This window comes from Primulina tabacum, chromosome 4 (assembly GCF_025594145.1).
Source record: "Primulina tabacum isolate GXHZ01 chromosome 4, ASM2559414v2, whole genome shotgun sequence".
NCBI classification, from domain to species: Eukaryota; Viridiplantae; Streptophyta; class Magnoliopsida; order Lamiales; family Gesneriaceae; genus Primulina; species Primulina tabacum.
In genome coordinates this window covers 46,199,370-46,343,548 of record NC_134553.1, presented here as the reverse complement: position 1 = coordinate 46,343,548, position 144,179 = coordinate 46,199,370, and the positions used below count along the sequence as shown (strand labels likewise).

Sequence of the window (144,179 nt, the reverse complement as noted above, 5' to 3'; positions counted from 1 at the left end):
TTCTCAGTCCGCCCCAATTTCCAGTTCTACGAGGGTGCCCCGAGTTCTAACAAATTCTGTAAAATTCACTTTTTTTTTCGTCAAACCCTCCTTTTTGGACTCATGATTTTTCTTGTCCCACTCTTTCCCAGAGTCATTATTCTCATTGTGCTTATCCTCTATCTCGTCATCTGTCTTATTCCAAATTTTCTCCCCCATATCAACATTTTGTGGCTGCCATTTCTTCTGTCCATGAACCTCGTTCATATCATGAGGCAAATTCAAGATCCTAGATGGAAAAATGCCATGGATTTGGAACTTGCTGCCTTGGAATCAAACCACACTTGGGATGTGGTTGCTCTTCCACCAAATATTAAACCTGTTGGCTGTCGTTGGGTATACAAAATTAAGTATAATGCCGATGGATCAGTGGATAAATTCAAAGCACGCTTAGTTGCGAAAGGTTATACTCAGCAACCGGGTATTGACTTCCACGATACCTTTTCTCCCACAGCTAAGATTGTCACTATCCGCTGTTTGTTGAGTTTAGCAGCTGTATATCATTGGCCTGTTACACAAATGGATGTGGCCAACGCTTTTCTTCAAGGTGATATCGATGAAGAGATATTTATGACTCTTCCCCTTGGTTATCATATTCAAGACAAATGACAGGCGTGTCGATTGCGTAAGTCGTCGTATGGACTTAAGCAAGCTTCTCGCCAATGGAATATCAAATTCGCTAGTATCATGGGTATTGCAGGTTACACTCAATCGCAGCATGATCATTCCTTATTTGTTCGCAAAGACTCTGACCAGCTTACTGTTCTTGTGGTCTATGTAGACGACATAATTATTACTGGAAGTAATGCCAAAATGATCTCTGATTTAAAAGATTTTCTGCATTCTCAATTGCAAATCCGTGATCTTGGGAGATTGAAGCATTTTTTGGGCATTGAATTTGCTCGTTCTCGTGATGGCATTTTTTTCAATCAAAGGAAATATGCTCTTGAGCTTATTCAGGATGTTGGTGTTTCCGGCAGCAAGCCTTTTTTCCACTCCCATGGAGCAACACAAGAAGTTCACCACAGTGGAATTAGATTCCATTATCACTCAAACTTCCGATGTTCAACCAGATGATCCCTTACTGCCAGATAGAGATGCTTATCAACGATTGATCGGTCGATTGGTTTATCTTACCATCACACGGCCTGACATTTGTTATGTTGTGCAGCATCTCAGTCAATTTATGCATTCTCCAAAGAAATCCCATATGGATGCTGCTGTTAGAGTGGTGAAATACCTCAAAAACTCTCCTGGTTTGGGTATCTTGTTGCCTTCCCAAAATTCATTAACACTTTTTGCGTACTGCGACTCTGATTGGGCTTCTTGTCCTATGTCTCGACGTTCATTAACTGGTTTTTGTATTAAACTTGGTGGCTCCTTGTTGTCTTGGCACACCAAGAAACAGAATACCGTGTCCAGATCTTCTACTGAGGCTGAATATCGGGCCATGGCCACTACCGCTTGTGAGGTTGTTTGGATCCATGGTCTTCTTCGTGATATGGGTCTTTCCTTGTCCAGTCCAACACATCTATTCTGTGATAATAAGGCTGCACTCCATATAGCTGCGAACCCGATGTATCACGAGCGTACTAAGCACATTGAGATTGACTGTCATTTGATTCGAGAGAAAATTAAACTGGTGATTATTCAACCAGTTCACATCTCTACTGATCATCAACTCGCTGACGTCTTCACCAAGAGTTTGGGCAGAGAGCAACATGCATTTTTATTGTCCAAGCTTGGTCTTTGAAATCTATACCAAGCTTGCGGGGGGTGTGTTAGCTAGTGTTGGTTATAGTGTTGGTTAGTAAGCCTTGGGTCAACACAATAAACGTGTTTTCTCATATTACGTTTCTTATAGGTGTTCAATTACTATAAATAGCTATTGATTGTCTTTGTAAACGGTTAATGAATGAATAAAGAAGCATTCTCAGAATCATTTCTTCCGCACTTTATCAGTATGTTGATGAAGTCTGGGCCTCTGGGCCCGGGATTCTTCCCTCTGATCCCTATGATCGGGCTACAGCCCGGTTTTGGGCTGCTTACATTGATGAGAAGGTCAGGATTTCTTCATTTCTTTAGTTTTATTCTCTTCTCTCTCTAGTCTCAGTACATATACAAAATTAAGTAAAAATCAGCACATCGACCATCCCTTGAGTATGTGATAACATCATCCAATATATATTTCTTCAACCCGTTTTTGGCAAATCAACAAGTGCTCCATCTTATGATACTCGACGAAATCTTTGTTGTTTTATTAAAAGTTATAGTTCCCGACGTTTCATCAAATCAAAAATTTTAAGACCATGGGACAATCTGAGTATTTTTTATTGTCGCAGAACAAAGACAGTTATTACTCAATTATTCTTTAATAATTGTACCATTTTGAAGACATGACCTTTAACCCTGTTGCCAATATCAGCATTCAGTGCCGATCATTTTGCTTGGTTGCTCAATCATGTGAATTGATTAAGAATTTTTAAAACTTTTTTATTACTATATTTGATTTCATTCAAAATCCAATGTCGGATAATTACCATAATTTTAGAGGAGAAATCTGTTTGAAGCATATCAGTTACAATTCGTTTGTTATACTAAATAATGTTTTTTACACCATAATTGGTGAAAGTGGAATATGAATATAAAATCTAGGAGTATGTCTTTTATGAGACGGTCTCACGAATCTTTATTTGTGAGACGGGTCAATCCTACCGATATTCACAATAAAAAGTTATACTCTTAGCATAAAAATTAATACTTTTTCATGAATGACCCAAATAAGAGATCTGTATCACAAAATACGACCCGTGAGACCGTCTCACACAAGTTTTTGTCAAAATCTAGTTATTTCCATCTATATATACATATGTATAAATGTAATTCTCATCAATTTATTAAAGCATTTAAAACATGGCCTTGTTAAATAACATATAAAACAAATAAGATAGTTCTTGTCATGACATAATTCTGATTTCAACATTGAAAAAGAAACAATTTAATTGTGCAGTGGTATCCAAACTTAAGGGCAGCGCTGGTGATTGAGGGAGAGGAAGCTAAGAAGGCAAACCTAGAGGAAATAACTCAGGGACTTGCTTTATTTGAGAACACCTTCACAAAATGTAGCAAAGGTAAAAAGTTCTTTGGAGGTGACACCATTGGCTACTTGGACATTGCGTTAGGTTGTTTCTTGGCATGGCTTCGAGTTATAGAAAGAATCAATAATGTCATCTTGCTTGATGAAGCCAAGACTCCTCGTTTGTTCAGATGGGCGCATGATTTTTCGGCCGAACCCGATGTTAAATCCGATATGCCCGAGACGGATAAACTCTTCGAGTATTCGAAAGGTTTCATGCTGAAGCTTAAGGCACTGGACAAGAAGAAATAATCCCATGGTGTTTATTGTGTGTGTTTTTCGGATGAGATAAATAAATAAATAGACTGTCGATGGATTGTTTACTTAGATGAAAGAGATTTGATGTGATAAAATTGTATGAGTATTAAGATGCTTGAGTTGGATATGGATAGTAATGAATAATAATAATATGTTTAGTTTTAATTGATTGAATTTGAGTTAAGATGGTTATCTTTTTATTACTTGATTAATGTAAATAAAAATAATATATTAAAGATAATATTGTGATTTTATATGCAATGATATGACAAATAATTAATGGATTGTTTTATTGTAATTATAATTTAACATTTTATTGAATGAGATTAATTTTTTTATGCAATCTAATTTTTACGGATCTTTATTCGTGAGATGAGTCACTCTACTTCAATTAAGTGCAAACTACAAGTTTATCCATATAAACATTAATCTGGATGAATATTCATGGAAAGTTCAAAATTTAATCAACGATAAAGTATGCATAAACAAAAGAAAAATTACAGTTTATGGGGAAAATAGAGGTAAACGTAATAAGCACTATTTTAGTTGTAACTTTTTAAGCGATCAAACCTATCAATTATACACTCTAAACCAATGATGAATATCACAAAAATTGTACTTATATTAAATGAATAAGCATGTGAAGCAAATATTGGTATTGATTGAGGGACAAATTTTACTTATATTTATGATCTGATACTAATATATGATTTTTAAGTACCTAAACATGTGAAGCAAATATTGGTATTGATGACAGATTTGTATTTTTTGAAGAAAATGAGTAAGAAATATTTAAAATATGGTACTGATGTATGATATTTGAGTGCTAACTGTTTTAGATATGGTACAAAATATAATATTTTGAGTACAAAATTGTAACAACTTTATTAACTTCAACATTTGCTACACATGTTTGGGTAGTCAAAAATCATACCATGATTCAAGCTCTCATTATGAGTGAAATGAATGAAGAACGTAATGGTAATGATGTGATCCGGGTGAAATTGATGAGTCGGGTCGGATGCTCCACCGAATCTACTATCAAGATGTTGGGAAAAATAAGAGCAAGACGTCTGGATTAAAAGCTTGCTTCCCGGGATAGATGTGAGGATCTGCAATCAAGAAAGTAACCACGTGAATGGGCGTCGGAGGGGTATCTGACGTGACCACTCCGATGCATAAGTCAGTAGAGAACTCAAGCAAGAAACCAATGTAACCAAGTGATGGTTGTGGGATTGGTGTGGAATGTGAGTAGTAAATGCACAATAAATGAGTGCATTCAATATTTGAATAAAGAGTAAATGCAAAGAGTAAACCTGATATTTATAGTAGGAGATGTAATGATGACCTCGTTCTTTGTGTTGAGCATTAATTATAGTAGGGCGGCTGATTATACCCTATTATTCTGACATGTCAAATCCCATACTAGCCACATCCAGCCTACCTGATTTTGTCAACCACTTGCATTGGTGTCAGAGATAAGTCGGCCGCACACACCCTACTTTGTCGGCGTAATTAAATGTGACACGTTTATCGAAGTGGCCCGGGTAGAGTGCCTCTCAGGAATTTACATGAGATCCCGGCCATCCAACAGCCCCGGTAGTTTAAGTCCGGGTGTTCCAATGGCCCGGTCTCCCGACTGGCCTCTTCACATATTCTCCCTGTCAAGTCATGCTCCCAACGTCCCAGGCAATTTGAGATCCAGATTTCTACTCAGACTATCATCTTATTGACTCAGGAATAATCCACCCTCCTGACCCGGGCACCACTCATGGCCCGGCTCCAATGCCCGGGATACACCGAGCATTATCCATGACCTGGGACATCCCAGGGTATCATCACTCCCTCCTTAAATAGTCGGGTTATAGTCATACTCGCTGTCCCGATCAGACTGGTGTGCCCGGTCAGGAGAAATATTTTGTCGTTTAGTCTCTCCGAGACGATAGGGATGATGTCACCCTATCAGTGCTGACGTAAGCCCTAGCATTAAAATCTTGTCAGAGGCTCTTCATTTTCCGAGGAAAATCATTGCATCAGGGCTTTTTCGTATACCGAGAAAAATCATCACGACGCTTCGATTTCCGCGCTAATCTTTTCAAATATCCCCCGCAATTCCCTATGTCGATCTCATCCGTTCATTAGTTTCGTGATCAACAGTGGGGATTAACTCCTCCCCCTATATATAGTAATTCACTGGTTTTTCAAAAATCACTTGCAAATTCGAACTAGTGGCCAAACTCTGCCAAATTTTTCTCTCAAGCTTTCTGACGTGCACATCCTAGCTCCGGTGGTCTTCTGCATTTACCAGCCACTTCTCACCATTTATCCGCCGTAAGTCCCTCCTCCCTTACTGGTTTTACTTCCCTTTTTCGATCATGTCGAATTCCACTTCTTCTACTTCCGGTCAAAACGTCAGGGGACGGTCAGAGGGTAACTCCTCGACCCCTTCTGAAACTTCGGAGCACACTCCCATTGCCATACCTATTCCTTCTTTTCGACCTCTTTTAAAATAAAAAACCACAGCTTCCTCTTCCCGACTCGCTAGTTTCCGGGGTAAAGACAAGGTAGCAGGGCCACTGTGGTTTTCTACAGTGACCTATACTCTTTGCCCGAGAAATCTAGAAGAAATCCGGTCTTTAGGCTCCCTCCCCTCAACTTATAAAATCAAAATCCCTGAGCCTAACGATCACCCGGACACTCCACCCCCTGGTTTCCAAACTTTTTTCTTAGAACAACTCAAGAGTGGTCTTTGATTCCCCATCCACCATTTCTTCGAGGGAATCGCTCGGTTTTTTGGTCTTCCCATGAATCACCTTCATCCTAATGCTTTTAGGATCATGGCCGCTACCTTTATTCTCTTTCGTATGAAAAATATCCCAATTAATTCTTCCATTTTTCATTTTTTCTACTCTTGCCGGTTCAATGATGTGGTCTTTTCTTTCATGGCCCGGATGCATTACCGGTTTCTAATAGACATCCCTTTTTCCTTGAAGGGGTGGAAAACGAAGTTTTTCTTTTTGCAAATCACAACCCCTGTTACCTGCTCGACTGGCTTCTTACATTCAATGCCAGAGCATCCGGAAGTTCCCCGGGACTTTAAACTTCTCTCACCTTTTATCCATGCCCGGGAAGCCTTGGAAAACCAGTCCTTCCTTTCGTCCGTGTTGATTGGGTGGGGGGGGCAATCTGGTTCATTATGGGATAGGGCCCCGGCCTGAAGATCCTGTGGACCAGGTCATAGATGCATTTGGTCAAGCCGAGTCACAGGCCGGTAAATTACTCTCCCCTCTGTATTTTATTTTTCTAACTCCCAACTTTGGTGCAGTAGAAGAAGACATGATTAAGGCCAGTCTTCTCGAGGCGGCCGCTAAGAGGAAGGCCGAGCAAAAACAAGCTTGGGCAGAGAAGAGGGCCCGGGAGGCTCAAGAAGAAGAAGAACGCCGAGCCCGGGCAGAGGCTGTGGCGCGGGAAGAATCCGTTCCTACTAGGGAGGAGACTGCCCCTCTGGTTAGCGAGGAGGACCCGGCTCCTTTAAACCACCGAAAGAGGAAAGCGGCTGCGGATCCAATCATAGAGACAATCACCGTGGAGGAGGAGCCCGAGGTGTCTACCCAATCACCCATTCCTCCCGGTTCTTCTGCTGGTCCCCATCTCCAGGGTGGGGCTTCCTCGGATTTGCCAAATCTTTTTGGCGATGAAGTGAGCACAGATCTTACCAAGATGGTGCGAGGCTTTCTCCGTCCTATTGAGGTGGATCATCTAAAGAGACTTCATCCAAACCAGAAATTGTATGAAGGGGTTTCCCGATCCTTTTCTGTGAGTCCAATTTACCTTTCTTTCTCCTTTTTTTTTTAGTTAGACCATCAATCTGACTTTCTCTTTGATTGGCAGGGTTTATAGATGCTGATATCTGCTTATGAGCAGGTTGCTGGTGCGGCTGGGGGAATTAGGCCGAGTGACAGAGCTTCACGAGCATGTCTTGGCCCGGGAGAAGGCGAGCTGGAAACAGCAGGTGGACCTAGTCCAAGCAGAACTGGCCGAGGCTAAGAAAGCTTTTTATGCCCAGTCAGAAGCTGCCCAGCTGGAGGTGCAGGCGGCTAGGGCAGAAGCGGAGTCCTCCCGGGTCCGAGCTGAGGAGGCATGGGCTGATGTAGATCTTTTGAAGGCTGCCCAGGAAGAACAAATCGTACCTTCGAAATCTGGAAGTACAAACAAAAACGTTAGAAGGGGGCCGGAAGATTGTTCTGGCGTAGCCCCTCCGACACTCAAGTCAGAGAATAGAAAACAAAAAGAATATTGTGTGTGTAGATGAGTGTATGAATCAATAAACAATGAATGAAACCTGATATTTATAGGAGAAAAATAGAGTCCTAAATTTGTAGATTTAGATCATCAGAATCTTGTAGAAAATTAGGTTAAATCTTGGGGCTCTATTGCGTAGATGACATCCCATGAATTTCTGAATACCGGGGCAATAATTATCTGAGCTACCGAGAGTGGGCCGGACCATCTTCGGTCCGAAGGTATCAATATAAATGTATAGATATATAGATAGTGATGATGATGATGTTATGTTTGAAAAAATCTTTTTAATGAAAAACACTGACCTATTATTTTGACTGGCTTAACTTTTTAAATTAGTCCCAAGCCCTAAAAATTAAAATAAATTATTGTTTTAGCTAATTATTTTTATACATACAATTTAGCAAATTAAAAATATACAGTGATGATTTTCACAATTGACCTATATGAGGCATACATTTTAATTATCAATTACATCACTATGAGTTTCATAAATTTTTTACGGGTTTAATTAAATATTGCACACTACAGATAGACGTGATCTCGCGTAGGCACGCTAATAAATTATGGTGAAGGTATTACTCTCGCCGCACATCTAAGGGGGTTGTATTGGTTATAAACTTTTAATGACTTTTTGGAGTTTAAAAGTCTAGAGGTATTCAAACTAGACTTTTATATACTCCATAAAAGTTTAGTGGTATTCAATGTAAACTTTTGTAGAATTTTAAAAAGTCATGTGGTATTCAAATTTGACTTTTAAAAACTCTACAAAAGTCTATAGGTATTCAAAATGTCAATAGATTTTTAATGACTCTATGGAATTCTATTAAGTACAAGAATTATAGCCTAAGGTACAACAATAAAATGTCAACAAAAGTCTTTGATTCAACCTAAAGATTTAGATGTACATTTAATTGAGAAATCTCTCAAATTCAATACAAACTTTCATTCTTTTCTTATCTATTTATTTTTCCTTTTATTTGTACTTTTTAAAAACATAATTAAAATTTAATTTTTTTATTAATTATTATATAACATTTTATTTTTAATTATTTTCTTTAATTTTAGTTAATCTATATATTAAATTATTGTATAAGCAAATTCATACCAATACTATACCAAAATTTTCGGTATACCGAACCAAAAAAACTTTAAGTTTTAAAAAAATTTATAATTTATTGTTTTAAAATATTATATATTTTAAAATATCTGTATATTTTTCCGATATTTCGGTATATACCAAAATTTTCAAATTGGATATCGTTACCGTACCGAAAAATTCGGTACCGTACAGTATCGAAATCTTCGGTATACTTAAAATTCGGTAAATTCAATATTTTTTTGTTATGGTAATCTCGGTATACCGAAAATTCGGTATTTTTTCCAACCCCTAACAAGGCTTGTATTGGCATGTGCTATATTACACAATTTTCTTTGAAAGAAGTGTCAATTTGATGAATTTCAAATTGAACTAGATAATGAAGCTCAATTGTCTTCATCAGCACAAGTTTATGAAGGTGACGACTTTGATAAGTTATTTAATACTCAAAAACAACAACGAGCAAATGCTAATGCATGGAGGGATATCATAGCCAATGGAATGTAGAACGATGTTGATCAAATTGTCAGTAATGATTAGATTTTTTTATAAAAGACTACTTATTATTTTGAGTGTTCTTTTAATAAAATTTTATTATGAACTTATAAAAATATTATTCATTAATATGTTGAATTGACATAAAGAATTGAAATTTTGATTTCAATAAATTAGATAGTTCATTTGTCGTTTTTCACAAATTAAATTGATTGAACTTTTAAGTAAGTAAAATTCATTTACATTCATAAATAAAAAAAATAATTTAAAATTGAAGAGGTTATCTATGTCTAATAATTATTTTTAAAAAATTAATAAAAAATAAATCACAATTATAAACTACAAAATTCACATAATTATATGAAAAAGTTTACAAAAGTCTACAAAAATCTTGAAAAAAAGTTTATAAGAGTCTATGAAATTTGTTTTACAATTCTATGAGATTCCACAAAAGTCAATAAAAATCTATCAACTCCACAAAAGTTCATCATTTAAAAAAAGTCATTAAAAATCTTTGAAAATATAGAATGAATACACCCCCCTAATAGTCATAATTGGTGGAGTATGATGCATCGAAAAACTCGTGAAAAATTTAAATGAGATTAGAGAATATTCAAAGTAAATCATGTATCATGATAAACTCATTTTATTAGATTAGTAGATCTCTTGTGAGACGGTCTCACAAGTCTTTATCTGTGAGACGAGTCAACAATACCGACATTCACAATAAAAAATAATAATTTCTCATTGATGAGCCAAATAAGATCCATCTCACAAAATATGACCCGTGAGACCGTCTCACGCAAATTTTTGTCTTATTAGATATAAATTCAATCTACAGTTAATTTAAGTTTAAAATCAGTAAAAAACTAATTATACAACATGAAAATAAGAAATTCTAGTGTTGACATTATTAAAGTAAATTTTAAAACATTGCTGATATGACAAAATTAAGTAATAAGTTTTTTAAAAAAATTAAAAAATATTAACTCATCCATCACATTTTTGCTCGATTGCCTTTCAAAATAAATTTACTTATAAAAATATAAGTAAATATTAAATTATTTACTCGAAAAATGCGTGGTCCATTAAAAAAGCGATGTTCATGATCTTACAAATACCTAAATATTTATTACTTAGATAAAACGTCAAATATTTATTTATACTCTTAGGCTTAGTTTGGAAGTTGAAAAAAAAAATGAAAAAAATGAGAGAAATTACGTATTTTTTATTTGGGAGTTGAAATATAAAAAAAATGAATTTCTTTTGTTTGGGAGTTGGAGGGAAATGATAAGAAAATATTAAATAATATATTCAGATTTTCCCTTTGTGTTTCTCCATTTCCTCCCACTTTCAGGAGGAAAAAATTTCCGTTTTGTTGGAGAATATTTTCCTTCAATTTACTTTTTTTTATTACTACAAAAAACCTCAAAAAAAAATTTTTTAAAACTTTCCTTCAATTTTTTCTTCTCTCTTTATTCGGATGCTCCCAAATGAAGCTGTATTTTATTAAAAACTAGTATTTAATCAGAGCGATGTAGGAGATGATATTATTAAAAATTAATTATTATAAAAAATGAAAAGATATTTAAATTACAAAAAATTAATATAATTATAAAAAAATAAAAAATAAGAAATTATTTTTTTCTTTAATTCTGAAAAAACTTTCTTAAATACAATGTATGTCGATTAATTTTTTGGCTGATAATCACTATCTAATATCAAAATTTTAGATTGTGTTAGTCTAAGACAATTACATAATACTTATCGTGTTTAGTGTATTAATATCGACCACCAAACTAAATACATATTTAATTCTTCAATTTTCGAGAAGCTATATATATTATTATTTTTAACATGTGATAAATAAATTTTTTTAAAATCAAATTCAATAAAATTAGTCGAACCTAAATAATCGGAACAACCAATTTAAATGGAACAATTGGCTTAATCAAAATGAGGGTAAATTTTTGCTGAAAAAATATTTTTTTTGTCAAACATTAGTTTTGGTGCATTAGCTTTTAGTTTATAGCTATTTTGGTTCAAATGTCGATATGAAACCGAACACGTCGTCATTTTCCTATGTAACATTTGTATTTTTCGGTTTCATATTAGCACTCGGATAAAATCAAAATAAAATAAAATAAAAAAATCAAAATCATTATACCAAAACCAAATTTTGAGTACCTGGTGAACCAAAACCAAAAAATAAACAATCAAGTAGAGGAAACAAAACTCTTTTCCTTCATATAAAAAAAAACAAAAACAAAACAAAATTTTTTACGTTGCGGAAAGTTCATGCAAAGTGTACATACGAACACTAAAGACACTTGTTTTGTCCTCTTAACCTAGTTTTTAACACTCACAAATGCCACAAAACAGGAACATCTTCGAAACCTAGAGACGTATATACAAATCGACGATTCTTCCAAAGAAAAATATCACAATCAACGACAACACACAGTCCCTCTTCCAGAAAACAAGAAATCACCAAATTCCATGGAAAGCTCTTCAAGTTGTCAAATTCTATATCTCTTCGGCGCCAATCGTTGTCATTCAAATGCTCACGTTTTTGTCTCTTTATCAACCACTCTTCAATGCGAGAATACACTGTAAATCTTATATATATATATATATATATACACGCCTTCGTCCAACTTTATCCTCCAACTGAACCTGACCTGGAGAGCATTAATTGACAGATAGATCTTGGGTTGTCAAGAATCAGCTTCCTTTTATCCCTTTAATTGATTAGTTTTTTGCCTCAAAGATTTCGATATATCGATGGCCGATACATCTTTTCCAAGTGTCGAGGATTGCGCGTCCATTGGAAGGGAGAAGGATACAGTTGTTGCAGACATGGATGGAACCTTGCTGAGAGGAAGAAGCTCTTTCCCTTATTTTGCATTAGTTTCTTTCGAAGTTGGTGGGATTTTAAGGCTTCTCTTCTTGCTTCTACTCACCCCACTCGCCGGGTTTCTTTACTATCTAGTCTCCGAATCCGCCGGAATCAGAGTCCTCATCTTCGCGACTTTTGCGGGAATGAGGGTTTCGGATATTGAATCAGTGGCGCGGGCGGTACTGCCAAAGTTTTACTCAGAAGACTTGCACCCGGAGTCGTGGCGGGTGTTCTCAGCCTGCGGGAGGCGATGTGTGCTGACGGCGAATCCTAGAATTATGGTGGAGGCGTTTTTGAAGGAATACTTGGGGGCGGATATGGTGCTGGGGACTGAGATACTGAGCTACCGAGGAAGGGCGACCGGGCTAGTGGAGAAACCAGGGGTCTTGGTCGGAAGAAATAAAGCGGACGCGCTGAAGGCAGCGTTCGGGGAGAAACAACCGGAAATTGGGTTGGGTGATCGGCATACTGATATTCCTTTCATGGAGTTATGCCAGGTTTGCGATTTTCTTTTTATTAAACATAATATATAAGATAATAAACAGTAAAGCCAATCGTAAGATTTATTTTAATAATAAAAGTTTTATTACAAGTTCTATAATTTTAGAGAAGTAATATTTATCAGTATTATTTTACGTTTCCACTAAATTTTCATAAAAATCTCTAACTTGAGATATTGTAGTGCGAACTTAACTTGATTAACAAAAATATAATTATCAGACGAATACATAATCCTATATGTTTTACATTTAAACAAAATTGTACATTATAATTAAATCTGAAACTGAAATCATGAAAAAGAACTCCAATTTGTAAGGAAAATTTCTATTTTTCCCGAGCTTATGTTTCGAGAAGTTATTCAAAAAATTTGGTGGATGAAATATAATATTTCATTACAAATAACTAATAATATTAGTTGATATAAATAAAAATTTACAATAATTGATAGTATGATATATAAAGTGATAAAAATATCATTCCTCGAAATGATATTGTCAATTTTAATTATTTTTATAGTGTTTCTGATTTAACTGTGACACAAATTTGGTGAATCAAGTGTCGTACAGGCACTTTCATGTAAAAATACTATAAATACAACATAAATTATCAAAATTGTCAAAAAATAAAATATATGTATTAAAATTCAATTTTGATAATATAGACGAAACAAAGTTGGAGAAAAAGGAAAAAAAAAAATTTCATGTTTTTATTAGTGATCGATATGATTTTTTTAATAAATTTATCAATAAAGTATTAAAGTATCTACAATTGATAAATTATTATAATCATTTAAATAATGCAGGAAGGTTATCTGGTGCCACCAAAGCCAGAAGTAAAAGCTGTGACATGTGACAAACTCCCGAAGCCGATCATCTTCCACGACGGCCGGCTGGTGCAGAAGCCGAGCCCTTTCATGGCTCTACTAATCATCCTCTGGATCCCAGCTGGCTTCCTCCTGGCATGCTTACGTATCGCCGCCGGCTCCCTCCTCCCTATGCCACTAGTCTACCACGCTTTCTGGGCATTAGGCGTCCGCGTCACAGTCAAGGGGACTCCTCCTCCGCCGGTTAATAAATGCTCCGGTGAATCCGGTGTTCTCTTCATCTGCTCGCACCGCACTCTCCTAGACCCTATTTTCCTCTCCACTGCACTCGGCCGCCCCATCCCCGCCGTCACGTACTCCGTGTCTCGACTCTCGGAAATCATCTCTCCCATCAAAACCGTACGCCTCAGCCGTGACCGTGCCACCGATGCTGCGATGATAAAAAAGCTTTTGCAAGAAGGGGACCTCGCGCTTTGCCCAGAGGGCACCACCTGCCGTGAGCCATTCCTCCTCAGGTTCAGCTCCCTCTTCGCTGAGCTCACAGATGAGTTGGTTCCGGTGGCCATGGTTAACCGTATGAGCATGTTCCATGGCACGACGGCGCGTGGGTGGAAGGGAATGGACCCGTTTTACTTTTTCATGAACCCGAGCCCAGCTTACGAGGTGACGTTCTTGAACAAGCTGCCGCGAGAGCTGACATTTGGAGCCGGGAAATCGAGCCATGAAGTGGCTAATTATATACAACGTGTGATCGCCGCTACTCTTTCGTACGAATGCACCAGTTTTACAAGAAAGGACAAATACCGAGCGCTAGCAGGAAATGATGGCACGGTAGTGGAGAAGCCTGCAAGGATCAAGTCGGATAAAATCATGGGTTGCTAAGCCATTGGAAAGGATATGAATAAATTTTGAGAACAAATCTTCCTCAAAAAAATTGACTCACTTTTATATTTTTGTATTGTCTGATATGAACGCTAGAATGAAGATTAATGTAATACATTGTGTACTCAACACATAGGAATTGTCTCTCTGTTATTCAAGAAGAATAATGGTACGTACGTATAAAGGAAATATATTTTCTCCAGTTTTAATAATTCCTCTCATGTATTTAGCATTTGAACCGGCGGGCAAAAATTCTTCCATATTTCATTTTCTTGACCAAAACCCAATTGAGATAACCATGTCATGTATTTTTGAGTAATAATAATGACATCATATGTGTAATTAGGAAAACGCATTTTCCTAAAGCACATGTCTTACTTTGGCCGGAGAATCCTTGGATTATTAACTCATCAAATGTTATAAAATATCTTCACCCGTAGGTAAATGGTGAATCTCTGACTACAATGTATAGGCTCTTACGTATTTCTCTACCACACCCAACCTAGCCACATGTTGATCCACAATGGAGTCGGTAAACGGATCAAAGAGCATGCTAGTACGTAGAGCCTCTATGTTGTCCCGAGTCAAAAGACTAATGATGTACAACCATAACTGCGGATTAACTACTTGAACAGTTTGAGGGAGGCTTGTTCAGTGTATAATCAAATGATCAGTCATCTGTACGAACGGACATTTCCGTGCCCTTACCAATTAAACATAGCGTTCACATGACATATGTTATTCTCAAACTCAAACGATCTTTATCCTTATTTTAGGCTGCTGATTTGACTAGGAACATGTTTAGTATATACGATATACTTCCTAATGAATTTTATGATCTTACATTGCGAGACAGTGCTCATAGTACCTTTTGTATATTCAAGAACTTTATCTATGCATCTTGCATGTGTATACAGATAAATTTATTGTCATAATTAGATAAAATCGTAAAATATTATTAAAATAAATATTGTTTCTACATGAGTCAATAACGCTCAAGCCACAAGTTGGCTTGCTAGACATGTATTCTAACACTATCACACTTGTCATATAGCCAACAATGGTCCTGGCAGGAGTTTCGTCAATGAATCAGCAATGTTATCTACAGATGGGACTCTCTCTACTGATGTGTTTCATCTTCCTACAATCTCTCGGATTATGTGAAACTTTCTCAGTATATGTTTGGATTTCTTATGAGACCTCGGTTTCTTTGTTTGCACAACGGAACAGGTCTTGTCGTAGTAGATCAGGATTGGATCAATTATTTGAGGAATGATCAAGTGCACGTTCTATTTTCTCTAGGAAAGAGGCATTGGTCATCTTTTCTTTCAGACCAGACTCGTATAGCCACCATTGCATCAGATATGTTTGTAGGAAGAGAAAGGTTTGCAACTCTTTTGTTAATGAGACTTACAGAAACTGTCATTTTATGCCTTTCTGATGATCAAAACTTCTGGGAAGAGATCAAATATGTTGAGAGACCTTTAGGTCCACTCAGAGCTTCAATAGGTTCCTAGATTTCATTTTTCAAAGATTAGAACAATCTTTTATCTACATTTTCTGAGACTCACCGGCCATATGTGTTGATCCTTTTTTGACAGTTCTACTTGGATATGGAGTTTGTTATACTTATTTCGTCTCAAGGGCGTTACCTGTCACGTAAACTACATCAAGTGATCAAGAACATTATAAGCAGAGCTATTGAAGCATTGCAGGCAACCAAGATTGATCCATACAGGTATTACACTTTAGATGACAATAAGCTACACTTATTTAACGCGCACCACGCACCTGTCATGAGCCCTTAGACGCAAGGAGTAAGGCCATATGTGTGTCTTATCAAAGTAAGATGCACCAAGATTGATTTCTATTAATATACATATCATGAAGTGAATGTTTGCTATAATATTATACAGCAACTAAATATTATATCTATCTATTACCTATATAAAAGAACCAATATTGAACACAATGTGAATTGTCATTTATGTCCTTTGGTTGTGAATTGTCATTTATGCCCTTTGGTTTGTGAATTGAATTGTCATTTATGTCCTTTGGTTTGTTAATTGTCATTTTAATCTATTAATTAATTAATTAATTAACCTATATAAAAGAGCCTATAACATTGTGAATTGTCGTTTATATCCTTTGGTTGTGAATTATCGTTTATGTCCTTTGGTTTGTGAATTGAATTGTCATTTATGTCATTTGGTTGGGAAATGTGATTTATATCCTTTTGTTTGTGAATTGTCATTTTAATCTATTAACCTATATATAAAAGAGACTATATAAATTTTTTCTTGTTTTTATTTTTCACTATCTGTTTTTCGTTTTTTTCAATCTACTTTTAATCTGAAAGCTCTTGTTATTTTATTTTCGAAAAGAATTTATACCGTGTATTTTATTGTATCTGTGATATCACGTGTAGGTGAAATTATTATAATTAATTTTTGTTTCAAATATTTTTTATTTCATAATTGTATAATGTCATCATATTTTTCAATTTTTTCGCGTTAGTATCCAACTCATTGAGTTTGTCTTCAACATCGTACATACTCTATTCAGGTTAGTACTCAATTTGTTGAGTTTCTCTCCAACTTTATAAAAACATATGAAAATAATTATCGTAATTATTATGTTATAAATTATATTTTTTGTTGACTAAGATGACATAAAAATGAAAATTTATTGAATTTATAAAGTTTTACTTTTTATTTTGTGTGTTGAGATATTGATAAATTCAATATATTTATTTGACAGATTAATGTTTTATGCCCTTTGGTCGTGAATTGTCATTTATGTCCTTTGGTTTGTGAATTGTCATTTTAATCAATTAACTTATATAAAAGAGCCTATATAAATTTTTTCTTCTTTTTATTTCTCACTATCTGTTTTTCGTTTTTTCCAATCGATGAATCTAACGAAAATACAGAAGCTGCAAATCTTAAGTCTGTTGAGATGATATACTTGATGAGCGCGAAGCTGCAAATCTCAAGTCTGTTGAGATGATGATATAATTGATGAGCACGAAAAGGATTTTGATGTTTTAGATTACTCAAAAATTTCACTTCAGTTATCTCTACAACTCGTGAACGACTCGGTGAAAACTCGACTTGATTTAATCGATTGCAACCCATTGCATACTTCACCTATAGGCCTTAGTGGAGTTTGCACCTTAAATATTTATTAACAAGCACTTGAATCTTTGCATGAAAGTTAGGCTGTGAAAATTGAAAACTTCGCATGTTTTGGCAGCGAGCAACCAGAGGATGAGAGGTTTGCTGATGTTGCTCAAATCGCAGTAAAAATGTTATCAGGGAAAGCAAATTTCGGAAACACAGATCGCGATATGAGTAGTCCCACGGCCTCTGTATCAGCAAGATCGGTGTTCTCTGTTCATTCTCACGTCCAGAAATGAACATCTAAAGCGTGGAGTTTACAAATGACCCAATTATGGGCAGAACGGGTGGCCTAATTATAGGCAGTCCAACACATAACGGTGGAACCCGGGCTCTTATACTATGTTAAGATTGGAACTTGGACCTAACTCAACCCCAAAAGCTAGCTCAAGGGGGAAGGATTGTCCAATCCCATATATGTTAATTGTCCCACATCGGTTGGATAAATAACCTGGGAGTTGTATATATGGGCTTGGACAATCCTCCCCCCTTGAGCTAGCTTTTGTGGTTGAGTTAGGTCCAAGTTCCAATCTTAACAGATATTTCTGGTATCAAGAAAATTTTGGTGTAATTGAATTCATCGATTATTTCGAAGGATGTATGGAATCTTGTGAAATGGATTAGTAAATTTATGACTCCACCATTGCCTAACTCATCAAATTTCAACACCCAACGCGCAGAAAACTCCCTCTGTGACACTGTAAACTTGAAGGTCTATTGCCTGAAAACATCAGTAAGGCATAGCTAAATTTGAAGAAATATGCAAATACGTAAATGGTCCGAGTGTTTCTCCCCCACGGAGATCCAGGAAATCTTACAAAAGGTCTTAGAATGTCACATTTAAGTTCAAATTGTTGGACTTAAGAGCATTTGAGCCTATTGGGCTTGTTATTTTTGAATGAGAAATTGGACAAACAAGGCTTAGATAAATAGATGGTAAGTGAGAAACGTCTCACATATGAAAATAATCATGACATTGGTGAGATTATATTGAGTTACACTTTGTGAAGGTATAAGAAAGATTGGTCAAGAGGCTCTCTCCCGCACACGCCGGTGCAGGGAGGCCCAAATCTTGGGCCCGATTTGCAATGGAAAAATGCTTGACTTGTGTGCAAGCATATGAGCGTAACTTGGGTGCACGAATGTCGGACCGATCAAGGCAAAATTTCCCATCAAAGTTCACCTGGTTGTTGCTATTTTTTATTTTCGAAAATTCTATTATGGATAACCTTCCATCTGCATGATTCTCCATATGGCCTACCTGTTGGTGCTCTAGCTGGACTGACCTTTGGTGCTCTAGCTGGACTGACTTTTGGCCTTTCGGATGGCCACCAATGACTGTCCATATGGAACCCGAGTGCCTATATATAGAGGCAGCCTCAAGTCCTTCAGAATTACAAGACACAGTCTCCTGCATTCTCATTCCTTCAACACACTTTTTTGTTGTCTCGGCTGCTGCTCCTTTCTCCAACTGATGTTCCTCTGCCCTCATGATAAAGTTCATGTACCTTTCAGTTCGCTGTAGTGGTACCTCGTGCTAGGTTACTGCTACTTGTTCCGTCGTATTCTGGGAAACAGACGTCCAAGTACATCCTCGAAACACATACCGGAGGGGACGAATATGTTTTAAGGACAATGTATTTCATACATGTCTCGGTTTGGTTCATTTTAAGTTTTTTTCTACTGTTTTGTTCACTATACTATTCGGTGGTTATCTTCATCAAAACCTTTATGCACTATATTATTCGATATATTTTGTAACACAAATACATGTTAACGAACCATAAATAGATGAGAGTCGAAAGGATACAAAAAGACCACTTCCAACTCCAAAAATTTCACTTTATCATCAATTTCTCGGATATTACAAGTGTTCACGGCTTCTTCAGAAGAACTCGAGTCGCTGATAATTCGAATAATCAATTTCATTCAACCGCATGCAACACAACATTTGTTCCGGCAACTCTTCAGCCTTGTTACCCTGTCAAGCACATATTAACATGCATGCCTTTGGAGTATATTGTTTCAATTGATTGGTAACAGGAAGATTTAAACTTGCCTGAATTGTTAATCCAAAATCCAAGACACACAGCTTGAGTCTATCTATGAAAGTTTCGAATCCCTTTCTTGAAATATAGCTGAAACGATGCATGTCTAGATCGATTTCAAAATAACTTTCACCCTAAAAAGAACGATGATAAACAACTTTAAAATTTGAAATCGACTCAGGTTTGATTAATACGAGGCTCATACTTACAGAGTAGAATTCATGTTGAGGACGTGAAAGAACGGGTTTCTCGTTGTAGGCGTGCATGAGCTTCCTTTCTGCTGTGCTTAGAGGAAGGTCGTCTATATTTGCTACACGACCCAATATCTTTAACCTTTCTCTGAAGGGTGTATTTGTGTCTCCTCGGAAACCTTTAACTTTTTCTACTTCGTCGTCAATTAGCCTCTGTGAATCAGACGTTCATATACTTATATACAAATGAAAAACAAAATCAAACCCTGTTGATTTGAATTCATTGCGCATGTGACGAACAATCATCCATGTTAAAATAGAGCACAAAACCTTGGAATCAAATTCATCAATCACTAACCTGAATATTTTCTTGAAAATGGGGTGGAATTTCCTTGGCAAATCTATCAGAAAGCTTAAAATATAATACAAAACTTATTCCTTCCCCATCTGTTTCGCCCTGAAAAATTGATGCGGGATATAATGGAATCTGTCAAACAAGAAAAACAATATGATATCAGTATGATGATGGAAAAACCAAACCAGCTGGTTTCTTCATCGTACAGGATCATAAAATAAGTTGTTGGAACCAACTGCAAGGTATCACATCATTTCACATGGTCAAACAAAAGCTGTTGCCTTATAATCTGCTACAGCATACAAGCACTTTTCTGGTCTACTTTGGGTATTTTTGGTACCTGAATGTTTAAAACGAGAATCGGTGGAAGTTTTCCTGAAGAAGCGATGACAGGAAGATCCACAAACTGAGCAATGTGATCGATTTTTCTCTGGGATAAAAATACATCGAGGCCGAAAGGATAATATGCAGCACAATTTGAAGCAAACTCCTTCTTTTTATCCCTACACAGGAAACGGACATATGAATATGGATATAGAAGACGAAACCACATTCAGAAGTAGATCATGCATTGTAAAAGAAAAGGAGTAGAGTTAATTACTTGAAATAATTTACTCCCCGAATCTTGAAAGTCCCTGGATCAATATCTGACCAACTGTCAGCCACTCTCTTCTCCAAGGGACAAAACGGCACTTGGGAACCAGCTATAGGTTGGCGTAGCAGCACTTTCGAAGAGACTGTAATGCATAAACCAAAATATATTAATCCCTCCATCTCCATATGCGAAATGCAGTATTTACCAGAATTCACGAAACTTGAGCAAGTTTGTATACTATGATAAAATGACACATAAATGTAATAACTAAATCCCATTATCCGAATGTTAATATTTGTGCCATGTTGACCAGCATCAAAAAGATTCATCTATGCTCACGTAAATTGGCAGCAGGATTTCCATCCTTCCATTTGAGTGAGAGTTTCAATGCAATCTTTTTCCTTGAAGCGGGAGGTGGGCTAGAGCTTCCAGATCTTCTTTTTGCGACTGACGGAACGGTTGAAGCCAGACAAGGCAAACAGTTGCCAGGAAGAATTCCACAGTTATCCAACAAACTATCATCCCCTCGAGTATTTTCTCCATCGAAGCATGATATTTCATCAAGAAACACATGCTGCGTGTCGTTCACAGGTTCATCGGATTTCCCTCGGATATCATAATCAATTTGAGGAAGTGAAGTTTCAGCAGCTCCACTCTCCAAATTTCGAGCAGAATTTTCCCTAGATGAATCTCTTTCATCAACGCCACTTAGAGACAGAGCATCTGTAGAAATAGAACAACAGATTATAACTGTATGATTAGCGAGATATACTCACTAGCAGTTGGAAGAAAAACGAAATTATTAAAAATACCATCAGGAACACTCTGAAAATCTTCGTCACTCCAGTCCGATTCCAGTAATGCATAAGAATCAAACCATGTTTCCTCCACACTTCCTGGAATTCCCAAGATGATGCATAAAAAAAATCTTAACCCAAAATCTTATTATCATTTCAGAACTCAAGAAATCATTAAATAGGCCTAGTTGTCAATTAAATCAAACATCGATCCCCTTATAAAGTCTACTTTGAAGAGAAGATAACACCAAATACAACAGTTTTACTGTCTCGGTAACATACATCTCGAAGAACCAATCTTCAGCTACTTCTAAAATGTGCCATGACGAAATTTAGAGCTTCAATATGCAAGAAATGATTCTCAAACATAAATTTTCCCATTTTCTATCAATGTTACACACAAAGTAATACGAGGAAAGAGCCTGAACCATGAAAAGTGGGACTGTTGAAAGGACGATCCACTGGTAAAGTTTGAATCTTTTCAACTCTATCCGACAATTCATCTCCTCTCCTCAAAGCCTTACTTCTCCTTCTATCATTCTTCTTTCTCGAGCCTCCAAATTTGGCTCCAACGCAATTCTCCTGTAGAGAGACGCATGCCCCCATCTCGTTCCTGTCGGCGAAGGGAAGAGATTCTTCCAAGAAAATCAGCCTTCAAGAAACGATCAGTGGCTAGTTCGATCGAAATCCGAAGTGATCATGCACCCATCTCTCTCTTCTTTGTATGATAAAATATCGGCATCAATAGTCTAGAGAGAGAAAAGAAAACATTTTAGAGAGAGGAAGCGTGAGAAAGAAAAGAATCCCTCCAACCATACTCCTCTCCTGCTCCCCGTATCTCTTTGTTACAATATATTTGCCATTAATTTATTCAAAATCCACAGAGATGCACGATTAAACTGACACAAATAGATGCACGTCAGCGTAAGGCCGTACGTGGATTTGGTTCGGTCGACCCTACCCCTGCGGGCACTGCCTGCAGGGATCGATCTAACGGCTCGGATTTTTTCGAGCCAATTTTTTTTTTTTCTTTACATGGAGGTGGGCCCGGATCACTCATGTGGAGTGATTCGGGCCGTTCATTGCCCGTGTAGAATGTCTGCACGGGTACGATGAAACAAACCGATTTTCACAGCCCAGTCGGTCGAAAATTAAATATACATAAAAACAATCAGCCGGATTCAATTGGATCCAGTCCACCAAGATTTGTGAATGACGTAGAAATCAATTCAACCAAAAAGATAGGGGAAAAAAAAAATGGGTCCTGACACGTGTCGGAAATCTGAGGTGTCGTTGAGTTTTCGCTTTCGCTTGTCTGCTTCTGATTTCCATAGGATGATTTTAATGTTTTGGTATCGACTCACCGGTTTAGTGATTTGGGGCTGCTGTTTATTTAAAGGTTTCAAGTCCGTTTCATTGAAAAAATATTATGGTTTTTTTTTTCCGAATTTATACTGTTTGCTTATAAAATTCGTTTAAATAAATTTTTAAAACTATTTTTTTAAGCAAAAATTTATGGGTTCTTTTTATTTCTAATTCTTTTTTAAATTAAAATTAAAAAAAATTTAAACGTTTATCCAAAAATTAAAAGGCAAAAACTTGTGTAAGACGATCTCATATGTCGTATTTTGTGATACGGATATCTTATTTAGGTCATCCATGAAAAAATATTACTTTTTATACTAAGAGTATTACTTTTTATTGTGAACATCGGTAGGTTTGACCCGTCTCACAGATAAATATTCGTGAGATCATCTCACAAAAGACCTACTCAAATTAAAATCACTTCTGTTTTTTTTTAAATAAAATCATTTAAAAATACTGGATTTTATTTAACTGTTTTTTTTAATCTACAACTTATGTAATATGAGAATTCTTCGTCCCCTACCTCAACCCTTTGTAGGTACTTTCTCGTCATTCACACATCCAGAGATTACTCTTCTGTAATCCTACGAATTTAAAACTCATTGACATTATGATTCCATCCCAGTTTTTATTTAGTGATTTCGTTGTTTTACATTTTAATTTTTCTGTCGGAATTTTTTTTATTAAAAAGAATAAAAAAATCAATGACGTATGATTGGTGAATTGATGTAATTGTATGTTGACTTGCAAAACCAAGAAAATTTAATTGTAGTTGTACGTGCATTGCCCTCTACGAATTTGGATAGTAACTAGACCTGCTATAGAATCAGTAACCAATGAAGCCGGTGACCATTTTATTTTTAGTCCATTTTCCAAGGAAAAGGGGAACTTTAATTTATCCAAGTTTTGTGTGTGTTACGTCTTGAAGTTAGAGCCAAGATAGACAAAGTCTTTAGAGACATTAATGAGTAATTAAGATATTTGACAATTTTCTTGCCTAAAATGTATCCATTTCCATTAACCAAATAGGTATTCTTAAGTATCGGAAAAAAATATATTGAATTTTCGATATATCAATATTATTGTATAAAAAAATTCTCAATTGCGATGCGATACATTAACAGTATCTAACTTTTCGGTACAATAACAATATATAATTTGAAAATTTCGATATATGTCGAAATACCGAAAAATATATATAAAAAAATTTTAAAATATATAATATTTTTAAACAATAAAATTTTAAAAATGTAATGTTTTTTCGGTATAAAACATTATATACAGATATAGTACCGAAATCTAGATATACGGTACACTTTCGATATAATTGATATGCTAGTATTATAATATAATGAGAGGAGGCTGATAGGTGTGTACATGTCAATATCTCTAAATATAATATAAATAACTTATTTGGTTTGGTAGAATATTCGAAGAATTGATATTAATTAGAAGTTCGATTCTCTCTATCAAAATTTTCTCATCTAGTCTGTCACTCAAGGTCTATCTAGGGATGACAACTTTCCTCACGGATTTGGGGCCTCGCGTGGAAAGCCCGAAACGGGGATGGAGATCCCCGATTTTTTCGGGTTCGGGGATTTAAAAAAATCCCCGATGTAATTTGAGACGGGTATGGAATTACAATCCTCATCCCTGAAATCCCCGAACTCGTCCCGAAAATAATATCAATAATAAAATAATAATATTATTAATATTAATAATATAATAATAATATTATTTTTTAAAATATTAATAATCTTATTATTATTATTAATATTGATATTGATATTAATATTAATATTCTCTCTAATAATAATAGATAATAATAAGTTTTGGTTTGAAAAAATCTCCGAATTCGTCATCGTCTTACCATATTAATATTTTTGAAACGGGGATGGGGGCGGGGATGGGAAGTTGATCCCCGAAGTTTCGGGTTTGGGGATTCCCCGAACTCGAAAAAGTGGAGATTGGGGCGGGTATGGGGGTGGAGATGGAATTCAGGGATGGGGATGGCAAACTCGCCCCCGCCCCGGCCCATTGCCATCCCTAGGTCTATCCAATGTGATTTACTTAACTAACGTGATTTACAGGTTACTGAGTTAACTCGTGAGTTTATCCACTTTGGGCTCTAAATCTACTTAATTAAAGAACAAAAGGACTGTGACTGCGACCGAAAACCAACGGAATGCATATCAAAAATAGATAAAACAGATTTCATCGCCATCTATATATTATATTTTCTTTTGGAATTTATATTTGCCCCCGATTTTGTCTTTTGCTAATAAAAATAGAATTGAATATCTTCAAATTTCAGCCAATAATTTAGTTTCCAATATATGGGTTCGGTCGACCCTATCCCTGCGGGCACTGTCTGCAGGGGTCGATCCAACGGCTCGGATTTTTTCGAGCCAATTTTTTTTTTTTTTTTACAGGGAGGTGGGCCCGGATCACTCATGTGGAGTGATCCGGGTCGTTCATTGCCCGTGCAGGCAAACAAACCCAATATATGGACAACTCAGGTGTACCCGGATCCATTATCCACGACTGGGACTTTGAACCCACCATCAATTTTTGTTCCTCACCAAAAATTCAAATAACAATTTGCCAATGATGTGACTGCACTTTCGAGGCATTGATTACATCTCACGCATTTTTTTAAGAAATATTCTTATTCTGATGAAAGAAGACACAGTAAAATTGAAAGCCTAATTAAAGATTTCAAATTTTATAGCAAGAATTGTGGATGGGTTGTTACATAGTCAACAATCCTTATTTTCACAAGGCCTCATTTGTTGTGAAAGGTGAGAAACTAATTAATTATACATATTTATTTTATTTAATATTTAGCTCACATTTTACAAATGATTAAAGCTATAAATCATCATAGTATTCAAATATGTTAATGAATTATTTCTTCCAACAAATCAAACGATGACTAGAATGACGTGTGGTGTATTTAGTTTCTTCTTAAACGTGTATATTATATGAGTAATATTCTTAGGTTTTTTAAGAAAAATCGTACGATTTTAATTTCATATGAATGCTACATAATTCACAAAATAAAGGTGGTTGTTACCTACTATAAAATTCAAAAGTGAGTAAAAATTCGTGTGAGACAGTCTGACGGGTCGTATTTTACGGATCTCTTATTTGGGTAATACATGAGAAAGTATTACTTTTTATACTAAGAGTATTACTTTTTATTGTGAATATCGGTATGGTTGACCGTCTAACAGATAAAAATCCGTGAGACCGTCTCACATGATAAATTGGGGCCCCCGGTTTCATTTCATTTAAACATCTGTATAATTTTGTTGCTGCAAAGGCTGGATTGTCACATTGAAACTCAAGTTCCAATCTCAACAGGTTTATAACACCGTGCGGAGGAATTCAGACCAACTCTCGGTGGTTGAAGTATTGGTCTGAGTTCCTCGTTTGATTAAATGTTTGCTCCGATGACGGCAAGCATTCGAATTACCTGGATTCACATCATGAAGGCTTCTGTTCCATTTAAGAAAGGAAGAAAAACTCTAGTGAAAATATAATATTAAATCCATGTCACATGGCTTCCAGTAGCTTTATATTTCTCAAGAATTCTTATTTGAGAATATGTTTCTTCAATCATCAAGGGGGAATCTGGCAGGAGGCGAAGGGATCTGGTCGTTGCTCCTCAAGTTCTGAAATTTCATTTTTGCAGAACACGTGCAATTTTAATTATGATACCCCTTGTCTCACGTCTTAAAAATTAAAAATTTAAAATGAGTTTATAACGGACGATTTCTACAGCAACTTGGGTTAATCATTTTCGTAAAGCGAGGCCCATTGTGCGGTTATGCAAGCGCGAGCATGTGCTTGGGACGTGACAGAATGGTATCAGAGCAGGTCACAAGCAAGGAACACCGGGAAATAAGAGCTATGCAAAGTGCTACGTGCATGAGAGTCACTTTTTAAACCTGCAGGACATAGTGCTACATGACAGGAGCCACCTCTTGTATCTGTAGGAGCCACTTTTAGATTCTCGGCTAGCTCTTGAACATGTAGGAGCCACCTCTAGATTTTGGTGGATCGAAGGGTTAGGCCGCATGACTCTTGAAACTGTAAGAGCCACTTCTAGATTCTCAGCGTTGGTGGATCGAAGGTCAGGCTGCGACGAAGATGTCGCATAAAAATTAAAGATTTAAAATGATTTCTATGATAACTTGAGTTAATTATTTTCGTAAAATGAGAACGAATACGAAGTAGTGACTATAAGGTTCATTGTATAGTCAGGCGCGTGCCCGGGCTCAGAGTGTGACATCAATAATATTTGAAATTCATCGTTTGTTTTTTAAAATTTTCAGTCAGTTTCTCAAAATTTCATTGTCTGCTTAGTTCCATAGTTGTTTTGTCAGGGTAATTCTGTGTCAACCACGAAGTACGATGTTCTGACATTTTTACCAAAGGGGTTATTTGAGCAGGTAAGTAACCTCGATATGATGAATACTGTGTCAATATTGATGGTATCTTAGGGCTTTGCATAGTTGCCGGAGTTGTTATCCTTTCTTGAGGAATATTCTCTAATCTGTTGCTGTCATCAGAAAAATACCTGGGAGAAGAATTTAGATTAAACTAATTGTCTTAACTTGCCAATTTTACGTTGTCATCTACTGATAACCGATAACAGAATGATAAAATTATTATTTTGAGATATATGTGCAAGAGAAAGTTTGAATTCTGGGTTTCTTAAACTGTTGAAAAAGTCAATTCAACTAATCACTTGTATTTGTTGCATTTTAGGCAGAAGAGTGAGTGTTGTTATAAGAATTGTAGACGAATGTAACCAGTTGGCTTTTAGGATTTATGAACCCTAGTCAGTGAAAGACCATAGCTGAACTAGAAATATGAGACCTATTTTTGCGAAGTTTTGTGTTTACTATGTCAGTTTTTCTAACTGGTTTTACCTGATATTCCCTTGTTTAATTTCTGCTAACAGGGTGGCTAATCTCTACTTTCTCATTATATTAATCTTGTCAAGTACCCCAGTCAGGTATGTCACCTCAATAGTAGTTTAGCTTAGTGAAGGACTCAATAAAGATGGAACAATTTGCGTATTTTTATCATTATAATTTTTTAATTTTCATTTGGTATATCATATATGTATGATTTCTTTGTTCTGCAACTTCGGGAATGAATGGTGGCAATGTGTTGACAATTTTTTTTTCCTTCTGTAAGTTGATATCGAATTTATGTATGTTCATGCTGTGAAGAAGTGATTGGTTATACTCGGTTGTGATATAGCTACAAGTGTTTGTTCTTCAAGTCTATCGGATGTTTTCAACTCTGGGTTAGAAAAGTTGTATGGGAATGAATCACCTTGGTTCTTATAGACGACTGCAGAGGAGTGACTTTGCTTACACTCGTGTGTAAGTTTGAAAGGTCTTCTGATATGTATCCTGTTCAATACTTAAAAATACCGAGTATCTCTACTTCCTTGATATGTGCATTGGTTCTTTATTTGTTTGACTTGTTTAATTAGTAGCTGAAACTTTAGAATTCTGGAGTGTGCATGCACAGTGACATGGGAGTTAGGTAACTGGTCTTCTGATCACGGATCTCGATGCATGCCTGTTCAATGTAGACACATTTATGAATTCTTTGTTCCCATGCAGTCGTGTAAGTCCAATAACAAATGTGCTTCCGCTGAGCCTTGTGCTTCCTTAACGAGAGATACAAGAAGCTACAAGTTGGAGATGCATTGAAGTGTTGCAACAGAAGTATTGCAAGTTCAGAACTGGGTATGCATCCCATGGAAGAAGCTGCAAATTGGAGATGTTGTCAGAGTAGTTTAAATTCTATTGTATCTCTTCTCCTTTTTTGTGCCTTACTGTCTATTCTGAACTGTCTATAATGATTTCATTGGCTTTGAATGTGATTTCTGTTATCTTGGTGGTAAGCTTGGTGAATCTCCTGTCTTATCTATATGAAAGTAGCATTGCTAGAAAATCCTATGAGGTGCCATTTTGGATAATGGATTACCGACATCAGGGTTTGTAATTCGCATCAGTAGATGGAGATACGCTTGGGCTGCTGTTGAGTGAGTTACGGCAATTTAGATTACACGAGGGAATACAGCTGTTTAGTTGCTGCTATTAGGCTTTTTCGAAACAGTTCACCCATTGTTTGTATAAATGAATCTGCTCAAATTCTTAGACAATGAACTTAAGATTGCTCATAGTTGTCAAACATAATTTTGATGAATCGTGGATACTCATCAATATATTTAAGTGACAGTGGCTAAATCTCACACTTGATGGATGAAATTTTATGAAGCCTGGTAGTCATGAACTTGATTCTTGGTTTGCACCTATCAGTCAAAGGAACTAGATGTGGGGGGATGGCTTTGGACTGACAGCTTAACACTGTTTAAGATTCATGACCATGATACTCTTTCTACAACTTCAATATTTTTGACTGCTGAATTAATCATTCTATCCCACATGCATAACTATTCTTGTTGGATTTTGCATTAAAGTTGGATGATTGACTGTTTTCTGGTTGCAGGTAAAACAAGATGAATCCTTTCCAGCTGGTATTCTATTCCTTGCCAGCACAAATCCTGATGGGGTCTAGGTTGTTGGTGTAATAATTTCTGAGCCAGATTGTTGTGGTGTACCAAAACCTGTTAAATCTTGGATGTTACGTAAAAAATTATAGGACAGGACTACATATATAATCTCTTGTTGCATCTCCTTTATATTCTGATCGAATCTACATTTTAAATGCAGGCGAAATACAATTTAAGCAACCCAATAATTCGCTGTACACTTTTACCATAAACATGATTATTAATAAACAAACCTTGTCAGTCCTAATCAAATTTTATTGCGGGTATGCTATCAGATCAATATCTTCTGCCTATGGCGATATGTAATTTTGCTCTGTTTTGTAACAGTTTTTGAGTTGAGCTCAACTCTTAATTTTGTTGTTTTTTTTTTCTTATTATTTTAGTTTAATTTTGTGTGATTTGATGTAGCTGTTTGCTGCATTAATTCTATGTTAAAAGAAGAGAGATATAGAGCATGCTGGAATGGCTACATTTTAAGAAGAGTGCATCTGATTTCAGAATATATGTGATGAAAATGTAGATATGTGTGTGTGTGGAGAAAATCTTTCCAAAACTAAATCACAATAAAATCACATCAATGATATAATTTTAATAATATGTGAGATTCCAGAAATATTTTTTTGATTTCTCTCACTTTCTAATGACTATATTCTAATTTTCAATTTGTTCTTTATTCCTTGTTTGTTCCTTCTTTTATTTTGTTGCATCATATTTTTTAACTCCTGTTTTACATGTCTCCGGGGAAGTAATCTCAGAAACACCGAATACATTGTTGGTGCAGTCATATTTACCGGGCATGAGACAAAAGTACCTCAATTTACTTATGTTGTACAAATTGCTCTCATTTATTTGCTTTTCATTTATCTAGTTGAGTTGTTTTTCATTTCTGACAAATGCTACTTGGAATGGCCTTTTGCCGAAGGCATTTCGTTAACATAGAAATAACAATGGATGATTGTTAAGTTTTATTTAAGTGATATTTGATATGTCTCAGTATTTATATGTTTGTTGTCTTAATCTAATTGTCCTGTGTTCAATCTTGTCCTTCCCACATTTTTGTATTCGTTTGGCATTTCAATGATGGCCATTGTATGTTTGAGGCTATGATGAAAACTCCATCCAAAAGAAGCCGATTGAAAAAGAAACTTGACAAGCATATACTTACTCTGTTTTGCTTTCTCTTCTGCGTGTGTTTTTTAAAGCAATAGGCAGGTTTGCGGTTTGACAGCTAGGAGAAGCAGTTTGATCTTAACAACAACTTTGTGGTGAAGAGAGAAATCTGTTTTTTCACTTGTCTAGTTTTGATACATGTTTTTTTATAAATGTATCTCAGGTTGCTATATTGACTTTTTTACCCTGATTACTCTCTATTAACCTGTCATTCCCTTCTCTCTATATGTTTCCGTCGAGGTAGGGGTCACACTAGTTTCCTCTGCTCTGTTTTCCGTGTCAGCTTTTCACTAATGTTCAGCGACTTGCTTTTGTTTTCAGATGATTAAATTTATTCAGTCCACTCAATTTATCAACAATGACTTGCATATGTACCATGCCGAAAGCAATATCCCTGCATTGGCACAGACATCTAATTTAAATGAAGAACTTGGGCAGGTAGAGTTTTTCCTTGATTATCTCTTTCCCTTTGCAGAGAAATTTTGTTAATCACTTGCTTTAATTTTGAAATATGGCAACTAAATGATGAATTCATGTTTTAGTGAATATTTAATTGTACTTTGGATTCTGCTGCTTGTTAATTTCTCTTGGTAAAATCTAGATCGGTTCATTTTGGCCTGTTCTTTCGACAGGTGGAGTATATATTATCTGATAAAACTGGAACTCTGACAAGAAACTTGATGGAAATTTTCTATTTGTGGAGTGGTATACGGTTCTGGTGTCAGTGAAATTGAGATGGGAACAGCTCAGAGAACTGGAAAAAAGATTGAGGTAAATCTATCTGCCATTGAAGGTGAAGTAAGTAATCTGAAGCTTACCATGTCTTCATTTCAACTACTGATCTCTATGATTTTCAGATTCTGATGCAATCAAATGCAACCTATGAAAAGGGTTTCAACTTTAATGATGCGTGGCTTATGCGAGGTGCTTGGAAGAATGAACCTAATCCTAAATCATGCAATGTAGGTTATTTAATTGATTACTAAGAAGCACAATTACACCAAATGTAAACTTAAAATTTACTCATAGCTGGTTTGCAACTTCTGTCCATATTGCTGCTTGCCTGTCTTCCTGCAATGATTGACTGATTGAGACAAAAGAGCTGGTTCTATCAGATAGTTACATTTCTGTGATCATTTGATTTTAAGTTTGATATTTTAGAATCTGCTTTTTTCTAGTGTATCACTATAGTCTATCATTGACATTGTGCATTTATATTAACAAAGGTTACATGAAATTCTGATGTCTTCTATTTACTTTCACGAAAATATGGGAAGGGGATTTACAAGATTGAGATATTCTACAAAAATTAAAAGATTTAAGCATCATATTGCAAGCAATTTTCGAAAATCCTACAAGATTATATGACTAATTATTGTGATGGGTAGATATATGATTAATTGGAAGCAAATCATCAAAGGTTGCTCAAAATCCTTCTCATCTAGCAACCATATTTTCGAGCCAAATCAAGAGCAATGGATTAGGGAATAAAACCTCACAATCTAGGTAACTCAATTTTCAAAAAAGGGCAAGGATATTGGAGTCAAACTTGATGAGATTGGGCATGATTTTGGTAAGATTTGAATACCAAGTTTAGCTCCCTTCTCCTCCCTTATAAATACCACATCAAGCCTAGCATTCCCTACACCCTAAATTTCGAATTTCTTGCTGAAAGTCACGAAATTCTGCAGCTTTTCCATAGCCAAACTCTGCTCGAAAATCGTCCCAAAGTCGTCTAAGAATTCAAGCCGAAGTGCTACCCAATCGAAAAACAAGAGGTGATCCAAGTCTAGCATCGTGCACTCCACTTTTTTAACAATTAAAAATACTGTAAGTGAGCTGTTTTAAAGAATTAATTTCGATTATGCGTTCTTCGTGTGTTTTTGAAAATACAGTCGAGTACATGTTCTTTTCTACTCCTTTTCTTGTGTCGAATTGTCATACTGTTTTAAGCACTGTGAGGAGTCGACTGTATATGGGTGGGAATCCCAACCATGACGTACCCTTACGCGGTGGGGGATATAACCGCTATACGGCCTCGCCCCTTTAGAGGAGTAAAAATGAGGGACTGACGTCAGTAAACCATAGAAGGTTAGATAAATCACAGTGGCTGGTCAATATTATGCATGTTTATGAAGTATGTATGCAAGTCATGGAAAATCTCGAAAGTTATGCATGTTGTTTTATTGTGCTCGATGTTCCCCCACTTGCTGAGTATTTCTCAAAATACTCACCCCTTCACAACTCTTCCCAGATAAGCCCGAAGGGGAACTCGAGGAAGAAGAGTCCAAACAATTTTGGGGATGGTGATGTTTCGAGAATTAGATTAAGTTTAAAGTTTATTATTGTTATTCAGTTTTACGTTTCCGCATTAACTCTGTCGTTTTTTTGAGATTTCGGTATTGTAAAGACAATGGTTATTTCATTTAAGATTATGATATATAAACTGGTTTCGGTTTACACTATGCTACAAAGGCTTGTTGTTTCGATTGTGTGATTGTTAAACAACGCTGGTGTCAATCCCGAGTCTCGGGACGTGACAATAATAGATAATAGATAACAAAACAAAATAAATGTTTTTAATATTTTGGAATATCGGCCAACACCAAATCTTTGTGAGATTTGAACCAAATGGATGCTGGCTTAATTAATTTTCGCATCAAAAGAGAGACAATTAATAACTTTTACAGCTTTAAACTAGTTATTTTAAATTTAATTCGTCTACTTTTGTTTGAAGCTTGGCATCTTCTTTTTCTCACCTTTCTAGTCAAAATCTCCACCAAAGCTTCCATTAAATTATCAAGCCGCCATTAATACCCTAGCTCTGCATAAACTTCGAAGTGAAAGAATATTCTTGATTTCTAATATTGTAATTAAATTATTCAAATCAAGAACATAAATCTTAGCAAGTCAAATTATTTTCATAAAGTCGCGGCTATATACCTTGCGCTCGTGAGAATTGTCTGAGTTCCTTGTGACAGTTTTTTAGTCTGCGAAAACTATCAAAATCGGTCATATAAGTTGGTCTGATTTAATTTTTTTTATCTTCTGATTAATAAAATTCGATTTTATTATAATATATATCTCTACTTCCTCTGCGATTTCTATCCTTTCCGTCTAGGTATGACGTGATGTTGGATTTTGCTGACATGACATTGGTTAACATAGTGTCAAATATCACTAATGTGTCCAACGCATTTCAACACTGAAGTGAAAGAAGTACTAAAATTGGAAGAGAAACATAGTTGTTGCACTTAAATCTAAAATTTTACAAAATAGATTACTAAAATCAAAATTATGCTAAATTTAAATATAACCAATTTTGCAATTTTCTCATTTAGTTAAAGCTCGACTTGAGAACAGCTTCAATTGATTGAGTTCAGCTTAAAAATTTGAGCCTCTCAAGAGTCAAGCACATAATTAAGCAGAGTAGAGTTGATAATAGCATTGTACATGATCTTGACTAGAAACAAAAAAAAAAAATAGAAATTCAGAGGACTCGTGCTCGAACTAGATAGAGTTCGAATTTTCGAAATCAAACTCAACAACTTGATTTTCTCGAGCATCACAAATTGAGTTTGATTTCGAGCTCGAATTGATAAAAAAAATGTTGTTCACTTTTAAATTTTTAATTTTATATTATTTTTATAAAAAAAAATTAATAAGGAAAAATGGTTATTTAATTTAAAAAGAAATCAATTTTTTTCTTTAAAAAAAACAGAAGAACACCCAATCTAAATAATAAAAAGACATTGTTAAAGCAAATTGGGAATCGTGTTAAAATATTATCCATCGTACGAAAGGAATTAAGTTCGTTCTAGGTCATATTGGCATGCATGCATCGTAAGTGCATGAAAATATACAAAATTCAAAGCAAAAAAGAACATTGTCACATTGAACATAAAGCAAGATATGTTCTCTCCATGTCACGTAATTAATCTTTTTAATTATCATTCTTTTACCCTCGATCTCCTCTAATTTCGTGAAAGTAAATAGAATCACCCTACTTATGAAAGGAATAACCAGCCACAATTATAAGAATTAGTGGAGTGAAATAAATTAATTATTATATAGTAATCCATAATTTTTTCACACGAAAAAATACTTTTTCATTTTAGGCAACGTTTGGTACGAGAGATTGGGTTGGTTTATAGTTTTTTAACTCAACTAATCCTATGTTTGGTAGGATTTTATTTAACTAAGTCAATCCCTCCTATAAATGATTAGTTTATATTAAATAGGATAAAATAATTATAACTCTCACCCCTTAGGATTATTTATCCAACTCTTAATACATCCTATTTTTTCAATTTACTCTTCTCTTATATCAAAACTCGCCATCACTTCCCGTCACCGACCGCCCACCGACCAACGCCGCCGTCGGCCGACCACCATCAACCGCCGGTCGACTGCCGGCCGCCGCCAACTGACAGCGGAACGCCGGCAGACCGCCGTCACCACAGGCCGACAACCGCCACCGCCACCGCCGCCGCCGTCACCAACCGACCGACTGCCGACCATCGGCCAACAACCGCCATCGCCGAAGTGGATGCGCAATTTTGTCAATTCATCAAAAGATTCTTAATTATCTCATTATTAACAATCATAATAAACATAATATTATTTTATCATTATATATTATATTTCTACTTCAATCATTCTTTTTTCATTTCTCTCTTAATCATTTCATAATTTTATTCTCCGACCAAGCGTAGCCTTATGAGTTTATCTCTCTGCGATTTCGGTCTATTATTGTCGTCTCAATCAAATCTTAGTTTTCTATCTTTTAATTAATTAATTTTATTTTTTTTGGAAATTGATTTGGTGATTGTTTTGCAAGTTTAGTCATTTTTCAATTAGAATGTATATGTTACATCGGACATGTCAGTGTCATGACAACAAAATAATACTGAAAGTCGTCAGCATAGATGAAAATTAATGTAATTTTTCTCTTGTTCACTTCATATTTTCTAGCAAGTATTTCGACTATTTTACAACTAAAAATTGAGCCAACCGAACTTATTTTAAAACCAAGTGAATCTAATTTATGACAAAACTGATATAAACACCTACACTAACTAATCAAATCCACCGAAATCAATTAAACATTTAAGAAAATAATTAAAATCGAGTCAAACTAACCAATTATATTTTAAAAAATACTAATCAATTTAATGAAATAAAGAAATTAAAAAATGAATGTGTGGAACCATACTTTCACAACTCCACCTTATATCCCTGCTGTAAAAGAGAAAAAAAATACTGCCAAAAGCTCAATACTCCATCAAAATCCCACAAAACCTAGCTAACTATTCTTCCTTCTTGCAGAGTCATTTGTTAAGCTCGAATCCCATTTTTCTTCCAAGCTCTAGTTTCGTTTATTCTTTAGCTTTCCGTCGTATGATACGGATACGAACTGTTTCTTGGCCGGTTTTCGACACAGATTATAGAGAAATGAAGAGTTGTAGTATTAGAAAGTTATTTAAGTTGTTTTTTTGGGTACTTTTATTTGTAGGCGTTGAGTTCTTGAAAACTGATGCTGCTGAAAACGGAGGAAGCAAGATGAACAGTGGGTTAAACGGGCCTGTTGGGGCCATGTCAAAGTTCGATCTCAACTACGCGAGCAAAAGAAGGATTCCTAATGGACCTGACCCGATTCATAATAGGTACAGCATGTATTTTTCATCTCTGTTGATCGTTTAAATTCATCAGAGGCTAATTTACGATCGTGTCATTTTTGGTTTTTTATATTGTCAAAATAGAGTTTTATTCTTGTATCGTTTAATTTTTTTTTAACTTTAATCCGTTTCTCATTGAGACTGCTGATGTGGTAATACACACGTGAATGGCACGTCGACACCACATCAGTGTCACAATAGAAAAATGACCAGAATTGCTAAAATAGAAAAATAGCGGACTGAGACTGAAAATCTGAAAATCTGAAAACATAAATTATCAAAATCATATCTATGACCAATATTGTAATTTTCCCAACTAATTATAAAATATACGTGATTTTATGAACAAAATAAAACGTTGCATGTGCAATATTGCATGTTTCATCAATTATTTTGATATAGAATTCTTTTCATTTCATGTTGTTAAAGTTCTTGAATATTAAGCCTGTTGAGAATTAAAGCATAAAAGAGTTTGCCATATTCCATCGTAATATACAGCTTTATCTGTATTTAAGCAGATTTTTTAAAGCTAAATTCAAACATTTCAATCTCTTTTCGGCTCTTTTGATGGCTTCAACCTTTTTATGTCTGTCGTTTTTACTTGTATTCCCTTTTCCCTCTACTTTATAATTTTACCAATTAACCGAAATAATCGAGCAGCAATATGGCCTAATAGACATGCCGAGGATTTGATCGACGGCGAGAAAATGAGACTGGTTTTGTATATAGTTTGAGACTGGAAAATTTGGAGGTTGGGTACTTTGCCTAAATCTTTTTTAAGATATGACCCCCGTTAGGTAATTTATATATACGTTTTTTTTTTTGTTTGAGAAAGGACATGTATTTCTTCTGGAAAAATAAGTATAAGTATTTGGCCTTAATTTTTCCATGTCGGGACAATATACCTTTGTTTCCTAGATTCAAGACTTAAATTTGTGCTTCATAAGCTTATATAAATTTAGGAACAATGAAATATCCTAAATTTCTTGCCCAAATTCTTATTACATGCACACAAGAAAACATGGCTTCAGAGAGATTGTTACGTTTTTTTTTTCTTTTTATTTGAAACAGAAGATCTGGAAACTCACGTCAACCACCAGGTCGTCGAGCTTAGATAGAAGCATTGAGACGATTGCTACGTGGATCTTGCAAATTAGAGAGCACTAAAGATGTGTATATGCATGAGATATTAATTAATGTGATCTCTTGATGAATATATATATATATATATATATATATATATATATATATATAATTTTGATATGTTGTATACTTATCATGTACATTTGTGTGAGCACCGATGAGGTGTCACTCATCTATTGGATGTACAATTTTGATATATTTCATTACATCCATAGATGAATATCACATCATCGATGCACACTTAAGTGTTCATGATAAGTGTACAACATATTAAAACTATATATATATATATATATATATATATATATATATCTTGAGGAAGCTTGTTTTTTTTAAAATTATTGCTTTGGTATTTGGTGTGACAATTCAAAGGAGGGAGGTTCTATTATGCATTTATGCTAGCTATGCTTGTACAATTTTCACTAATTTCTTTTAAATGATTACGAAACTAAATAATAAATTCTTTGAAAATAAATTAATCAATTGTTATTGTCTATCAAAAGATATGTCCAAATTTATGATACGTACGTTCGAAGAACATAACTTTTCCGAGGAAAATCAGCCTAACCGATTTATTAGTTTAATTGAATCCTACTACCTATACCATTCAAAATGATTAGATTAGTTTTTTTTTTTTTTTGATTAACTTGTTATAATTTCACGTAGAAGTTTAATATAATATAATGATGATGGGGAATATTGCTTTGTTTTACTCATGAGTTGTGTATTGTTGGCATGTGTGTTTTGAAACTAAAGCAAATCCACCACTTAAAGGTGTTTTGCATATCATGAAAAGAAGAAAAACAGAATTGGGGGCATAGCATCTTTGAGGGGTTAGTCTTTTTCACTAGATTCTTTGGTGGGAAAACTGTAAAGAGAAATCTTTAATTTGGTCGTTTAAGATCCGCTTATATGTTTCTGACCGAGTCGAGAAATGATATAGATCGAAAAAAACGAGTCAGCTTGTAAATCGTCATATATTTGATTTATTATTTGAAATTATCAAACTTGAATTCAGATTAAAGTTATTGGATAGAAATTCTTAACATGTTTTGGGTTTGTTTCAACGTGCCTGCACGGGCAATGAACGGCCCGGATCACTCCACATGAGTGATCCGGGCCCACCTCCCTGTAAAAAAAAAAAAATTGGCTCGAAAAAATCCGAGCCGTTGGATCGACGCCTGCAGGCAGTGTCCGCAGGTGTAGGGTCGACCGAACTCATGTTTTGGGTAAAGAGATGAGAAACTTTAGAAGAATCATAAATATATTACCATGTCTGAAATTAGGTTTAAGTTCCAAGTATTTCTACTGTATTTTCATTCTTTTTTTAGGGAAAATACATGTTCCCATTTTCACATTTCATATAAAAATTGTTATTTTTTTAACATTAAATATTCATAAATTTCAAAGAGTAGGTCTCTTGTGAGACGATCTCACGAATCTTTATCTGTGAGACGGGTCAATCATACCGATATTCACAATAAAAAGTAACACTCTTAGCATAAAAAATATTATTTTTTCATGGATGACCCAAATAAGATATCAATCTCACAAAATACGATCCGTGAGACCGTCTCACACAAGTTTTTGTCAATTTCAAATTATTTCGGTTACTGAATTGAATTTTAACCCATTCGAGTGTAATTTAAATTTAAAATTCTCACTTATAAAATTAAACAAATTAATATGATCTGATACAATATTAAATCTGTAACAAAAAATATGTTTCTCTAAAAAAAATTGAAAATGTATACAAGAAAATATTTTTAAAAAAAAATCGAATTTGTTTTTCCTCTTTTGGAGAGGATTTGAAAATATTTTCCAACCAGTGGACCCCACTAGAACTATTGGGCTAAACCAGCCATAAAAAAGGGTCCATAGTTTGGCCCAATCTACTATATCTCACAAGGGCTAAAGCTATCTTACGCGGTAGGTGTAGGTAAATGCCTTCGGTGTTCAACAGCTCGCCACGTGTCACGCATCTTTGTTTCTTTGACCCGGCGGAGCCACCGGGGCGAGAAATTTTTATAATTTAAATAATAAATATAATGTACGGCCCACTCATCCTCCATTTGACGTACATTTGAATTTCATTTCGCATTCCACCATTTCCAATTTGTTCAAAGTTTCTAATCCAATCTATACATACATATATAGATCTGTTTCTGTTGAATCTGTTTTGTGAATAATCCGACGCAAATCTTGAAATTTTTGTCGTGATGATTGGATATAGATAGTGTTGAAAGGATTGCGAAATCTTTTAATCATTGAGAATCATGGCGAAAAATGGTATACCGATTTTTGCTCATACTTAGATCTCAGATGATGTGACGGCAGGATTGGTTTGTATTTTTACGTGCTTGAAAGTCGAATCTCGAACACCATTTTCAGATCGAAGTGCGAAAACTTGAACGGGCGTAACAGAGGTGAGGTGTTTTCGAAGAAATTTTGGCGAAAATGCCTGGGTACGGGGATTTGGATAGGCAGATAGAGCAATTGATGGAATGCAAGCCGCTATCGGAGGCGGAGGTGAAGTTTCTGTGCGATCAGGCTCGAGCGATTTTAGTGGAGGAATGGAATGTGCAGCCGGTTAAATGTCCTGTCACTGTGTGCGGCGATATACATGGACAGTTTTACGATCTGATCGAGCTGTTTCGGATAGGCGGCAATGCTCCCGATACGAATTATCTCTTTATGGGGGATTATGTTGGTACTGTTTTATTATTTCCATTCATTTTAGTGATTTAATTAATTTAGTAAAGCTGTTTGCTTAGCCGAATTTGTTAGAACTTAGGGGCATGAGAACTGAATGTTTTGAGGTTTTTGTAGCTGTTGATTGCTAGTGACTTGGATGATCGTAGATTCATCTGTGATGGGTGTTTATGGAAGTTAAGAAGGGTGTTTCTAATGTAATTGGTATTATTAATCTTGTCCGATAGGGAAATAGAGAAATGATAGTTTTTGTTTGGTTTATAGATGCAATATGTTGGTCCGTAGCTCTGTTTCCAAAGGTAGATTCTTTTGATGGATTGATTCCTTATTTGCGAATCAATTATCTTGTTAGATATAAACAATAAATCTAATCCAGATGATACCTTAGCTATTTGTTCGGTTTGTCTCTAACTGGGAGGTTTCCTATTGAGATTTCTTCACCGCCAGTTAGCTGAATACAAAATTATTTATCTTTTCGGCATGCTTATCCAGTGATTTTTGTACGTGACACAAAATATCCAACCCCTGTTGAGGGGGGCATATGGTTGTCTGAGATGTTTATTGAACATGGCAGCATTTTGATTTGGGTAGGTTGTGATATGGGATTCTGGGATGACAGGTGGCTTTAGAATGCTAAGTTCTGTCAGTGTGAATGAGGTCACAAAGCGAGAAATGAGATTGAAAATGGACCTGTGATTGAGGAAATAGTGGCGTAAGCCCTGCGATAATATTTATTTATTTTCCATCCGATCCTGTTTACTCCTGGATAATGTTCGTTTGGGCCTGTTGTTTTATCTAGTACACTACTGATGAAATGGTCATGCAACTTTGATCGCAATTGCATTCCACATCTCAAGGATATATATTGAAATGTCCGCTCTCCTGCTAACGCGTAAAGACAATGCTGGAGTTTGCATGCACACAAGGGAATAAGGGTTTCTGTTTGCTTTTGGTTCTTATTGTAGTCACTTAATGAGACACGTGGTTGAAATTAGTCTCATATACCTAGATTATGCTTAATAGCTTACTCCATAAAAGATATCGTGAGCATACTAAACTTTACTGATAAAGCTTTTATACTTTTCCCCCTGATCTTTATGTCAGACTAATCTCTACCTATTATATGTTTCATGTGGTTCTATACATATTTTGTGTTTTTCGATTTTTGTTGATTTGTAATGAGCATCACTACATTCCATTGACAAGTCATTCATTTTACGCAGATCGTGGGTACTACTCAGTGGAGACGGTCACACTTTTAGTGGCTCTGAAAGTTCGTCATAGAGACAGAATTACAATTCTTAGAGGAAATCATGAAAGTCGGCAAATCACTCAAGTGTAAGATTTTTCCTTGTAAGGCTATTAGAGTTCTGGTAATGTTGTGTTGGATCACTTCATATATCTCTGAATATAAAGTACGCATGATATCCTCAGCATATCAGAAAGGTTGTTAAATTCATTAGTGTGCTAACGTTTTTTTCATACAATGGAAGAGATTTTATGCATGAAAATTTGTGGAGACATGTTTGTGTTTTATGAATGATATTGCAATTGCAAATTGGCGGCATACCTTTTTAAATGCAATTTCATTGGCTTTGCCATGGTGCCATATTTCATAGAGCGCGTGAAAAATTATAACATGGTTGATTTCAGGCTTCAGCGCTCTGTGGACACCCATCCTATAAAAAAATAAATAATATTAAGTACAAGGGAATCAAGTTACTATTAACTACTTCTCTTCGTTATTTCTATTTTATGTCCTGGCTGATAAATGTCTTCTAAATATTTAGAAATGCATGTCATACAAGGCATCATCAAAGCAACTCTACTCTCTTTGTTGGATCTCTGTATTTATTTATTTGCAACTTTTTTGTGTCTTGTATCGCTCAGTTATATGATGCAATATGCTATTTGGTAGTTTTCTAAGATTCCACCATTGATGATCTCTTTATTGATAACCCTGCTGAACTCAACTTTTAAGTTTTAATTAAATCAGATATTATATTCTGGTAGCTATAGCATCATATTAGACAATTTTGTTAACTTGTTCACATGTACATTTTAATTTATAACGACATTCAGTGCACCTGATTGCATGTAGATTCTGTGGTCCTTATTGCTGTTTATATTAACTCCTGATGTTATAGGCTTAATTGTAAGATGAAAATCAGACAATTGCATTGTGAAATACTATGTTATGAATGTTGAAAACAAAACTAGGATAAAACCAAATAAGACTTGATATGAGATTTCTTGATTTTCTATTCCACGACTATCTCCGTAATAATGGCAGTACCTTGTGACAACCAGGTATGGTTTCTATGATGAATGCTTGAGAAAGTATGGCAATGCCAATGTGTGGAAGTATTTCACCGATCTTTTTGATTACCTTCCCCTGACAGCGCTTATTGAGAGCCAGGTTTGTATGCCAAATGGAGATATGCTTCTGCTTTGAATGATATCTTTGTTTCTATGTATAATGCCTTGTGTTTACTTGTAGGTCTTCTGCTTACATGGGGGTCTTTCACCATCTCTTGATACTCTAGACAATATTCGATCTTTGGACCGTATACAAGAGGTGCGATAAATTTTATATTGCTAGACCATTTTCACTGCAATATTTTATCAGGCATCTCACCGTGTATTCTCTATATTTTGTGACTTTTCTTCTCTACGGGAGAGGGAAAAATTATTCAACATCTTGAAGCTTTGTTTTCAAAACCATTTTTCTTCAATTAATTTTTTTTGTTCCCAAATTTTATTAGGTTCCACATGAAGGACCAATGTGCGATCTCTTGTGGTCTGATCCGGATGATCGTTGTGGGTGGGGTATCTCACCACGTGGTGCTGGTTACACCTTTGGACAGGATATAGCCTCTCAGTTCAACCATACCAATGGCCTCACTCTAATTTCAAGAGCCCACCAGCTTGTTATGGAGGGTTTTAATTGGTGTCAGGTGAGCATGTAATTTTAACGAATGATCCGTCATGGATCTATCCTTGGTTATTTTTGTCATTAACCTGTTATCTCAAAAACTCGAACTCATAGGAGGTGGACAAATGATAGCCTTATATTTTAACACTTGGATTTCCAGGACAAGAATGTCGTGACTGTCTTCAGCGCCCCAAACTATTGTTACCGGTGTGGAAACATGGCTGCGATTCTTGAAATCGGGGAAAACATGGAGCAAAATTTCCTTCAGTTCGATCCAGCTCCTCGACAGATCGAGCCTGACACCACACGTAAGACTCCAGATTATTTTTTGTGAACTAAGGAATCTCGGATTCCTATTTCTCGTACATGCTTACAGTTTGTTAAGATAGAAGAGTTGTTGTTATTTGAGGACTGTTGTCAAGATAATTTCCGGAGAGTCGGACAGACTAAGGCACTGCCCTTGTCTTGTATATTTTTTCCCCAAGAGGAGAACGTAACGATAACATGGTATATTGTCTTTTGTAATTTACAAGGTTGTTCGTAGGAAACAGTTTTCCCCCTTTCCAGGTTCTGTTTGATTTTTTAAAATCTCAATTTTTATTCGTTGAGCACCAAGTGATCCTATGATTGGGTTTTTTTAATATAAATAAAAAAATTATATGTTTTAATTCATAAAGTCAAATAATCTCTCACTTTCAGTTACAAGTTTTCTTGGATGTAATAAACTTGATATGAATACTGATCCTTCTTTCTTCTCACCGAAGCATAAAGAGCCAGGGAATTGAAGTCGGAACCGTGTACATTTATGGCATTCCTTCCACAAATTTTTAGCTATACGCAATGCAACTAATTACATAATATTATTTTCACACATGAATATTTATAAATTTAAATTTGTCAAGGATTATTGATCCAATCCTTACAAATCACAATCTATTTACAAACCCAAAACAAAATAAAAAAATCGTGGCAGTGGATGATTTGAGAGGTAGGTGGAGAGACGTGTGAAATCTACTGGTCCGTCCTACAGGACTGAAGTCGATTAGAGCAAAGAATTAAGGCACTGCAACATCTAAAATTCGATTAACCAAATTCTATCAGATAACATGGCTTTCTTGTTTTTGAGTAGATAGGTTAGCTTTAGCTTTTCATTTTCCTGGAAAACTTATTTCAATTTCTTGATTAATTAGCTTTAATTCGATAAATTCCATGTGTTCTTTGATGTGCACAAATAAGTCTATGTCCAAATGTTTCAGTGATTTAATTTCCTGTAATTCTCATATTTCATTTTCTTTTGGCATTGAAGAGAAGATGAATAAAGATCTATTATCACATAAATGGAGACGAATAATATGTTGATGGGTGCAATAATTGTTATTGCTTGGTAGAGCGATCGAACCGTGGTGCTTGAGCTGTTGTGCGGTTTAAAATATTTGAGTTGCACCATTACCACTAGCTATAACTTTTGGTAAAACGGTAAGCACTCGGTCCTACACATGCTTTCTCAAGAACACATTTAATTAAAACATAGAATAAATACGTACACATCGTTGTCTAGCTAGCTACTTTTTAAAAAACAATAGACGAAACATGACCTTGCATAGGATAGAATAGATGAATGCCCCCATTCATCTAGTAAATAATGTCATGTCTAAAGATCTATAAACCTAACTAATCCAACTTTAAGCGTTTTTTTTTAAAAAAAAAAAAACATTATTTGTCAAACTTTACAACACAAACATCACTATCAATATTACCGATAATCATTCCCCATCATCAAGCAACACTGATGATGCTATCCCCACTACTTCCATTAAAGCTTGCTGGCAGTGGTTCGAAAGCCGCAGCATGTCGTCCAGGTTGGGCCGTCGGTGGCTGTGGCGGAGATTGTTTGTTGGATAATGGTGCCGGGGTCGATAAATTAAGTGACGAAGGAGGAGGGTGATCAAGGGTGGTGGATTTATTTAAGTCTAATTTTGCCATTTTTGAAGATGGGGGGAGGGGTAAAATGGGAATGGGCATGAGGGGTCTTGGTGAATTGTTGAGCTGTAGCAAAGACATATTCTCAATCGATCTTCTTTCAATTGGCACAATCAAAGGTTTTATGGACAATGGGAAAGTGGGAGAAACTGGGAATTTTTCAAGTCTTTTGGTTACATTTTCTTGGGGCATAATTGGTGGGGTTTCGAGATGAATTTGGTCTTCAATCGTTGAACCCAAAACCTGTTAGAGAAACGACAAGTAATTAAAGAAAGGAAACATTAAAAATCGAATTTAATTGGACATTAGGACTATACATTATTATTTCTTGGCTTTTTATTTAGGGGTCTACCAACTTTTAAATTTTAATCACGTGCCGCGAACCACAAATCATTAACTAGCATCGAGATTATCAATTTTTTGGGATATAGAGATCGTTGAACTAAAAACGTGATTTAGGATAAACACTTTTTTATGCAATATTTGTAATCAAATCGATGTGAATGTCGGTAGGTGGCGATTTTTTGCTTTTCATAAATTTTAAGTGAAGCAACCTATACGTTAATTAATACCCACTTAGTAAGAAAAAAATAATCAATAAATAGAATAGAATTGACGTCATACCGCGTCGGCGGTGATGTCAAAGAGACTTGATCTCCGGCGGCGCCTGTTGTGGCTGTTCCGGCGGAGGAAGTACTTTTGTGCGTGGCTGGCAACCTGTGTAGGCGTTCGTGTCTTCACAAAGTTTCTTGAAATTCCTCTCCAATCTCCTTTCCCTGCTTTCTGCAGCCCTAGCAGGAATAGCTTGTGTTCTTCTTCGCTCCAAGCCACACCTATTTTTGGAAGGAACCAAGATATATAATCTAATTCAACGATCACTAAGTTGTTGAAATATTATTCATTTCAGTTTTCACCATCTCATATTTGCAAGAAATTAAATATCAAATATCGACGGACGGATTTGTATCTGAGAGCTGAAAACATGGAACGGTGTTTTTAAACAAATTTCCTTCATTCGACAAAATATATCAACACGAAAATGAGCCTATGTCTCCAGTACTTTTCAGTTGAACTCGAGAATTCTACAATGATAAAATCGAAAAGACAAACATGATCGGGGAGTTAACGTGATAAGATCGACTTGCCTCTCTTGCGGTGACGGCTCCGGTGGACGACATCGTCGGAGACATAGCCGCCGGCGACATCATTAGTATTGGAGTCGTGCGCCTGCTCATATTGAGCTAAGTTATTGGTGCTCGCGCTCTTCCTAAACGATCCTTCCACCACTCTTACGCCGAATAGCATGAACCCTTTACCGCCGCCACTGACCTCTGAACATGTTCTTGAATTTTGGTCATCGTTCCCAACTGACTGGGATGCCATTGCTGCGAACAGAACAAGCTTTTGGGGGCAAGGAATTAATAAAAGGAGAAGTTTTGGGAAGTGAGAAGTGAGAAACAGCTTTACTTTATTTACGTAAGGCCGAGGGTTCTGTTCTTTTGTTTAGTGTCCAATAAAATTTTGTTATTTTGTCAAAACAATTTGGTAAATGATTGGGAAATATTCATGTGTTGTATGATGGACTTCCGTTAGAAATAAAATAATGGCCGACCACATAATAAAAGCTAAGTCTAACTCTGATACGATGCCACGTTAAAATTGAGATTTAAACTTAACTCAACTCCAAAACTAGCTTAAATAAATATTAGACAAAAATTTATGTGAGACGGTCTCACATGTCGTATTTTGTGAGACATATATCTTATTTGGGTCATTCATGAAAAAATATTACTTTTTATGCTAAAAGTATTACTATTTATTGTGAATATCGGTCTGGTTGACCCGTATCACAGATTAAGATTCGTGAGACCGTCTCACAAGAGACATACTTTAAATATTATTGTTCAAGTCCATATATACAATTCTAAAAGACTTAATACAGCCGAGGTGGGATTTCTAACAGCATGTTATGTATAGCGAGCGTCTGCCGTGTTATCAAAAGTTATAGTCGACGGTGAAGATGCAACTTCAAAATTTTAAATCGTATAATAGATGTAGCACTATTGCAATTTTAAAATTTTAACTCGTATAATAGTGTAGCACTATGTTTCGACTGTTATCATAACATAAATGATTATTGAACTCGACAATATGTGTATATTTTATCATATGGTTATTTTGAACTCAACGATATGTATATATTTGATCATATGGTTATTTTGTGAATTTATTTCATACATTATAATATACTAACATAGATATATACCATCACAAATTTTACAGAAAATTTCATCTGGAGTAGAGAGTTGAGTACGTAATTACACGTGCAAAATGTTCATGTATAATATTTTTATTAATAGAAATTTGAGTGAAAAGTCACGTAACTTGCATATATTAAAAATTAAGAATATAAGTTTCTAAGAAATTACGCATTGGAGTGAATTTGGTTCGAAATTTCGGGAAAAAAAAATTATATAGATTAATTATATAAATCTATTACACATATTTTCGTGCGTCTGAATTTTATCAAAATATTTTATTTAAATTATGCAGAATTAACTATATATCCTCCATGAAAGTACCAAAACATAAGAGATTTTTTTTTGTGAAACCTTAGCTTGATTTAAAAAAATACGCAATTAAGAAATGCTTGCGTAAATGTACTAGTGGAGTATAAATCAAGACTTGGGTATTGGCATTATGGATGTGATTTTGACATTTTACACAAAAAAAAAATAAAATAAATAATAATAATAATAATAATAATAATAATAATAATAATAATAATAATAATAATAATAATGGGATGTGTGTACTTTTTTTAAATAAAATAAAGAAAAGAAAAGAAAAGATTAGTGGAGAAGAAGGGAGGTTCTCCATCGTCGAAATGGCATATTCTTTGCAAGGTAACATTTTGAATCTATTGCTTTGTTTATTGACCATTAGTGGTGGGTGGGATGTGTGAGGATAATAGGTATTGTGACCCCACTCTTCCATTCATTCTTCTTCTCGCTTCTTCTAAACTTCAAAAACTACTTGATTAGATATCTTGTGAGACAGTCTCACGGATCTTTATCCGTGAGACGGGTCCATGTTACCGATATTCAAAATAAAAAGTAATACTCTTAGCATAAAAAGTAATACTTTTTCATGGATAACCCAAATACACAAAATACGATAAGTAAGATCGTCTCACACAAGTTTTTGCCAAACTATTTTGATTTCTTTTGGTATTTTTAGAGGTTTATTTTTTTAAAAAAAAATAATTTTTTTATCTCAATAAAGAGGGGAAAAATTCACGAAGAAATGTAGTTGTATAAATCTTCTCTGATAATTGACATTGATGTCCGACTCCTATGCACGCGTCTCGTGCGTGTATATTAAAATGTTTTTGTGTTAATGAAGTTATTGTATATAAAAAAAATCTATAACTAAAATTTTAGAGATTACTTAATATGTATTCAAATATGATAATTCACCGAAAAATTCGATTAAAATAAAACTAGCAAACGAACTAAGTTAAAATAAATTAGAGGGAGTCTAAGACATACAGTTTCTTGTACCTAACGCGCACGAATGATGGTCTCAGGCATGTCCAGGGTTCGTGCCTGTCTTTGCTTGGCTAGATGTCATTCCAGACCTTGCACAGAGTCTGAACCTTCATTGTCAAGAATTTTCTTGGCCGTTCATTTCTCAGACAATCTCTAATGTGGTATCGCATTGTTTGACTTTCTTTTCTATTTTCAAGCTTTCTCCAAATTTCAGTTAAACCTATAAAGACAATACAAATAAGACAGATTTAAGTACAAGGCTCGGAATCAAAACGTCACATAAATACGAATACGACGAAATAAATTACTGAAATCTCTTTAGAATTCGTGCTTACCAATAACCTTAATTATCCTGAAATTTATTATAATTTATAATATATATATATATATATATATATATATTGTTTTGAGAGTGATATGGCCATTTAAACTTAAATAAGATTGAGATAGTTTCGTTTTTTAGTAACGTAATAGAATTTTTTATTACAATATTAAACATTATATAAATAGAATTATATAAAATAACACATGGTTATGGAATATAATATCTTGAGTCAATGCCAAGATATATAGAGAATTTAATGCATCTTGAACAACTAGTTGAAATAAGCAGTTCACATAAAAATCATCAAAAAAAAAAAAAGAGTTAAACCATTTCCTACATAATTAATCTAATGAAAGGAGCCCATCTTGTTTAAAATCGCTTAAATGGTACGTATAAGTAACAAGTCGCTTTGCGAGGGTAACGTGTTTCTTGAAGTTTGTTTGTTCTTCATCACCTCATATATATATATGTATATATATGTATATATATCTGTGTGTGTGTTGACGCGCGCACATATTGAGTTTTCGTTTTTAAGACGGATAACTCGCCGTCATTACTCTTCGATTGTATATTGAGTAAACCTGAACAGTCAATGTTGATAATTATTTTTTCGGTTCAACTTCTAGGAAAGAAGCATCGAAAAGATATGTCAAGTAGTCTACAAAATTGTATCATTAATTTAACTTATATATGACCAGAGCGATACACGAGATGTTATTAAATATAATTAATGATTAAAATAGTAACTAAGTTTGTTTGAATAATTACTTGAAGTAAAAATCAAATAAATTAAATATAAATCATATAATTACAAAATGAATTAATTTTCAAATTTTGGAAATTTTGAAAATTTAATGAAATATCATAAGTGATGCGAAAATTTACATGTATTTAATTTTTAGAAAGAATATTTTCCTTAAAACATATTTATCCCTTCCAAATGTGCTTCAAAGATCAGGACAGACAACTGTTGTATCCAGGATACAACGACATCAGCGAAATAAAAATGTACCTTCACCTAATCATCAAAACTTAACTGTTGTCAAATGAAAAGCTAACAATATGAAATGAAAAAGAATGCTTGAGTGTGTTTGTAAAAAAATATATTTTTTATTTATGGATTGAGGAAATGAACACATTATTTATAAGATCTAAAATGTATATCAAAAGTCATGTAAGATTAATTAATCTTACAATTAACTCAAGAATATCGAAAGTTTTCAATTAACTCAAGAACGTGAAAACTCCAAAGACACTTCCACAAACATTAACCACAACTAACTCAAAAATGTGGAGAGCCAAAAGATACTCTCACGTTCATTAGCCGTAATTTTGATTCAAATTTTAACTTTAATTTAAATGTCCGACATATATATATATTTATTTATTCATGGGGATGGATATTAACAACTAAGATTAATATTTGATACTAATATTTTTTAAAAAAATTATCATTCCAATCTTAAATTTAATCTCTTTAAGGATAATATACACGGGAATACGAACATCGTTTGGTTACGTTTCTTTTCAACGATTTTTTCGGATAATATTTGTTTATATTTCAGAAGTCTCGTAAAATTTGAACTTCACAAGTCACCACATGTTATTGAAAAGTAGCACATCCCCTTGTCGCCTCTGATCTTTACAGGCCCATAAAATTCTTAAAATCAGACAGGACTAAGCCCAATTAACAGGTCATGAAAAGGCCCAGCATTCAATCACATGCACTCTGGCTCAGAAAACAAAAAATTCATTTTTTATATATAAAAAAATACGTACAGAATTAGAAGAACTTACATGTTAAAATATATAAGATATATAAAACAAAGAGTTTATAAGTTTTGGAAGAGTGTTTGATTAAAAAACATGAAAATTAAAGGAATCACTTTTAATATAACTTTAATTTTCATGTTCATGAATCATGATTGTACTTTACACATACATGACACAACTCAATATGAATAGAATGTGTATAAGGCAAAAATTTGTGTGAGACGGTCTTATTTGGGTCATACATGAAAAAATATTACTTTTTATGCTAAAAGTATTACTTTTTATTGTGAATATCGGTACTCGTCTCACTGATAAAGATTCGTAAGACCGTCTCATAAGAGACCTACTCTTTGTATAATTTGTCTAAATTTTTTTTTGGGGGGTATAATTCTCTATTTAATCCCTCTCCGTATTTTCTCGATTCAGTCTCTTATTTAACATTAATTCCAATATAGTATGTATGTATAATATAATATAATTTAATTTATAATAAATATTCGTTTAATTAGGGTTTTAAATAATTGTTTTGGATATAAATATTTTTTTCTTTTAGAAATGATTGACATAAAATACGGAGCAAATTATACTTAAATTTTTCGGGGGTGTGGTAAACTAAGGGGCTCTTGGATTTAGTGAATTGTTTTGAATGTTTTTTTTTTCTTTTAGAGATGATTAACATAAAAGACGAAGCATTTTTTACTTCGTATGAAACCAAACTCCACACACATTTTTTCATTTGAAAAAAAATATTTATATTAAAAAATATTACTTTTTATTATAAATATAGACAGTATTATACATATATTCTATTTGAGTTACTCATAAAAAAATATTAATTTTTATGACAAAATATTACTTTTTATTGTAAATATGGAAAGTGTTAATCTGTCTCCCGAATAAAGATCCGTGAGACCGTCTCACAAGAAACCTACTCCCGAAAAGATTATATTTAAAGTTATTTATCCCTATACTTGTGTATAAATTACTGATACCCATTTTCGAATTTTTTTAAATAATTTAATAAATACGATATATAATGAAACTTATAATTAATTTTCACGAGCTCTTGAATTGTGATTACTGCTTGCCATTAGCTTATATCAAATTATTGTGTTTGTCCCACATTGTATTGTTATACAATTTGAGGGACTACAAGGGGTATAAAACAACGGGCGCACTGCCTTCAAACCTCATACCTTTCTCGGCCTTTTGGCTAAGATCAAGTGTAGTATCTGTTCTTATCAGTTTAATATCTGATACGTGGGCCAATGGCTCACACGATATTAAATTTATTTTTTTAGGGGGAAGGCCCATCAAGGTAGCTTGCTGCCTGGGTCTTCGAGTGTCGCCCAAGCGTTGCACTATTGCATGGGCCTGGCACACCCCACCAATCCAAGTAAAAATTACGGTCCAATATCATTTAAGATGATGGACAAGGCTTTCTCTAATGCGTGATATCTAAAGAGTGAAGATTTGCGAATATTTTGTTCATAATAATATAATAACAATAGCGTCTCTAAAATTTTAAAAAAAATTAGATTACTTATTTCGATTTTCAATAAATTGGCTTTTTCAATGTTCATTAATTTATAATATAATGTAAAAAAAATTATTTTTTAAAATTTGTTAGAAGAACTAGCCTGTCTTAAGAATAAATATATGTGATACCGTTTTTTGAATAAATATATGTGATACCGTTTTTTGAATAAATATATGTGAAACCTTATTAAAAAAAATAGCCCTGTCTTATGAATAAATTATGTGAAACTCATTTAAAAAAAAATACTAAATACATTTGTCGAGTAAAATAATTATGAAAATGAAATAATCGTATCCTAAAGACTAAAAACATCTTAATCACTTCACGTTCAATTATACAATAGGAAAAAAAAAATTTTAAAAAAAACGTCAATTCTTAAAGGTTGAAATGCCTGATTATATTGTGTTTTCCATAAATAACCTATTAAATATATTTTCAAATAAAAATTTGAATCACAGGAAAAATAAAAAAGGATTTATAATTAAATCCATTCGGATGATTATTTTGGCCCCACACACATATATATCTATGCTATTCTATATTATTTTATTGAATTTGAGACATTTAAAGTAACTAACTTTGGTATCATTGTCTGTTTTAATAACTATATATATTAATAAAATATTAAAATTTTAATACAAGTTATATGTAGTTCAGCGGATATAGTCATTGTTTCTTGGGGTTTAGGTTATAATTTTAATTCTTATTGAGGTCATTTTTTTATTCTTTTATTTTTCAATTTATTTTTTAATTTATATATCAAAATTACAGTATAGTCACTCATAATTTTTATAATTATATTTTGATCCTCATTTAAATTTAAATCAAATGAATTATAAAAAATATTATAAAAGAACGCGACGCGTACGTCGGTATACTAGTATATATAATGAGGTTAGTCCCTCCTTCTTCTGAATAAAAAATATTGGGGCCCCCTTCTCACGTATGCGTCTTTATTTTCATTTTATTAATTTTTAATTTCAAATATCGAATCTTTCTAACTACAAAAATATCTATGACAAAACGCAATTCGTCGAAGGGATAAAAATGAAGGGAAGTTTTTTCTTTTTTTCATTCAATCCAAACCACTCAAAAATGAAAGTTAGATAAAGAAGTGTCAGTAAGAACTAGCACTAGACTTCTTCCCCCTCCTTTCTACTTTTGTGCTTCCACCCGGGCTTTTCATTCTGTTTTATAGAGACCCGAGGTTGAATCAAAATGAATGTATATGTATAAAGGTGAGGTACTTTCCCCGGCATACGAAAAGAAAATCCAGGATGACGGCTTTCAAAAGAACGAGTAAGGGACGGGGAGAGGGATGCTCTCGAAACCAAACGAGACTAGAAAGAACACGAGAATTAGATCATTCATATGTGTGTGTTTTTTTGTTTACTTATATATATAAAATTAAATGCACGAGAGTATTATTTACACTCGTTGTCTTATTTAATACACTATGATGGATAATAATAACTCATTTAAAATATCTGACTATATTATATTAAAATTGATTGGTAGGAATTGTCCATTGAGATTATTAACGTTTTTGTTCGAGACTCAGACAACACACACCGCCCTTCTTGGGGATCACAGGAGCGACACTTGAGTACTCGAATCCAACATCCCAGCATCCTCTCGTCATTCAATTGGTTCAACAAATATTATTTGTTATATCACACCCCATTTTTTTATTTTTGTACTGAAAATTGACAATGCTACTCTTTAATTAAATGTTTTTTAAAGTAAATTTACTGATAATTTTAATGGACAATTCCTAAAACAATTATCTTGAAAGATAATTACACAAAAAATATATTTAAATTTGTTAACATCATAAAATGTACAAAAATAAATATACAAAACAAATATTAAAAAATAATTATTACTCTTATTTTCATCTTAATTTATATTTTATTTTCAAATTTCCAATACAAATGATGTTCTTTCTTATTTTTACATTTTTTTATTCTCTATCTTTTATATTTTTTACTATAACTTAAAAAATTAACTTAAAATTACTAAAAAAAATAGTTTAAACAAAAATTATTTATAAAATATATAGTTAATATATTTGTGTTTTAGCATTTTTCAAAATATAAGTACGGGCCTCTTGGAGCATGTGGGGAGAAAATAGTCTTTGCACTAATAGGACTGCAATCTATCTTTTATGTTCTTGAGGAACTGTTTAAAGATACTTTTTTGTGAGAGCAGCTTCAAGGACTTTTAATTTATTACTATAACTTAAAAAATTAACTTAAAACTACTAACAAAATTTAGTTTAAACAAAAAATTATTTATAAAATTTATAATTAATATATTTTTGTATTAGCGTTTTTCAAAATAAGAAAAAAGTAAAATAAGCACAAATTAATATTTAGTATTATCTACACAACACAATAAAATTCAAATATGTCGGGTGAAGTGTGTATAAGTGAGAGTAGTGTGACCTATTGCGAAGTTCTCGTCTATCAAGTTATTGACATTACGATGCTTGATCTTGTTAGATAGGTGGGTCGTAAAAGAGTGAAACCAGATCTTAACGGCTAATATTGTCTGTGCTGTTGACAATACCGATGATAGAGAAAGAGTAAGAGTGATCTCTAAAAAATATGAGATAACACCAACAGATAGACACGTACCTACACGAACTCATGAGCCTAACAGCCCGACTCATTAGCACCCAAGTAAGTTGATACCTCATGGATGAGCCCACTATCCTTGGTCCATCCCTAGCCCAAATGGAATACAAGCCCATCAAGGGCCCATGTATTCTCCTATAAATACCAGGTTTGAGCCTTCAGTTAAGGCATTCACTATATTATTCTCAGCAGCACCCTTAGCTGCTCCCGCCATATATCCTCAGTCTCTGATTTGAGCGTCGGAGGGGCTACGCCAGGACACCCTCATGGCCCCCTTCTAACGATCTTATTTGTGATTTCAGGCTCAGGGTAATTTCAAAACCTGCGTCTGGACTAGTGACACTTACTGTAAGCGGACCCTAAAATTTTCCGTGAGTATCATAGGTGGAATCTGTATTGCCACAAGTATAAGAAAATAATATTGTGCATTGACTAACAGCTATAGCTTTTTGCTTAGTGGTAAGTGTTTGATATTAACAATTAGTATCAGAACGATTTCATGAGTTCAAGTATCCCAATAAGCATATGTATATATTTCTTTGGGAAAAATGTTGGGTTAAACGTGCATAAATGATATTAGTACTGAGATGTGTGACATCATGTGAAGTTCTTGTATATTAAGATGCTAATGTTGCGACGCTTGATCTGGTTGGTCAGGTGAGCCATAAAATAGTGACGTCAGATCTTTACAGATAATATTGTCTCTGCTGGTGACATAATCGACGGTTGGAAAACTGTAAGACTGATCTCTAAAGGATATTAGACAACACCAGCAAATAGACATGGGCCTTCTCGGACTCATGATCATAATAGCTCGACCATTAGCACTCAATTAGGTGCATTATGTGCAATCAAAACTATAAAAAAATAAAGTTGTTCGTTAATTAACAACTATAGTTTTTGACTTAATGATTAAACGCTTGATCTAACAAAATAATACCTTTATACTATAAAAAATATGTTTTTACTCCGTTGATGATATAATACAAAATAAAAATATGAAACAACATAATATTCTTAATTCTAGTTTTACGTTTGAAGATATTTTGTATTTTATATCAAATTTAAATAAATCAATTTTTTTTATTCTTTGTATGTCCACGCTAAAACTTGGTATCAATATAAATATTCTTTAAGATCAATATATAAACTCTTTTCATAATTTTATATTCTATTTATATATGATGAAATATTGTGAAATTTTTTTAATATTAAAACTTTAATTTTTGACATACAAAATAATTGTATTTGAGGTTTTTAAGTTAAATCAAGATTTTATTATATATATAAAAAACATTATAAAAGCAATCATGATTCATGCCTAATAAATACGTAATCACATGGGCTGTTGTTGGGCCTTATTATATCTTCGAACCCCATAAATCGTAATTATTGGGCCTTAGTCTTTCGAACCAGAGATCCAAACATCGTTGTACTTGTACAATCCTCTAAAATTTTAATTTGCCAAATTCACCATTATCCTCGTCCAAGTATTCCTTTCATAAATGATACGAAAATAGCATTATTCATATTATTTAATGAAAAATAGCATTATTATTATTAGATACAATTATAAATATGACAATTGAAATGAAAATATGTCATTAATAACTAAAAAAAATGCTTTATTGCTCGTTTTACTATGTCCTCCTATTCATCTTTTGTTTGGATGAATTTATGAATTTCCTTCCTGATTGCTTAAGCTGTAATTGACGATTATTTACAATAATATTATGAGTTTTTATAGTATGAATAATCTTTTATCATCATATTTCTCTAATCAAGTTTATAAAACATGTTAACTCTATCTAAATTATAACACTCATATACAATAATGGTTTATTAATTAATTTTGTCTAAAAAATCTAGAAATTATAACATGTTAACTCTATCTAAATTATAACACTCATATACAATAATGGTTTATTAATTAATTTTGTCTAAAAAATCTAGAAATTATAACATGTTAACTCTATCTAAATTATAACACTCATATACAATAATGGTTTATTAATTAATTTTGTCTAAAAAATCTAGAAATTATTTAAAATTTAAAAAATGTATAGATTAAGTGTTTCATAATAACTTTTGACCAAGAATTGATTTGCTTATTTAAAATAAGATAAAAACAAAGATTCATATGATTTTGCTTAATTTAAGATTATAAATTTTTTTCTTCAATATATAATATATTAAATAAAATAAGAGTAATTTTTTTTATTAAATAGAACATATATCAGAGTTATTTAATATAAGGGACACATGTTCGATAATATAGTAAGTATAGATTTAGATAAATATTTATTCTATTATAGCTAAAAGAAATATTCGTTTTACCATAACTCTTTTTATTATTATTAAATTATTATTATTATTATTATATAAAGAAGATAAATATAAACCAAAAACGCCTTTCTTCTTCTGGAATAAACAGAATCACTTCCCAAAATTTACATTTGAACTAATTAATCACGTATGCATACATATATATGTATGTATGTAAATATACGTGCAATTCATGTATACATACACACACACGACGAACATCGATTGATTCACAGATGAAGAAAACTGTCTTCAGCTCCTTCATTCAAAGATTCATTATTTGAAAGAGGCTCAAAGGATCTCTTAACTGTGATATTTCCAATACTTTCCCATTTTTTGCTGAATTATGCCTTTCGTATGATTCAGGTATGTGGATTTAGAATTGCTTGTTTTTTTTTTTTGGTTTATTTTCAGGATTTTTTTTATCGTTGATACGTGAATTTGGAGGTGATCTGCGTAGAGATATGGTTTAGAGCTGATTGTATTACGCTAATTGCTGTTTAGGCGTGTTTAGTGGATCTGTGTCTCTATTTTTAATGTGCATGAGTTTGGTGGTTTGATGATTTCGATTTTTGCAGGTCGTTGGATGGTTATTAGTTTTTCCAATTTGGGTGAATAAAAGTAGATTTGTTTTGAAGATTGAGGGAAACAATCAAAATAAAAGTACTAATTTTTTAAAATAGAGGTTTGAGATGAAGAGGTCTAGAGAGGACGTGTTCATGAATTCTCAACATAAGCGGCCTGTTATCTCTTCTCGAGTTCCACCGTAAGCTTATTATTATTTTGTTTGGTTTTAGTTTCACTATTTTGTAAAGTTAGTTAATTGATTGTTGGTTTTGTCGTTTTTGTTTTTAAAATTAATGAGACCGATATTCCATCATCAAACCTACAGTTTTGAATGTGGTTAAAAACTATGGTAATCACGAGTTGCATGTATTATGTTAGTCTTTGCATCATCAAGTGTCTCAAAGTTGAGAACTTTTTTACTCATGCTCTCTATTTATGGTTGTTTCAGTTTTTTTTGTTGGACATAGTTATAGATAAAAGAATCAGGCCGGTTTGAAGTATTCATACCTTTATTTGTATATTCACGCAGTTGTTGCGACACCACATGTTATAGTATTTTAAATTTTCAGAAATAAGTTCAATTCTGATACCTACACTTATAATTTTATTTCTTTTAATGTGATGCAAGTACTGATTTGTAGTCACGAGTCTTTGATGATGTGATACCTGTAAATGGGTCGATGATAGTTTAAGCGAGTATCCTTTGTTCTTATTGATTTGAAACTTATGCTTTGTGATGATGAAGATCCGGTCAAGCCCAGATGGTAACCCCAAGCATCACGCAGAGGCTGACAACAAATGATGCATTGACATATCTGAAGGCTGTGAAGGACATTTTTCAAGACAATAGGGATAAATATGAGGATTTTCTTGACATAATGAAAGATTTCAAGGCTCAAAGGTGTAAAATTCTGCTTTCCTCCTTGTTTATTACAGTTATCCCATTGTTCAGATTCTGTAAGTGTAGTGTATTTATAGTCTGTTTACATGGTGTCTTTGCAGAGTTGGTACATCGGGTGTTATCTTGAGAGTGAAGGAATTATTTAAAGGGCACCGACACCTAATTTTGGGTTTCAATGCTTTTCTCCCTGTGGGATATGAAATCACTCTCCCAGTGGAGGATGAACCACTCCCAAAGAAGAAGCCAGTAGAGTTTGATGAAGCAATCAACTTTGTAAACAGAATCAAGGTCAACTGCGAAAAGCATTGTACCACTACAGTTATCTACTCTGTACTTTTTAACTAGAATTCAGTGTAAACCTCTTCTGAATGAATTGCAGACTAGATTTCAAGGGGACGATCATGTGTACAAAGCTTTCCTTGATATTTTGAATATGTACAGAAAAGATAATAAGTCAATAACAGAGGTTTATCAAGAGGTATTCCGCTATAAGTCATATTTCTAACTTTTTAATTACATTCTTAAATAGTGAGAATAATGATATTTGGGATTTCAATTTTTTTGTAGGTTTCAGTTCTTTTTTGGGGCCATGCTGACCTACTTGTAGAGTTCACACATTTTCTACCAGATACTTCAGGTGATGCATCTGTCCATTTTGCTCAGTCTGATAGAGATTACATACTACCACGGGATGATAGAGGCTCTCCCATGACCATGGCAAGGTCAAGTCTAGTTGACAAGGTAGTTAGTTTCTTTGTGATTGTGTGGGCATTCGTTTTTTTATGGTGTTCTGCTACATTTCTACTCACTTGACAAAAGCCCGCTCTTTCACACGCTGTTGATGACCAGAATGTCGATCACACTGATTCAGATCAGTGGAATTGGATTGAAAAAGTGGAAAAAAAAGAAGACGGAGACCAAAATGAGTGGGAACACGAGTACAATTTTAATCATAAACGAAAATCTGCTCGCAAAGATGATTCTGTGACAGACCAGGTTTACCAAGGTAGTTTAAATTCTGCAAGCTTTGTTCCCTGGCAATTTTATGTCCAGGGAAATAAATTTAATTAATGTCTTCAATTGGTTTGCTTGTTGTTATAGAATCAATTTATCAGAACAGTCAATCTTAACTAAGATTATGTTTGTATAACTTATTATTTTATATCTGTTGAATCTTAATCAGTTTTGTTCAAACTCCAGTCGATATGCTTGTAGGAATTTGCTCATAATGAATAATATTAAAGCTCGTTAACTGAACTTTTTAATTCTCTTTCTGTTGCAGAAAATTTTTTGTCTTGAGGGGATTAGGATATGAGCACCTTCTGAAAATCGAAGTAGGGACATTCATATCACTAAATTATGTCAATTTATTCTCAGGGATGCAGGAGTTGGTTTCATCTTTCTGTGAGAAAGTGAAGGAAAGATTACAGGATCCAAATAATTACGAGAAATTTTCAGACTGCAGTTCGTTCCTACAAAAGGAAATTCATCACGTCATCTCAATTTCGTATTCTGGTGATCTTCTCTTGAATTCTCTTTGCTATTTTTCTTCACACATGACTTGCACATGTCTTGTTATTAATATGGTTCTGTACAAGGGTATATATTATACATTATTACCTTTTTAACCCTTTTCCGTTGTGGACTGTTTATTCTGTTTCCTTGTGGTTAATATCTACTGCTTCCAATTCATTTTCACAATTCTGTCTTTTGAGACCCCATGAGAATAAGTGCCAATTCATTTTCACAATTCTTTCTTTTGAGACCCCATGAGAACAAGTACCCTCTGAAATTACAAAATCTTTATGTCCGTCCTACATGTTCCCTGTTTTTGCACGTTGAGAGATGTAGAGCCAAGTCATTCAATAATTTCCCGATCCATTCAGTAGAGAAATGAGTTAGTAGCTTGTTCCGTGGTCTGAGATTAATTTAAATATCTACGTGTTGATTTTTGATTATGTGCTTACTTCATGAATGAATGAATCTATGTTCTCCTACACCAATCCCCTTGTCAAGTCTACACTAATGGCTATCACAGTTTCTCAGACTGCAATAAAGGTCCATGTTGTCAATACCACAAATAGGCTTACCAACATTTCTTTTGTGATTTAAATTCAAGAAGCGGTTAAAAAGGAATTTTTAGTTATTGAATTTTTAATTTTTTAATATTTTAATTTCTATGATGTCCTTGGTAAGGTCACTAATCTAGATAGAATCTTTTGGCTTCAGGTGGCTAGTTTACTAGGGACTCATACAGACCTTATGGAAGAGTGCGAAGATTTCGTAATTTATGTTGAGAAGACTGGTAAATGTCACATTTGGTTTATCTTTAGTACTCTCTCAGAATGTGCCCCATATATTTCTGTGCCTGGGGATACTTTCTAAAGTGTGTCTCCGTAAAGCTTTTTCAGTATATATACAGTATTTTCATACTGAAAAAGCTTTACTATATATATATATATATATATATATATATATTCTGAGGAACATACTTGTAAAGTTCTTCATTCATCCTGATAGTTGCTTACTATGTTAATTATTTGTGTGGTAACAAATTTTCTGAATGATATTGCTAAACCATACAAGAAATGTCTGTATAGAAGTCTGTTACACCTATAGCGCCTCAAGAATGATAAATGTCATGTATTACAGTATTATTATAACCAATTTAGCTCATTTCAGGAAGCTTGTGGAACAATAAAACTATTGTTAGATCTTTAAAGGTGGAAGATCGAGATGCATATGATCACGACGGAGAAGGCATGGATAAAAATAAAGATCGTGATATCAGAGAAAGTGATAGATATGATAGGAGTATTGCCTTTAACCCTAAAGATGTTTCAGGACACAGGATGTCTTTACATGCAAGCAAAGACAAGTTGATGGCTAAATCTATTCATGAACTTGATCTCACCGATTGTGAGAGCTGCACCCCAAGTTATCGGCTTCTTCCGCAAAATGTAGGTTTATTTATTTATATGTCCATAATGAATCTTCTAAATTTTCTACTCATATAACATTGCCATTTCCATAAGACAGTATCCGATTTCATTAGCAAGTCATAGAACAGAGATTGGTGCTAAAGTGCTGAATGATCGATGGGTGTCTGTCACATCAGGAAGTGAGGATTACTCATTCAAACACATGCGGAAAAACCAATATGAGGAAAGCTTGTTCCGTTGCGAGGATGATAGGTGTGGACTTTCTCATGAGTTCAATTGTCACAACTTCACCCCTTAATGAATTTACTTCCATTTTCCTTCCACAGACCTTTATGTTTTCTTTTCTATTTTGTCATCACTTGCTATTCCATAAGTTTCTAGCATAGGCTTATTTATTCTTGCATAACATCTTAAACTGATACTATAAATTTAGCATCTGAATTGTCGTTCGCTTTTCAGTAACAATTGGTGGCTGTTCGGAGCTTCTTTTACTTCTTTTTCATTTTTCTAATTGGAGATGAATATTGGTCCCTGATGGATTTTCTTTCATTTTAATTGCCAATTGGCTATCTGCCAGGTTTGAACTTGACATGTTGTTGGAATCTGTGAACGCAACAACAAAGCATGTTGAAGAACTCTTAGACAGTATTAACGTTAATACAAGTATGACAGACAGTTCATTTCGCGTGGAAGATCATTTGACAGGTTCAGCCAATGAGTGTCTGATGAAATATGAATCCTCAAATTATTATGCCTTGCACCGATTTAAAGTTCATTTCCTTTTTTCCTCGTTTCAGCTCTTAATCTACGGTGCATTGAGCGTTTATATGGGGATCATGGGCTTGATGTGATGGATGTATTAAGGAAGAATGCTTTGCTTTCCTTGCCAGTTATATTAACCCGGTTGAAACAAAAACAAGAAGAATGGGCAAGGTGTCGCTCCGAATTTAATAAAGTGTGGGCTGAAATTTATGCGAAGAACTACCACAAGTCACTAGACCATCGAAGCTTCTATTTTAAGCAGCAGGATACGAAGAACTTAAGTGCTAAAGGTAAAACAGGTTAATTTTTTTGACTTGGTTCCTTATCTCATTTGACAAGGCTATGTTTTTGTTCATTATTTGTTTTACTATATGATAATTTCAAAATTACAGTCAAGTATTAGAAAAGTATGAAAATGGTTCTCTGTGTTGATCAGTACATAAAATAGAAATTTGAGGGAGATTTTGTTTTCAGTCATGGATGATGATGCTTTAATTATTGCAAGCATCTTACATAATTTTATGATATACATGCTTTTTTCAGTGATTGCCATTTTATTGTCTTGAGATTTCGTGCTTTGGAAATTTTATGTATCAATTGAAGATTTGCTGGATTTCGGTGGAATACTGTGTATTCTTGACTGTGTTATTATGGCATCTTTTGTTTATTTGATTCGTAGTTTGTGCTTTATGTTTTTACAAGTGATGGTGTTCTCCACTTGCCATAAACTTGATACAGTCTACTTCTTACCTGCGTGTCCATTCTGCTGGCTGGAGTTTTAGAGTTAATTACTGGTGAAGATATTGTTTATTTTTAGTTTTTTTGGTCAGGTGGGTCTTTGGATGATGCCCATGTTTTTTATGATATTCCTCTTTTGTCCTTCAGTTTTCAGTTTAATTTTCTCACCGTTGCTTTCAGCCATGCACCCCACTCGTTTGTCACCATTTTTGCTCTCCTTTCCTGGTTTTACCAGATCCCTGTTTCATTATACATGGCCAATCCAGTTTCCCTCCACATTGATGCCTCTGAGTCAGGTATCTGATTCTGGCTACCTAGAGTTTCTCCTATTTTCTTCCATTATTTGTCTTCTCATGTGTGTTTGGATCTGAGTTCCTTTTATGCATAATACAATTTTTTTAATGTAAAAATTGTCGTTTGTTGTCCAAAGATCTATTTTTGTAATTTAATAAAGATCCAAACACATATTTGGCTTTTTTCCAGAATTGACGTTTGTTCAGTTCTGTAAATGGATCTGAAGCAACTTGATTTCTCGCGTTGTTACTTTCTTGTGATTCTTGTTAACATTAAAAAATCTGTACATTCATCGAAATTAAAGATTAAAAATTGTTTGTATGGTGTAGTCAGGCATCTGATTCTGGGTACCTATGGTTTCTCCTTTATTGTTCCATTATTTGTCTTCTCAGTTTGTGTTTGGATCCGAGTTCCTTTTATGCTTAACATAAATTTTTTCGTGTAAAAATTTTCCTTCGTTGACTGAAGATCTATTTTTGAAATTTAATAAACATCCAGTCACTTATTTGGCCATTTTTCCAGAATTGAGGTTTGTTCGGTTACCTGTTACCTGTATATGGATCTGAAGCATCTCGATTTCTCCCATTGTTACTTTCCTGTGATTCTTGTTAACATTAAAAAATCTGTACATTCATCAAAATTAAAGGTTAAAAATTGTTCATGTGGCTTCCGTGATTGCATTCAAGGAAATTCTTGATCTGAAAAATCTTATGAGTCTGCCAGTTCAAAACTCTGATTACGAAGTGTACAAATAAATTATGCCTGCTCAATTTCGATATTTGATTTTTTACCTTTTCACTGAAAATGACAAATGACCAAAAAAATTGTGAGAATGAGATTGCAACAAGTCTGACTCTGATATTTGTTTGTGAAGAATTTGATAAACTGAATTCTTGAATTTTATTAATGTCAAACAGAGTATAAATACTCAAGGAGCAAAGATCAGGAAATATCCTCAAACTAGTAAATAAAACATAATCAAATCCTTAAACTAAGAAACAGAATAAAATCAGAAATAAAACTAAATCTAGGATCCTAATCTTAATAAAAAAAGAAACTAATATTACGTATATCTCTTCTAACTTTTATAATTCGACACTCCCCCTCAAGCTGGGACGTAAATGTCATACATTCCCAACTTGTTACATATTTCATCAAAGTTAGGACCAATCAAAGCTTTGGTCAAGATATCCGCAAGTTGCTCACTAGTTGGAGTATACCGCAGTAATACTTCGGTACTCTTAATCTTTTCGGCAATAAAGTGACGATCGATTTCGACATGCTTAGTACGGTCATGATGAACAGGGTCTTTAGCAATGCTAATCGCAGCTTGATTATCGCACTTGAGGATCACAGACTCATGGTACGGCATCTTCAATTCGGCCATTATTCTTCTAATCCATATCCCTTCACACGTGGCTAAGGACAACGCCCGAAACTCAGCTTAGAACTGCTTCTTGACACAACGGGTTGCTTCTTGCTCCTCCAAGTCACCAAATTTCCCCATATGAAAGAATAGTAACCCGTAGTAGATCTTCGGTCAATACGACTTCCTGCCCAATCAGCATCTGAAAACATAATGATGCTACGATCATTATGTTTCTGAAATAAATTCCCCTTTCTGGGAGACTTCTTCAGATACCGAAGTATGCGGTAGACTGCATCCATGTGGCATTGCTTCGGATTATGCATGAACTGACTTACGTAGCTAACTGCGAAGCCAATGTCCGGTCGTGTGTGCGACATGTAGATCAATCATCCCACCAACCGTTGATACCGTTGTTTCTCGACGGGATCTCCTTCGGGTACACCTTCGGCCTCTCGAGTCGATACCATTGGTGTGCTTGCAGGTTTACAACCGAGCATCCCAGTATCATTAAGTAGATCGAGTACATGTTTCCGCTGAGAAACGGATATGCCCTTCTTTGAACGGGTAATTTCCATACCTAGAAAGTAGCGGAGAGGTCCCAAATCATTAACCTCAAATGTCCGAGCCAACGTAGCCTTGATACTACTGATTTCCTCTTCATCATCTCCTGTTAATATAATGTCATCCACATACACAATAAGAATGGCAATTTTATTATCTTGAGAATGTTTAACAAAGAGCGTATGATCTGTTTGGCACTGGACAAACCTCTAGTTTTTAACCACCGTTGAAAACTTTCCAAACCACACTCTCGGCGATTGTTTAAGACCGTAGATGGACTTATGCAGTCTGCACACTTGATTCCTTGGTTCATTCGGAACCACTAAACTGGTGGGAACTTTCATATACACTTCTTCCTCTAGGTCCCCATTAAGAAATGCATTCTTAATGTCCAATTGCTGCAATTTCCAGTCGAGATTCGCTGCTAAGGAGAGGAGGATCCGGACAGTATTGAGTTTCGCAACCGGCGCAAATGTCTCTTCATAATCGATCCCATAAGACTGAGTAAACCCACGAGCCACTAATCGAGCTTTCAATCTCTCAACACTCCCATCAGCGTTAAACTTCACCGTAAAAATCCATTTACAACTCACCGCTCTTTTACCCGGTGGCAATTCGGTAATCGACCACGTACCATTCTTTTCTAGAGACGTGAGTTCGGATTTCACTGCTTCAGCCCAACCCGGATGCAGAAGTGCTTCCTGTATGGTATTCGGAATGTAGATATTATCCAGCTTCGTGACATATGCTCGGTAGGACTGGGAGAAACGTCCGTAGGAGACCCACCTATCAATCGGATGGTTAGTGCATGTACGAGTACCTTTCCGTAGAGCTATAGGCAAGTCTTCCAGATTCTGATTCTGAGGGGCTGGAGTCGGAGTGCTTAGTGTAGTTGTCTCCGGAATTGGGATCGGTGTATTGGTATCTTCAGCGGCAAGTGTAGGATGTGCTGGAGCTTCACACTCCCCCTGACCTCGTCGCCACTGACCTCGCGTATAGACTTGGAGGTTTGGCGAGGTGGGTGGACTAACATGGGTTTCGGTAGCTAGTGGGTTCGGGTTCGGTGGGACAATAGGTGTAGTTGACTTGGGTGGTTCGGGATCAAGAAGGATTTTACAAAACGGGACTTCGATTGTAGGTTGTTTCTCCTCCTGAAGGACAGTTTTGGGATAATAAGGAGTATCCTCAAAAAAGTAAACATCCATAGTTGTGAATGTTTTTCGAGAGACGGGGCAGTAACATTTGTATCCTTTTTTGTTAGAGGAGTGCCCGATGAATACACACTTGGTAGCCCGAGGATCAAGCTTACTACGGGAATGAGGGTAGATGTGAACGAAAGTCGTGCAACCAAATATTTTTGGTGGGAGATGAGATGATAATGTATTAATATGTGGGAAACTGGACGATAGGGTTTGAAAAGGGGTGACATACCGCAAGACCCGAGACGGGAGCCGATTGATAAGATAGGCAGCGGTCAAAACAGCTTCTCCCCACAGGTATTTCGGCACATTCGTGGAGAATAGGAGGGAACGTGCGACCTCTAAAAGGTGACGGTTTTTTCTTTCGGCAATCCCGTTTTGTTGCGGTGTGTCGACGCAAGAGCTGATTTGGACAATGCCCTGCTTGGTGAAATAGGATCCTAAGGTGGTGTTGAAGTAGTCACGGGCATTATCAGACTTGAGAACCCGAATACGGGTATTGAATTGTGTTTGGATCATAGTGTTAAAGGCTGGAAATATATGGGTGAGATCAGATTTGTCCTTCATAAGAAAGACCCATGTAAGGCGGGTATGATCATCGATGAAGGTGACGAACCACCGGGCTCCATTTATATTGGGTATCCGAGATGCGCCCCAAATGTCACTGTGGATGAGTGAAAATGGTTGAGAAGGTTTGTATGGGATAGGATTACATGAGACCCGAGTGTGTTTTGCAAGTTGACAGATATCACAATGAAAAAACCTCGACTTTTTATTAACGAATAAATTCGGATACAATTTTTCAAGATAAAAGAAACTTGGATGACCTAACTGAAAGTGTAAGCGCATAACATCACTTCCAGACTCTATATGAAAACCAAAACTAGAATTTGAACAGGAATGAGAGCGAGACTCGAGGCTGGATAGACTTGTATTGAGGAGATAGAGGCCTGAGCACATCCTAGCACTGCCAATCGTCTTCATCGATCCCAATTCCTGGAAAAAACACACATTATTGGAAAAATCAGCCGAGCACTGTTCATCGGTTGTCAATTTACTAATGGACAATAAATTGCAATCCAAAGAAGGAACATGCAGCACAGATTTAAGAGTAAGATCGGAGGAAATCTGTACAGATCCGAAACCAGCAATCCGGGTCTTAGTGTCATCCGCAATCCGAACATGGTGAGAGTCGGTATTGGGTTGGTATGTTGTAAAGAGATTCCGGTTGCCGGTTATAGTACTGGGTGACACTGAGTTCTCCCTGCCGGAGGTCGTGAAGGGCTGATTCAATAGCCGATAGTTCCGAGGTGTTATCGGAACTTGAATACGTCTCACGGACTGCCTCCCAAACATCTTTAGCAGTCTCGTAGAGAAGGAAATTCTCACCTACTTCCAAACTCATGGAATTGATGAGCCATGACATGATTAAGTGATTCTCCGTCTTCCACTTCTTATAGCCGGCATCAGTCTTTGCTGGGTCTTCAATTTCTCCGATGAGGTACTCTTCTTTGCCGCGTCCACAGATGAACATTCTTACGGATTGGGACCATTGCAAGTAGTTCGGACTTGTAAGGCGGTGAGGAGTGATAAGGAGAGAGTTATTGGAAGGGTTGGGATTCGACTCAAGGATATCGGATTTTTCCTCCGAAAAGGTTCCTGTGGCGAGACCGTGTTTTACCATGGTCGCTCTGATACCATGAAGAATTTGATAAACTGAATTCTTGAATTTTATTAATGTTAAATAGAGTATAAATACAAGGAGCAAAGATCAGGAAATATCCTCAAACTAGGAAATAAAACAGAATCAAATCCTTAAACTAGGAAACATAATAAAATCAGAAATAAAACTAAATTTAGGATCCTAATCTTAATAAAAAATGAAACTAAATATTACGTATATCTCTTCTAATTTTTAATAATTCGACAGTTTGTTTTGTTTTTTGTTTTTGTTTTTGTTTTTTATTTTTTTAATTTTATTTTAATAATGTAGGATAAGGCTTTTTTTAATTCTTCCAATCTTCTCACTAGTTTTCCCTTATAAAACATTTTGCATCCATCATTGATATTGCGGCGGATGGAAATAAAAACTCCACAGATAATTTTTCAATTCTTGAAGATTGATCTACTGGTATTTAATATTATCATAAATTCATACTAACAAGGGATGCCTAATTGAGTTTCTCCTCTCTCTCTCTCTCTCTTGCATGTGGAGTGTATTATCTCTTCCCATAAAGTGTTGGTCTGAGCTTGTACATTACACAAGTATTGAAATTTATTTTCCTCCAGGCTGATTTTTGGCTGCTGCCATGCAAACTAAGTAATAAACTGTATCTAGTCAAAGAAGTTGGATTTCTACAATTGATAATAAAGTCTACTTGGAAAACATCAACTGATTTCTCCCTCTCCCTCTCCTTCTCCCTCCCCCTCCCTCCCTTTGTCTACTTCTATCTTAAAAATTAATACCCTGATTTTGAATGACCACATATTTTCATTATGATTTTCTCTACATTCAGCATTGTTAGCTGAGATCAAAGAAATCAGTGAAAAGTACCAGAATGAAGGTGATATGCTTCTCTCAATTGGTGCTGGATATAGGCAACCTAAACAACCTCATATGGAATTTGAGTATTCCGATCCTGAAATCCATGAAGATCTTTATCAGCTCATGAAATATTCATGTGGAGAATTTTTTACGTCGGAACCGCATGACAAAATCATGACAATTTGGACAACCTTCCTTGAGCGAATGCTTGGTGTTCCTGCCCGTCCACACAGTACTGACTCTGAAGATGTCAAGCATAGCAATTATGTAGCCAAAAATGTGGCCAATATTGGTGTAGAAGTGAATGCTAGTCCTCTTGGTAAGGCAGCTTCAGGAAACTGCAAATCAGTGGACCTGTTGAAAAATGGTGACAAAAACTATTCCGACTGAACAACCTAGCTCCAGCAAAGAGCAGATGGGAAATGGCGGCGATGGGGTTAATATTGACGGTTCTCCTGATGCAGATTATTCATATCATAAGAGTGATGTCTGTATGGCATCCAAAAATGCAGCAATGCAGACTGATCACAGTATAATGTCTGCCGCCTCAGGGTCAAGCAAACAAGCTGGTGTCGTTGAGCAAGGCGCTTCTGCCGAAAGTGGCATTAATGAGGAAAACACTTCAAATAGGCAGAATGGTTCATATTTATTCTTTAATCTAGATTTTTACTTTTGAGATGTATTGTGAAACTTAAGGAAACTTTTAATTATTGTGCTCTTTGCTATTGCATCAGGACCTGATGTTGCCAATTCTGATTATCCAATAGTGGCAATGCTTAGTGAAGAATCACAGGTAAATAAGATTTTGCGTGAATTGAATTTTAGTACTTTATTAGCAATCCTTCTATAAGTTTGGCTTGGGCGTGATTATTTTGGTATTTGATATCTACCACCTTTGCTTTGTCTGGTTGCAAGGAAATCTGATGATGAAAGTACTTAGATTTTAGAGAAGATTCCGTGAAGGGAAAGAAAGATGTAGGAAAGTTTTCATGTTCTTCACATCTGTTTCAGAATATTTCCTTTTGAATAATCCGGGGCTTGATGAAAATTGGAAGTTGTGAATATAATACTTGATAGATTCAAATATATTTAATTCTTTGCATAAAAATGTTGGGGGATGTTTTATGAGTGTTTTGGGAAAATAATATATATTTCTGCTCCTCAACAGAAGAACAGGAAACTCAAAATATCATACTTGCATTCATGCATGTTCAGGTAAAATGAAGGTGAGAAAGAGAACATACAAAATCATACTTGTAAACATGTAGTTAAGTAAAATGACGTGGCCACTTGTTATAAATTGCTGTCGATTGGTTATGCAATTATCTGAGATATGTTAAAATTTGAACTAGAAATTTACCGGAATGTCAATGTCTAATTTTATTCTTCAATATATTTTGAGGTGTGATGAGTTTTGCTGGAACACTGGCCCCTATAATTAGGGGGACTGGCAGCGGCTGTTATCCTCCTATCTAAACCTGAAATAACTATAATATCGGCTCTCTAATATCGGCTCTCCTCACACTTTTTGTGACCTCCTTCCCCTCCATCCAGAAGCAGGTTTTGGATCAAATTTAAAGCCACTCTTTTATGTACTACCACAGAAAAAAGGCAATGGGTCCATGTTTAATTACCTTCAACTTACTCATCCCTCTAACTTCCTGCCATATCATTTGTTACCCATCGGAGTATATAGAAGCTATTTCTTTTGACTAATTTGGAAATGTTTATTCTTTTTCATTCTAAGACATGGATGAGTAAGAAGACATTTACAGTAGGTGAGAATAATTTTTTTTATTAAGAAGCAAATCACTTGACAGTTTCTAATTTTTCTCACCATGCTGTGTCTGATGGTACATCGACTGCTGGGTGGAGAATGTTGAATATTTGTTAGAACAGAAAATGGAAATGATTTTCCTTGGAGCTCTTGCAAGCAAACTAATGCCTGATTATCATTTATTTTAATATTTTCTCAATGACAGTGATCTTTTCATTCAATCAAGGAAATAACCAGAGTTACAAATTTTTGTTGCTTCTCTTCTTTACCTTACAAAAATTACTAGCAAAATGATCAACTTGTAAGGTGAACAGAATTTATTTTATCACCTTAACTGGTAATTGAATGTTATTGAACCATTATATTACATGAAACATAACTTCTCCTCTAGTTTATAGTTGACAAATTAGATTTCCATTAGCTCAGAAGCTATTTGAACTTGCTTTCTGGCTTTTGTAATATGCACACCAATCTTTCTTAACAATTGCGGAATGGATTCTGCTTTTGAGCCAATTTTGCACTGTGTTTCCACTGTATTTTTAGTTTTGTTATCTCATTCCATTTTTCTCTGTTGCCTGATGATGCTGCAGGATGATGGTAGTACAAGACCTGCTTCATCTTCAATTAAGATGGTGTATGAAGATGTCAAAGCTCACAACTGTAAAGAAGAAACCAAAGGTAGTGCTAAAAGTGAACGAGAAGAGGGTGAATTATCTCCTACTAGAGATCTTGATCAGAATAATTTAGCACGAAATATTGGTACCGAAGCAGCACAAACTCCTTTTATAAGTGCTGGAAGCACAAAAAGAACTGAAGAAGAAAAATGTAAGGAGGATGCTGAAGAAACTGAGGCTAATGCTGACGATGGAGATGAAATGAGTATCAAGGGCTCATCAGACGGTGAGAATCTCTCTGAAAATGTTGATGCTTCAGAAAGTGAGTCAGCTGATGGAGTAGAGTGTTCGCCTGAAGAGCCTGATGAAGATGGAGAACATAATGAGAATGAGAGCAAGATTGAAAGTGATGGAGATGTAGGTGGCGCAGTGAATGCCCATGACACTGAAGGACTGACTGTATTTACTGATCGTTTTTCACAGAATGCAAAACCTCTGACAATGAAAATCCCCGCGGGTTTACTGGGCAAAGCCAAGAATTCAGAATTTTTTTACGGAAATGATTCCTTCTATTTGTTGTTCAGGCTTCACCAGGTAAGGTGTATCTAACTATAGGATGGGTTTATGCTTTTTAACGGGTTCTTTGGGGTGTTCTAAGTAATTATTACACCCTCAATTGTACTGAATACGCTAATTTACAGATGTTGTATGAAAGAATGCATAGTGCGAAACTGCACTCTTTATCTCCTGAAAATAAATGGAGGATTGCAAGTGATGCAAATCCAACTAATTCGTATACTAGGTAGTATATCTAGACTTTTTCATAGTTTTCTTTTCACGGGAGGAAGCTCATTAAACATTGTTAATAAATCATAAACTTGAAATCATTGCGATTTGGAGCAGATTTAAGGATTCTCTACATAGTTTACTGAATGGCTCATCTGATAATACAAAGTTTGAGGATGACTGCCGAGCTATTATTGGGACTCAATCATACATCCTTTTTACCGTAGACAAGCTGATACATAAACTTGTCAAGCAGGTGATTGGAACATATTCTTCTTTGTCCCCCAGTTTGTTTTGTAATTATTTATGTAGTTAGTAACCTATGTACCTTGGTATTTGCAGCTACAGATGATTGCAACAGAGGAAATGGAAAACAAACTCCTCCATCTATGTGCATACGAGAGGTCAAGAGATCCTGAAAAGGTTTCTGATGCAATTTATCATGAGAACGCATGTTTTCTTATTCCTGAAGAAAACCTGTATCGAATAGAATGTGTAAGTTCATGTCAGTTTTTCATTTTGTTTTTCAATTGAAATGTCGGTAACCTGATAAAACTATTATTTTCAATTTACAAATTAGTTAAGTTAAATTTACAGTCTGATAAATGAATATGCACTTCCATTGCAGTTGGCTTCTCCAAGGCGTCTAACCATACAGCTCATAAAAAATGAGAATGATAAACTTGAAGTGAATGCTGTCTCCATGGATCCCAGTTTCGTCACATATCTGAATGATGTCCTCTTATCAGTTCCTCCTGAAAGAAAGGAAAAACCAGGGGTATTCTTGAAGAGGTATGATGTGGCTGAAAATTGTTAAATTACGTGTTTCCATATGCATTTATTAATCCTGGCATATAATTTTCAGAAATAAAAGAAAATGCACAATTGGAGATGAGATCTGTGACGTGCAGAAATCCATGGAAGAACTTGTAATCTATAATGGCCTGGAAAGTAAGGTGGTTTGCAGTACATTGAAGGTAATAGTTGTTTCAAAGCTTTAAATGTGCTTTTATTACTCTGTGAAATTTATTTCTGCAAATTGAATACCCTTTCTTTTGCTAATTTTTGTTTGTCCTGGCATGATATAGGCAGCTTATGTTTTAGACACAGAAGACTTCCTCTATCGGACAGGCAAAAGGAGGAAGATTTCAAATCAGAATGGCTCGTGCACTGATGCTGTCAATGGAGCTTCCAATGGGTATTCTCACAGAGTCAAACGATTTCGCAAGTTGATGTTTAGTTGATAGTTTACATTTTTCAGGGAAACGTGAAAGTATGTCTTTCAATTGTTTATTTGAATTTCACTCGTTCATTGTTCAGTTCCAATGCTCCGGTGCACGGAAGTTGCACATATTAACTGTGAATGGACTTTTTGATACGCAGGTGCAGCCGTTCATTAAAGGAGTAGTGCCCAGAAGTAGACTAAAATAAACTCTCTTTTATAGTTCCTTCCTGGATTAATAATAATGGTAGTGAAAGGAAGTAATTTTAGCATCAGAGGTGCAGACTGAGTAAATTTCGATCGAAAATATAGAAATTTGTTCACTTTCATTAACTGTTATTAATACATTCTTGACATCTTACGAGTCTAATTTGAATAAAATTGATTTTAGAATGTTCTCTCTAATTCCATGTAATTTTAAATAATCCATTCAATTAATCGTCTCGTTTTACAATTTTGTTCACAAGTTGTCAGTTTTGATCGTTGGTCCTTAATTTTTTTCGTTTATAATGATAATTTTTTTTTATTTGCTGTGGATGCAATGCATCAATATAAGGTTGTATTACAAATTTCGAGGGATATATTAAAATTTTATTTTAATTTTAATTTAAAAACTTATCTTCAATAGATCTACTGTGTGATTAGTTTTTAAAAGTAGTCATCTCCAAAACATTCAATTAATCCGACGACGGTGTTATAAACAATAAGATATAGTTTGGTACCTGAGATAAGAGATTGATTGATAAATAATCTTCTTTATTTCATGTTTGGTACCTTTTTAAAAAGTTCATGATACCCTTGATAAATATTTTTTTAGAAGGATAAAATGTCCCTTCTATTAGGTGTGATAATTTTAATTTAATGATAAAATACACTACAAATGACTTAATTGTCCTCAATTTATAAATGATTTTTATAAATCTATGCCTAGTACGTAGAAATTAAAATCAAATAAATATTTTTATTTATTTTTATATATTATATAATATGATAATTATATAAATGAATTCGAGGTAATTATATAAATAACTTTTATAAATATCAATAAAATTATTAATATCACTCGATTAACCTTAAAAATTGATATTTGACTTGACTCACAAAATCAAGGGATCAATTATCATATTATATAATATATAAAATTAGGTAAAAATAAATAAATCATGCAAGAACTATCGACGCATGAACAGATAAAAAATATGAATTCAAGCAACAACTTTGAAATTATAAAATTTATTATGATAATGTTAATTTTGTCATTACAATTTAATATATAAATTTAATCACTCTTATTAAAATCATACCAAACATTAAATATAATATCCTACATCTTATTTATCCTTAACTTATCCTTATATTATATATCACATGTTTATCCTATCATGTGTACCAAACTATATCTAAGAGTTCAATAGAAGTGTGATTTGACCACACTTAATGAATTATAATTCACATTTATTACTATTAAATCAAACAAATGAACCCATTGAATCAGCACTAATTCAAGGTTTATTTCATGCTACCCATGTGGGTATTGCCTCCCATGATAGAGTGGATGGCCAAGATTTGCCCATGCATATATGAGACCCACTTTTTTTTGAAATTGTATTTGTGGCAAGATCTTATCCGTTAAAATGAAGTCAGGGTAGTGTCCACATAGATAGGATCTCATTAACCAATTCAAATAATATAAAATTAGAGAGGATGATAAGTCGAGCTTATGCTGTCAAATGGATTTCTTATTTATTAAACTATTTTTTTAAAAAAAGGAAAAAGAAAATGAATAGCACGAACTCAAATAATATAAAGTTAAGAGACTATAATGAGTCAAGTTTATGATAAAAAATTGTGTGAAACGGTCTCATGAGTCGTATTTTGTGAGACAGATATCTTATTTGGATCATCCACAAAAAAATATTATTTTTTATGCTAACAATATTACTTTTTATTGTGAATATCAATAGGATTGACTCATCTCAAGATAAAGATTCGTTAGAACGTCTCACAAGAAACCTACTCCAAGTTTATATGGATTTTTTATTTATTAAACTAATTATTTTTTAAAAAAGGAAAAAGACAATGAGTCGGGTTGTGTCAAATTAATATTTTATTTATTAAATTATATATATATTTTTAAAAAGGAATATGAAAACTCATGTCAATTCCACTTCATTTTATTTTATTAAAGTTCGTAAGTAGCACGATCGCTGACTTTTGTCTCACCAAATCTCCCAGGTGATAGACCCTCCGCCGTCGATCAACCGCCCGTCGTTCTAATCAACGGACCACAATGTCTCAGCTAACTCACCGAGCCCCCACCCACCTCAAACCACTATTCGCCGCCCTCTTCGCCACACGCCACCTTACCTCCGCCTCCACCTCCCCAATCACCGTCGAAACATCCCTCCCTTTCACCGGCCACAAGATCGACCCCCCCTCACGTTCCGTGGAGACCACCCCACAAGAACTGCTGACCTTCTTCCACGACATGGCCTTGATGCGGCGTATGGAAATAGCTGCAGATTCGCTCTACAAGGCCAAATTAATCCGCGGATTCTGCCATCTCTACGACGGACAGGAAGCCGTATCCGTGGGAATGGAGGCCGCTATCACTAGGAAGGATTGCATAATCACTGGTTATAGAGATCACTGTCTCTTTCTCTCCCGTGGGGGGACGCTACTGGAGTCGTTCTCGGAGCTTATGGGGAGAAAAGATGGGTGTTCGAAGGGGAAAGGGGGTTCGATGCATTTCTATAAGAAGTCTGGGGGGTTTTACGGAGGGCATGGAATTGTTGGGGCCCAGGTACCGTTGGGTTGCGGATTGGCTTTTGCGCAGAAGTATAACAAGGATGAGAGTGTGACATTTGCTATGTATGGTGATGGAGCTGCGAATCAGGGGCAGTTATTCGAGGCGTTGAATATGGCTGCTTTGTGGGATCTGCCTGCAATTTTGGTTTGCGAGAATAATCACTGTAAGATTGTTCAAAGATTGGAGCTTTTGCAGTTCTTTTTATTTTTTTTTGGTGTAAACATACATTTAAAAGGTTTGTTGGGTTACTGGGTTTTATTTGCCTATTCCATCGGATTCGTTTCTTTGTGTGAAAGAGTAGTTAGAAGCTGAGAGTGATTTTGTGATCAAATTATGCTTTCATGCTTTGTGGAATTAAGCTATTGGGGTGGTATTGTTTGATGAAATTATCTATATTTTAATGACATGAAAGCTTGGGATTAGCCTGAGTAGATTTACTAGGTCTCGTTGTAATGATCAAAAGTTGGAGGATTCAACATTTCAGTTTCTTATTACTCTCGATTTGGATTACTAGGAAAAATGTTTAGAGTTTATACGTTATGCCCGAATGGTTGGTATGCCACGACTAAACTCGAGTGGTACACTATGATTGATAGATGTGATGTTTGCACGCCACGGCTAAACTGAGTGGTACACTATGATTGATAGATGTGATGTTTGCGATTTTTGTTTGCATATAGGACTTGGGAGTGATTTATGAGAATTATAAACCATTGTTGGTTTGTGGACATCTAATTATCGTAGGTGTATTTGCATGCAGATGGAATGGGCACAGCAGAATGGAGAGCAGCAAAGAGTCCTGCTTATTACAAGAGAGGGGATTATGTTCCAGGGTTGAAGGTGAGTCATCGGTAGCATTATCTTGAAAAAATATCGTTTCAAACAACTTTTACATGTTAAAATACCTGCCATGGTTCCTATATGTTCTGTCATTGGGATTCAGTGCACATCGGTAGCATTATCTTGAAAAAATATCGTTTCAAACAACTTTTACATGTTAAAATACCTGCCATGGTTCCTATATGTTCTGTTATTGGGATTCAGTGCACATGGTTTATTGTTTTTAAGCGATGTCTTGCAAATATAGATAACTTTTAAGGAAAATGATTTTGTTAGTGACAGACTGCATGATCAATGAAGTATCTTTCTGTCAGATGGATTAAGACCTTTTGAAGGAGCCAGATTTTGCTTAGAATGATAACTTATGAACTTGGTAAATGAATGTGAAAGAGTTGTACCATCGAAGTCAGCGTCTCTGGTTTCATTTTTTCTTTTTAGATCTGATTTAAACTATATTGGTTACGTGCATTTTTTGTCCATTACAGGAATTGTAGACTAAGAACCACCATAGTTCATGCATTTTGTGAGTCCTAATATGACTCCTGAAGTCGACTGACAGAGCGCAGAAATATATGTACTTTATTTTGTATACGAGTGATAAAAAATGCTTTGCATTTAGTGGATAAGTAAATTTATTTCCTTATCTTGATAACATAGTTTATATGTTATCTTTGTGTCGTTACATAGTTTTCTATTCTCTTTTCATATGATTTAAGTTGTTTACATCTCACAATAGGTGGATGGTATGGATGCTCTTGCAGTCAAACAGGCGTGCAGGTTCGCCAAGGAGCATGTCTTAAAGAATGGACCAATTGTGAGTGATATCATTTTTTGACCAATTCATAATTTTTCTAAATAAGGTTTTACCACGTTATTATATATGATTTGATTAATAAATAGGCCTAAATTTCTGCAAAAGTAATTTACATTTATTAGTGACTGATAAATGTTCTCAGACCAATTTCTTGTCACTTGTTTTGGGGGAAAAAAGGAAGAATCAAAGCGGATAAAATTAGTTTGAAATTCCTTGTTAACTCATTTTTATTTCTTGTCTCTTTTACTGGTCACTGAAAATTTTGATGAAAATGAGATGTTATTGTTTGGGCTAAAAATAATTAATTATGGAAGCCTAATTTAATTACAAGCCCAATTTAATTATGGGCTCGTCAAATGGGCGGACTAATTTCTATCAAGACCAACCAACCACATAGCGCTGAAGATGGAAAAGATCGTGAGAAAGTAGTGAGAAAGATCATGGGGGAGTGGGAGAAAATTGCACAGCAGTCGGAAGAAAAAGACATCGGCAAAACGCTGAAAAATAGACACAACTCAAATCAGCAAAAAATCTGCAAATACTCTCTACTAAATTTCAATCTTCAATCAATAGTCTTCAAGTTTTTTCCAGTATATTTCTAGCACTCTACGTTTTCTCGTTTTAGATTTCAGCAACAAGTTATTATATTTTTCATGTCTTGGATGAATTCCTACAGTTTTGTAAATTCAAAATCATGCTAGGGGTTTATTTCCATCAATTTCTAATAGTTTTCTTTATTTTGGCATTGCATTTGTTTTAGGAGATTAGAACCGACGGTCGAATTTAGAATTCACGTCGCTTGAATATTTAGAAGTTAGATTTTATCATTTTCACACAAATCGGTGTATCTTTGCACCTGGCACGCCCTTGTGCAAACAATTATATTCTCATATGACGGATGCATTAGGGCAAGGGCATGCATATTTTCATTTTGAAAGTTTATAACCCTTCATTATCATAAATTTGTGTTTAGAAATTGCAGTGTACTCTTGTTATGTGTATGAACCATATTATTCGACATGTATTTCTTTGTGGGACAGCTACATACCTTTTGGTTTTCTTACTAACGATGATTCTTTACAGATCCTTGAAATGGACACTTACAGGTATCATGGGCATTCTATGTCTGATCCTGGGAGCACCTATCGTACCCGTGACGAGATTTCTGGAGTTAGACAGGTAGAGATGACGTGAATGTTTTTCTTCCTTTGACTAACCAAGTACTTTTATTTCAATAAATTTTTTATCGTTTTCCCTTTTTTGCCAGGAGCGTGATCCTATCGAAAGAATCAGAAAGCTTATACTATCTCATGACATAGCCACTGAAAAAGAACTGAAGGTAATATAGTTATATCTCTTCAATCCTTAGGTGAGTGGGAGTGCATTTGTCGGGGGTTGGTTTGAAGGGATTCGGCGAGTTTCTTTTAAAACATGTTTGATACATTTGACTTGACGAGATTGATTACCTACTGTTCTCTTTTACCTTAGGACACAGAGAAAGAGGTGAGAAAAGAGGTTGACGAAGCCATTGCTAAAGCTAAGGTAAGAAATGTGCCGTTATTATTCTTTGTTTCAAATTAATTTGCAGAATTTTTCATTTCTTTTACATTGCAATTTATGTTTATTTGGTTTTGCAGGAGAGTCCTTTGCCTGATTCGTCAGAGCTCTTTACTAATATTTATGTGAAAGGCTTGGGAGCTGAGGTAACATTTTTTTATGAAACTCGGTTAGTTTAAGCTTTCCCATTGATGCGATAAACGAAGCTATTTGTGCAGAAGTAGTCCCTAATTGAACAATTGCAGGTACCGTTTCTGATTGTGGAGCTAGTGTGGATGTTAAATTGATTTTACTTCAATGTCCCTTGTGACAGGTATTTGGAGTGGATCGAAAAGAATTGAGAGCCGTGCTTCCATGAGGCAAAGCCACTGAGTAATATCTTGGTATTGCACTGCTTAGATTCGACTAACCAGCAATAAAACGAACAGAACCTCAGATGATTGAAGTTCGATGTTCCAAAAAGCTTCCTCAATCTTGATTTTGCTCTTCTTTTATTATTCGGAAATTCTTTTTGCATTTGTGCGATTGTTATCATGCACAACCGCATGGTAAGTTATGTTTTTGGATATTGGTTTCGATTTTATATACTGTGAATGTGTCTATCAACATGTATAGCACTAACTCTCTGGCTTGAGCTAGCTCTTAGCAGTTTCAGTGTTTTTGTGGAACATTTCAGTTTCATGTAGTGTTTCTTTTCAGTTGCCTAGTTGTTGGTTGACATGTCAAAACGGGTCAACTCTTTTTTTTGTTGGTGAAAAATTATCGATCCAACCCACGTATTTTATGCAGCGGGACACAGAGAAAATCAATAGTGCGTAGCACACGTAATTTTCGAATGGATAGGACGAGTTTTAGATGCCCAACGGCGTTACTAATTACCAAGTCTAAAGCCCACTGTCCCATATAATAATGCTACAAATATTTAGGCCTATAGAAAAATTAGTATTATTTAAAAAGTATAATGGTTAAATCGACTAACAGATTTTTTTATACTAATGACTAAAATCGAACTGATTTAATCTATATTTTTGAAAATTAAATCAATTTGATTCGATTGATTAATTCGATTTTAACTCAAATATGAGTTAAATATTGTATTTAATGGGCTTAATGAAAAGATTGGGGCAATTATCTCCAAATTAAAATATATTTCATTTTATGTGATTTGCTATTTATAAAGGGTGAAATGTCCTAATCATCCAAAGTGGAGTCATACAATATTGTTGCTTGACGTTATTATAAATTATAATTACAGGGCCTCGAATAACATATATTATTATTTTTTTTCCTCAATCAATGTGCATTTTGCAAGTTTTACACATTTTTTTTTTAACTTTAAAAACTCGCAACCGCTATCTTTAGTTCATAATCGACGTTGGGAGAGGTGATATCGTGTTAGCACTTGAAGTTCAGATCAACAAATTTCTTAAAACAATTGGCACGTGTGTGTCACACTTATTGTATAATTAAAAAATTGATAATCTATAAAACTTAGTCCTCATTCATGGCATCCAATGTCACGACTACATGGCGTGATGGGTTCAAAGATATTCAAGAACGATATAACTTTGGCATATAGTTTTCACTTTTAATCCCAAGAATAATTTCATTGATTTCAATCTTTGATTGGGCACCAAATTGTGTATAGTGCAAAATAAAAAGAACAAGAACATTGATTTATAGAAGATCATTGATAATACTGATAAAATTACAATTATTATCTCAATGAAATATATATATATATAAAATTTTCCTCAAATATTTGTTCTTGCTCGATAATATTGTGATAAGTTTTCTAAATATTTTATTACTATTAAAAAGATTTTCTTTCTAATGAAATTTTTTGTTTCATAATTGTGTAGGACTCTACACAAAGAATCAAATTTAGGAGAAATATAAAATAAATAAGAGAGAACGGTAGAGGAGTTTATATATAGAGAGAGATGTACATAACTTTTTTTGTTGAGTGTCGAGTCGTGCAGAAAAACTAAGAAATGATGGTTTCGTGTGATTAACTCACGCTAGTTTTTTTGTGTTGCCGTAAGGTATTAAAGACACTCGCAGACAACACTCGTGCAAAGTGTTGGTCGAAGAGCTACGTGTGGCTCTAGGTTTTCGATAATACAATCAGTGCATCTGTGGTTTTGTAATTGTTTATTTGGGATGAACTTTAATTCCTTGACATATTAAAGAAGATTGTTTTTCGTAGTTTCACTAGTATTAATGTTGTAAACTATTTACAATTTTTTAGTGAATATTTTGCTTTGAAGCACCGTACAAGTTTTACATTTGTGCATGATTTATTTTGTCTTGTTTTAATCTTAAAACTTTATTTGTATGGTCAACTAATTTATTCCGATACATGTTGTGGATAGGTGTTACAACACCTGCACAAAACACCTAAAATCTGATCTTTTATCATGAAAAAATCAAACTTATAACTTCAATATCACTATAGTCGATATGTTAATAATAATGATGTAACTGCTTGGAATTTAAACCAAAGATTTATGAATCCATGACTCAGTTCACATGAATTGGAACCTCGAGTTGTTTTTATGAAGAAAATGCATCCAATGGGGAAAAAAACATTTGTAACCTCTATCTCCAAAAACACTGTGAGAATAATAAAGACTCGCGGTTTGCTTGCCTTGTCTTCCACTCAATGTTGTCGTGAAAGGCCACGCTACCTTATTCAGGGCATGTAATATTTCTATTTAAATTTTAGTTTATTTAGTGTGTTGTAACAATTAAAATCTGACAATTAGGTGTTATCGAATAGTAACTTCTACGATCACAGATAAATAAAATAATAAAAAAGTGCTGACTACCCTTTGATTTGGCATCCTTCTTGCATTTTATTATTGGCCAGATTTTGACTTTCTTCGGTACTTTGAGGTAGAAAATCTTCAATCTCTGACGGTTTATTCGATTATATCCTTAGGGTAATGGTTATAAAAAAGATACGGGGTTTTTCAAATTGTTCAATGCATTGTATCACATAAAAAAATCAGGTAAATACTTGTGTGAGACGGTCTCATGTGTCGTATTTTGTGAGACGGATCTTATTTGGGTCATCAATGAAAAATTATTACTTTTTATGCTACGAATATTACTTTTTATTATGAATACCGGTAGAGTTGATCCGTCTCACAGATAAAGATTCGCGAGATCGTATCACAAGAGATCTACTAAAAAAATTATATAGTCTTCTTTGGATCGAATATAACATTAGAATAACGGTAAAAACTTATGTGAGACGGTCTCATGGATCATATTTTGTGAGACGTATCTCTTGTTTGGGTCATCCATGAAAAAATATTACTTTTTATGTTAAGAGTATTACTTTTTATTGTGAATATGGATAGGGTTGACCCGTCTCACAAGTAAAGATTCATGAATTAACTAATCTTGACACCCTTTGAAGTCTTTCTATAGAAAATTGCAACTTTTCTACCTTTGCATGATTCTAATTACCGGGATGGGCGTGTTGTGAATCCTGAGTATCTTGTGAAGCATTAACTATGTTTCTCTGTACGCTGTTTCCTAGTTGCCATGTATGATTAAATTTTGTCAATTTAGTATTCCGAGATAATCCGCAAACTGACAATTGTTTGTATGACTGTAAAAGTCGTAGCGTTGCTGTTGAAAAACATAACACGTGGGCTGTTCCGATTATGTGCATTTTGCCATTTTCTGTCCCTTGTGTTGAGTATCTTACTAATCAAGTGGGACAGATGTAAATACATTTGAAATAAAGCTATATTTTTTTTTAAACTTCATTTTTTTATGAAATTTATGATGACATTTTGAAGATTTAAGCTGCATATTTCTTGTCCATATGACAACCACTTTGCTTAATCTTTGGTTACTTGATGATTTTTGCCGATTCCCTTACTTGCGAAAGCTTTACGAGTAAGTATATATCATTGATATTGAGAGATCAATGGGTGAATCCTTGGTGGAAGCACCGGCTATAGGGAAGAAGGTACTCCATTTAAGTCAAATTTGAAGTCCTCTTAGCTAGTATTTGTTCCGTTTGATTAGAATTTACGTCCCTTGTCTGAAAATCAAAAGTTTGAATTGAGATTAAGAAGTTTTGTTGTGCAAACAGATGGGTGAGCCTGATGCTGGACTGGGAGTTTCGGTTTCATTTGGTAGATTTCTGGATGAACACACTTTCTTGGGAGAAATGGTCGCATTTCTCCCAGAATAAGTATTTGGAGGAAGCTGGGAATTTGTCAACTCCTGGTTTGGTAGCGCAGAAGAAGGCATACTTTGAAGCCCATTACAAAAAAGTTGCTGCTCAGAGAGCTATGGAATTGGAGCAGGAGAAGTTGGTGGAGGATGCTGATCGAAGCTCGGAGGAGACGATCATCGAAGGGGTTCTTGAAAATTCATCCGGGATTGAAGATAAGTCTGTTGCACGTAATGGTGAGAAATCAGAAGTAGAAATTGGAAGTGAGACCCGTGGAGCTTTTTCGACTAATGTAGTTATTGATGATGAGAAAGCTATGGAATTAGAGCAGGAGAAGGTGGTGGAGAATGCTGGTCGAAGCTCGGAGGAGCCGATCAAGGAAGAGGTTCTTGGAAATTCATCTGGGATTGATGATAAGTCTGTTATATGTAATGGCGAGAAATCAGAAGAAGAAATTGGAAGTGAGACCCGTGGAGCTTTTTCGACGAATGTAGTTATTGATGATGAGAAAGCTATGGAATTAGAGCAGGAGAAGGTGGAGGAGGATGCTGGTCCAAGCTCGGAGGAGCCGACCAAGGAAGAGGTTCTTGGAAATTCATCTGGGATTGAAGATAAGTCTGTTAGATGTAATGGTGAGAAATCAGAAGAGGAAATTGGACGTGAGGCATGTGGGACTTTTTCGAGGAATGTAATGATCGATGATGAGGTGAAAGATGATGATTCTGGATCGATTCAAGGGGTGAAGCAGGGAGCTTGTGCAGATTGTTTCGTAGATGAGATTGATTTAGGGGAGGAAAACAAGGATAGTGTTCTTCAGATAAACGAGGAAGCGTTGTATGGTAATGGAAACGTTTTCGAATCAAATGCCGGAGAAGAAGGGACGTTGGTTGCGGTGGGGACTCCTAGAAATAACTTTCCGATAACCGTGGAAACACCTCCTGAGAGTAAAGATAGCAGAGAACAACCAACTGTATTGGAAAAGCAAAGTTCAAAGTCGAATGCTCGAGATATAGCTCGAAAGGTCTAGATTCTGAAGCTTATTGTGTCCTTCACGTTTTAGTAATCCAATTCTTCAATTCATATTGAATGATCTGGTGAGTTTAACTAGTGTTTCTGATGTCCAGGCAACTACTACTAAAAGGACAACGGATAAAATTGCCTCACCGGTTGTCCGAACTCCTCAAGCTTCAATTCCCCGATATTCTAGGCCAATATCAGTTCACTTGACAAAATCTGTTCCCCACGTCTCCAAAAAGAAGGAGAGCGAGTCATCATTGCCAAAGATCAAGAATTTTCCACTGGAAGAAAGCAAGTCTGTGATATTGGGGGATCAAGATAACATCAAACGAGCATTTGGGATTAATCAGAATCGTTTCAAAGGATCGCCCTCAAGTGGAAAGTGCAGTTCATTAAAGCAGGTTCACAAATTTTACTTCGAATTCATGGATCATTATATATTTATGCCATGTGATGTGAATTGAAAGGTCTAATTTACTCTGGCAGGCGTCATCCGAAACTTGTGAGCCAAAGATCTCCACGTTTCCCACACCTAGTAATGAGAATAAAAGGTAATCCATCAAATTACTGAGAATCTATGTTTTTCAATACACTGAGTTTGATCAATAGTTTCAGTATTTCAGAAATTTTGTTCTGTTAGTGTGTTATGGATTGCGTTCTTTCGAGTGCATGAGAAGGAAAATGATGATGACTGTGGATAATCAATGTTTTGTCTTGAATTTTCACTCTTATTGTAGCACCTTGAATTTTCTTGAATTGTATGGTTTTTCAAATCTATGCCAGATTGCAAAAAAGTTCAGCACCACATCAAAAAAACGCATCGCCTTTCTTGAGAAGTGATGAAAGAGCTGAGAAGCGTAAAGAGGTATCGTGTTCCATCAAGCCTTCATTTGGCTTCGAAATATATACTTCACAATTTTTTCCTGCCTAAAATTTAATTTTCCTTTACTTGTTTGCGTGACTAATCGTGAATTTGAGCAGTTTTTGAAGAATTTGAAGGCAAAATCAATCACCAGAGAGAGTGAAAACGCACGACTTAGAGCAAAATCTAAGGTACGTTTGTGTAAAAAAACCGCAAAATGCTCCATTTCTTTTATTTGACTTTGACGGAAAATTCGATCCAGGAAGAAAAGGAATCTGAGATCAAGAAACTGAGACAAAGTCTCAACTTCAAGGCCACGCCTATGCCTTCTTTTTATCAGACTCGAGGAAAGGGTCATTCACAAATGGTAAATTATACGCAGTTTCTCTGGTTCTTGATTTTGTTTAACAAGAGCACAATGGTTGAAAATCAAAGAGTTACCTGTTAAAAGTACTGGATTAATCAATTTCTAATTACGGTAGTTCTGTTATAGTGCCAAAGAGTTGAGACCACAAATTTAGTGCATCTTCGTGGCAAAAGGGGTTTATTTTCAAAGTTATAACCGGCTTCAATGGTCCTTTAGTTCATGATGATTGATCAATCTTGCTCGACCATTTTGATACGACCCTCACTCGAAGATTTTATTAACCTTTTCGCAGGAGGGTGTTCTGGGCAATAAGATTCGTTATCGCCCGTCCTGTGTCCAATAGGTGAAAGACTGTTCTTGTGGAAAACTAAGACACCACCGAAAATGGGGTAAGGATTTAGTTATCCGAGCGAGCATATATGCTGGACAATCGAGCACGTGGTAAGAACTTCTGGACATCAGTAGCAGAAAGACTAGTGCAACTTTTTGTGCCGTAGCTGAAGCAAGAAACAATTATGTTTCTCTGCTGGTATCGGTGTATTTTGAGTATGTGATGAAAAAGGGTATGCTTTAGTTTTTCCCAGTCAGCGAAGGGGGCTATATAAAGTAAAAGGAGACAGTTGTACATTTTCAAACTGTAGATTTTGTTCATTAATTTATTATTATTATTATTATTATTATTTGCTTATACAATCAGGCCAAGCCTAAGGAGCTGTCAATTTAATTTATCTTCAATAAACGAGTTAGCGATGTAACTCAAAATCTTTTAATTGTGTAACAACTCAAACATTATATAGCTTCGCAAGTGCATGTTCGTTCAATATTCCCAAGTACAGTATTTCGATCGTTGTGTCACACGATAAACCATCTTTTAATCGTAAATGCCAACTAAAATGCAGCTCACGACTTCTAACCGCACTGCATTAGCATATCTCTAGGATGCAATATACTATATGACAGAGGATCACATAATACTCTTACGGCCACATTCATCCTGAATGCATGTCATGTATTTCAAACTTTAAACTCATTTATCTTGATTTTACTGTATCCTCGCCTTTAAAGGATGAAATTTCAAAGACAAAAACCAGAAAGAACGGAATACTAATTCTAAAAATCGAACTCCTTATGTTTCTGTGGTATTAATCAGAATAACAAATGGAAGAGAATCATATACTTGAAGAATGAACAAATAAGAAAAACATTTTCAATTCTTTTTCGCTTCTATACAAAACTGAAAGTCATTCCTACCCTCAGAATCATTATCTGAATCACTGGATTTGCTCATTGAATCCTCTGACATGAAATTCGCCGGCAATTTAGGGAATCTAAACACTCTAGGGGATCCGGCAGACGATGATCCTGCCACGGAAGGAGAAGATGATGGTACAGGATTCTTTTTCTGCGCATTTCTAGCGATTTCTACACAAACTTGATCAACCATTCCGAGAAAATCTTTCACAATGACAAATAATTGAAGTATATTTGTCCCTTTCTCTTTTGACAACCCTGCTTGATAGTAATCTGTTGTTTTGTTCACAAGCTCTACTACTCTTGTCTGCTCTTCTTTAACCACTTGTATCTCCAATTCAGCTGCATCAAGGAAACCCGCCATTTCTTGGGTGAATCCTCCATTATCCCTACATTGTGCCAGGACTTTTCGAGTTTCCACCAATTGTTCTGCCAATGATGAGACTGCTTTAACAAGAAGATCGTAGTCTAATGCTGCTGATTTTTTAACATTGGAGAACTCAGCGCTCAGGCCACCGACTATTGGTAAACCAAGCATCATATATTCCCTTTCCCTATCATCTTTTGATAATAATTTATCAGTTTTTTGGCTCTCAGCTTTGCTGCTACGGCTATTAGTCCTATTCATGCTCTGATTTCTATTAAGCACGCATCGTTTACCCTCTGCTCGAACCACTTCTTGAATGACAAACTGAAGAAGTGTTGTTTTTCCATCCATACTTCTGACATCAGATAGTTTTCTCAAAGCTGTAAGATTAAAAGCTTGAGCATTTCCTCTTGACGTGCCTGCATTCAATCGATTTCCCGCTTTAAGCACGGCTTCTAAAAGTTTCAAGAAAAGCCCTCGAGTTCTAAGCTCCTTACAAGCTGATTCCAGTGTTTGCAAGTATCCTGTGATATGTGAAACCTCTACATCATACGTTGACTTATACAGCATTGCATTGAAACGACTAAATGCCGATGGAACAGCCTGAAGGAGATGATATAGGAAAAATTCGGCATCAGCAAGACGTGCGGGATCACCATTAAATTCAAGAATTCCGGACATTTCCTCATCCGTTGGAGCAACTTTTACAAGCTTTTCTAATGTATCGGTATTCAGACCTCGTCCCTCGAGTAATACACTGATTATATCTTCACTAGTAATGCCTAGAGACTTGATCACTATTGCTGTGTTCTGTGATTTTCTTGTGTCGAGAATGAAAATTTGTCGCGGAGCACTTGATTTATCCTGCTTTGAAGTAAACGATGTACCATCCCCTCTAGGGGATTTTCGGTTCGTTGCCACATATCCAAAGAGAGCTTCCATCATATCACCATCAAACCTGCATTCACATCACAAGAAAGGTAAGAATTCAGACTAAATTTATGATAGATTGAGAAGAAAAGTTTTGTAGAATCATTACTTGAAAGATCCCTTGTCGATATTATCCCACACCATTGAATGCTTAACATCCGGGTTCACCTTATCCCAATGCAATGGCTTGAGTTTCACCTGTCCACTACCATGGCTAGAAGTCCCTTCTCCCTCAGAGGACGCGCGTTTACCCATCATCCCCTTCGTTGCTGGCAAAGACGAAGCTGAAGAAACACTGCTAGACGGCGGTGGCGGTGGTGGAGCAGGACCTTTATTTGATGGGATTGGTGGTGGTGTTGGTAGTGATGCAGGCCCTTTTCCTGTCGGTGGCGGTGGCGGTGGCGGTGGCGCGGGCATTTTTCCTTTAGGAATCGCCGCAGTAGCTAAAACTATCTTTGGTGTGGCTGCTGCTGATGCCTCCGACGGCTCAGGCACGTTTTTTGCTACTTGAACCGATGAATCTCGAATATTCTCAGCCTTAGAAGCAATTCCAGATAAAAGGGTCGGTGCTTTATTTGTCATTCTCTCTTCTTTTTCTCCCCAAACAAGACTCTGAGAGGTTGAAGATTTCCCCCTAAGCAACGGAATTTCTTGCAAAGGTGCCTCATTTTTCCTCTCTTTCTCACTGCCAGTTCTCTTCTGTTCTTCTTTCTGCTCATCTTTCAACTTATAATACTGTTTATTGAAACTAGTCCTCTTCTCCCCACTTTCCAAGTTCCTCCAATACAGCACATCCAACCCATTTTCATCCACAATTACCCCTTTAAGATTACCGTTGAATCGGCTAAAATTATCGGCATGAGTCACCGGAGCACTAATCGTTGGATTTGGACTAACAATGGAATTATCCCTGACCCTCCTCCGGTTTGAGTACCTTAGAAGAAGAAAAAATAGCAGCCCGGAACAAACCAGAGTGGCTGCAGCTGTCACACCTATGGCTCTCCCCACCGCCGCTCTGGTCGATGAACTTCGCGGCGGAGACGGTGGCTGCAGTGTTGGAAGCGGCGGCGGCGGCGGAGGAGGAGGAGGAGTAGAAGTTGGGTAGTAAGTCTGAATATTCTGTGGAGATGTTGATTGAGAGAGAGACCGCGGGATCGAAGAAACGATCAAAAGAATGATTGAACATAGAATTTTACATGGCTGAGATTTCACAGCCATGATTTCTTGCAAAGAATTCAAGAGTTCTTGAAGATGAATGATTATATTATATCTTGCTATTTTTTAAATGTAAATTTCAAGAATCTCATTTTGTGAAGGTCATATGTACTTGTGTTGGAAAGTTTCCAAAGAGCAGTTGGCTGGTTGTTTCGACTGAAATGATCATTTTGCCCTTGATTTTATAATAGATTTTTTTCAAATTCGGAAATTATAATATTTTATTTGAAATTGCTGGTTAATCGATATAGTTCAATAAATATATATTTCATTTGTCTCATCTTATCTACGTCACTCATAAAAAAATTAATACAAAAAATTACTTATTATTATAAATATAAACAAAATTGATTCGTTTGATCCGTGAGATCATATTACAAAAATAGATCTTTTGTGATACGGTTTCACAAATCTTTATCTGTGAGACGAGTCAACCCTACCGATATTCATAATAAAAAGTAATACTCTTAGCATAAAAAATAATATTTTTCCATAAATGACCCAAATAAGAAATTAATTTCACAAAAATACGATCCATGACACCCTCTCACACAAATTTTTGTAATCTTCCCAAAATATATGTTTTTCCAACATGCTATGAAAGGTGGCGCACACGCTGCGGTATGACCAATAGAGTCTTTTATCGAGAAGTGATAACGCGGAAGTCAAAAGGGAGAGACTCCGTGAGAACGTATTTAACCAATTTACATTGAAAATGTCATTTTTTGTGGCCTACAAGGAAAGTCCACACAAAGTTATTTGCTTATTAATATTTCTTGTTTTCGAATACATGCTATTGAACTAATCTCGGAGTAATCCTTTGATATTTCATTGATAAATATGATAATTACCAAATATAGAAGGAATAAATATTTATAAAAAAACTTGTATTGTTTGTAATCTTGGTCAAACTTTAGAGTAGGTCTCTTGTAAGACGGTCTTACAAATCTTTATCTGTGAGACATGTCAACCCTACAAAATTAAATATTATGTAATATAATTAATTACACCATAGAGGGTTACTTTTTATTAAAAAAAAGTTTGAATTAGGCTATTTTTCTAAGTTTTTTTTCTAAGTTTTTTGTATTTTTTTGAGTGAGATGTGATGACGATAAAGTTTGAAATATCTTCCGATAAAATCAACAAAGTTGCATATAGTTTTATTTTTTTTTTTTTTTTTGTAAAATCACATCATATTATAACTCATAGAAATCAAACACGTGATATTAACTTTGATATAGTTTGTAGAATCGTGGTGCTTCACATTTTACCATGTGAATGAATACAACCTTTAAATGTCTCATAGAATTATTCTGAAAATTAAAATTAAAATAATTACACATTGAATGTTTGTAAAATTTCAGTAAGTAGACCTGGGTTGAAGTCAACCGGGTGAACACTATCGATCAAAATCAACATAATATATCACATTCAATGCTATATTTTAAACTGTAATCCTATATAATTTATAAATATGTATTTAGGTTTGAATAATTTCAAATCTATTAAAAGAAAAAATTTAAGGTAAAAAGTAAAAATCTTAAATTTACAAAATATATTAAACTATATACTTTATAAAATTTAATACCACTTAATTGTGATTTTTTCACAAATTGAGAGACATATTTATAGAATTCTTTGGAACTAATTCAAAAATAAATACATCACCACACACTAATTTTCAACATTTACAACTCGTATTTTCAACATTTAATAATTTCAACTCTTATTTTCAATATTCGATAATTTCAACTCTTATTTTCAACACTCCTCATTGTGATGATGATCATGATACAATGATTGTCTTCATTACGTGTTTTTATAATGCTCCGTTAAAAACCTTACTAGGAAAACACATTGTGATAAAAACCATAGTTAGGAAAAAAGACCGCAGTCATGTAAACCCCCTCTCATGTTAACACGAACGATTCTTCACAAATTTCGTAGATTATGCATCACAGTATTATATATATCCTTTCTGAATATTGTCGTAGGAAGTGTCTTTGTGAAGAGATCTGATGAGTTTTCACTTGATTGAATGTAACAAATATCAATATCTTTATTCTACTCAAGATCTTGGGTGAGTGCGAAAAATTTAGGGGGAATATTCTTAGTTTTGTCGCTTTTTATGTATCATTCTTTCATTTGATCACACATTCATCATTATATTCATATAGTATCGCATGCTTCTTGTCGAATGATAATCCGCATGAGATTTGGATATGTTGGGTTATGATTTTAGTCACACACATTCACGACTTGCTTCATGTAGTGCAATAATCTTGGCGGTATTTGATGAAATTGTTACGAGTGTTTGTTTATGTGAACGTCAAGAAATTGCAGTGCCTCCACAAGTATTTATACATATCCAGTTTGGTTACGTGCCTTGCGTGGATCAGATAAGTACCCATCATCAGCATAACCAATTATACTTTAATTGGTATCTTTTGAATACAAAAGTCTCAAGTCCGTCGTTCCTCGTAGATAACTGAATATATGTTTAATTCTGTTCTAGTGTTTCTTTGATGGATGTCAGCTAAATCTTGCCAATAAATTTACATCAAAAGATATATCAGGTCTTGTAAAATTTTAAAGATACACAAGGGCACCAATAGCACTTAGATATGATAGTTCTGGACCAATAATAATTTCATCATCTTCACATGTACGAAATGGATCATTTTATATGTTTAATGGTCTAACAACTATTAGAGTACTTAAATGATTTGATTTATCCATATTAAAACGTTTAAGGATCTTTTATGTAAAATTTGACCGTTGAGCAAATATTCAACATTCTTTTTGTTCAATTTGCAAACCCAGACAATACTTTGTTTTTCTAAGGTCCTTCATTTCAAATTTTTCCTTAAAGTACAACACAACTTCTTAAATTTTCTTATTCGTTCCAATGATGTTTAAATCATCAACATATACATCAATAACTACGCATTTGAATGTTGTTTTCTTAATGAAAACGTAAGGGATGTATTGAATTGTTTGCATATATTTTTTTATTAAGTGTTCACTTAGCCGATTATACCACATTTGGCCTGATTACTTTAACCCATATAATGATCTTTGCAATTTCACAGAATAACATTCTTTGGGTTTTGTACTTTGTGCTTCGGGTATTTTAAATCCTTCAGGGATTTTCATATAGATATTACTATCGAGTGATCCGTATGAGTAATTCGTAACAACATCCATAAGGAATTTCTAAATTTTCAGATACCACCAAACTAATCAAATACCGAAACATAATTGCATCTATAACAGGAGAATAGATTTATTCATAAACAATTTCAGGCCTTTGAGAAAAATCTTGTGCGACAAGTTGAGCTTTATATCTTACTATTTCATTTTTCTCATTTCACTTTCGAATAAAAACTCATTTGTACCCAACAGGTTTTACACCTTCAGGTGTAAGAACTATAAGTTCAAAAACGTCACGTTTATTTAGCGAATCCAATTCAACCTGGATGAAATCTTTCTATTTTATCCAGTCCGTCGATTTTTACATTCACCAAAAGATTTTGGTTCATGATCTTCATTGTCATTTATGATGTCAAATGCCACATTACAAAAAAATATCTCATCAATTTCTTTTATATCTTTTCGGCTCCATATTTTTCCATTATTAATATAATTGATAGAGATTTCACCATTCTCATCAATTTGTGGTTCTGACAGAATATTTTCATCATCATGTATTTCTGTCAGAATATCATTATCTATTTTGTGATCATTGTGTTTTTTCTTTTTCGAGGATTTTTATCCTTAGAACCGATTGGTCTTCCACACTTCATTCGTTTTATGACATCATGAGTGTCTTCAATTTATTTTTTTGGAATTTCAATTCGAGTAGGGGAATTTACAATATGCATATATGATTTAATTACCCCTTTTGTGTCTGTAAATGCATATGGTATTTGATTTTTTATTCTTTACAAATGCACAATTTGTTGTACATATTTTTCGCATTGTTTAGTTATTGGATCCAAATGTAACAAAGATGATGTATATCATGTAATTTTCTTTTCGATATGTTTCTTTTCTCCTCCTAACATTGAGAAGATTTCCTCATTAGAATGACAATGACAATCAGCAAAACATACAATAAATACGTCGCTTGTCTAAGGCTCAAGATATCGAATGATTGATGGGCTATCATAACCGATACAAATTCTGATCTTTTTTGATGTCTCATTTTTGTTCGTTGAGGTGGTGCAATAGGCACAGATACCATACATCCAAAAATTATCAGATGAAAATTGTCTGGTTCTTTACCAAAGGCAATCTGCAATGAGGAGTATTTATGATATGCATTTGGTCTGATGCGAATTAATGCAGTAACATGTAAAATTGCATGTCCCCATATAGAAACAAGGAGTGTTGTTTTCATAATCATTGGTCTAACAATCAGTTATAGACGTTTAATCAATGATTCAGCTAATCTATTTTGTATATGTACATGAGCAACATGATGCTCAACAATGATTCTCATTGACATACAATAATCATTGAAAGTCTGTTAAGTAAATTCACCAACATTATCAAGTCTAATTTTCTTGATTGTATGATCGAAAAATTGATTCCGTAATTTTATTATTTGAGCAAGTAATCTTGCAAATGCCACATTCTGAGTTGATAATAAACATACATGTAACCATCCGCTTGAGATATCGATCAATACCATAAGATATTACTAAATGGTCCACATGGTATATGAATTGACCCACAAATATCACCATGAATACGTTCAAGAAACATAGGTGATTCAGTTTACGTTTTAGCTGGTGACGGTCTTATAATAAGTTTTAAAGATAACATGTTTTGCATTGAAACTTATTATTTTGAAAGATCTTCTGGTCTTTCAGCAGATGACCATGTGTATTTTTTATAATTCTTCGCATCATTGTTGAACCAGGATGTCCCAATCGATCATGTCAGTTTATTAATATTGAAGAATTATCAACTACTATGTTTGATTAAATTAGACTTATATGTGTATGATGCAATCCAGTAGGGAGCATTGATAGTTTTTCAACTGCATATTTCTTTCCTGATTTATATGTGGTAAGACACGTATATTTCTCATTTCCTTCATTTATTGTCTGAGTATCATATCCATGAGAATATGTCATTAAAACTCAATATATTTCTTTTCGATGTTGGTCAATACAAAGCATCATTGATCATAAATTTTGTACCATTAGGTAACAAAAAATCTGCTTTACCACAAATTTTGATCAAGTCTACAGGACCTGATATTGTATTCACCATTGTTTTTGTTGATTTTAGTTCCAAGAAATATATTTTATCTCGGAGAATAATGTGCGTTTACTACTATCATGTATGAAAACCTCCATGAGATTAGTTCTTTGTTTAGCTTTGTTCATAGCATTTTTCATATTTGAACTTAAAAAAAAATATGCAATGAAAAAATTACTGACAATACACATGTAATTTATTTAAAAATATAATGCATTTCATAATTACACAATAAAATAGTAGCATATGAGTACATGAAAAAAATTACATTTCTATTTCATCAATATATTGATCATTTTCAGAGAAATCATTCAGAAAATTTGCAGCATCAAAATGAGTTGAATCACTCAAACGGTCACAGTGTTCAATGAAGTTGATCTCTTTTTCTTTTTCTTTTATTGATTCTTTATAGAGTTTTCAAAGGAGCTCGAGGGCTCGACAAATTTGGGACCAATGCCCTGGAGTGTCACATCTAAAACAAGAACTTTTAAATCGTTTTGAGTGATTTTCAATAATAGTTATGTTCTCATGATGTCTTTAGTGGATGGTTCGTGACGCCATTTTGAGATGAATTATAGAAGTAACTATCTCGAATGTTTTCAAAACCACGACCGCGACCACGACCACGATCACTTTCACGTCCACGACCACGACCACGACCACGACCTCGATTTCGACCTCAACTAAAACCTTGTCTTTGATTTTGGTTTCCAGGTATAAATTCATTTTTACTTACAACATTTACTTCTGGAAATTTTGTTGATCCAGTGGGTGGGGACTAATGATTTCTCATTAGCAGCTCGTTGTTCTTTTCCGCCACAAGAAGACATGCAATAAGTTCATAATATCTCGCAAATCCATGCACTTTATATTGTTGTTGTAGAGTTATATTTGATACGTGAAAAATGTTTTTTCAAGCATTTCTGATTCCGTAACCTCATGTCCACAAAATTTAATTGCGAGATTATTCAATACATTCTCGAGTTGTAATCACTAACTTTCTTAAATCTTGGAATCTTAACGTATTTCATTCATCACGGGTGGTCGAAAGTATAACTTCCCTTATATATGTTCAAATCTTTCTTTTAATCATTTCCGTCATGTGATCTTTTTCGATGAGATATTCACATTTTAATCAGTCATCAAGACGTCGGCTCAAAAATACCGTAGCTTTTACTTTTTCTTGTGATGATGAGATACCATTTTCTTTAGTGGTCTGATTTAGACCTAACGACTCAAGATGCATTTCTACATCGAGACTCCATGTCACATAGTTTTTTCCCGTAATGTCGAACGTAACAAATTTGAGATTTGCCAAATTTGACATGATAATACTATAAAAATAACAATGCATTTTATTAGTTAAGTTTTATATCTATTAATATGACAATACAAACTAACAGATAAATTATAATTACAAGCATTCTTAAAAATAAATAAAAAACGTGAGACAGATATTCTCCGATAAATACAAGACTAGTGAGTATAATAACCAAAATAATTATACAAAATAACCTTGAAAGAATCATCATCTTCTTCTTCAAAAATTTTGATGAAGAAAATTTTTAAGGAGGAAGAGTAAATTTGGAGCGATTGAATGTGTTTGTAAATCATATTGATATGGTAAAAAATAGTCGTTTATGAGCGTTACAAAATCTTTAAAAAAATAAACGTATGTATATGTAAATTTGTTTTTTTAAAATATGATGTATATAATGTTAGTCATGTTTAAATAATTATGTATATCACATCAAATTATTATAATGAGGTGTTAGGGACTCCTTTTATATAATATTGTGACATTATATATATATATATATATATATATATATATATATATATATTATTGTGTTATATAGTAATTATATAATAACATGATATTATATATTAAATATATACACAATAAAAATAAATAAACAGTAAAACTTTCGAATATTGTTACATTTTTTCTTGTGTTTTGAAAAAATATAGAGACCCTTCGAGTATCGTGCTGATAACTTGTTAAAAGTAAAAATTTACGGTAAAAAATAAAAATCTCAAATTCACAAAATATATTAAACCACACACTTTATAAAAATTTTCTCCAGTCAATTGTATTTTTCTTCACAAATTGAGAGACTTATTTATAGAATTAGTTTGGAAATAATCCAAAAATAAATAAATAATTACATACATCATCACAAACTAATTTTCAATATTTTCAACTCTTATCTTCAGTGTTCAATTTCAACTCTTATTTTCAACAAAATCTAAATTTTAAATCAATTTTATTCGATTGGATCTAATTGAAATCCATGGATTTGAAATCCCTTTCCACAAAACTAAAAACTTTTTATTAATTTCGAATTTTCATTAAATGATGTCGTTCGAAATTCTTCGTTTAAAAAAATCATTCTCTCAGTTCAAAATCATTTCACCCAAATAAAATATATTTTCGCGAAAAGACTAAATTTAGTCGAAGTCATGAAGAAACAAGAAGGCTAATTTAGACAATTTCGTTATTAGGTAGTTGAAAAGAGAGAGCTACCACATTTATTGTTGAAATTTATTATGCTTTTGGGTGGGAAATATTGAAGTCTCTGTTTACTCCAAGTCAACCCAATTAATACCCTATATTTAAAAATGATTTTACTTTTATTTATTTTCAAATTTTCTTTGATATTGGGCATACTCCCACTTTGAGATGTTACGACATCGTTTTCACGCTTCACATTGATTGATGGCAAATTTATTTTTCATAAATAAGTTAGGTGAGTGGGCTTGGAATCGAGACTCGGGAGATTGCGTATGAATTTGGATTAGAAAAAACAAATATATATAATCTCAAATTTCGTTTTTCCTTAGTTTTATCAACTTGATTTACAATTTAAAAGGAAATTGAATTAAGTTGATCCGTCTCATAAATAAAGATATGTGACACTCTGTATGAGTGTATGTTGTGTATGTAATATAATTAATTTTAATTGGAAATTTGGGTGGTGATGCAGCTAAAATAAACGAGTCACGTAGACTGCGTATAAGAGATCCGACTGATTAGCAAACTAGTTCACTTGGCCCGTAAATGAGCTCATCTGGCTGGTAAACGGATCCACGTAGACAGTACACAGTTAATTTGTGGGACATCACCTGCGTCACGAACTACTCGTCAAGTGGGCGTCGGGAGGGTTCCCGACATAGATACTCCGACGCTCAATTCAGTAACCAGTTCAAAGAAAAATCAGAGATCAAGAGAAATTTTATAAAAATGAGAGCATACCTTGAATTGTTCGGAAATTCCTCTATTTATAAATTTTTAAGAGAATCTAATGGGCTTGAGCTTCTGCAAGTATAATCAATATTTTGGACATCAATAGTGCCTAAACCCAATTAATTTTATTAATCCAACAAATAATTGATCTTATACCCATCAGGTGGGTTTCCCAGTTGTTTATTATGAAGTGACAATTTGTGATGAAATAAGTTTATTATTCACTTTAATTTCGAGAACACATTTATAAGATTTTCGGTGATTTTTCATCAGAAATAAAAAGTTAGAATTTTGAATCCAATTTGACTGTGAATCTGCATGCGCGCGAGTGTAATTTATATTTATTTGTTACGTGGAAATACAAGATAAAATACTTTAAAGATCTTTATCATGTATGCCACATTTTTTTAATACATCATGAACTTAAATCATATAACAATATATCACAAAAAATAAAGGCGAAATTGTGACTTCCATCTTGAATGTTTGTGTATTTGTAAGTTTGGAAGTTATTTATGTTGTCAAAATTGATTCTTGGTCATGTACATTTCAATCTGACGATTTTGGTCTTTTTTTACAGTAGGTGTTGTGATACTGCATTTGTAAGCGATGCTTAAAAAAATTATTAAAATTACAAAAAAAATACAATAATAACGAATAAAAACTGAAATTCGACAATATAATGTAGAAAACCAAAAATAACAAATAAACAAATTTGAATGACCAAAACTGGAAATTCCCCATAAATTATAATAATAATGATCACCCGAAATGCAGTTTTTTTTTTTTGTTGAAGGTAAAACAAAAGGTGAAGGCGAAGAACAAGCAAAACGAGCAATATTATGAGCAACATTATTCGACGATCGACATACATGAATGCATTCAGAGATCGCAGGTCTCTTCAATCGCTCCTTGATATCTGTTGCACAAAGTCCAATATAGCCAAGGTCATCTTGTTCGGTAGTGACTGCTTGCACTGCCAATAGAGAATCAGATGCTACTTGTACATCAGTAAAACCTTTGTCGTAGAGAAGAAGAATTCCTTCCCGGATCGCCAGTAATTCACCATGTACTACTGATAAGGGTTGGTTTATCTGCTTGCCAAAAGCCAACAACAAGCGTCCTTGATTGTCTCGAACTACCCCACCGATACTAAATTTGTGACTCTCCACGTTCACAACCGCATCCACAGTAAGCTTGAATGAGCAATGCCTTGGCGGTGACCATATCTTCTCTTGATTTCCTTTCAAAGGTATATCAGCTATTTTCTCTTTGTTTCTGGCTTTGTGAAAATCAGATAAAAGCGTTGTGCTCCAGGAAACATCAACTGCTAGTAGTTTCTTCTTATCACTATGGAGAAAATTTTGCTTCTCTCGCCAAACCGCCCATGTGTGACTAGCAAAGTTCTCAAAGTCTGACTTAGTTAATTTCTCTTTCAACCACACACAAAGTTCCAAGGTGCAAGATTGTGAGCCACCTCGTAGGACATGAGCAAATAGAGTGTTCTTCCACAAATGTTTGATTGCAGCACAGAAAAAAAGAGCATGGCACGTTGAATTCATCGGGAAGTTGCACAAACTACAAGATTCATTAACCGGCACATGTTGCCGATAAAGATTCTGGTTCGTTGGAATACAATCGTGTGAGATACTCCACCAAAATATACGTATTTTTGGTGGAATAAATAGGTTCCAAATAAAGGACCACCATTCTTCATTAGGATGCACCGACTGATGTATTGGAGTTAAGAATAACCCACGTTGAAGTCGGCACCCATCTTTTACTGTATACCGGCCCTTGTCATCATATATCTAGAATAAGGAGTCACGCAACCCTGTATCATGCAATGGGATTTTGAGAATTTCACCTGCTACATAAGGATTGAATCTGGCTGATATCAAATCCTTATCCCATCCTCCATTCCGAATCAGCGTACTAACAGACTGTTCTGGATCCCAGGTAGCGCTTGAATCACAGAGTTTATTTTGCATGCTTGGTATCCATTGGTCCTCAAAGATATTAATACTTTTTTCATCGCCCACTCTCCAAATTAAGCCCTTCACAGGATTTCTCTACTCCATAGGATCGATCTCCAAATGTATGAGGGGTTATTGCCCAAGCTTGCTTGTAACACCGGACCATGTCTAAAGTATCTTCCTTTCAAAACTCTACCAACTAGAGAGTCAGGACACCGAATGAGGCGCCATAATTGTTTGGCTAGTAAAGCTCTATTAAATTCAGCTAGTTTCCGAATCCAAGGCCTCCCCTACCTTTAGGTTGGCATAGGAAATCCCAAGATCACCAATGTAATTTCCTCTTGCCATTATCAACTCCCCACCAAAAATTCGCACATTCCCGTTCAATATTATCACATACCAGGGTGGGTATCTTGAAGCAAGACATAGCAAAGGTGGGACTGGGAACAGCTTGAAGAATCGATTTAATTAGTATCTCCTTCCCCCCAGTGGTAAACCATTTGTTACCCCACCCTTAGTTAAATTAAGAGCAAAGGATAATCTGCATCTCAATAATTAAATGTGTGTTCAGTCTCTGTTAGACCGATTTTTTTCTACAATATCTGATTAACCAAGAAAATGTTTCTGCACTTCATTGGCCCGCATATGTTTTTTTTTGGTGAAACTCACTACAATACATTGAAAATTCGAAACAAATATATGATAATTCATAACAACGTGTTTTAGATATGACACTAATATATAATTTTTAAGTACACAAACATGTATAACAAATTTTAATATTATTGACACATTTTTCTGATGATAATTCGGTACAAAACTTTGAAAATCTTATATTAATATATGATATCTGAGTACTAAATATTTTATATATGACACTGGTATATAAATTCTGATTACCCACATATGTATAAAAAAAATTGATATTAATGATATATGTTTTTTCCGGATGAAATTTTTGGTATAAAATATTAAATATACGGTAGTAATATATGATATTTCAGTATAAATTCTTTCGGACCGGGTATTAATATATGATATTTGAGCATACAAACAAGTGTAGTAAGTGTTGATATTAATACAGTTGTTCAAATTTTATATTCAAAATTTTATCTTTTGTATCAGATCTAAAATAATTTGTTCTGCGATGTCATATATATGCTCAAGATTTTTAATTTTTTGTATCAAAATTCATCTGAAAAACAATTATATATCGGGTCCAGAGATTGCATAAACATTTTTTTTTTTTGAATGTAAGACTACAGTAGAAAATTTTAGTCTAACAAAAACCAAACACACATTTAACTATGCCGGAAGTTTACCTTAAAGAGTAGATATTTTATGAGACGGTCACACGAATCTTTATCTGTGAAACGGGTCAACTCTACCGATATTCACAATAAAAAGTAATACTCTTAGCATAAAAGTAATATTTTTTTATAAATGACCCAAATAAGAGATCCGTTTCATAAAATACGACGTGTGAGACCGTCTCACACAGTGTTTTGTCTACCTTAAAATACCTATGCGGTCAACCCCTCGTGTTAAATCATTTTAGCTTATTCAATTATCAACCAACTATACCAAACTATTCAATAATTTTCAAACTTAACCTAATTTATTAAAAACTTTTAATAATAAAAGTTGAATTATATTATTGACAATAGTATCATTGAAGTAACGAATAATAAACTAAAAATGGTATTATTTTAATAAAAGATTACAAAACAAAACGGCGAGTAGATATAAAAATCTAAATGAGTTGGAGACCAAAAATGAAACCCATAACAACCGACTGCAATATCGAAACTCGAATAATTTTTCATAAATTTGAATTCAAGATCTTAAAAAATTTTAAACATAGTTCCCAAATTTTTTATTTTAACACATTTAGTTTATCAGACTACATAAATAATCATCATAACAAATAAATAAATTACTAATTGTGATATTAATTAGTTTTTACGAAAATATCTTATTCATTAGATAATTAATGTTTTCATATAATTTACTCGTAACTATAATATATAATCCACTTTAAAAAATAAAAAATTCATATATTATATCTATAAGTTACATATTTAATGTAAGTGTATTATCTTTATCTAAATAATAATTTAAAAATATAAAAAAAATTATGACCCAACTCGATATATTGATGATCATGATAGAGATTCATATACGTAATAGTCATTATTTTACATACATATCGTGTGTGTCATTCGTTGGTATATGATAATTGTAGCACCACGATAATAATGCATCACCACCTACATATACTTTTGACAATTTGCAATATATTTTAACCATAACGGCTACTTTACTATTAAACATCCTAATATCTTAACCGTACGATGCACAAAGTATTACAATAAATAAGTATGAGCATTTAAATAATTATCTAAAACTATTGATATAATGAATATATTTAATTATTATATTTTTGTATACCATTTGAGATCATATTCAAATAAGGATAATAATCATGACGTCAAATCGAATTATTTATCATTGCATTCGATATATTGATTGAGTGAAAATGTTACTAATAAACATAATATAAAATATATAAAAAATCATATATTATTTGTCTATCAAAATTTCAAAGAATAAATAAATATTTTTCAAAAAATAAAAAAAATCATTTATTAGATGAAAATTTTGATAAAAAAAATTTAGTTATTTTTTGAACATTTTAAAAAATATTTATTAGGATCGGAAATAATTTAGTTATAGTGAATAAATTTATCTCGACAAATATTTCGGTTGTGTTAACAACACTGAAATTTTATTCTTATCAGTTGAGTTCTCAATAGGTTAATCATAATAAACTGTGCGGAAGTAGACTGATTGAGATTATTCAAACAAATGGCTTATCAAGAAAATCAGTTGGGTTCTACTGGATATTATTTACGGTATGCAAACTGAGAAGTAAACAAGCACAACATTGTTTTTGGATGTTCGGAGACTTCAATACTCCTACGTCACCATTTATTCCTTACGAAAAATAGTACTAAAAGACTTTGGTAATTACAAAAAATTTAAAATCACTCACTCTAGTATGACTTACCATTGACTAACTGAAACTCTTAATAAACTTCAATATACAATGATTTGCGCAATAAGACTTTTGCTCTCAATTAGACAGATTTCACAAGAAAGCACAAATTCAATCATCAAAATGATCATATATTAACTTATCAGCGTGTGTTGGCTTTTCAGTTTGGCTTGCAGAAAGATTCTTTAGAGAAGATCAATTGATTTTCAAAAACTCGGAGATAGATAGTGTAACCGTGTAAAATTCAGATCTTGTTCAACTGCTACTATTTATATTTTAATCTGCAGCACTATTTATATTTTAATCTGCAGTGGTAATCTTTTCAAAATGATATATGTGTTTTCAAATACATATGTTGTTGTCACGTCATCGTCATTTTTGAAATATCCTTGTAGCACGTGGGATCATGACATTTTGTTAACATTCACTGACTATTGGTAGAGAAAATTTTATCTGTTTTTTTAGCTTGTCTATGATATTTTATCACCGATTATACTGATTTTTCAGGGAATATTTTGATTTGGATTGACTAATCGCCTTAGATAGACTAACAATTGGACTTCATCAATATCCTTGAATCAGTTTGGCTATCAGTATATATTTTATACTCTATCAGTCTAACTATATAATTAGTTAATCTTCTTAGAAAACTTAATCTCACATGAAACTTACTCAAACTAATTTAGGTTAATTTATTTTTTATATCTTGAGTAATTTTTCGTAAATATGTTGACAAACAGTTTAATTAAACTATTTATTTCTAATTTTTTTTTAAATATCGTAACACACACATATATATAATTGTCTCTGTACACGAAACTATCAATGTATATAGAAACGTTTTAAGGAAATAAAAGTAGAGTTGTTATATATAGTAATATTTTTTTTTAAAAAAATATTGTAGCAAATTTTAATATAATTGATTTTTTTTTCAAATATTTCTATTTATAATATTTGTTTAATGAATTACAAAAACAATTGTAAATACTTGTACGGTTCATAATTATTTTGTGTGTCATTGTAGATTTAAGTTTCTCGAATAATTTTATCTTTAACGAAATAATAAATATTTGTAATCTCACATTTTACTTTAAATTGTCACTTTAATTACATATATAAATATATTTATATATTTTTGTTTAATACTAATTCAAAATCAATAAGGATATAAATTTTTTTAAATATAAAGTAATTTAATGATTTAGAAATTAGAACATTATTAAATACAACATCAATTCACATTTATTTCCTTTTTTAACATGTAATTTTTGTGAGAACCTATTGTATATAACAAAAACTCTACTTTTAAATAATTTATTTGTTATTCTGGCACTTCAAATATAGTACACTTGACACCGGATGTTCGCCGAATTAGTCTCATCCTAGATAGGAATTACATTGGTTAACGTTCAAGTTTTCTTGACCAAGTCAAGGTGAAATATTGTGTTTCTTCCTCGGCAAAACTTGAATAAAGTTTGAATCAAAAGATCGCGATTAAAAATAAATTCGTGCGAAAGCTATATCTCTTTAGATTTACTCCAGTGTTTATAAATTAGTTAATCAATAAAGATATATATATTTGATGACCCGCCCAAGAGAAAGACATGAGTCTTAGTAGCCCCGTTAAATGGTCTTTATGTCGCGTTACGATGACCTAGTTTCAAAAAAATACAAAGCCTGAATACTTTACTTTGGGTATGCAATGAAGTTTTTGAATTAACGTCATTTTGAATTTTAAATCTTTAATCCTTTCTAACTCTAATTTTTTCATGTTTTATACAAATTTATATATTTTTTACAAATGTTTCAATTTTGGTTTTTAACCAAAAGGTTGGGTTTTTTATATTTAATGTAATATTACCCTGGTACGGTGGCCACTATCTTCGTAATTTATCTACTAAGACACAAATAGACATGTCAACCCGCCATTAGGCGGGACGGGGCGAGCCTTTAAATGGCCAACCCGCCTAACCCACCTTGGGCCGCGGGTTAGGCGGGCCGACCCGCTTATTTTTTTAAGAAAAAAATGCTACACAATATCACAGTAAACATAGAAAAAAATATATTTCAGTCAAATAGTTTCATAAAATACCTTAAAAACATTGAAATAAGAAATTAAGAAAGCATACAACATAATCCATAAAAAGTAAAGTGCTTAAACCAAACATGAAGAAATTAAACAAATACTATAAAGTCAATTATCATTAAATTCCATTCAATCTTGATCTTCTACATTAGAACAGAGATTCTGATTTTACCAGAGTGAGTGATGGAGGCGAGACGCATGAGAAAAATAAGGAAAAAAATAAGATAAGAGAATGATGGAGACACATGAGACTTATTGTAATTTTTATATAAAAAATATAAAATTCTACCCTAATTTGACGGGCCAGCCCTCCCCGTTTAGGCCCTCCCCGTCTTTGCCTGCAACCTAAACGGGCTCAACCCGTTAGACCCGCCTTCAAACAGTATGCTATTTTATCAATCCAACCCACTCAATTTTTTTAACGGGGCGGGCCGATCCGACGGACCTGACATAATTTAACAAGTCTAGACACAACGAATGTTTCAAGATATTAGCATTACAAATCTCGAAAAACTAAAAAACACAGTATTCGGAGTTGTTTTAGATTTTTAATACTAAAAAATGTCGTTTTATTTTATTCTTGAATTTAAGCATAGTTATTTTTTAATCCCATTTTCATATCCTAACGTAATTTAATATTGGACTCGAGTTTCATAATAATTATAATTAAAAATATATATGATCATTTTATAATTCATTTATCGTCTCATCGCACAAATCAAATAAATGCTCGTTTTGCTGTGCTCATTAGCCGTGTAACCAAAATTTATATCCAAATGAGCGAACAATTTTCATATAGAAATAAAAAAAATATTTTTTTTTATTGACAGGGGCTATAGCTGTGCTGTTCAATAAAATAAATCGTAACGTTCCAAAAATTTAAATGATCTACATGAACCACGTGCATGCAAGTCATCAATTTTTCTAGGTACTTTAATTAATTATTTTTTATACATTAAATGAATTATTTTAACATAAATACGTATGTTTAATTCTTGGTTCATTAATATTGCATGATTTAGGGCTTTTAGCACAATTTAACGCTCGAACAAGGAACGGAGATCGGGGACAGTTAAGAAAAATTATTTTTATTAATAATTATTTTTAATTATTTAATATATGGTGTAAATATGCATGTGTGATTTTCGAAAATGGGCTTTTGTAGAGTATTTTTTTACTCATCGGATCATATTTTAAACCGGTACACAAATTTTAGCAAGCCGGGGGACTTTTTGAGAGTTCAGATATTATTTTCAAAAACATACCTAAACGAAATATTTTGCGAGTGTGTTTTTGGACTTAATATGCCTATATTAAAATATTATGAGCTAGACACCTACTTGTCCTCATATAATTTAATTAGAGCTCATTATGCATCTTTTATTTGTATCAATCCCTACCCCAAAACCCTATTTCCACCCTCACAACCTCTCGTCCGCCCCGTCCCCATTATTCAGCAGTATCACGAATTTTTCCAGCAGCTTTTGGTCCACTTCTTGCAAGAAAACTCGATAGATTCCTCGCCCCGTCCTCCGGTGTTTCGTCCCTCACTCTGTTGGTCATAGTTTCACATATGTTTTCTTATTAAGGCACCCCATATACCCTCTTTTTCTTATCGATCACACTACGGTATGTATGATGAATGCTTTTGCATGATACTTTATCTATTTATCATTATGCATCGAATTTACATGGCCTTCACATGAAACTTGTGTTTTTCTTCACTTGCTCCTCACGGTTTTGCTTGGTTCTAAGGGCTGACCAGTTCTCGTCGTTAGGGGCTTGTTTTGCAGCAGGTTTGGAAGGTGTCTAAGTATTAAGTCAATATTGGACTTGGTGCTTTGTGGGAGGATCGATAGGGTTGGGTATTTGAGAAGCTTGGGGCTTCGGTTGGTTAGGATGAAGGGGCGGCGATGCATGGGCACACTCCAAGCATGAGTTCGGTTCCTGGTGGGTCTGAGTCGAACCTTGAGTGGCCCAAGGGCTGCTGGTCGCAAGGCTTAGGGCTGCAGTTTAGGGGCTTGGTCGCGTTGGCCGAGGGTGGATCGCGCGGGGATCTTGTGCATTCCTGTGGGTCTTGCTCGCGTCGGGTGGTCTAGGCAGGTGCTCTTGGGTCTGGTCTGGGTCCTAGGTTGGGTGGTTAGGGCCTGGTCTTGGTGGTTTGGGGTTAGGGCCGAGAACTAGGGCTTAGGAGCAAGTTAGGGTATCGGCCACCGTGTGTAGTGTTTTTCAGCCGCTGTCCCATTGTGTTCGAGGGTCTTGGGTGGTCTGACCGATGCGGTTTAAAGGCTGGTTATGTGTGGTTAAGTCACAATTTAAATTTGGGAAACTTTGGTCGAGTTTTGGGTTAATTCGGATTGGGTTAATTCAGATTGAATTAATTGAGATTAAAACCGGGACCTCGGTCAAAGTTTAAAACGAATTATTGAATTTCATGCATGAGCTTGAGTTTACGTCTAAGAAGTGATTATATATATGTTTTGAGGTGTTTTAAGGACTAGTTGGCTTCGGATCAAAATTTTGAGGTTCAGTGGTAAAATGGTCAATTAGGATTTCCAGGGACAAAATAGTCATTTTGCACCTAGGTTTAGTTAGCAGTCCTCACAGCACCCTGATCACAAAATTACATGTTTTAAATATATATATTATCATGGACATGACTTTTTATGGAAATTACGAAAAATACGTTACATGCTTGATTTTAAGAAAATGTATGCATATACATGATTTTTATAAGTGATGAATACGATGACATGTTTTGAAAGAGGGAAGTTGGTTGTGACGAACACGAACACAAACATGTAAGGTCAAAGCTCAGTGGATGAGTAATATTGTTGTTGACGTCCCCGACGCGGGGTACCGCGGTTATACGTAGATGGATCCATCGACTAGAGCTGATACGAAAGTCACAACTAATGATCTGAATTCAAATAAAGAAAATGAACACGTATATATTGATACGATGAGATATGTTATGGATACATTTATGCTTTGACATGTTATGTTTAAGTTTATGCTTTTAAGATCATGAAATTTATTTTAATTACAGTACTTTTCACTGTTGCATGATATGTATATGTACTTGTTATATTAGTTCAGGTGTGTCGGGTCTTTAGGCTCACTAGATGTGATTGATGCATGTGATATTTTGGTTGAGGAGACTGGAGACGCTGAAGACTGAGTAGGCTGACTTGGGAGTGCACGTGAAAACCTGAGGACCTTGCATTCTTCCGCATAATATGATGATGTCATGGTTTTAAGCAATATTTTTAAATGACTTTGAATCTTATTTTACGTTGTTGAGTTGTCAGACTTTTGGTATTACGCTCGAGTTTCTCCTTTAAAATAGAAGACTAGAAGATTGATTACATTTTAAGATTTTGTAACTGCAGTTATTTTTATTCAGTGATTGGTTGAGTTTTAAAACGCTTGATTAACTTGTTTAAATGTTTATGATTGTGTGCATTTTCGGTCATAGCTTAAAAAAAATTCCAGTAGAATTTTAAGAAGCAAGCGTGTCATAAATTATGATGTCACTAGGCATTTCTTCTTCTTGTTTCCCCCCTTAACAAACAAGTAGGCATTTCTAGTTCTACCCAATTTCCTCTAAAAGTACATTAATTAAAGAAACTTCCAGGCGAGTAGCAAAGATAATTATCCTCAAAGTTCATGTCAAAATTATTAAGAAGACGGATTTTGTTGTTTCAAAATATCTTTAAATTACTCATGCTCAAATTTTATATATCTATCTGATAATGTCAAGGCTCTATTCAGTTTCTCGAGAACAACTTGGAATCTATCCTGTTTTTTATCCTCCTTTCTTGCCCGAGTCTAAAGATGACCAGAGCCTTTCGAGGTCATCACTACCTATAATTTTTATTTTTATTTTTGTATACGTTGAATGTAAGATCCGATTGTATTATGTTGAAACTGAGAAAAAATTGAGCCTTTTGTCTGTCTTTTTTCCCGAAATGATATTTCTTCTATTTGGTCTGCCGAATTATTTTCTAAACTTTCTTAAAATGCATAATTTCTTCCATGTCGTAAAGTTTCCGTTAGTACCAAAAAGTTAATATCTATTTTTATCTTTTTTGTTTATCACTTTTCCTAAAACGATCCATCTTCGGCTGAATTCGTTCCTGGACTTTCTTAAATGAATCGATTTGAATTCATGTCGTCAAATGCACCCAATCTCCCCTTAGCTTTAGAAACGATCGATGGTCATATCTCCCCTACTTCATTTCCCCCAAATTTGATAACCCTAACTGCTCCTTGTCGATTGTCGGTGATGATTGAAAGGGTTGAAACTTGGAATCGAACGAGGACAAATTTGGATGAGGTCGCCGATTCCGACAGTGTAACATTGCTATCTTTAATGTTGAAAATAAATTTTGTGTTAGACATCTATACAACAGGCTTGCGTTATCGAAGTCGATGACCTTCTAGCTTTCAACCCGCAATTAGAGTTCTCAAGCGTGAGGAAAAATGAGACAACCATAGACCGTTTTTAACAATTTAAGGAAGTGTGGGGATAATTTGAAAAAAATAATAAATCAGAAACTATTATATAAAATTCATATTTTACCTCTTATTTTCAAAACCTGATTGAAAGGCTAATATTTTGCATTATTCTATATGAGTTGGTCTTTTGTGAGACGGTCTCACGAATCTTTATCTGTGAGACATGTCAACCATACCGATATTCACAATAAAAAGTAATAATCTTAGCATAAAAATTAATACTTTTTCATGGATGACTCAAATAAGAGATTTGTCTCATAAAATACGACCCGTGAAACCGTATCGCACAAGTTTTTGTCATACTTATATTAACCACTTGACAAGTACCATATCATAACCACAACGTGTAATTTTTTTTTGAAAAAAATAATAAATAATTGATATTTCTTTAATAGACGTTTTATTTATTTTATCCATAACTTTTACGTTATTTTTTTTAAAAAAATTGATTTAATATCCAAAAATAACTAAATAAAAAAATTATAATTTATTATCCTAATTTGGTAAGTCATTAATGAAATTTATATGCGACGTTGAAAGCGTCAAGGCGTTTGGGCTTCGAAACTTGACACCTGGGTAAAATGGTTAAATGACCATTTCACCCATAAAAATGCTCCAAAAATCCACAGCTCGCATCTGATCAAATCTTTAGATGAAATCAAACTGCGTTCCTCAAATTCGGATTCAATTCATTCCTTTGAATCTTCAAAACTATGCTAGATTCTCAGAAAATATCATGGATTCTGGGAATGATCTTCTTTCTTGGATTAGGGTTTGAGTTTGGGGATGCACTGAAAGTCCCATTTCGAGTGAACGACGTTCTTCCCGTGCTGCCGCGTCAGATTTCTTGGCCTGTCCTTAACAACTTTCACAGTGCTGTGGATTTGTTGCCGCAGTATATTGGATCATTGGCGCCGAGCAATGGGTCTATTAACTGGAAAGGTGCTTGCTTCTTCGATAACGAGGCGAAGATTGACTTCACTGATGCCGGTGATCGAGGGATTGGGGGCGGCCTTATTCATCTATCGGTTTGTGATCTTTCTTTTAGATATATGTATGTGTGTGGATATATATATAGACATACGTGCATATCAGGTTTTTTTTTAATGTGTGCGATGTGAGTAGAAATTGTGATATGCTTATGAATTGGAATGCTGGTTTGATTGTGTGAATTTGTCTGGTGCAACACTGGTTTTGTTAAATTGAAGTAGTGGACAATAATTTTGGTTTGATTGGGATTTATTTATGTGCACTGAGGTATCATGTGCGAGTATTTGTATGTGGAACAACGGCTTGTTAACAAGAAATGCTTAAATTGAAAACAATAAAACTGCAGAAAAGACGTGTCTTTTTCCTCTGGTAATCCATTTGAGTTATCTATGTTTGTTTGTATGGCTTGCTTAAATCTTTCAAGCAGTGTGTAATTCAGTTTGAAGACTAAAAATAGGATTTGGGAAATGAGAGTTCGTGGTATGGGCACTGTTTGAGATTTATCGATGATCATTAAGTTCAGGAGGTGATGAATGATTGAATGAAATTTTTTGGGGAAGTGCCAAATGGGTAGATTTATGATAATGACGTGGTTGAGTTGGCAACTGTTGCTTGTTGAGTTATGCCTGATACAAGAGTTCGTTGATTTTTGTAAAAATCAGAATAATGTTGATGCTTCATGAAAATTCTGCTACTTATTGTTAGTATTATTTGTTCTGATTTCCGAATGCAGAGATAAATTCAATTTGAGGCTGTTGTTAAGACATGTAGTTATTCCATAAGACCTGTGCAGGTTGTAGATACTGGATCTTCTGATATGTATTTTTGCATATATTGGAGCCTGTGAATCAAATTCCATGCGCTATCCGTTGGAAAGGATCTTTTTTCCTTTTTCAATATTAGTGTCTATCTATCGAGGTTCTACTTACATTTAAACTGTTTATTACCTTTTTCAGACTGCTGCAGCCCACAGCTGGACATGCATGGATTTATATGTATTTGCTACGCCTTATAGGGTTACTTGGGACTACTATTTTTCTGCCCGAGACCACACTCTTAAAATTGAATCTTGGGAGGAACTTGCTGAAGTGGAATATGTACGAGTTGTTTTTAGTAGTTACTTGCATATGATAACTTTGATTAGCATAAGCTGACATTTGGAACCCATTGAGCAGGTAAAGCAACATGGGATCTCGGTGTTTCTTATGCCTTCAGGAATGCTTGGGACACTGCTCTCCATGGTTGATGTACTGCCTCTGTTTTCCAACACTGGTTGGGGACAGAATGCTAACCTGGCTTTTCTCAAGAAACATATGCAAGCATCATTTGAAAGACGTCATCAACTATCCCGTGCTACCATCGACCCAGAAGATGTGCATTCTGGAGACTTTTTAGCTGTTTCAAAGATCCGTGGACGATGGGGTGGATTTGAGACACTGGAGAAGTGGGTCACTGGTGCATTTGCTGGCCATACAGCTGTATGCCTGAAGGATGAGTTGGGTAATCTTTGGGTTGGCGAGTCTGGACACGAGAATGAAAAGGTGTGCAGTGTGTAATATATTTCTTGCTGTATGTAAATGTTGATTACACTGACCTCTCTATTTTCAGCTTAGAGTTTACACATTTTCATAACATGTCAATGAAGAAGAGTCCTAGACACTCGAATTTCAGTTCTTTCCTTCTTTTTTACTAACAAAAGCATTAATCCGAGAACTTATGTCGTTAATATCTTTCCTGTGAGGTAAACATGATAGTATTGGAATTTGGAAGATGAAAATAACATTACAGGTTTTTAAATAAGTTGCAATACGATGTAATAGCAATGTTATTTTCCCTTTAATATCCTTAATTGTGCTTTAACTTTGTAAAGCTGAAATTGCAAATTTGGAGTAAAGACACGTGAGATACATCACAGTGCGAAGGATATCATGTCAAGGAAATTATTGTTACATCTGATATTTTCATTTGTTAAAGCAATTAGGAAATATTTGTTTGTCATCTTATATAAACATTAATAGAAGGATTTTGAGTTTGAGATCTGTGGTGCTTAAATAATTTATTCATATTTCTCGGTTTAAGGTTTTATGATACTTGAGAGTTATTTGCGTTAGAATATTTATGCTGTTTTGCTACGGCTCTCCTTGTTCCTACAGAGCGAAGAAAGTTATTGTTGTAATTCCCTGGGATGATTGGTGGGAATTGGCGCTCAAGGATACTTCCAATCCACAAATTGCTTTGCTGCCCTTACATCCAGAAGTGCGTGCAAGGTTTAATAACTCCGCAGCCTGGGAATATGCTCGGCAGATGTCAGGCAAGCCATATGGCTATCACAACATGATCTTTAGTTGGATAGACACTGTAGCTGACAATTATCCCCCACCTCTAGATGCTCACTTGGTATGCTTTTCATATGCCGCTCTTGAATAATTTTTTTCATACATTATCGTCGTCCATCAATTATATGGCATCTTAATGTTGATTCATTAATAACTCGCTGAAGTCGACTTTATTTCTTAATTAAGAATAGAACGAGGACTGCTTGTTTTTCCTGACCAGAAGATTGTTTGCAGGTCATTTCTGTCATGTCTATGTGGACCAGAATGCAGCCAACATATGCTGCAAACATGTGGAATGAAGCTCTTAATATGCGACTTGGGACCGAGGTCACCTGTCTTTTTAAAAAAAAAACTGAAATCTTAATCTGTCTTTTTGCTGTTTTGTCTCTGAAGGACATAATACACACTTGAAACCTGTATGCATAGAGTAATTTGATTATTATGACAAATGACCCACCCAAGCCTAAACTTGAATCCAATGATGATTATACTGCGGTAAATTTATTGTTGAACTGGAAATGACAATCTCAATTTTGTTTTTCACATTTTCTTCAGTTAATATTACCGCTAAAAATCTGGATTGTGCAAACTCGTATGTGCAGTTATTCTTGCTTCTGTTAATGACCTCTCTCGGAAGATAAACATGTTGGAACAATGATAAAGTTATCCCAAACTTCAGTTTTAACGGTTGCCAGATGTCTCAGCTCTTGTTTTTACAATTTTGTAGGATCTGGATTTGTATGGAATTATAACCGAGACTGAAAAACGTGGCATAACTTTCGATCAACTACTCACTGTTCCTGAACAAGATGAATGGGTTTACAGTGATGGGCAGTCTACAACATGCGTGGCATTTATTCTCGCTATGTATAAAGCAGCTGGAGTATTTGGACCAATTTCCAATTCAATTCAAGTTACTGAGTTTACGGTAAGTGCTATGGCCTATGCTACATGCTCCATACACTGTTCCTGTAAAGGATTCTGTTTATCTGGCCCCTTGGATGAATAAAATTTGAGAAGTTATACTGACTTTTTGTCATTGTTATCTCCAAAATTCATTTGGCTCCCCCGCTTCTCCACTTCTGCCCCCATATTTCTGGATTTGCTCCTGTTTATCTTATAATCTCTGTTGTCCATTTGCAGATAAAGGACGCGTACATGCTCAAGATTTTTGAAAACAACAAGACAAATTTGCCGAATTGGTGCAACAATGATGAGGATCAGCTCCCTTTCTGCCAATTATTGGGCGAGTATAAAATGGAATTGCCATTTTACAACACTCTGGAGCCATACGCCAATATGAATGAGAATTGCCCTTCTTTGCCCCCAACTTATGAGAGGCCTGTTCGTTGCTGATTGCTGAACTTTTGCATATTATCTGATTTTTACACACAAAAAAATCGGGTTTGGTACTGCAGTGCTAGCTTGTAATATATTCCCCACTTAGCTCTATAGTTTCCACTTATAATGAATGTAATATGTAGCGTATGGTTCCACTTGAGAATTTCAACAAGGTTTCAAGACTCGTGACATTCTATTTTCTGTTATTGCAATTAAATCAAATTTAGTAAGCGTGAGTTTGTTGCCACTTATCCCCTTAAAACTACCATGCATGTACGTCTTGTAATTTATATTTTGTCGACCATCGTACCCATATGGATATAGTTGGACTGAGAAATGTCAAAAGGTTGAAGGTACATATCGCGTATATTAGAATTATTCATCATCATACATGAAGTGTAACATCTCTATGGTATCTCTCTCCAGTCACCTAGAAGGATTTGGGCTGCTAGATTTCATTGTGTGTGAGTTTGTATCAAGATATATGAAGTTGAAGTAATCAAATTTCTCCATCCCAAAGTTCCTCAATTGTCTTTTAAGGGCCACAGACTGAGGTGTAATCCAATCCAAGACATGCTCTACCTTGTGGGATTTTATTAATCTCATCAACTTCTTCCCTACTTAAAGACCACCCAAATATGTCTACATTTTGCTTCATTCTCTATCTGTTGAAACTCTTCACCAACAATCCAATTCCTTGCACACATGCCCATCTCAAGCAAACCTGCATTTTCCATCCCGCAAGATTTTTTACTTGAAAGCAAAAGTTTAAACCAACAATGAACAAGAAAATGGAAACTTAGGGATGAGGTGTCAACAGCAAAATTATAATCACGACGGACTTTAGTAACTGTTTTGCATCAGTTTTTGTTTTACAAATATGATATACAAAATTTTGCCTATTGTGTGTGTGTGTGTTATCTGAGCAACAGTCTTTCCTTTGGTCTGGGCTATTTTCTTGAGCACTTTTGATTCCACAACTCTGTCTGTCCCATAAAATGTCCCAATCGATCCTAAAGTAGAATAAGCAACAACAAGAATTCCTCCATCGTTGCGGAATTCTCTCAGCTTCTTCTGTTGCCAACATGGATTCAATATGCCATATTTAACGGGGGACGTGAGACAGTCTCGCACAAGTTTTTGTCATAAATATATATTTAATTAAAGAAATAAACAAATAAATAGTTAAAATCATATTCTTGGAGCCTACCAATAACATTAAACCATATAAAATTAATTATCCATATATTACCAACAATAAGCTCCTCCCAAATCATTGGATTCAAAAAAATATTATTATCTTCAACCTTTTTTAAAGAATTATAAAGTTTGTCCCAAAAAAAAAAAAAAAACACTTGGAACCTGAGATTAGTTCAACACATATTTGCTGCTCATAACATTATTTTACTTCACAATCAATATATGTATACTCTATACAACAATACAAACTATAAATAATTAAGCTATAAAATTCACATCAAAAACAACTCCAAGATAATGAAAAGATCTCCACATGAAGATGAACAAATCCAAATATTAAAGATCCAACTCACAACTTCTTCCAAAACATAAATCTCCCTCTACTTATGTGCTTTGTTTTGATATTTTTGTTTCATCCAGTGAAATCCCGCCGTCGCTCCCGCCTTAACCTTCTTCACACCGGTGGTCGCCACCGCCTTCGTCTTGTCAAGCTTGTCACCGAACATTTTGGAGGACTTGGACGACGAATTCGAATGTGTATTGTTTGTGGGATAACTATACAATGGTTGAGGATCCCATTGATCAGCCCATGAGGTCTCGTGAGAACTATTTGATGCCATTAATTCAACTTAAAATCAAAAGATAAAAAAAATAAGCTGATCAGAATCAGAAAGGAAATTCGAAGGGTTTGTTGTTTATTTGAAAATGTTGGGATTTCAAGAATGGAGGTGGTGTACTTATATATGTTCTTGGCCGGCGGTAAATGAATTGTGTCTGCTATTACGTAAGGCACGCGTGTGATGAACATTGCGGGTTCGGGGAAATTCAAACCATTTGAACTGAATTAATAATGTTTTTAACTTGAGACATTTTGGACAGCCAATTATATTCGGTTTCTAGAACAAAAAATTAGGTTAATTAATTAACTAATTAATCACTATTTTTAATTTTGAGTAGCATCCAAATGTAATCACATGTGTCGAATTAACTATTTTTCTAATAATGGGACAATCTTTATATTATATAAAATAATCATATAATACAGAAAATAATATATTTTAAAATTTAAAAATCTTAAATGTATATATATAAAATAATACAAAGATATATTTATCCAAGTTTAAAATCTAAACAATATGCATATAATCAAATATAATTATATATGTTTTTTAAAAAATAACGTCTAATATTACTAAAACATATTTTTAATAAATGTCAAAATCAAAATAATCACACACACATATATATATATATATAACAAAAAATAAAATTTTAAATACAAAAAAATAACTTTTAAAATAAAAAAATAGATATGTTTTTAAAAAAATTAAAATGTGTAAACCGTTCAGAACGATTTTGTCCGGTTTTGGTTGGTTTTACATGTTAAACGGTTTTTAAATTTTTTCGGACCAGATTTCAGGTCGAACCAATCAATCCGATCCGGTCCAGTTTTGAAAACTTTGAGATTTATTTTATTTTTTTTACTATGCTAGTAGTAATTGCAAGAGTCCAACATCGAAGTTATCGAATATTATTTATGAACACATTTGTAACATAACATATATTTATTTAATCTACAAGTGACGACTCCTTAAAAAAGATTAACTTTGGAGATTATAAAATGAGTGGGAAATTTTGGTCAAGTTGGGCTCCTATTGGCTGGCAAGATATAATCGGTTCATAATTATTTTTCAAAATATGACTTTTTAATTGTTAAATATTATATAAATTATTCAATGAACTCATGCAATTTATGAATAAATTAATTAATGTTTGTACGAAGGGTTAATTAGTAGGTCTCTTATGAGACGATCTCACGAATCCTTATCTTTGAGTCGGGTTAACCCTACCAATATTCACAATAAAAATTAATACTCTTAGCGGAAAAAGTAATACTCTTTCATGGATGATCCAAATAAGATATTTGTCTCATAAAATACGACCCGTGAGATCGTCTCACACAAGTTTTTGTCTTATATTTTATGTTGGTTTGGGATAGACTTCATTTAATTAATTATGTATCAATTTATTTTTTAGGGAAGGAAAATTGCTGTGTACCTAAATTTCAAAGAAAAGGATGTTAACTCAACAAATTTAATGACCTTAATTAATGTCGTGCCTAATCTTGGTTAACTAACTTAATACAGGGTTAGAGTCCACGTAACTTATCCAGATGGAGATGACAAGAAATTCAAATGGAAATTTGTGAAATTTTTTCTTTGCCAGATTATGACAGGTTTAATTTCTTCTAGATGTATCCCGAATGCTCAAATTTTTTTAGCGGCTCAGGTCTAAAAATCTATGGTGGTTGAGAATTGTCTTCTCATTTATTTATTATATATATATATATATATATATATAACTTTGATATTATAATTCATCAATCATATCCGTGTTTGTATTCAATAGTAAGAGGAAACTCATCTAATAGATATATAATTTTGATATGTTTCGTCACGTCTAATAGATTAATATAACATCAATGGTTGATATAGAAGTGGATACATTTGTGAAAAACATATCAAAATTGTATATACATATAGAGTTAATTATATTTTAGTTTTCTATAAAAATTTTGATATTATATTCATCAGTCATATTCGTCTTTGTTGTATTCAATTGTAAGAGGACATTCATCTAATAGATATATAATTTTGATATGTTTCATCACGTCCGATAGATTAATATAACATCAACGGTTGACATAGAAGTAGATACAGTTGTGGAAAATATATCAAAATTTTGTATATATAATTAATTATATTTAGTTTCTTTAAAAATGAATTAGGCGAGAGAAATTTTTTATTTTAATATTAAATAAATTATATATCTAATTTACAATATTTTCTTATCCGTCGTATCTCACTGTATTTATTTTAGTTTTTTTTTTTTTTTTATCATTGCTGGATGTCATATATCATGCAGAAGATATATCCCCGTTAACTAGGGAGGGAGAGTATGCAGCATCTAGATTAGCTTTTGGATTAATAAATGTAATGAGTATTATTTGTTGGAGTATCATTTTCTCGCACCCAAAATACAACGAAAATTTAAAAAAATTTGTTTTGATATTCAAAACGTTCTTGGGCGTCGTATGATTTGAACCATTAATAAGGTGTTTAAATTTGATTTACGTTTACGTTTAAGAAAGTTGGACATCAAACCAGTACGAGATTAGCAGGATCAGTCATTCTTGTAGATCCCTATGAACTTTATTCAACTTTCTAATCAGGTTCACAATCACAGACTTTGTTCATCATTGTACTACAAAACCACACGAATTTTGCGTTGAGATAATCAATCAACATAAATAGTCGGATTCCGAGGGAACAACGGCGACAAGGAGTCGACATACATCACGGTGGTGAAAGGGAGGTGATCGACCGAGACCCTCTAAGGGTGGTGGGCGAAAATTGCTCTCGTGTGGAGAGAGATAATCAAAATCTTGGTGTAGATTTTCTAGTTGTGTGTTGTATTAATTGTGTGTTATTAACATTTGATAATTTGTATTTAATAAACATATCATTTTAATCCAATCAGGATTCTCCTTGGATCAGGATTCTATATTTTCATTATTTAAAACTCTTATGTTGTACTTTTCATTTTTAAAATACCTGGTGTGATTAAATAATTATCAACTTTTGATAATACATGATATAATATAATTAAATAATCATTGTTTAATTTCTTAATCAATTAATTAATTAATTCTACACTTACTTGTATAATATTCAATGGGAATCTTATATAGTAACCGCAACTACTTAATTATTATTTAATTAGTATATTAAATTTATTAATTAAATAATTTTGAACTCATTATAAGCTCAATCAACAATAAAAAATGGTCTATGCATACAAAATTTCATTCGTATAATGAAAAGTGAAAATTTCAAAAGTCAAAACTTTCCAATGTTCCAATTTTTGACCACTAAATATGACAGTTGTATTTTCGTTATAGCAGTTTGCAGTTAAGCTAACTTTCACAACTTGTTATAATAGAATCTACTTATAAACTCTTTCAGAGGTAATACATTTGATCTCCACCAAATTACAGTAACCAAATTCAACCATTTTAATTTAACTATCTCAACGGGAACATATAATATAATCTTTGTGTCACCTTCAATGGTTCAGAGATATAACTACCCATGAGTTTATAATTTTATGTGATTTAGAACAAAATTTGTTTTTATTTGGTCTTACCCTAAATAACCCAATTCTTTTCTTTAACCCCTTAATCAAGAATGTCAGAACTTAAGTCTGAATGAACCCACCAGCTAATGGCAAGAGTGGCTAATATCACCGCATCATGATCCCCTAAGTATCACTGGTAATGTCTGCAAAAACCAATAAGTTATGGTTAATGTACAATACGATCCATTCAACTCATATTCCGACCGAATCTATAACCATTGGTTCATCGACAGTTTCAAACGAATTCGGTAATGATGTGATATAACTTTGAGCAATAATAGTGACATGATATGTGCAATTAAGGAAATATTTTTCCATAATGCACATTTCTTATTCTGGCAAGAGATTTCTTGCATTATTAATTCATCAGATAACATAGAATATTAACACACGTGGTTGATCGATGAATCCCCGACACCGTGGTTGAGCAGTGAATCTCCGACTACAATACATTGTCTCCTACGTATTTCGAACCTACACCCAATCTGAGCACCTGATGACCTCAATGAAGTCGGTAAACGGATCAAATTACATGGTAGTACGAAGATCCTCCATGTTGTCCAGAGTCTAAAGACAAATTAAGTACAACTATAATAGCAGACTATTCTACTCGATAAATGATAACACTTAAAAAGTACGAGGGAAGGTTATTCAGTGTTTCATCAAATGAGCACTCATCTGTATGAATAAACATCTTCTTTCCTTAACCACGTGGAGTATACATCATAAATACTAGTGTCAAGCTCGAATGACATTTATCCTTGTTTATGTTGGAAATTTGAATCAAATTTAGAGTTTGAATAAAATTATGTCTCATAAATATAGTAGTGTCTTTTGGCTCTCCACATTCTTGAGTTAGTTGTGGCTCATTATTGTAGAAGTGTCTTTTGAATTTTCACGTTCTTGAGTTAATTGAAGACTTTTGGTTCTTCATATTCTTGAGTTAATGGAATGATTAATTGAGTTAATTAATCTTGCATGACTCTTGGTGTGTACTTTGGGGATAATAAATAGTGTGTTCATTTCCTCATTTCACATACATGAAAATCTTATATCTTTCAATTATCTCTTGCATTTCATATTGTTAGCTTTCTATTTGACCTCTATTAAATTTTGGTAATAAAGTGAAGGTACATTTTCAGTTCGTCGTAGTAGTGCATCGTGCTAAGTCACTGCTAGTTGTTCCATTGTATCCTGGGAAACAACATCCAAGACGATCCTCGAAGCACATGCAGGAGGGGACAAATCCGTTTTAACGAAACTGTACTTTGTACATGCCTCGATTTGGTTTACTTTAATCTTTGCTCTACTGTGTTTTTCACCATTTAGTTCACTGGTTTTTTTACAAAAATTTACTGAACTTTATCGTACAACATATTGTGCAACAGTTCAAGCAGCTGAATCGATTAGGAAGAAATTTAGAATATACAATACACTTCCTAATGAGTTTCATGATCTACTTGACTCGTGGACCTCATGGTTCTTATAGTATATTTAATGATTTTATATATGCATTTTGTTAGCTAAATAGCTAATAACAGTGGCAAACTCGGAAATACAAAGTTGTAACTGAAATAAATATATTGTTTACAATATGAGTATCTTGTACGGAACAACAAAACCAAATCGATGCCTGTAAAAAAATAAATTTATCTTAAAACAGATTTGTCCGGTATGTGCTTCGAGGATTTAGTTGGACGTTTGTTTCTCGGGATACAACCGACAGACCCGCAATGATGTCGCACAAATCACCACACTGGCGAACGAAAGAGTACCTGAACTTTATCAGCATAACGATTAGGGGTAGGAAGATACCAGCAGGCAGAGTGTAGAAGCGAGGGAGAGTGGGTGTTTGTTGGTGTGTTTTCTGGCCTTAGTACATCCTTTGTTTATACACGGTGGTAGCAGCCATGCGAAAGACCAGAGATTGTCATCAATAGGGAAGCCGAATCACCAACTGCTAAACAGATGGAACACCAACAGTCAGGGCATGCGAAAGGTCTCAAGGGCATATGAAATGTTTCTTCCGAGGAAAAAAATTGAAAAAATGTGGCATAGACTAGCTAGTTGATTTTTTCCTTGATCGATCCGACGTTCAACACACCCAGGTCACGTTCGTATGCTTGCACAAAAATCGAGCTTTTTCCAATTCAAATCAGGCCCATTATTTGGAATAATTCTTACACTTCCATAAATTGTAACACAATATAAGTTCACCTATACCACTTTATTTTTCTAATGTGGGACAAACACATCATCCCTTGATTTCCATTCACACATAAGAAAAGCTTCTTAACACGCACAATCTAATATATATATATATATATATATATATGGATGTAAATGAACCAAATCGTTTGTGAGCTATTCGAAGCTTGGTTCGATAAAAAGCTCATTTGAGTTCGTTTGCTAATCATATCAAGTCAAGCTCAAGCTCGATTTTGAGCTCGAAAATTTTAACAAACCAAGCTCAAGCCTAAAAATATTCAGCTCGTGAGTTCGCAAACATGTTCGATAATAGGCTCGCGAGCTCGAGCTCGGCTCGTTTAGGTGGCTCGTAAGCTCGAGCTCGAGCTCGACTCGTTTACGTGGCTCTTAAGCTTGAGCTTGGCTCATTTGTTGAGTTGACAAATAAAAATATTAGTAATATCAATGGAAGGAATTGAACACGAGACAAGTAAAAATATTAGTGCTAATGTTATTATGGACTTTGCAGGATAGTTGACTAGTTGTTATTGGAGATGATTTTTTAATTTTTGATTTTAATAGATTCTCTAACGTCCTCTCTACTTTCTCACCTGAATTAGTTGAAGTATTAAAAAGGGTGAAATTATTTCATTGTTATTTATATTATGATATCAATGTATGATGAATATTCTAGATGTATTATTTTGAAATGTTCAATAATATACTGATTTATGTTTTTTTAGCTCTTATTTGTGTTGTTTTGGTTATTTATGAATGAATTTATATTTTTATGTCTGATTTAAAACTTTTTAATAGATATATTTAATTTTTAACAAGATCCAATCAAGCTCAAACTCGAGCTCAATTCTATGCTTTACGAGCTCGAAAACGAGCCTAGCTTAAGCCAGACTTGTTAAACATGCTAAACGAGCTATTAATAATCAAGCTCGAGCCCGGCTTGATTAACATGCTAATCGAGCTTTTAACGAGCCAAGCTCGAGCTTTTTCCGAGCTTGGTAATTTCAAAACAAACCGAGCTCGAGCCTGATGATAAAAGCTCGAATCGAGCTCGAGCCGAGCTTGAGCCTCAAACAATCTTAAACGAGCCAAGCTCAAGCCTGATACTGTTTGGTTTGATTTGGATTGTTTACATCCCAGTATATATATATATAATCCAACATATTTTATATGTGTATACAGATAAAATAAATGTCATAATTGATAAAATCGTAAAATATTATTAAAATAAAAATTATTTTTACATAAAAAGTTAATAAAACTCAAGCCACAAATTGACTTACTGAATATCTACTCTAACATCACTTCAAGGGATTTAAAAGTCTGATTGATTTTTTCCGATAAACTAAAAACTGATAATCAGTTAGTTTTGTCTGATTTTCTAATTTCAATTTTCTAAAAATAACACATACGGTAATGTAAATTGTAGTTAAATTATTAATAATTTCATTTAATAAATATTTGCTATTTATTTAAATATATTACATATCGTACCCTCCAAAAGCCTCTTTGATTTGATTGGTGATATTTTTTTCAGATTAAAAAAAAATAAGAGATCTCTCCCCAAGTAATCTAAGTATTGCAAAAACAACTATAATGGGCTAAAATTGCACGAAGCTCAATAATAACTAAAAGGGTCCGACACTAATCGGTTTGAATTTAGAGGTAATAACCATACATAAGTCTTCGTCGGTTAAAATTTTTATTGTTTAAGGATTCAATTTTGACAGGAAAAACATGAAGAAAACAAAGAAATAGGCTTGTAGAGGCAAGCGTTGAACACTTTCTCCTTAAGAAGAATTTTTCACTCATACAATGTTCTAGAGGTTTGTGGCAATCTTCTCCCAAGATACAACTACAACTCTTGGATAATGAGCACTCAATATCCAAATTTTATAACAAGGAAATGAATGTAACTCTCTCTTGTTGAAGAAAAAAAGAAGAACAATATCAAAAAAATTTATGTGTGTTTGATTTTCAATAAATCAAGTATTTAATATTTTTCATGTGAAAAGACATGATTTTTCATTCATATGGATGTCCATTGGTCATTGTAACTGACCACAAGTATCAAACAATGCCAAGGAAATGAAAAAATACCAGAAAAATCTGAAGGGACACGAAAATCCGAAGGGGAGCCGCTCGGGCGCGCATGATACTGTTCACCGAAATTTTTTTCTAGTCCTTACGTGCTCCGACTACTCGTTTGAATTTCTTTCAACATGCGATGAACTCATTTCGAGTTTAATTCAGAACCAGCGAATTTAATATTCGTTCATTAAGTTTCGTTCTTCGTTTCAAATTTTTTCAATCAAACACATTGATTAATTTGCTTAATTTTCATTCATTAAGCATCAAAATTATCCAACAATTTTATCATTAACACAGATCTTAAATTAAAATACCAAGATTATATAAACACTATTTTTGTTATGCTTCACTCCATTATACGTAGCGATTATAGATTGAAGTGTATAATAAATATTAGCATCTCAAAACCTTCACAAAAGTTATCGTGAGATCATCTCATCCATAAATTTTTTTGAAACGGATCTTCAGCCTTATCCAATTCATGAAAAAATATTATATTTCACGCAAAAATTATTATTTTTCATGATAGATATGGATGAGATCGACTCGTCTCACAGATAAACATACTCCTTAATATTATAATCATGTCAATCTTTAACCAAATATCATATAATTAATCAAATTTTCATTGCTAATACTCATAATATACATCATTCAATCATCGCACCCCATACCAAACAGTACAACAACTAATATTGTTGTTATGAATTTATGATACACAATAAAGAGAGAATTATAGCTTCTTGTCATTAAATAAGGAATTAGCCGAATTACATAAGTATTAGATCTTAGAGTAGGTATCTTGTGAGACGGTATCACGAATCTTTATCCGTGAGACGGGTCAACCCTACAGATATTTACAATAAAAACTAATACTCTTAGTGATGATGCCCCGGGATGTCCCGGGTCATGGATAGGCCCTGGGACTTCCCGAGCCATGGAACATATCCATTGGTGCCCGGGCCAGGATGGGATGCTCTCAGGCCGGTAGCATGACAAAATGGGTTAATGCCCTGAGTCATTGGACCACCCGGGACATGATTTCCCCGAGACGTGGAATACCCGAGCTCTTCTGTAATTATCCGAGAGGCATTTTGCTCGGCCACCTCGATATGAGTGAAGCATTTAATGGCGCCAACTTGGTAGAGCATGCACAGCCGACCTATCTCTGACAATGACATTAATTGTTGATAAAATCAAGTAGGCTGGACGTGACTAGTGTAAGATTTGACATGTCAGAATAATAGGGTATAATCAGCCACCCTACTATCATTAATGCTCAAACGCAAAAAACGAGGTCATCATTACATCCTCTACTATAAATACCAAGTTCTTTACTTGCATTTACTCTCTTTTCAGATATTAACTCACACATTTAATACTCTCATTTACTTTATCCACTACACCAATCACATAGCCATCAGTTGGCTACATTGGTTTTATTGCTTGAGTACCCTGCTAACTTAAGCATCGGAGTGGTCACGCCGGACACCCCTCCGGCGCTCATTCACGTGGTTACTTTCTTGTTTGCAGATCTCTCAAATCGAATCGAGGAGTCACAAGATTCAATTCAAGCGTCCAGCTCATATTTCCTTTTAACATTTTGATAGCGAACCCGGCAGAGTACCCGACCCGACTCGTCACCTTCGCCCGGGTTGCATCACTTAGCATAAAAAGTAATATTTTTTCATGGATGACCCAAATAAGAGACCCGTCTCACAAAATACGATCCGTGAGACCGTCTCACACAAGTTTTTTCCTAGATCTTAATAGTGGAAAACAAACAGAAATTATATTTTGAAAATGGGAAATAGAATGTTGTACATTGGAGTCTCCTGAATTTGAATAACTATTGATCGTGATAAGAAAAGGGTTCTCCAACTTGCACCATAATTTTGTATCGGTGTGGAAATTTCGAGCACGGCCGTTGTTGGAATCAAAGCTTTCAACAGGTTGGCAACTTGCCCGAATGTTCACTACTGTTTCCTATCTTTCCTTCGATGTGAAAACCACACAATTAAATAATTTTATTTTAATCCTTTCGTTTCGACCCCCAAATTTTTTTCTTCTTCGAAATTTAGACATATCAAATGCACTAGTAGTTTAGAAATAGTCGGATTTGGAGACTAGTAGTAATATTTCGACTTTCCTATCCATAGTTAATAGAAATAAATTCGATTCATGTGATCTAAAGATGTAAATAAGAAAAGATAATGAGATCTTCCTTAGAAGTATGAGCTCGACCTATATTGCACCAGCTCAACTCAGAAGTTGATTCTAGTTGCATCATTTTGGAATTGGTATATGATCATACTTTAATGATATTTTTCATTTTTGAGAATGATAATCATTCTCAAAAATGCTTTGAATTTGATAGAAAGTATGAGGACTAAAGTAATAAACTGCCATAACTTAAAAGGACTAAAATGCGATAGGACAAATGAGGAAGAAAGAGCGGCGCATATTTTTGACTGATATAACAATGACCAATGAGTCGGTCACGAGATGTACCCATCGAAACTTGTAGTGCGTGGTCCAAAATAATATCTTCAAATATATATATATATATTTTCAAAATATATTTTCTAAATATATATGTACATATAATAATAATAATAATAATAATAATAAAAGAGTTAAATATAGAGAATCCATTGTTTTTAACGGTGTGAGAATCCGCAACCGCTATCTTTCGATGCGTATTGGTAAAACTTCTGAACTAATGTAATAGTCTACAAAATACAATAGCACAGTAAACAATACTTGGCGAATCTTGTTTGACAAGTTTTCTAAAAAAATGCTAATAGAAAATTTTGAATTTCTGTATGTTCATATATTTCATCAATTCGACGAAGGTGATAATAGATTGTTCTTTGCACATAGATTGGTCCATAAGAGGGGTGTGTTCTAGAACGTGACGACTTTGAAAATTTGTGTAGTTAAGTTCATCGATAAAAAAAAAATAGCAATTAATGCGATATGGGCAGGGGATGTTTGGATTATATTTATACTCTTAGGTATAGTTTGTTATATCAGATAAGAGGGGATTGATAAATAATCATCCTTATCTCACGTTTGATATATTTTTAGATAAATAATTATTTTTTATATGGATAAAATATCCCTTTTATGAGATGTGATAATTTTAATCTAATGATAAAAACACCACAAATGACTTAATTGCCCTCAATATATAAAAATCTTAAACCCTATTGTTCTCTCATTTCACTTGTAGGTAGAAATTAAAATCAAATAACTATTTTTATTTATTTTTATATGTTATAATATGATAATTATATAAATGAACTTGAGATAATTATATAAATGATTTGTATAAATCTCAATAAAATTATTAATATCACTCGATTAACCTTAAAAATTTATATTTGACTTGAGTCACAAAATTAAGGGCTCAATTATCATATTATAATATATAAAATTAGGTAAAAAAAAAAATCATGTAAGCATTGTCGACGCATGAACAGATAAGAAATATGAACTCAAGCAACAACTTTGAAATTATAAAATTTATTATGTTAAGATTAATTTTGTCATTACAATCTAATATATAAATTTAATCACTCTGATTAAAATAATACCAAACATTAAATATAATATCCTAAATCTTATTTATCATTAAGTTATCCTTATATTATATTTCACATGTTTATCTTATCATGTGTACCAAACTATGCCTAAATAGGTTACAAGTTCTTTTACTATAATAAATTTAATTAAATTTGAAAACTAAGTTAGGCTCACCTTTTTTTCTTAAAATAAATTTTATATCTAAAAACAATTTATTCTGACAACTTATAAATATCTTTATAAACCAAAAAATATGCATCCTAAATACATTTTTAAAATTATCATTAAAAATTCTTTAAACTCCCACGGAGATAAAATAATTAAACAGTTTTTGTATTTTACATAAATTCTGGGTTATAAATTTGGCAAAAATTTGTATGAGACAGGTCTCACAGGTGGTATTTTGTGAGACGGATCTTTATTTGGATCATCCATGAAAAATATTACTTTTTATGCTAAGAGTATTACTTTTTATTGTGAATATCGGTAGGATTGATCCGTCTCACATATTAAATCCGTGAGACGGTCTCACATTAGACCCACTCTATAAATTTTACTACAATTAAGTGCATTAATACTTCAAGAAAATTATCTAAAAACTCTGGATTAGATGATTTATAAATATATATTTTCAGAATATTTATTATTTTAAAAAGGTCGGACAGCTGGATGGTCCATGTTGGGACCAAGAATCATAAAAACGTATTACGGGAAAATTGAACTGGAAACAATTGGAATTCCGTCTGTCCTGCCAACGTGCAAAACGACTTTACCACGCCTACAAACATTCGATTCTTCCCACTGTGTAAAAACGAAAAGTTGGAAAAAAAAGTTGGTGTAATTAAATGTTTATATTATTTTAGGAGTTTAGAACATCGAGAAATTAAATGTTATTATACTATTCTACGAGTTTTATACATTTTCATTATAAATGATTCATACGGATTTGGTCAGTTAATCCGGAATCAATTAATTCAACGTCAACGGTGAATCAGATTGAGTTGCTTCAAAATAGATCCAGAACGATTTTAATCCGGTATCATAACTAGTTCAGGATCAGTTTCTACGATTACATTAGATAATATGTACACTAAATATACATAGATAATTAATAAATAAATCAAGAATTTACATGAGACTCTAAATTTTTTTAGATACACAAGTTTATTTTTTTTAAAAAATGATTTCATTTTAACTCAATCCAGTCAAATCTATCTTAATTCGATTTCGGTACTGTCAATCCAATATCATACAAGATCGGTATGATTTCGTCACCCGACAATCCGGAACTGGTTTAATCCGATCAGTTGACATGCCTGATTTTAATAGAGCTTGGGTTGGGTACTTCAACTAGAAGTACTCTGCATTAGAAACTACTAAATAAAGCCCTTTTCAATCGTGCTTGTTGATGTATAACTAATAATTATTATATTAATTAAAATGCAATACGTTAAATTAATATTGCAGGAAAAAAATTGTTATTACAGCATAAAGATATTAATTAACGATAATTAATATTTTATTTGAGTATTTAATTAGAAAATGTTAAAAAAGAAACCCAAAACAGTTGTGAATATGATTCGGTGAATTATATATCAATGTTTTTTTGTGTGGATAATAATTTTTCTGCACCGTTTTGTCCGAAAGGTGGTGTTTTTGTTTGAAGAATGGATTAGGTGAGAGACGAAAGACCTTTAGGACATGTGTGTAGATGTACGTATGCATGCATGTAAATATAAAACGTATATATAGATAGACAGACGTTGTGGCAATTTTTTTGTGTCCCGTAATTTTTTCGTATCACATCAATATTTTTGTAAGATTAGACTAAGGGGATGTATTGGTTATAGATTTTTAATTACTTTTATGGAGTTTAAAAGTCTAGAGGTATTCATTCAAATTAGACTTTTATATACTCCATAAAAGTTTAGTGGTATTCAATGTAAACTTTTGTAGAATTTTAAAAAGTCATGTGGTATTCAAACTTGACTTTTAAAAACTCTACAAAAGTCTATAGGTATTTAAAATGTCAATAGACTTTTAATGACTCTATGAAATTCTATTAAGTACAAGAATTATAGCATTGGTACAACAATAAAATGTCAACAAAAGTCTTTGATTCAACCTAAAGATTTAGATGTTTATTTAATTGAGAAATCTCCCAAATTCAATCCAAACTTTCATTCTTTTCTCATATATTTATTTTTCCTTTTATTTGTACTATTTAAAAACATAATTAAAATTTAATTTTTTTATTAATTATTATATAACATTTTATTTTTAATTATTTTCTTTAATTTTAGTTAATCTATATATTAAATTATTGTATAAGCAAATTCATACCGATACTATATCAAAATTTTCGGTATACCGAACCAAAAAAACCTTACATTTTAAAAAATTTATAATTTATTGTTTTAAAAAATTATATATTTTAAAATTTTTGTATATTTTTCCGGTATTTCGGTATATACCAAAATTTTCAAATTGGATATCGTTACCGTACCGAAAAATTCGGTATTGTTACCGTACCGTATCGAAATCTTCGGTATACTTAAAATTCAATAAATTCAATATTTTTTTGTTATGGTAATCTCGGTATACCGAAAATTCGGTATTTTTTCCCACCCCTAACAGAGCTTGTATTGGCATGTGCTATATTTTTCTTTGAAAGAAGTGTCAATTTGATGAATTTCAAATTGAACTAGATAATGAAGCTCAATTGTCTTCATCAGCACAAGTTTATGAAGGTGACGACTTTGATCAGTTATTTAATACTCAAAAACAACAACGAGCAAATGCTAATGCATGGAGGGATATCATAGCCAATGGAATGTAGAACAATGGTGATCAAATTGTCAGTAATGATTAGATTTTTTTTATAAAAGACTACTCATTATTTTGAGTGTTCTTTTAATAAAATTTTATTATGAACTTATAAAAATATTATTCATTAATATGTTGAATTGACATAAAGAATTGAAATTTTGATTTCAATAAATTGGATAGTTCATTTGTCGTTTTTCCCAAATTAAATTGATTTAACTTTTAAGTAAGTAAAATTCATTTACATTCATAAATAAAAAAAATAATTTAAAATTGAAGAGGTTATCTATGTCCAATAATTATTTTAAAAAAAGTAATAAAAAATAAATCACAATTATAAACTACAAAATTCACATAATTCTATGAAAAAAGTTTACAAAAATCTTGAAAAAAAGTTTATAAGAGTCTATGAAATTTGTTTTACAATTCTATGAGATTCCATAAAAGTCAATAAAAATCTATCAACTCCACAAAAGTCCATAATTTAAAAAAGGTCATTAAAAATATTTGAAAGTATAGAATGAATACACCCCCTAAAATGAAAAAAAAGTTATTTAACAAAATCAAATTTTTAAATATTTCATGAATAAAAATTTAAAACAATACAAGTTAAAGTCGAAAAAGTTATTTTTTCTTTATTTATTTTCCATAATTTTTTTTTGGGTTCAAATTACATGCAACCATTGAAGAAAGATGTGTCGATCTCAAATTTTTTCAACCGTACACTCCATATCCCACTTTTCTACTGTGCGCGATTGTGCTAAAATGAGCCGAATCCCAACATTTTTGCCAGCTACGAAAAACCGCCAGTTCCCCCACTCCGTGTTATAACATGAATATATATTTTGTGAGACGATCTCACGAATTTTTATCTGTGAAACGGGTTTATCATACCGATATTCGCAATAAAAAATAATACTCTTAGCATAAAAAGTAATTTTTTTTCATGGATGACCCGAATAAGATATCCTGTCTCACAAAATACGACCCGTGAACCGTCTCACACAAGTTTTTGCCTTATAATATATCATAAAAATCAATTTTTACTATATAGTGGAATAAACATATATCAACATGAGAGACGCTAATTCGATCTCATGCAAAAACCTTAACCATCGTTGTAATGATAATAAATTATTAGATCTGCCCCATCTGCATTAGAAAAATATTTACATAAATAAATGTCCCCAATTTACTCTTATTTTATCCTCTGCTGACTGTTAGACGACTAGAATATTATAAATTATGAATTGATGGAATGTGCGAAGGCACGCCTTCCCTGCCAATATGATCATAAGGAGAAATTTTAGAAATACAATGATATAATAATTTCAACTTCTTTTTACACTAAAATAAAAATTTAAGCACAAATTTTTTTACTTGCTATGATTAAAGTGATAGAGGTAATATTTACATGTTTTAATACATTGTGTGAGTCGTAGTTTGCATCGTTCTGGGTTATTTGGAGTCTACATTCTGTCTATTTCTTTTTATTTTATTGCATTTGATCACCGCTCACTTAAGTATGTTAATGTGCAGAAAAATAGAGAAAAATCAATTGGAAGAGAAGGCTGGGGACAGAAGATGTCGCGCTAGACCGCCCCAGCGCGAATGCCGCAAAAGAAATGAGTGCCAAGCAGAAGACTTCGCGCTAGGGCAGTCAAACTTTACCGCCCCAGCGTGAGAGGCTGAAGGAAAAAGAACAGGAGACCTCGCGCTAGGGCGGTCAAGTTTCCCCGCCCCAACCATAATCCAAATGATTCAGGATACAGTCCAGTTTGGAGGATATGCAGTAGATGACCCAAACACGCACATCGTAGATTTTCTTGAAATTTGTGATACTTTTAAATTTAATGGAGTTTCTGATGATGTTGTAGGTTGCATTTATTTCCTTTCTCCTTACGTGACAAAGCTAAAGCATAGTTAAATTGTTTGCCTGTAGGTTCGATCACCACATAGGAGGACATGGCGAAAGCATTTCTCATTAAATACTTTCCTCCGTCTAAGACCATGAAGCTGCGGGCAGACCACCACATTTGCTCAATTCGAGCAGGATTCTTTATATGAGGCATGAGAGCGCTTAAAAGATCTATTACGAAGATGTCCTCATCACGAACTGCCACTTGGGTTATTCGTTCAAATCTTTTATTATGGCTTACTCACTCTTAATCGTACTATGATAGATGCTGCTGCTTGTGGAAACCTACTGAGAAAAACTGCTGAGGAATGATATGAGTTATTGGAGAAGATGGCTGCTAGCAGCTATCATCCTCAATCTGAAAGGAACAACCAGCGAAGAAATGAATCCTTTTTATGTGCAAGAAGGGGCACCAATGAATCAAGTAGGAGTCCAAAACCGTCCAAAGAATGACCCGTATTCGAACACATATAATCCTGGATGGAGGCAACATCCCAACTTCTCATGTGGTGGCCAAAACAGTCAGAATTGACCACAGGGAGGACAACCATATGGGAAACAACCAATGTACAGATCTGACCCTCCGAGATAAGAAAAGTCCAATTTGGAGCAGATGATGTCTAAGTTCATCTCATCTACCGAAGCTAGACTCCAAAATCAAGATGCGTCTATAAAGGGGCTAGAGAATCAGATTGGACAGTTAGCTAAGATGATAGGCCAAGTAACATAGAGACCAATCCAAAGGAGCAAGTGAAGGCCATCGAGTTGAAGAGTGGAAAAATATTAAAATCTAAAGGGACAGAAAAAAATCAAGCACTGGATGAACAGACTGAGTCATCAAAAGTTAAGTCTTCTAACTTTACACCAGCACCCACTGCACAATCTAAAATTGTTATCCCTTCATCTTTTCCTGCAGCATTAAAAAAGGCGAAATTAGATGCGCAATTCGGTAAGTTTTTAGAAGTATTCAAGAAATTGCACATCAATATTCTCTTTGCTAATGCTATGATGCAAATGCCGAGCTATGCTAAATTTCTGAAGGACATCTTAGCAAACAAGAGAAAATTGGGAGTCACATGACGGTGAATCTAACTGAAAATTGCTCTGCTTTGGTGCAAAACAAGATTCCACCGAAACTTAAGGATTCAGGGAGTTTTTCTATTCCTTGTGTGATTGGTGATATTCTTTTTCATAAAGGTTTGTGTGATCTTGGTGCGAGTATTAATCTTATGCCGTTATCTGTATTCAAGAAACTCGGATTAAGAGAACCTAAGCTAACAAGGATGTCCTTGCAACTAGCAGACAGATCTGTCAAATACCCGCGAGGAGTCGTAGAGGACGTCCTGGTAAAGGTGGACAAATTCATATTTCCTGCAGATTTTGTAGTACTTGACATGGAGGAAGACATAGAAATGCCCTTAATTCTGGGGAGACCATTCCTTGCGACTGACAAGGCCTCGATTGATGTTCAAGAAGGGAAGTTGAGATTGAGAGTGGGCGAGGAAGAAATTACTTTTGACGTGTTTAATGCTCTTAAGCACACACTGCACACGGATGGCTGTTTTAGAATTGATGTTGTGGATTCTCTTGTGTGTAATTTAGTGCAGGATTCTATGAAAGACCCATTGGAAGCCACCCTCACAACTGAATTTAAGGAAGATGACTTGGACGAAGAGAAAGATGAAATAGTGGCACACTTTAATGCCAACAATCCATGGAAAAAGCCAATGAGGATTAGACTGAAGGATTTGGGAGAGCGAAAAGATTTGACCCCTCCCAAGTCCAGTATCGAGGAACCACCGACGCTTGAGCTCAAACCACTGCCTCCGCACCTAAAGTAGGTATACCTAGGTGAGATTAACACTTTACCTGTCATTATTTCTGCAGCTTTGATAGATGCCATGGAGGAAAAATTGTTGCAAGTTCTCAAAGCGCATAAAAAGGCATTTGCCTGGAAGGTGGCGGACATCAAGGGAAAATGTCCATCAATCTGCATGCACAAAATCTTGATGGAAGAAAAGTACTCACCCCCCGTGCAACCTCAAAGACGACTCAATCCAAAGATGCAAGAGGTAGTGAAGGCCGAAACTATTAAGCCTCTCGATGCATGTATTATCTATCCTATTTCAGATAGTGCATGGGTAAGTCCTATTCAATGTGTGCCTAAGAAAAGTAGGATTACGGTGATCACTAATGAAAAGAATGAACTTATTCCCACGCGGACTGTTACGGGGTGGAGAGTATGTATTGACTATAGGAAGTTGAATGATGCCACCCATAAGGACCACTTTTCCCTTCCCTTTATTGATCAGATGTTGGAGAGACTAGCGGGGCGTGAGTTTTACTGTTTTCTAGATGAGTATTCGGGGTATAACCAAATCACTATTGCACCTGAGGACCAAGAGAAAACCACTTTCACTTGTCCTTATGGAACATTTGCTTTTCGCCATATGCCTTTTGGCCTTTGTAATGCCCCTGCTACATTTCAGCGCTGCATGACTGCTATATTCCATGATATGATTGAAACTTTTCTTGAAATATTTATGGATGACTTTTTTATCTTTGGTGCAACATTTGATGAGTGTTTGCAGAATCTGAGCTCCGTGTTGAGAAGGTGCGAGGAGACGAACCTGGAGCTTAATTGGGAAAAGTGACAATTCATGGTACAAGAGAGAATTGTCCTAGGGCACAAGATTTCGGAACAAGGGATTGAGGTAGACAAAGCTAAAATAGAAGTCATCAAGAACCTACCACCACCAGCTTCAATAAAGGGAGTTAGAAGTTTTCTAGGCCTCGCCGATTTTTATCAGCGTTTTATCAAAGATTTTTCTAAAATTGCCAAACCTCTATCTTCTTTACTTATGAAAGATGTGCCCTTTGAGTTTAATTATGACTGTCTGCAGGCATACGAGGAGTTGAAGGAGCGCTTGGTGACGGCTCCTGTCTTGGTGGCACCTGATTGGAATCTACCCTTCGAGGTCATGTGCGATGCCAGTGATATTGCGGTTGGTGATGTCCTTGGCCAAAGGCACAACAAGGTATTTCACAATATATACTATGCAAGCAAGACTCTAGATGAAGCACAATTAAATTATGCAACCACTGAAAAAGAGTTACTTGCAGTAGTATTTGCACTTGACAAATTCCATTCATACCTTGTTCTATCAAAAGTAATTGTGTTTACTGATCACTCTGCCCTTAAGTATTTACTCGCCAAGAAAGATGCAAAGTCACGCCTACTTCGGTGGATTTTATTGTTACAAGAACTTGATTTAGAAATAAAAGATAAGAAGGGTGTTGAGAATGTGGTGGCAGATCACTTATCTAGACTAGAATTTATTAGTAATGACTGTGTTGATCATACTATTAATGATTGGTTTCTTGACGAGCAGCTATTTGAGGTGAGACACTGTCCTTGGTATGTAAATTTTGCCAACTTTCTTGTCACAGGCACACCACCACAAAATCTATCGTTTCACCAACGAAAGAAATTCTTCTCTGACATGAGATATTATTTTTGGGAGGAACCATTTTTGTTTAAGATTTGTGCAGATTCCATGATAAGAAGCTGTGTTGCAGAGGAGGAATTTGGTCAAATTCTCAACCATTGCCATGACCGTGAGGTAAGTGGTAATTTTGGACCAACAAGGACGGCATCTAAGGTACTCGAATGTGGCTTCTATTGGCCAACTCTATTTAAAGATGCTCGTTCTTATGTGCTTACCTGTGTTAAATGCCAACGGACAGGTAACATCTCTAACCGTCATGAAATGCCATTAAACAATATTCTTGAGTGTGAGGTTTTTGATGTGTGGGGGATAGACTTCATGGGACCGTTTCCCAGTTCGTTCACGAAAAAGTATATTTTGGTGGCGGTTGACTATGTGTTTAAGTGGATAGAGGCAGAAGCATATGCCATTAACGATGCTCAAGTGGTCCTGAAATTTCTAAAGAAAAGTATTTTTAACAGGTTTGGGACACCACGAGAAATCATTAGTGATGGTGGCACCCATTTTTGCAACAAATTCTTTGAAATTTTTTTGAGCAAATACAGTGTCACACATAAGATCTCTACGCCCTATCACCCCCAGACGAGTGGTCAAGTAGAAGTGTCGAACCGAGAGATCAAGCGGATTTTGGAAAAAGTGGTAGGTGTCAATCGGAAAGACTGGTCAGTGAAGTTAGATGATGCTCTGTGGGCATATAGGACTGCTTTCAAAACACCTATAGAAACTACACCATATAGGTTATTGTTTGGTAAAGCATGTCACCTACCTGTAGAGTTAGAGCATCGGGCATATTGGGCAACAAAAGCACTAAACTTTAACTTTATTGATGCAGGTGAACGACGTTTGCTTCAATTGGATCAGTTGGAGGAATTCCGGAATCTGGCATATGATCTCGCACTGCCATATAAAGAAAAGACAAAGAGGGCTCATGATAGGCGAATCATCAGAAGAGAATTCAAGGAAGGCGACAATGTCCTACTCTACAACTCTCAGTTGCGACTGTTTCTCGGAAAATTGAAGTCACGATGGTCTGGTCCATTCGTGATTTCTAAAGTGTACCCATCAGGAGCCGTGGAATTGCAAGATGGAAAGGATGAGACATTTACGGTCAATGCCCAGCGACTGAAGCACTGCATGGGTGGCACAATTGAGCCACAGCTTGGAATCACCCGGTTCCACGACAATCCAAACTAAAACTGACCGACAGTCAAGCTCTCGACTATAAATGGAGAACTACCTCTCTTCCCTTTATCTTGCACTTAATTCGATTTTGCTATTTTATTATTAAAAAAAAATTGCGAAAACCCGAGGCGTTTGCGCTATGGCGGTATTACTCTATCGGCCCAGCGCGACTCCTTGGCACGCTGGGGCCAGTGGGTATCACGCTAGGGCGGTAAAACTTGACCGCCCCACCGCGACCCCTTTGATTTTCACCAGAACGCAGCGCAATAGGGCGGCCAAAATTTACCGCCCCAGCGCGTCGCGTTATAAAATCGTCCCATTCCCTTCTTTTTTTCACTCTGCGCGCCCCAATTCTCTCCCCCACACCGAAATTTTTGATAAATCCACCCCTTACCTTCGATTTCCCCTTCTTGATTTGCAGGTACTCGAGTCTTACACTCCCAGAGCACTCAAACCGTCGGTGACTCCGTTTTTCCTTCAAATTCTGGGCAGCTACGCGGATTGACCTTGGCATCTCTCCATACCCACATTCATACATGGCCCCGAAGAAATCAAAGGTAATACACGCCTCTTCCTCCTCATCTTCTGGTACTCGGGGTAAATTTGTCACCGAGGAAGCCCGAAGTAGATATAAACATGCCAAAGTTCATAGGCGCCCCATTCCGGAGCGGGGGTTTGATTTATCCTCTAGATCCTTAGGTTTGGTGCGTGCTATTGCGAACCGGGGATGGGAATCTTTTTGTGCTCCACCTAAGGCCGCGGTGGTTCCGCTTGTACGTGAATTTTACGCCAATGCCACCGAGAGGACTGATGGAGCAGCTATGATACGGGGTAGGTTAGTCTCTTTCGACTCCACCACACTAAATGCATTATTGGCTACCCCTGTAGTTGATGAGTCTGATTTCGAGGCATTAATCGCCAACTCGAATTTCGAATTCATTATGCAAACCATATGTTACCCGGGGGCTAAGTGGAAGACTCCGAGTTGTTTTCTGGAAAAATATTTGTTGTTCAAGCACGTGATGTGGTATGCATTCCTATCAAAATGATTGATGCCAGTGTCACATACCAGTGACGTTCAGAAAGACCGCTCCATCCTGGTGTACGCACTGATGGAGGGCATTCCCATTAATGTGGGCCGAGTGATCTTTTCTCAGATGCAGCAGTCCATACACAGCTCGAGCATCGCCCTATTCTTTCCTACTATTATTACCGAGCCGTGTGTGCCAGCCGGGCTAGTTGTCAATGTAGAGGACAAATGGCTACAACCAATGAAGCCCATTGACGACTCGTGGGTGAAGACGAAGAGAGGCAAGCGTGCTATCGACTTCCCAGAGGTACCCGAGGAGGAGGTAGCCGCCAACCACCCACCACTACCCCCACAGCCCCGCCGACGGTTCATTATGGATAAAGTTGACGAGTTGTGTGCCTTTGCGGTCCATCAGGATCAGTATAACACTGTCAACAGCGCACACATGGCATCGATGGAGTCTCTGGTACGCGGTATGGCATCGCACATGGGCCTTGACACCGCAACTTACGCACCACCACCGGCATTCCCGCCTCCATTCCCATTCCAGTATGCTTATCCTCAGGTCGATGATCAGGAGCTTGGCGTGGTGCCACCCGAGGACGAGGAAGATGAGCTGTGATCAGGGGAGTTCACTGTTTTCCCTTCTTTTATTTCATTTTTTATTTGCTACTGCATTCTATTTGTGGTTCTTATTATTGTTTTCTTCCGTCATTTATTTTGCATTTGTGCCTATGTTCTGCATTCATTTATTCGTTTATGTGTTTCAGTTTTTTTTTTCTTTTTGTCCAATGGGGACATGGCACACTCTTAGTATGAGGGGCTCATCTAGTTTGTGTCTTGCATGTGTGTCAGTTGATGGTGAAACAAGTGAGTTGGTAGCCAATGATGATTTTAGGTTAGATGAACTGCATGTTGCTTAGTCTTGTCACTCATTATGAATCCCCCGGCGAATGGTGAATTTGTATATGCACACATAGTGGGTTTTGGCAGTAATGTAAATGACATTTAAGTTTAAAAATCTGTGGGAAAACTAGAGAAATATGAGATGCGAGTAGAACTTGAATGAATTGCTGTTGACAGTCGTGACTAACCAGTGTCATACACTCAAGTAGACAACTTTAATCCCCCGAGAATCATCTCTGTCCCAATCGTGCATCGAACCTCAAAAGTCGCTCCTAGGCCAAATAAATGAACATACCTTATATTCAAAGCCCAGGGATTATACATGAAAAAATTATGCACTAAAAAAAGAGAATGTTAAAAAAAAAAAGGGATGTAAGGTGTGGGGGAGCCAAAAAGGGATGAAATCCTATCTCGAGGCTAAAAAGATGGAGATGTAAGGCGTTGAGGAAGGTCAGCTAAAAATGCTGACAAGTGCATAATGAAAATGATAAGTGTACTCCCCATCTTTTTGAACCGTTTGAAACATTTATGGATATTGACTCCCTAATTCTTGTTGGACAACTATGAAATTCTGCCGCTGTGTGTTTACTGGTTGGTCACGAATAGAAACAGAACTCAGGATAGAGAAACTTGCGTTGAATCGTTGATTTAATGACTTGCATGATTCGCGAATGAAACTATCTGAAGCACGTACTGGTGAAACCCACATCACACACACACGACCACATTTTCTGGTCAAATAAAAATGCTATAAGATGCTTTAAAAAGCGGGTGTTAATAGATGCTGTGAGTTGACTAATTGGTTGTAGTTCAAAAAACCCATTGAGGCATAAGATGTCAGTTTGCTGTTTCGCCATCAGTTTAGTTGTTTTTAGTACTTTCACTTTGTGGTTTGGTTCACGTTTTGGTTGTGGTCTGTAACCTATTTTGCTTGAGGGCAAGAAAAATGTTAGTATGAGAGGGTTTATAGAGGTAATATTCACGTGTTTTAATACATTGTGTGAGTCGTAGTTTGCATCGTTCTGGGTTATTTGGAGTCTACATTCTATCTATTTCTTCTTATTTTATTGCATTTGATCACCGCTCACTTAAGTATGTTAATGTGCAGAAAAATGGAGAAAAATCAATTGGAAGAGAAGGCTGGGGACAGAAGATGTCGTGCTAGGGCGGTCAAACTTGACCGCACCAGCACGAATGCCGCAAAAGAAATGAGTGCCAATCAGAATAGCTCGCGCTCGGGCGGTCAAACTTTACCGCCCCAGCGCGAGAGGCTGAAGGGAAAAGAACAGGAAACCTCTCGCTAGGGCGGTCAAAAGCGCGAGAGGCTGCGAAAGACACCAATAGTACAGAAGATCACGTGCTGGGGTGGGGAAACTTGACCGCCCTAGCGCAAATCAAAATATGAAAGTTTCCTATTTGGATTTTATTCAATTTGGAAGGTGGATGGCTAAAGGAGGAAGACCTAGGTACGAAAAAGAGCATCATTCAGACATTATTGACAGCCACCACAAGTCTGGGAGAGGGAGAAAAGCTTGGAGAAATTGCTGGGAGTTGAAGATTCGAAGATTTCCGAGCATCGTTCTTCGCAGATCTCGTCTTGTCTAGTATTTCTTGTTTAGTATTCATCGTTTAAACATTGTTTCATTTATTTTCACCATGAATTCGAGTAGCTAACTAAAATATTTGTTGGGATTTAAGGGGATCATAACCCGAATTTTGATTTAGTTAATTTATATTTGATTTTTGCTTTATTCTTGAGTGTGCTACTGTTTTACATTGTGTTGTTAGAGCATAACTAACTTTAACAACGTTTTATATTGCGAGTGAGTTCGAGAGAATAGCTTGTGATAAGAACGAGTAGCATAGTCCGTGGATCTACAATTTACATAGACATATGAAATTGGATACACGTCGATAGTCATAGTCTGGTAAAACAAAAACTAGGGGATTTCATAGATTGACATGCGATTCACTCTTGATAAATAATTAAAGACATTTAATTACTTCATTGAGTAGAGTTAGTTTGGCATAGCTCGAGAAGGCGTGTTCAATCGAATAGGAAATTCCATCGGAAGCATAAATCACTATCAAACGAATCAATTAATGAATGAGGGGTAGGTGAACTGAAATTCCCAACAAATTCAATTCTCATTGAATTTTAATCAACCATTCTAGATATTATATCTCATTATTTAATTCCTGAACTTTTTTATTTGCATGTTTATTTGAGCATAGTAGTAATAAACAATCATTCAAATTTCGTTGCTAAAGATTTAATAAATGGAAATAATAATTGTCAAATACAGTATCCAGTAGAACGATACTCGTACTCTCGTACATTATACTATTATTTGACATCGTGCACTTGCGATTAATTTTCGAGCATACAAAATCATATTTTTATTAAGGATTTCACAGTGCAAGTTTTGTTCGATCATAAAGTTTCATATAACAAAAGATATACTATAAATAATAGAGGACATGTTTGCTTTTTCGAAGTTGATAAGAATGACAAAAACTTGTGTAAGACAGTCTCACAGGTCGTATTTTGTGAAACATATATCTTATTTGGGTCAACCATGAAAAAACATTACTTTTTATGCTAAGAATATTACTTTTTATCGTGAATATCGATAGGGTTGACCTGTCTCATAGATAAAAATTCGTGAGATCGTCTCACAAGAGACCTACTGTATAAGAATTTGTATAATATTATTGTTTTCCTTAATTATTTTTTCCCGGTCTATTTCCTTAATTATTTTTTTTCCCGGTCTATTTTCATTTGTCATTGCCCACTGAATGAAATAGCTAGCTAGAATAAAGATTTTGAAACAATTTTGCACTAAAATACGCTGAAAATTTGCTAAAGTACGCATTGGATCTTTATATAAACCAAATGGTACATTCTCCCTCCTCGCACATTACTCAACACCCGTAGAATACTCTCCAACTATTTCAACACGCTTTCTTCCTTCAAACTTGAGATGGTCCGGTTCCTTCCATTCCCTTTGCATCTCCAATCCAACAAGCCCGGCCAAGAATCTGATGAATTCCAATCCAATCTGTATTCAGATTCATCTTCTAACTTATCCCTAGCTTCACAATCAAGTTTACAGTCTGTGCCTTCCCTAAGTGCTCCATCTTCCTACAACTTCGAACCACCCGCATCCGCCTCTGCGTACCACCAGGGATTGGTCACACTCAAAGGCCACTCCTCGTATGTGTTCTCTCTCACCCTCGCCGGGAAATATCTGTACAGTGCGGATTCCAATGGTGAAATCCGGGTATGGGATAGGATTAACCCTTCTGCCAACAATTCATGTAACGGATACACTGTTGCAGAAGGCTACGGTGCGGTGAAGTTTATGGTGGTTTTAGGAGAGAAGCTCTTCACGGCGCACCAGGATAATAAGATTCGTGTCTGGAAAGTCGATAGCAGCTCTTTTCCTGCGCAGAAGTACAAGATTAATGCAACGTTGCCGACTATGAACGACAGATGCAGCAAACTTTTCTCCGCAAGAAACTATGTTAAAGTCCGCAAGAACAAGAAATGCACGTGGGTTCATCATATCGATGCCGTCTCAGCTTTATCTTTATCAAAAGACGGATCTTTGCTGTACTCAGTTTCATGGGATAGAACCCTCAAACTGTGGAGAACTACTGACTTCAGGTGCTTAGAATCTGTGCAGAACGCGCACGACGACGCTATAAACGCGGTCGTTTCATCCGCAGATGGACATATATACACAGGCTCGGCAGATAAGAAGATTAAAGTGTGGAAGAAGAAGGAGGGAGACCAAAAGCATTCACTCGTTGCCACTTTAGAGAAGCACAAATCCGCCGTTAACGCTTTGGCTTTAAGCACAGACGGGTCAGTGTTATACTCCGGCGCCTGCGACAGGTCCATAATTGTGTGGGAAAAAGACGGTGGCGCCGCCCATATGGTGGTGGCGGGAGCGCTGAGAGGGCATACAAAGGCTATTCTGTGCTTAACTGTGGTGGCGGACTTGCTTTGCAGTGGATCAGCCGATAAAACCGTGAGAGTTTGGAGAAGAGGGACAGGGAAGAGTTACAGTTGCTTAGCTGTGTTTGAAGGGCATAAAAGTCCAATAAAATGTTTGACAGCAGCCTTGGATGACAATACCAGTAATGATCATTCTGGTAAATCCTGTCTGGTTTACAGTGGGAGTTTGGATTTTGATGTGAAAACTTGGCAAATTTGGCTGCCCTCTACTTAGATTTTTGTTGGCTGGCTCTCTTTTTTCCCCTTTTTTTCTTTACTTTTGGACCATACAATGTACATGGAAATGAAATTTCAATTCAAGATTTCCTTACTTGTGTGTTTTTTTCTTGCTTAACTTTTCAAGAAGGGCTGATGTTATTGCATGAGTTTGGATCGAAATGATTGTAGGAAAAAAGTTTGTTTGAGTAAAATATTTCAAATTTGTGGATATGTACTAATTCTTAGTTCATTTTTTCTTTTCCAACGTAGTTAATGATCATTAATGTGTTCACTTGTGTATCATTTAACGGATACTATCCAAATGATAGATATTTCTCTCTTTCGCATGCCTCACCATAAGTTACTTGATAACACAAGATGTAACCTTATATAAAGTTGGATCGATGAAGCATCAAAAAATGGTGCATTGATTAATATGATACAATTTTACAAGATAAGTTACTTGATAATACAAGATGTAACCCTTACATTTTTCAAGGATGGATGGTGGCAATTGTGAGAAAGATACGATTTACAAGATGGATCAAAATTATGATTTAATTCATAGGAAGATGGCTGAGATTTGAATGAGTTGTCATTATTTATCGCTCAATACATATATTATATATTAAATAG

General features: G+C 34.5%; 11 protein-coding genes, 1 long non-coding RNA gene, 1 other non-coding gene and 2 pseudogenes across 25 annotated transcripts in view; 11 read left to right on the top strand and 4 right to left on the bottom strand.

The window, feature by feature from the left end:
- LOC142543475 (glutathione S-transferase U17-like) overlaps nt 1-3,478 on the top strand; it is a 6,148-nt gene extending 2,670 nt beyond the window's left edge. Inside the window, exons 1-2 of one of the 2 annotated variants that reach the window (XR_012819761.1) lie at nt 1,940-2,100; nt 3,050-3,277. Coding sequence is in view for 1 of the 2 variants with exons in the window: in XM_075650765.1 (XP_075506880.1) it covers nt 3,050-3,427 (378 nt within the window). In the remaining variant the exon portion in view is untranslated. Of the gene's footprint in view, nt 1-1,939; nt 2,101-3,049 lie in introns of those variants that run through there. The other variant, XM_075650765.1, reaches the window with a different exon arrangement.
- Nucleotides 3,479-11,784: 8,306 nt separating this feature from the next.
- Nucleotides 11,785-14,657, top strand: LOC142541700 (glycerol-3-phosphate acyltransferase RAM2-like). The gene is made up of 2 exons (XM_075648168.1): nt 11,785-12,725; nt 13,532-14,657. Exons 1-2 carry the CDS (start codon nt 12,114-12,116, stop codon nt 14,432-14,434), a joined length of 1,515 nt encoding a protein of 504 aa, XP_075504283.1. The 5' UTR covers nt 11,785-12,113; the 3' UTR covers nt 14,435-14,657.
- A 4,727-nt stretch (nt 14,658-19,384) lies between these two features.
- Nucleotides 19,385-22,483, bottom strand: LOC142543474 (uncharacterized). Its single transcript, XM_075650764.1, has 9 exons — nt 22,028-22,483; nt 21,615-21,698; nt 21,142-21,525; nt 20,809-20,944; nt 20,548-20,710; nt 20,211-20,339; nt 19,871-20,065; nt 19,673-19,795; nt 19,385-19,594 (listed from the first exon to the last, which is right to left on the bottom strand). Exons 1-9 carry the CDS (start codon nt 22,203-22,205, stop codon nt 19,499-19,501), a joined length of 1,488 nt encoding a protein of 495 aa, XP_075506879.1. The 5' UTR covers nt 22,206-22,483; the 3' UTR covers nt 19,385-19,498.
- A 4,792-nt stretch (nt 22,484-27,275) lies between these two features.
- LOC142543472 (uncharacterized) lies at nt 27,276-31,987 on the top strand. 12 transcript variants are annotated; one of them, XR_012819751.1, is made up of 5 exons: nt 27,276-27,421; nt 27,937-27,990; nt 28,242-31,176; nt 31,371-31,509; nt 31,596-31,987. It is a non-coding gene; the product is annotated as an uncharacterized LOC142543472 (long non-coding RNA). The 12 variants fall into 12 exon arrangements; XR_012819750.1 differs by having other exon boundaries at nt 28,211-31,176; XR_012819759.1 differs by having other exon boundaries at nt 27,937-28,366; nt 28,613-31,176.
- Nucleotides 31,988-39,639: 7,652 nt separating this feature from the next.
- Nucleotides 39,640-43,716, top strand: LOC142543471 (serine/threonine-protein phosphatase PP2A-2 catalytic subunit). Its single transcript, XM_075650763.1, has 6 exons — nt 39,640-40,269; nt 41,495-41,609; nt 42,582-42,690; nt 42,772-42,849; nt 43,037-43,228; nt 43,367-43,716. Exons 1-6 carry the CDS (start codon nt 40,017-40,019, stop codon nt 43,538-43,540), a joined length of 921 nt encoding a protein of 306 aa, XP_075506878.1. The 5' UTR covers nt 39,640-40,016; the 3' UTR covers nt 43,541-43,716.
- Nucleotides 43,717-44,907: 1,191 nt separating this feature from the next.
- LOC142543470 (transcription factor MYB1R1-like) lies at nt 44,908-46,730 on the bottom strand. Its single transcript, XM_075650762.1, has 3 exons — nt 46,332-46,730; nt 45,811-46,019; nt 44,908-45,429 (listed from the first exon to the last, which is right to left on the bottom strand). Exons 1-3 carry the CDS (start codon nt 46,567-46,569, stop codon nt 44,983-44,985), a joined length of 894 nt encoding a protein of 297 aa, XP_075506877.1. The 5' UTR covers nt 46,570-46,730; the 3' UTR covers nt 44,908-44,982.
- Nucleotides 46,731-52,027: 5,297 nt separating this feature from the next.
- On the top strand, nt 52,028-52,223 carry LOC142543978 (U2 spliceosomal RNA). Its single transcript, XR_012819948.1, has one exon. It is a non-coding gene; the product is annotated as a U2 spliceosomal RNA (small nuclear RNA).
- Nucleotides 52,224-57,440: 5,217 nt separating this feature from the next.
- On the top strand, nt 57,441-73,943 carry LOC142543469 (paired amphipathic helix protein Sin3-like 4; annotated as a pseudogene).
- Nucleotides 73,944-75,788: 1,845 nt separating this feature from the next.
- On the top strand, nt 75,789-80,306 carry LOC142543468 (pyruvate dehydrogenase E1 component subunit alpha, mitochondrial-like). The gene is made up of 8 exons (XM_075650760.1): nt 75,789-76,588; nt 77,186-77,265; nt 78,002-78,079; nt 79,163-79,258; nt 79,347-79,418; nt 79,568-79,621; nt 79,717-79,782; nt 79,950-80,306. Exons 1-8 carry the CDS (start codon nt 75,907-75,909, stop codon nt 79,992-79,994), a joined length of 1,173 nt encoding a protein of 390 aa, XP_075506875.1. The 5' UTR covers nt 75,789-75,906; the 3' UTR covers nt 79,995-80,306.
- Nucleotides 80,307-83,109: 2,803 nt separating this feature from the next.
- LOC142543467 (uncharacterized) lies at nt 83,110-86,478 on the top strand (annotated as a pseudogene).
- A 704-nt stretch (nt 86,479-87,182) lies between these two features.
- LOC142543466 (formin-like protein 4) lies at nt 87,183-89,987 on the bottom strand. Its single transcript, XM_075650759.1, has 2 exons — nt 88,738-89,987; nt 87,183-88,656 (listed from the first exon to the last, which is right to left on the bottom strand). The coding sequence occupies exons 1-2, from the start codon at nt 89,844-89,846 to the stop codon at nt 87,288-87,290; spliced, it is 2,478 nt and encodes an 825-aa protein (XP_075506874.1). The 5' UTR covers nt 89,847-89,987; the 3' UTR covers nt 87,183-87,287.
- An 8,923-nt stretch (nt 89,988-98,910) lies between these two features.
- LOC142542055 (uncharacterized) lies at nt 98,911-99,923 on the bottom strand. Its single transcript, XM_075648502.1, has 2 exons — nt 99,234-99,923; nt 98,911-98,955 (listed from the first exon to the last, which is right to left on the bottom strand). Exons 1-2 carry the CDS (start codon nt 99,921-99,923, stop codon nt 98,911-98,913), a joined length of 735 nt encoding a protein of 244 aa, XP_075504617.1.
- A 10,680-nt stretch (nt 99,924-110,603) lies between these two features.
- LOC142543465 (uncharacterized) lies at nt 110,604-114,899 on the top strand. Its single transcript, XM_075650758.1, has 7 exons — nt 110,604-111,030; nt 111,949-112,089; nt 112,168-112,535; nt 113,146-113,389; nt 113,563-113,655; nt 114,056-114,256; nt 114,472-114,899. The coding sequence occupies exons 1-7, from the start codon at nt 110,716-110,718 to the stop codon at nt 114,682-114,684; spliced, it is 1,575 nt and encodes a 524-aa protein (XP_075506873.1). The 5' UTR covers nt 110,604-110,715; the 3' UTR covers nt 114,685-114,899.
- A 19,189-nt stretch (nt 114,900-134,088) lies between these two features.
- Nucleotides 134,089-137,397, top strand: LOC142542054 (uncharacterized). Its single transcript, XM_075648501.1, has 6 exons — nt 134,089-134,479; nt 134,582-135,028; nt 135,286-135,308; nt 135,598-135,732; nt 136,087-136,651; nt 137,036-137,397. The coding sequence occupies exons 1-6, from the start codon at nt 134,089-134,091 to the stop codon at nt 137,395-137,397; spliced, it is 1,923 nt and encodes a 640-aa protein (XP_075504616.1).
- Nucleotides 137,398-142,227: 4,830 nt separating this feature from the next.
- Nucleotides 142,228-143,655, top strand: LOC142543464 (protein JINGUBANG). The gene has a single exon (XM_075650757.1). It carries the CDS (start codon nt 142,306-142,308, stop codon nt 143,557-143,559), a length of 1,254 nt encoding a protein of 417 aa, XP_075506872.1. The 5' UTR covers nt 142,228-142,305; the 3' UTR covers nt 143,560-143,655.
- Nucleotides 143,656-144,179: the final 524 nt, after the last annotated feature.

What these genes read in the sequence shown, in the direction of transcription:
- LOC142542054 (XM_075648501.1), top strand. Translation starts at nt 134,089, where the DNA reads ATGGAGGAAGACATAGAAATGCCCTTAATTCTGGGGAGACCATTCCTT. An exon ending in TTGGCCAAAGGCACAACAAG is followed by an intron (nt 135,733 to 136,086) that starts GTATTTCACAAT and finishes CTTGACGAGCAG; the next exon opens with CTATTTGAGGTGAGACACTG. An exon ending in CCTGAAATTTCTAAAGAAAA is followed by an intron (nt 136,652 to 137,035) that starts GTATTTTTAACA and finishes TTATTGATGCAG; the next exon opens with GTGAACGACGTTTGCTTCAA.
- LOC142543474 (XM_075650764.1), bottom strand. Translation starts at nt 22,205, where the DNA reads ATGGGGGCATGCGTCTCTCTACAGGAGAATTGCGTTGGAGCCAAATTT. An exon ending in CGGGGAGTAAATTATTTCAA is followed by an intron (nt 20,711 to 20,808) that starts GTAATTAACTCT and finishes TTTCCTGTGTAG; the next exon opens with GGATAAAAAGAAGGAGTTTG. An exon ending in CTCAACATGAATTCTACTCT is followed by an intron (nt 19,796 to 19,870) that starts GTAAGTATGAGC and finishes CGTTCTTTTTAG; the next exon opens with GGTGAAAGTTATTTTGAAAT.
- LOC142543466 (XM_075650759.1), bottom strand. Translation starts at nt 89,846, where the DNA reads ATGGCTGTGAAATCTCAGCCATGTAAAATTCTATGTTCAATCATTCTT. An exon ending in ATCGACAAGGGATCTTTCAA is followed by an intron (nt 88,657 to 88,737) that starts GTAATGATTCTA and finishes ATGTGAATGCAG; the next exon opens with GTTTGATGGTGATATGATGG.
- LOC142543464 (XM_075650757.1), top strand. Translation starts at nt 142,306, where the DNA reads ATGGTCCGGTTCCTTCCATTCCCTTTGCATCTCCAATCCAACAAGCCC.
- LOC142543470 (XM_075650762.1), bottom strand. Translation starts at nt 46,569, where the DNA reads ATGGCATCCCAGTCAGTTGGGAACGATGACCAAAATTCAAGAACATGT. An exon ending in GAGCCGTCACCGCAAGAGAG is followed by an intron (nt 46,020 to 46,331) that starts GCAAGTCGATCT and finishes TTCCAAAAATAG; the next exon opens with GTGTGGCTTGGAGCGAAGAA. An exon ending in TTGACATCACCGCCGACGCG is followed by an intron (nt 45,430 to 45,810) that starts GTATGACGTCAA and finishes TTTCTCTAACAG; the next exon opens with GTTTTGGGTTCAACGATTGA.
- LOC142543471 (XM_075650763.1), top strand. Translation starts at nt 40,017, where the DNA reads ATGCCTGGGTACGGGGATTTGGATAGGCAGATAGAGCAATTGATGGAA. An exon ending in CAGCGCTTATTGAGAGCCAG is followed by an intron (nt 42,691 to 42,771) that starts GTTTGTATGCCA and finishes GTTTACTTGTAG; the next exon opens with GTCTTCTGCTTACATGGGGG. An exon ending in CTTTGGACCGTATACAAGAG is followed by an intron (nt 42,850 to 43,036) that starts GTGCGATAAATT and finishes AAATTTTATTAG; the next exon opens with GTTCCACATGAAGGACCAAT.
- LOC142543468 (XM_075650760.1), top strand. Translation starts at nt 75,907, where the DNA reads ATGTCTCAGCTAACTCACCGAGCCCCCACCCACCTCAAACCACTATTC. An exon ending in ATTATGTTCCAGGGTTGAAG is followed by an intron (nt 77,266 to 78,001) that starts GTGAGTCATCGG and finishes ATCTCACAATAG; the next exon opens with GTGGATGGTATGGATGCTCT. An exon ending in CCACTGAAAAAGAACTGAAG is followed by an intron (nt 79,419 to 79,567) that starts GTAATATAGTTA and finishes CTTTTACCTTAG; the next exon opens with GACACAGAGAAAGAGGTGAG.
- LOC142542055 (XM_075648502.1), bottom strand. Translation starts at nt 99,923, where the DNA reads ATGAATTCAACGTGCCATGCTCTTTTTTTCTGTGCTGCAATCAAACAT. An exon ending in CGATCTCTGAATGCATTCAT is followed by an intron (nt 98,956 to 99,233) that starts GTATGTCGATCG and finishes TTACAAATGCAG; the next exon opens with TATCACAACACCTACTGTAA.
- LOC142541700 (XM_075648168.1), top strand. Translation starts at nt 12,114, where the DNA reads ATGGCCGATACATCTTTTCCAAGTGTCGAGGATTGCGCGTCCATTGGA. An exon ending in CTTTCATGGAGTTATGCCAG is followed by an intron (nt 12,726 to 13,531) that starts GTTTGCGATTTT and finishes TAAATAATGCAG; the next exon opens with GAAGGTTATCTGGTGCCACC.
- LOC142543465 (XM_075650758.1), top strand. Translation starts at nt 110,716, where the DNA reads ATGCTAGATTCTCAGAAAATATCATGGATTCTGGGAATGATCTTCTTT. An exon ending in AACTTGCTGAAGTGGAATAT is followed by an intron (nt 112,090 to 112,167) that starts GTACGAGTTGTT and finishes CCCATTGAGCAG; the next exon opens with GTAAAGCAACATGGGATCTC. An exon ending in TTCAAGTTACTGAGTTTACG is followed by an intron (nt 114,257 to 114,471) that starts GTAAGTGCTATG and finishes GTCCATTTGCAG; the next exon opens with ATAAAGGACGCGTACATGCT.